Below are 112,684 nucleotides of genomic sequence, written 5' to 3' on the forward strand. Positions count from 1 at the left end.
AATTCTAAACAAAAAGAACAAAGCTGGAGGCATCACGCTACCTGACTTCAAACTGTACTATAAGGCTACAGTAACCAAAACAGCATATATAGACCAATGAAACAGAACAGAGGCCTCAGAAATCACACCACACATCTACAACCATCTGATCTTTGACAAACCTGACAAAAACAAGCAATGGGAAAAGAATTCTCTATTTACTAAATGGTGTTGGGAAAACTGGCTAGCCATATGCAGAAAACTGAAACTGGACCCCTTCCTTACATCTTGTACAAAAATTAACTGAAGACGGATTAAAGACTTAAAGTCTTACTTAAATGTAAGACTTAAAACCATAAAAACCCTAGAAGAAAACCTAGGCAATACCATTCAGGATATAGGCATGGGCAAAGATTTTATGACTAAAACACCAAAAGCAATGGCAACAAAAGCCAAAATTGACAAATGGGATCTAATTAAACTAAAGAGCTTCTGCTCAGAAAAATAAACTATTTTCAGAGTGAACAGGCAACCTACAGAATGGGAAAAAAATTTTGCAGTTTATTCATCTGACAAAGGGCTAATATCTAGAATCTACAAAGAACTGAAACAAATTTACAAGAAAAAAAAAAACATCCAAAAATGGGCAAAGGATATGAACAGGCACTTCTCAAAAGAAGACATTTATGTGGCCAACAAACATGAAAAAATGCTCATCATCACTGGTCATTAGAGAAATACAAATCAAAACCACAATGAGATACCATCTCACACCAGTTAGAATGGCGATCATTAAAAAGTTAAGAAACAATGGATGCTGGAGAGGATGTGGAGAAATAGGAACACTTTTACACTGTTGGTAGGAGTGTAGATTAGTTCAACCATTGTGGAAGACAGTGGGGCAATTCCTCAAGGATCTAGAACTAGAAATACCATTTGACCCAACAATCCCATTACTGGCAATGGAAATAGCAAATATTTGAAACCAACCCAAATGCCCATCAATGATAGACTGGATAAAGAAAATGTGACACATATATACCATGGAATACTATGCAGCCATATAAAAGGATGAGTTCATGTCCTTTGCAAGGACATGGATGAAGCTGGAAACCATCATTCTCAGTAAACTAACATAGGAACAGAAAACCAAACACCACATGTTCTCACTCATAAGTGGGAGTTGATCAATGAGAACATATGGACACAGGGAGGGGAACATCACACATCAGGGCCTGTTGGGGGGTTGGGGGCTAGGAGGGATAGCATTAGGAGAAATACCTAATGTAGATGACAGGTTGATGGGTGCAGCAAACCACCATGGCACGTGTATACCTATGTAACAAACCTGCATGTTCTGCACATGTATCCCAGAATTTAAAGTATATATATATGCCATATATACATAAATATATGGCATATATATGAATAATACATTTATATATGATATCTTTATTTTATATATATATATATATATATATATATATGGCAGAGAACACCAAATCCTGCTGGAAAATGTGAAAATACTGGAGGTGAGATGGCAACCCATTTAAGCAATTTATTAAATGATAACCCATGATAAAAAGTGTGCATGTTGATCATGGACATGGATGTTTTCCAGTAGCATCTTTTACTACTTTGCCAAATTTGACATGTATAGTGTTTCAACAAAAATTCATGGCCAGGCACGGTGGCTCATGCCAGTAATTCCAGCACTTTGGGACACTGAGATAGGTGGATCACTTGAGATCAGGAGTTCGAGACCAGCCTTGCCAAAATGGTGAAAACCCATCTCTACTAAAAGTACAAAAATTAGCCAGGCATGGTGGTGGGTGCTGCCTGTAATCCCAGCTACTTGGGAGGCTGAGGCAGCGGAATCGCTTGAACCCAGAATGTGGAGGTTGCAGTGAGCCGAGATCGTGCCACTGCACTCCAGCCTGTGTGACAAAGCAAGACTCTATCTCAAGAAAAAAAAAATTTATGGCCACTCAGATTGCTGTAACATATTCGGAAGGCAAATTACACTGGGCCCCTACCCCCCATAGTCAGGGAGGAAATCAAGTTATTAGAATTTGAGCATGGCACAATTTATTGTCAGTTAATACAGAATGCTTTGTTATGTAATCCAGTACAAGAAGTATCAAATATTATCATTATAACAATGCCATGATATTTGTTAGTGTAAAATAAGATCAAAGTTATGCTATCAATTTATCATGTGGAATTGAGGGTGAAAATTAATCCTATGGGGATGAAATATGTTCAATAGTTTTGATCCTTTAAGAGAGAAGGAGCTTGAGCCCAGAGTAGAAGTTTCCTTCTGTCTTTCAGTGGAGCCCCCTCAGCTCAGAACTAACAGAGCTCACCCTTGCCCTCTGCAGAGCAGTGGTAAATGGATGAAATAGAAACTGTCTGGCGTTAAAAAATACCTGGGGTTGTGGAATCTGCAAGACTTGGAGGGAAATGATCGTGATTGAGATAACACTATTTCTTATGGGGAGTGGTAGTAAACCAGGGGAGAAGCTTGTGGAACAGGGATACCAGAAGAGAAAAGAGTTAAAGGAAGAGGGCTGTGGGAGGAGGAGGAGGAAGGGGGATAATTAGGAAAGAGGAAGTGTCCAACGAGACACTCCCCCAACATCCTCACCCCCATCCTGAGTTCAGGACGATCTTCAAGGTCTCTTCACCTGTGTGGGAGTAAGGAGTCAGAAGCATGAGGCACTGGATTCTCATTCCATCACACTGTTAGCTGTCAACAGGTGGCTGCAGTGACATCCCTATTGTGGGTGACTATACAGCAAGGACTATCTCTACCTGTAGGCAACAGCCCAGTGAGGGAAAGAGAAAGGCCAACGTCATGGACACAGCTCTCTCTGGAGGACAGTTCAAGGCATTCCTGGTCAGGGGCCCAGTTCAGTGCAGAGAGCAAATCCAAGGAGCTACTTCTCACAGAAATGTGGCCCACAGCATTCACGCAGCCACTGTAGCCATAAAGACAGAGAAGTATTTTGACTTTTGGGTTTGGTTAGGCTATTCTGACATGGGAGACATTTGATGATGCTATAACAATGCAGCTGTTTGGAAGGATAGATTAAAAATGACTGAGTCTAATACAGGCAGCCAACAAATATATGGAAAAATCACTAATCATCAGAGAAATGCAAATCAAAACCATAATGAGAAACCATCTCACACCAGTCAGAAGGGCTATTATTAAAGTCAAAAAGACAATAGATATTGACAAGACTGCAGAGAAGAGAATGCTTATATACTGTTGATGGGAATGTAAATTAGTTCAGCCTCTGTAGAAAGTAGTTTGGAGATTTCTCAAAGAACTTAAAAAACAGAACTACCATTCAATCAAGCAATCCTATTACTGGGTATATACCCAAAGGAAAATAAATTATTCTACCAAAATGAGACATGCATTTGTATGTTCATCGCAGCACTACTCATAATAGAAAAGACATGGAATCAACCTAGGTGCCCATCAGTGGTGTATTGGGTAAAGAAAATGTGATACATATACACCATAGAATACTATTGCCATAAAAAAATCATACCCTCTGCAGTAACATGAATCCAGTTTGAGGCCATTATCCTAAGTGAATTAATGCAGGAACAGAAAACCAAATACCACATGTTCTCACTTATAAGTGGGAACTAAACACTGGGTACTCATGGACAAAGATGGGACTAATAGACACTGGGGACTACTAGAGTAGGGGGAAAGAGGAAGGAATGGGTTGAAAAACAAACTATTGGGTATTAGGCTCACTAGCTGGGTGATGGGATCATTTGTACCCCAAACCTCAGCATCACGCAATACATGCATGTTACACACCTGCACATATACCCCCTACATCTAAAATAAAAGTTGAAATTATTAAATAAAAAACCAACCAAACAAAAAAAGACCCAAATAGCTGAGTCTAAACATTAAATTTTTGCCTCTTATTACGTAGTGTCGAGCAGAGTAGACACCTTACACCCTAACCCGGAGTTACAGGCAAATTTGAACCTAGGGGACAGGCTAGGAGTGGAGAAACAGTATTTTTTTTCCTAATAAGATAAATGGTGGGCCTTTAGTTCCATCCTTGTACCAGCACTCTTTCCTTATTGACTCTTCCAGAAGCTGTGGTGCTAAAGAACCCATAAAGTGTGGCTGTGAACAATTTCCATAAGAACGTTCCATGCAGCAGATTCCATACATTAAAAATATAGAACTATATAAAGATTGCATAACTGCTTATTTAGAGGCAGAACTGAGGGAGTGGGATTCAGAGGAGCTAGGCTGCGGCCAAAAATTATTTCAGGAGGAATGTGAGAGACTTCTAGGGCTTAGAGCTTAAATTCTGGGCCCAGCTTATATTATTAATCAAGTACTTTCTTTGCAGTATAAAAAGTGTGATTTAACTTACAGGGAAAATGGGTTCTATGTTGCTGAATTACTATTCTTCAATCAAGTGCTTTTTTTTTTTTTAAACCAGATGTAGTCTGGTTTTAACATTTCTGCTTCTCTGATGGTTATGATATGGCACCACATCATATTTCTTATTTTTCTCTCTCTGATGTAAACCTTAGGTGCCTACTTTTGGGAAGTAACATATATCAATTCTAGGCAAGATTATTTGGAGGCCTCACAACGGAATCTACAACAGAATTAGATTAGTGTTTCTTTCCAACTTTTGCTGGCCCTGGATATTGGAAAACGTTATCGTGACTGACACGAGAAAAATTTTATCCCTGTCCTGTTTCTTTGTATCCCTAGCTATACATCTAAAATTTTAGTTTCTATATCTGATTACGTTCTCCTGGGTCAAATGCCCTAGGTCATGTGCCTACCACTAAGACTCATCAGGAAGGAGATACAGAAAGTTAGACAGCTCCAAATCCCAAGGAATTCCTACTATAGTCCATAGTATTTGGCTACCTGACATCAAAGCCCACCTTACTTCACATGCTCAGTTCCTGAATAAAGGAAAAAAAAAGAAAAAACTGCCTTCCTTACGTCATGCAATTATTTCTCCATACATCTGAAAGTACACTTGTCTCTTTCCAGAGAGGTAGACAGGCCAAGTTTCACCAGTTATCACATTTTCAAATCCAGCTCCATCTAGCTCTGCACAACTCACATTTGTATTCCACAATTTATATTCAATAATGTGAAGTTAACCACCATTAACACATTATATGAGATATTGAGTCCCATTGCCTCTCCCTCCTTGTAAATGGAGCCCATGACCGGAAACAATATTTTATGGGCAACCATAATGGTGAATGAGCCATTCAATAAGACCAGGGATAGTTTTGCTGGCAGAAGCATAGCAGGCGGGGACAGCAAACCTAGATCCAGAAGATCCAGAATAAGTATCAATTATAGTGATTTTAAATTGCTGCCCCTTTCATGACAGAGGGGATCCAATGTAATTAATCTGCTACCAGGTCTGTCTTGGGCTCTTTGGGGATACTGGCATAGCTTTTCATATTTTTGTGATTGTACCCAAGATTTAAATTCCCAGGAAATAGAGGTTGAATTCTGTGCCCAACCACTGATCAGGAATGGAGCTTTAAGGGGATTATGATAGACAGAAACAAAAGGTTTGATTAACAAATATAAAAGGATAGGGATGCTTGGCAGACAAAAGGAATAGATCCACATTCCACCACTTTGAGGCTCACTTACCCTCCCCCTACATCACGTATGAATTTTCATGCATTTAGGTTTTTAAATGCCACATTCTAATATAAATAAATTTATCTTATGCACAACCGAGAATACTTTAGCTATTGTATCTAGCTTCAAGTTCAGGCTCTTGGGGTGAAGTCCAGCCTTCTTCTAGTTTCATTGTGATTCTGCCCTGATATTCTGAAATCTGAAACTTGATTAAAAAATACTTAATGTACTGGAGAGTCATCTATACTAACACATGTAACTCAAAATCATCCCTTTTTGCTGCTATATGAATAGTCTATGATTTACCCATATTTCTGTTGGAGGGCATTTGAATTGTTCTGTTGTTGACAATTATAAATATTAGAGCAGTAAATATTCTGTGTCTCTCTGTTTACACGTGCAGGAGTTTTTCTCAGGGAAATGTTTACCTAGGAGAAGAATAGCTGAATCAGAGTGTGTGCATTTCTAACTTGTTTGATTTTAAAATTACTTTCCACTTTATATTGCTATTAACATTATATGAGAACTATATTTCTTGACTTCCCCAGCAACAGTTGCTATTAAATTTTTTAAACATTTTTGCTTATATGATGGGTGTGACATGGCACCGCATTATAGTTCTTTTCTTCTCTCTGATGTCAACCTTAGGTGGAGGGTATTGTTATTAAGCCCATTTTACAAATGAGGACTCTAAAGTGGAGGAAATAATTTGTCCAAGGCCTTACAGTTAGTAGGAGACTGGAAGTCAGGAATGATCCTGGAGCAAACTAACTCCAAAATTCATGCTGTTAATTCTCTTGCTGTAACTTGTTAGCTTACACTTCACTGTTAGGCCAACATGCATCCTTAAAATGAAGAAACAGAGCCTGGAGTTGTATTTTTCTCCTCATTCTGTACTCTTCCAGTAGTCTGCCGTCTGCGTGTTTTGTCTGCACCTTTTTCCATTCATCTTTTCTATCCTTTCCTTTGCTTTCACCCATCTTTTCTCTTCCCTCTCTCCCTCCATCTTCATATTTTAAAAAGTGACTTTAGCTTGGTTATTCTGCACAGCTATTCATAGGATTGAGAGAATAGACACAGTAAATCTTGAGATATTAACTGATTTTTCTTTACATTGTATGTGAAAAAATTACAAACCTACCCATATCAAGGTTGAAGTGGAAAGAAACAATGCTGAATGCCTTTGTATGTGTGTAATTTGGAAATGACTGTTGGCAAAAACTCTCTCTGGAGCAGCTGCTTCTAATCACACCACTTGTCTCTTATAATTAGAAAAAAATTTAAGCTTTTTTTTGTTGTTGTTGAGATGGAGTCTTGCACTGTCGCCCAGGCTGGAGTTAGCGGCGCCATCTCGGCTCACTGCAACCTCTGCCTCCTGGGTTCAAGTGATTCTCCTGACTCAACCTCCCAAGTACCTGGGATTACAGGTGCCCACGACAATGCCTGGCTAATTTTTGTATTTTTAGTAGAGATGGGGTTTTGCCATGTTGGCTAGTCTGGTCTTGAACTCCTGACCTCAGGTGACCTGCCTGCCTTGGCTTCCCAAAGTGCTGGGATTACAGGCATGACCCACTGCACCCGGCCAATTTAAGCTTCTTTAGGAACTGAAATTATGCAGCAAATTTATAATTAACAGTAAAATGTTGAACGGAGGGTTGCCCCACCATTCATTCCTGCATTAATTTCTTTTAAATTTATTTGTCAAGTTCTATTATTAGCTAAATAAGAATTACCACCTAAGCAGGTAACATGAGAAATACCAAAATTACAAGCTCAGGATGCTGTACACCTTGCAGTTGAAGAGCGGTGAAGCAAATTAGACTCAGTCACAAAGCACCAAGTTCAGCAAATTTCTAGGCCTCAGGGTTTGTTAGAAGATACAGAAGTTAAATCAACGTTTTGATACAGAATGTTAAAGTTTTGTCTTTTTCATGTTCTTTTTCTTACCTAAATAGAAACTCTTTCCTCTGTGCCCACACAGACTCTCTGTGTCCTCAGGACATTCTGTCTTCCATGAAACTTTTGCTTTATATGGTTGCCATTGCCACAGAATGAAAAAATTCACAAGAACGGAGCTGTGACTTCTTCATCTTTGACTCCTCATAGAAATTAGCACCTTGGCTGACACATCGTAGGTGTACAATATATGATTCTCAAATTAAGGTGAACTGAATTCAATCAGGGTAACAAACACCTGCTTTCTAATTCTGAGCATGACTGTGAAGAACTAGCACTGAGTACATGCTATGAGTGCTGGTATGAATACTGCAAATCTTGCAACCACCAAAGCCCCAAATTCTGGAATAAAACTCTGTTAGTAGAAAAATTAAAGTGCCCTGGGTGGGATATGGGAGTGACGTTGTGGTATAGATTAGCAGATAGCCAGTAAAAGCAATTCTATTTTCTGCGGTATACCTTAATAAGCGGAGATGATGCCTTATCTCTGTATAGGTAAATTCAATCTTGTATAAGACGTATTCTCTTTAAATTAATACTTACAAGAGTTTTAGGAGATTGAAACAATTATTCAAAGTTACTTTGGAATGCAGGAATTCACAAAAAACATTCTGAAAAAGTAGAAAGCATTGCAGACTGGCCAGACAAGGTATTAACACATAATATAAAGTGTAGTTATTAAGACCTGATGGCACTGGTGCAGGACTAGATCAACTTGTTTATCCATTCTCATTTGATAGACATTTGGATTGTTTCCAGTTTTCAGCTATTATGAATGGAGCTTCTATGAACTTTCATGTACAATTCTTTGTGTGGACAAAGAATTGAGTAAATACCTAGAAGTGAAATTCTAGGTCTTATGATAAGAGTAGGTTTAATCTTAGATTGTTACACTGTTTTCCAAAGTCATCGTACAATTTTGCATTTCCACCAGCAATGAATAGAATTTTAGTTGTTCCACATATTCTCCAATGTTTGGTAATGTCAATATTTTTACTCTTAACTGTTTTGTGAGAGTATAGCAAATCTCAGTGTAGTTCTAATTTGCATTTATCTGATGACTAGTAATGTTGAGCATATTTTCATGTGCTTCTTGGCCATTTGTGTATCTTCTATTGTGAAGAATCTTTTCAAACATTTTGCCAAATTTTGGCTTGAGTTGTCATCTTGTAATTGAGTTTGAAAGTTCTTTATATATTCTGGAAACAAATGCTCTGTCAGATGTACGTACTGTGAATTTTTTCTTCCAGTCCATGGTTTACCACTTTGTTTTCTTAATGGCATCTTTAGAAAAGCAGAATTTGAAGTCGGGTAGTGTGATGCCTCTAGCTTTGTGGTTTTTTTTTTTTTTTTTGCTTAGGATGGTCTTGGCTATATAGGCTCTTTTTTGTTCCATATGGATTTTAAACTAGTTTTTTCTATTTCTGTGAAGAATGTAAATGGTAGTTTGATGGGAATAGCATTGAATCCATAAATTACTTTGGGCAGTATGGCCATTTCACTCTTCCAGTCCACGAGCATGGAATGTTCTTCCATTTGTTTGTGTCCTCTCTTATTTTCTTGAACAGTGGTTTGTAGTTCTCCTTGAAGAGGTCCTCCACATTCTCTTGTGAGCTGTATTCCTAGGTATTTTATTCTCTTTGTAACAATTGTGAATGGGAGTTCACCCATGACTTGGCTCTCTGCTTGTCTGCTGTTGGTATATAGGAATGCTTGTTAATTTGGCACATTGATTTTGTATCCTGAGAGTTTGCTGAAGTTGCTTATCAGCTTAAGGAGCTTTTGGGCTAAGATGATGGGGATTTCTAGATATACAATCATGTTATCTGCAAACAGAAACAATTTGACCTCCTCTTTTCCCATTTGAATACAGTTTATTTCTTTCTCTTGCCTGATTGCCCTGGCCAGAACTTCCAATACTATGTTGAACAGGAGTGGTGAGAGAGGGCATCCTTGTCTTGTGCCAGTTTTCAAAAGGAATGCTTCCAGCTTTTGCCCATTCAGTATGATGTTGGCTGTGGGTCCGTCATAAATGGCTCTTATTATTTTGAAATATGTTCCATCAATACCTAGTTTATTGAGAGTTTTTAGCATAAATTGAATTTTATTGAAGGTCTTTTCTGCATCTATTGAGATAATTTTTTTGAAAGTATTGAACATTTTATTAATGTTAAGTTTTGAAAGCTTTACATTTGGGATCCACTAAGATATAGGACTACTGCTGCTTAAAGAAGTTATCCTTTAGCATTGGGCTGTTGGTGTAGGAGTTACGGAGCTTGGCTATTTTTTGCTAAGCATTCACAATCTATAAATTCACAATCTTGGTCTAGGACTTGGCTCAGTAATGTTAGGGTCTCATCTTCTTCCTCACCAAAGTGCTTCTCAATGATGTTCAAAGCAGACTGGCCAATCTGACAGTTCTCATGCAGTTGTAAAGCCTCAATTCTATCGATCCTACCAAGTTCTTCTATCAGAAAACATAGGATTTCCTTCTCAGACCGTTTCTCTGACGACTGGAGGATGCAAGAGATTACATCGAGGATGATGAGAACAATTTTAACATCTGGGGCAATGAGCAGATTCACCAGTGGCTCCAGGACCCCAGAATAGGGGATCAGCTTATCCACGGTGACCCACATTGCAAAGTTAGCCACCGTCCAGACAGCCTCTTTCTGGACTTTAAATTCTCCATTTTTTTTTTAGCAGAGCCACCACGGGAGGCAAGAGGTTGTAGACAAGCAGCTGCTGGGTGTGGTGAGAGGGCCCTGCCGCCACGTTGCTCAGGGCCCAGGCCGCCTCCTGGATGGAGGGCTTGTTGTGCTGCAGGAACTGGGGCAGCACGTTCAGCATGCCCGCGTCAATGGCCATCTGCTTCTGTTCATCTGTGCCTGTGATAGTGTTCCCCATGGTACGGGAGAGAAGGGGTCCAGACATTGAGTTCTGAGATGGTCATGAGGGCTACCAGCCTGAGCAGGACCCCCGTGTCATCCACTTGGCTGATGAGCTCTTTGCAGCCGTCGGTGAGGTAGGACAGTGACCAGCAGGCTTCCGAGACAACCTCGCTGTCGTGGCGCTGCAGGAGTAAGAGGGCACGCAGCATCTGCTTCACTGCAGTTTCGCAAGAGTACGGGGTCTTTTTTCGGCATAGGTTCGACAAGTTCCACGTGATGTTCCGCAGAAATGTGATTGGTAGGGTGGGTGAAATCAAGGCCAGCAGATGTGGGATGGCATTGCTTGAGATGACATTATCTCTAAACTCCAGGCCATCACCAGGTATATTACCAAGAGCCCACATTGCCTGTTCACACACAGCCACATTGGGGGAAGACAGGAGCTTGATCAAGGGCTGGATGGGTCCCCCTTCTACCACGGCTCAAATCTGCTCGGAAGTCCCTGAAGCAATGTTGGTCAGGGCCCAGGTGGCCTCAAACTGCAAGCAGAGGTAAAGTGATGACTTCAGGAACTCCACCATCCTGGGAATGAGGCCCACTTCATTGATCACTTTCAGAGGGGGGTTCTTTTCCTGGGATAGCATTTTCCTGGCTGTCTGGGTGGCCTGGAAACATAGGACTGAATCTGAGCTATTCACACCTTTGATTATTTCACCCAGAGTGAAGCTGATTGCCACCCCTTTGGCTGGTTTTTCGGAAGCCGTGTCAGGGTAGAAGCTGGTGATATTCCTTCTCTTTAAGATCTGTTCATCTTTCTTGGCCTTTCGGAGCTCCAGGCTGACCGCTGTCCTCTGCTGTCGCCTCAGAGATGCATCTTTGCCTCAGTACTTAAATTTTCTCAGCCTCTTTTCTGGAGCGTCTAAGGTTGCTTTTTATCATTGGTTCTGTTTAGGTGATAAATTACGTTTATTGATTGGTGTATGTTGAACCAGCCTTGCATTCTAGGGATGAAGTCGACTTGATTGTGGTGCATAAGCTTTTTGATGTGCTGCTGGATTTGGTTTGCCAGTATTTTATTGAAGAATTTTGCATCAGTGTTCCTCAGGAATATTGGCCTTAAGTTTCCTTTTTTTGTTGTATCTCTGCCATGTTTTGGTATCAGGATGATGCTGGCCTTGTAAAATGAGTTAGGGAGAAGTCCATCCTTTTAAATTATATGGAATAGTTTCAGAAGGAATGGTAGCAGCTCCTCTTTGTTCAGTTAGAATTCGGCTGTGAATCTGTCTGGTCCTGGGCTTGTTTTGGTTGGTAGGCTATGAACTACTGCCACAGTTTCAGAACTTGTTATTGGTTTATTCAGGGCTTCGACTTCTTCCTAGTTTAGTCTTGGGAGGGTGCATGTGTCCAGGAATTTCTCCATTTCTTCAGATTTTCTAGTTTATTTGTGTAGAAGTGTTTATTCTCTGATGGTTGTTTGTATTTCTGTGGGGTCAGACAAATAGACCAATGGAACGGAATAGAGATCTCAGAAATAAGACCACACATGTGCATCCATCTGATCTTTGACAAACCTGACAAAAACAAGCAATGGGAAAAGGATTCCCTATTCAGTAAATGGTGCTAGGAAAACTGGTTATCCATATGCAGAAAACTGAAACTGGACTCCTTCCTTACGTCTTATACAAAAGTTAACTCAAGATGGATTAAAGACAAATGTAAAACCCAAAACTATAAAAACCCTAGGAGAAAATCTAGGCAATACCATTCAGGACATAGGCATGGGCAAAATTTCATGACAAAAACATCAAAAGCAATTGCAACAAAAGTGAAAATTGACAAATGGAATCTAATTAAACTAAAGAGCTTCTGCACAGCAAAAGAAACTATCATCAGAGTGAAAAGACAACCTACGGAATGGGAGAAAATTTTTGCAATCTATCCATTTGACAAAGGTCTAATATCCAGAATCTACAAGGAACTCAAACAAATTTATGAGAAAAAACAAACAACCTCATCAAAAACTAGAAAAGGATATGAAAAGACACTTCTCAAAAGAAGACATTTATGCAGCCAGCAAACATGAAAAAAATCTCAACATCACTGATCATTAGAGAAATGCAAATCAAAGCCATAATGAGATACCACCTCACACTATTCAGAATGGCAATTATTAAAAAGTCAAGAAACAACAGATGCTGGCAAAGCTGTGGAGAAACAGGAACACTTTTACACTGTTGATGGGAATGTAAATTAGTTCAACCATTGTGGAAGACAATGTGACGATTCCTCAAAGACCTAGAACTAGAAATACCATTTGACCCAGTAATCCTATTACTGGTTATCTACCCAAAGGAATATAAATAATTCTATTATAAAGATACATGCATGTGTATGTTCATTGCAACACTATTCACAATAGCAAAGACATGGAATCAACCCAAATGCCCATCAGTGATAGACTGGATGAAGTAAATGTGGGACATATACACCATGGAATACTATGCAGCCATACAAAGGAATAAGATCATGTCCTTTGCATGGATGTGGATGGAGCTGAAAGCCATTATCCTCAGCAAACTAACACAGGAACAGAAAACCAGACACCTCATGTTTTCACCTATAAATGGGAGCTGAGCAATGAGAACACATGGACACAGCGAGGGGAACAATACACACTGGGGTCTGTAGGGGAGCGAGGGGAGGAAGAACATCAGGATAAATAGCTAGTGAATGTGGGGCTTAATATTTAGGTGATGGGTTGATAGGTGCAGCAAACCACCATGGCACATGTTTACCTATGTAGCAAAACTGCACGTCCTGTACAGGTATCCTGGAACTTTAAATAAAATTAAAGAAAGCAGAATTTTAAAATTTTGATGAAGTCTAATTTGTGAATTATTTAAATGGTTCATGCTTCTTCTTTCCCACCTAGGAATTTTTGCTATATCAAGAGTGTAAAGATTTTCTTCCATGTTTTCTCCTGGAAATTTTATAATTTTTGCTTGTTTAAGTCTTCTCTAATATTAAGTACTTAAGGCTATACATTATGCAGTAAGCTCTGCTTTAGTCTTATCCCACACATTTTGATGTTACCATTACCATTCCATTTAAAATATTTTCTAATTTTCTTTCTGATGTTTTCTTTGACCCATGCATTATTAAGAAGTATATTGTTTAATTTCTAAATGGGAATTTTCCTTATATCTTCCTGTTACTGATTTCTAATTTAATTATCTTGTAACAGAACATACTGTATATGATTTCCATCTGATTAAATTTCCTTAGGGCCCAGAAAATGATCTATTTTGGTGACTATTGTGAGTGCACTTGAAAAGGATGTTTATTCTTTTTTTGAATGATATATTCTATACATTTATCAATTGGGTCCAGTTGGTTGTATTTTTGCAGTCTTCTATGTCTGTACTGATTTTTTTGTGTATTTGTTTTATTAATTAATGAAAAAAAAACTGTTGAAGCTCCCAATTGTATTTGTGGATTTATTTTTCCTTTCAGTTCTATCAGCTTTTTCCTTGGATATTTTGAATCTCTGTTACAGGATGCACACACATTTAGAACTGTTATATCTTTTTGATAAGTTTACCCCTTTATCATTATGAAATTTACCTCCTATTCCTGGTAATATTCCTTGTTCTGAACTATACTTTGTCTGTTGTTATCCATTCCAGTTTTATTTTACAATGAATTTTTGCAGAGTATATCTTATTTTGTCCTTTTATCTGTAATCCACTTCTTGTAGTCCACTCTGGTAATTTCTGCCTTTTAATTCTTTTAATTAGAAAGTTCAGACCATTTACATTTAATGTGATTATTGCTATGGTTGTATTTAAAACTACTACTTTGATACCTGTTTTGTATTTGCCCCAACTGTTCTTTGTTCCTTTTTTTTCCTCTTATTTTTGTTTGGGGGTGGGGGTCAGTTGAGCATTTTATAATACTTCTGTTTATCTCCACTATTACTTATTAGTTATACTTAGGTTTTTGCTTTTGTGTTTTTAAAGGTTATTTTTGATTCTTGAATGTGCATCCTTTGCTTATCAACTTGTACTGTGGGTGACAGGGTTTGCTACCTTTCCCTCAGTGACTTAAGGCCTTTGTTCCACAGAAGAGGAGCCAGATGGGTTTTGTGCCTTTTTCACTCTACTGATGGAGGCCCTCTTCTCCCACCCTGCCCCAAATATTTCTCATGTCCACTTGTAGTTCTTCTCCACACACCCCCATTGGAGGTGTGTGGAGAAGAATTGCAAGTGGACATAAACTTCCCTCATGTCTGAAACTCCCAGGGGCTCTATGATGTCCCACTAGCCCAAACGAGGCCTAGCAACTTAAAATTTTTAACTGAATTCATCTTACCCACTTTGATGATGCTCAGTGTCTCTTCCCCCACAATTAAGCCAATGCTTCTATCATCTTGGAGGCTCCTGTCTTTCCTTGGCTTTCAGTCTATTTGGTTGCTCTTTATATCAGCTCTCTAATGAGATTAAGAAATATTCTGATTCTGTAGTTCATACTTTTTTCTTGTACTTGGGGCAGGAATGATACCTTCCCAGCTAAATACTAGGCAGAAACAAAACTCTTGCAATAAGCTTTTATGCAGGCATTAGTCGTGGAAAAGCTGAGAAGCCAAACGGATTGGTGAGCAACTCAGAGACTAGCAACATTAGATAGATTAGGCTGGAGGGAAAAAGAGAAGAGATACTGGTAAGCCCAGTAGCTAGGTTAATCTTGCAGAACCTAGGACCATAGAAGCTTGTCTGTCAGGAGCTGGAGGAAAATATCCTGTCTTTTCCTCTTCACATTCAGTTTCTTGACAGTGTTTCCCATTAGTCAAACTGGCTGTCTCCAATAGACATGACAATTTGGGGAATATAGCATGCAGACAACAGATAACACCCTTATTAGAAGAGAGCAGGAAAAGGATAAAACAGAGCTGAGGCCAATCACACTAAGACTAGCACAGGTGTTTATCCTCTATTTCTGAATAATGTGTTTATGTTTCCCCATATTGATTTTCCAATTTTAGACATTATCTATTATTGAATTCCTGACATAGAAAATTTGGTTCTCCTCCACTACTCCTCTCTTACCCAACTCTAAACTTCCTCTATCTTGCAAATATTTATGTTGCAAATTTTTGTCTAAAAATAATGAGTGCTAAATTATTATAAGTACGTATGTAGATGTTGTCCACAGCTGAATCATGTAATATAGTATATTAAAATGTTGTTTTAGCTAGGTGCAGTGGCTCATGCCTGTAATCCCAGTACTTTGGGAGGCCAAGGCAGGAGGACTGCTTGTGCCCAAAAGTTTGAGACCAGCCTGGGCTACATAGTGAGATCCTGTTTCTACAAGAAATAATAATAATAAAAAAATTAGCCAGGCATGGTGACATATGCCTGTGGTCCCAGCTACTTGAGAGGTTGTTGTGGGAGGATTGCATGAGCCTGAGAGGTCAAGGCTGCAGTGAGCTGTGATCATGCCACTTGCACTTCAGCCTGGATGACAGTGAGACCGTGTCTCAAAATAGAAGTTGCTTTAATGCAGTAAAATGCACATAATATAAAACTTACCATCTTAATCATTTTTAAGTGTACGCTTCAGTAGCTTAAGTATATTCAGTTTGTTGTGCAACCAATCTCCAGAATTTTTTCATACCTATTAAACGACTTCCTGTTTTCCCCTCCCCCGAGCCCCGGGAACCACCATTCTACTTTCTATTTTTTTTTTGAGTTTGACTTCCCTAGAGATATCTCATACAAGTTGAGTCATATGATTTTTACCTTTTTGGAACTGACTTATTTTTACTTAATTAATGTCTTCAAGATTCATACATGTTGTAGCATGTGTCAGAATTTCCTTCCTCTCTAAGGCTTAATAATATTTCATTGTATTACATACCATATTTTGTTTATCCATTCATCCATCAATGGACGTTTGGATTGCTTTTACTTTTTGGTTATCGTGAATAATGCTGTTATGAACATGGGTGTATAAATATCTCTGAGACCTTAATTGCAAATCTGTTCACTAAATATCCACAATTAGAGTTTCTGATTTATATGGTATTTCTGTTTTTAATTTTTTGAGGAACCATCATACTGTTTTTCATAGCAGCTGTATCATTTTACCACCAAAAGTTCACAAGAGTTCAAATGTCTCCACATCCTCACCAATATCTATTTTCTTGTTTTTTTCAATAGCAGCCATTCTAATGGGTGGGAGGCAATACCTCATTGTGGCTTTGATTTATTTTCATTTCCAAAATTATTAATGGCATTGAGCATCTTTTCATATGCTTAGTGGCCATTTGTATATCTTATTTGGAGAAATATCTATTCAATTCCTTTGCTGGGCTTTTCTATTTCTGCAAAAAAAAATTGGGATTTTGATAGGAATTGCACTGAATCTGTAGATCGCTTTGTAGAGTATTGACATCTTATTATATTAAGTCTTCCAATACATAAACACAGGATAGCTTTCCATTTATTTGTGTCTGCCTTAATATCTTTCAGTGACATTTTGTAATTTTCAGTGTGCAAGTCTTTTGGCTTGCTTACTCCGAATATTTTATTCTTTTTGATTCTATCATAAATGGAATTATTTTCTTAATTTCCTTTTCAGATTATTCATTATTAGTGTGTAGAAATATAGCTAATTTTTTTGTGTTTTGATTTTGAATCCTGTAACTTGTTGAGTTTGTTTATTATTTCTAACAGGTTTTTTTGTGGAATCCTTTAGATTTTCTACATACAAGATTCTGTTGTTTATGAATAGAGATAATTTTAATTCTTCTTTTTGGATGCCTTTTATTTCTTTTTCTTGACTAATTGTTCTGGCTAAGACTTCTAGTACTATGTTGAATAGAAGTGTTGAAAGTGAGCATTCTTGTCTATTTCCTGATCTTGCAGGAAAGCTTTCAGTCTTTCACCTTGACTATGATAGCTGTGGACTTTTCCTATGTGGCCTTTATTGTGTTGGGGTAGTTTTCTTCTATTCCTGCTTTGTTGAGTGATTTTTTTTTTCATCCTTAAAGGGTTCTGAATTTTACTAAATACACATTCCAATTTTTTAAAGATAATTTTTTTTACTCTGAAGTTTAAAATTGTTTGCTTGATTTTCTATGTACCTGTCACCAATTTTTACTCCCTAAATACTCCAACAGATCAATGAATTACTTATCAAAACAATCAAACACATCAGGTAATCTATCAATTAATTTTTTCCCCTGGTGACTTTGCCTCTGATGCCCTCTATTCTCTAGGCAGAACTGGTTGCTCTGAAGGCTGAGCCCTCAGCTATTATGCTGGGTCTTCCCTTTAGCACCATCCAGGGAATTCTTTTTGCCTGTCACCTATTTGAATCTCCTGTTTCCTCTATCCCCTATCTTATTCTTGGTTTTGATAGAGCATAATTTATAGTAACTTTCTTTATTATTCATGATGGGTAGTTTAGTTGGGCACAGAATTTCAGGTTGAAAATATTTTTCCCTCAATATTTTGAAGACATAAGTCTCTTCTAGCTTCCAAAGACGAGTCTTAGACATTGTCTGATGTTTGGGCAGTTTATTCTGGAAGTGCTCTTACAAGACAGATAGCCCATGGTGGCATGGGCCAGATAGAGTCAGGAGTCAGATGACTGGGAGAGTCTCCATCTGGGGACCATTCTCAGAGTTGGGGGATTCTTTCTCCTTTTTCATACTATTCAGTCCAGGTCAGTTGCCAGGTGTTTCTTTCATAAAGGAAGTATTAGCTATTCTTGTGAGGGTAAGCATTGTTTTAAGGTTGCATCTATGTTGAGTGGTCTTGTCCCTAGGGCAACCAGCATTTTTAGGTCTCATTGTCATACTGACCCAGTAATTCCCAGGCTGTGGTTGGAAATCTTAGGCCAGGTTGCACCACACTGCTAAGTGAACATATAGTGTAGACCCTGTGAGGTATTTGAGAGGGCCTTTTGGCCATCATTAATCTTATAGCAACAATATGTCTCTTTTTTTTTTATTATACTTTAAGTTTTAGGATACATGTGCACAACGTGGTTTGTTACATGTGTATACATGTGCCATGTTGGTGTGCTGCACCCATTAACTCGTCATTTAACATTAGGTATATCTCCTAATGCTATCCCTTCCCCCTCCCCCAACCCCACAACAGGCCCCAGTGTGTGATGTTCCCCTTCCTGTGTCCAAGCGTTCTCATTGTTCAATTCCCACCTATGAGTGAGAACATGCGGTGTTTGGTTTTTTGTCCTTGAGATAGTTTGCTGAGAATGATGGTTCTTTGAGATGTCTAATGATACACTGATGCGAACCATTTTCTTCTATCTGAAAATTTTAGGTCTTTTTTTTCTCCCCTGCGTGCTGAAGTATTACCGTAATGTGCCTTGGTGAGAGTCATTTTTATTCATTTTGTTGTGTACTGTGTGGACCTTTTCAAACTGGCGCTCATGTCCTTCAAGTCTGGGATGTTTTTGTATGCGTGCTATTTTTTGAAGATATTCTCTTGCCCATTTCTTCTGTTTTCTTTTTCTGGAACTCTTAATAATTAAATTGGATGCTGAACTTCCTCTAACTTTCTTTTTTTCCTACCTCTATTTTCCATCTCTTTGTCTTTTTTGCTTTTACTTTCTAGATTTCCTTAACTTTATCTTCTAATTGTGGGATTTAATTTAAAAAGTATATATCTGTACTTTAATTTTAAAAAGCTTCTTTTCTTGAAATGTCCCTTTTTTAATTGACTTCTGTTTTTATGCAGGTAATGCTTTATTATCTCACTGATTTTTGCCCCCAGTCTAATGCCTTAAATTTATTTTTCTTATATTGATACTGACTAGGCCTGCCAATACAATATTTTTATTATTAATTTTTAATTAACAAATAAAATTATATATATTTATGTATACAATATGTTTTGAAATACATGTACATTGTGGAATGGCTAAATTTAGATAATTAACATGTGCATTTCTCACATGCATTTTTGTGTGCAATGGGAACACTTAAAATCTGCTTAAAATTAGTAATCAAGTATACAATATATTGTTATTTATTATAGTCACAATGTTGTACAATAGAGCTCTTGAACTCATTCTTCCTAACTGAAATTTTATATTCTTTGACCAACATCTCTCTAAACCCTTATCTCTCCACACTCCTAGCCCCTCGTAACTACTACTCTACTCTGCTTCTATGAGCTCAACTTTTTAGATTCCTATAAGTGAAATCATGTGGTATTTGTCATTCTGTGCCTGATTTAGCATCATGCCCTCCAGATTCATCTGTATTCAGGCACCTGTTCTTCTTCATGCTCTGACTGAGTGGGCTGGTGGAGTTCAATGGGGTCCTATCTATTCCTTATAAAGATTATCAGAAAATCCTCTTGCTTTCAGACCAACTTAAACTGTTGGACTCAGTGATATCTGGTTTATTCAATTCTTGAGAATTTTCAAGGTTCTGTAACTTCTTAACTGTTTGGCATATAATTAGCTTACTTCTTATTAGATATCCTATTATAGACTCAAGCTTCATCTCTCTTTGGTCTATGAGGCCGCTTCTCATTTATTGCTTTTCAGTTTCTAGATTTTGTTGACATCTCTTATATGCTGTCATTATTTCTCTTTTTTGTGGATTTATAGTTTTAAATTCCTTTTCCTTTTATTTTAGTGGGATTTTAGAAGGTAACAAGGAAAAAACAATTATACTCAGTCCACCAAGCTTACCCATAAATTTTTTTAAATTAATAATTCTATTTTAATTGAGAAAAATTAAATAAAAGAAGTGATTAGTAAAGTTATAATTGGGTTAATTTATTTGCTGGGTAATTCAACTTAAAAATAATTTTTTTTATTAATAGTAAAGTGATGAGGAAAAATGAACATATTGCTTTAGCTATTAGATATTTCACTTTACATTTTCTTTTCATGATTTTAAAGATTATAATGACAACAAAAATTATAATACAAGGGAAAAATGCAGACTACAAATTTGTAAATACTGCTTGATCACACATATGTAACTCTTGAGTTTCAGGAGGAAAAGATAGATTTTATGTTCCGTTTGTATGCCAATAAAAATAGTTATAAATATTCTTTACTTTTCATTTGTTGTATTCAGGGTGCTTTGATGTTTAGCAGTGGTCATTCTGAGCCCATAAAATGGTAAGAAATAGCTCTGAATGGGAGCACGGAAAAAAGAGAACAAAGATATAGGCTAGACACCACAGAAAACTCTGGACTCCGAGATAGGCAAGCAGCTTTTGAAGTGGTCCTTGACATTTTTCCTGGCGCTACAACTGGTCATGACTTTGGAATGTCTTTCTATTAGCAGATGATGAGCATATTTGTATTTGTAAATGTCAGACAGGCCATGTTGGGAGTGGGCAGCTCTGGAACTATGTATGTGGGAGGTAGGGTATTTTTTTCTCCTTGTAGTTTTTCGTGTTCTCCAAATTTTCTATAAAAATCATCTATTAGCTGCCAGTGGAGAGTTCAAGAGATGTTCAATAGATGCGGTCAACAGGATGCAGATGGGTGTAGGACATAAAGAAGAGGAAGAAGGACCCTGGGTTCTGGGCAGGCAACGGATGTAGTGCTCTGAACTGGCCAATGTAGTTCCTTCTAAAGGAGCTGTCCCTGCTTCCAGTCCCCAACAGAAGAGAGGCCACCGGTGCACCTATGATCCCACCAGCCTTGGGCATAGTTGATTAGAATAGGTATGAGCTTTGGCCCAGAACTAAACTTTGACAAATTTCTTTGACACTCCTCTCTTTGAAAGGTGGATATATCTCCTTCAACTCCTTGAATCTGAGCTGAGTTTAGTGAGCAGCTGACTGCTAAGAGTATGGTGGAAGTGATGCCACATGACTTACAAGGCTAGGTCAAAAAAGGCAATGCATCTTTCGCTTGGCTCACTGGAACAGTCACGTTGGAACCTTGAGCCACTGTGTAAGAATTTCTGTCATCTAAGGCCATCATCCTGGGATGAAGCCCAAAGTAGTGTACATGGAGAGACCCTGCAGAGAGCCGAGAGTCCTTGAAACCTCAGAGGAAAGAGAGGTGCCTAGCCAGCCCCCAGCTGCTTCAGCAGTTATAGTCTTCCAGCTCCAGCCTTTGACTACAGCTATGTGGCAGACTCTGAACCAGAACTACCTGGCTGAATGCTTCTCAAATCCTTGACTCCCAGAAACAGGAAAAAAAAAAATAAAACGATCATTGTTTTAAACCACTGAAGTGTGTAGTTTCGTGACACAGCTATAGGTAATTGACTTATGGTACCAAAATATTTTCCAATTGTCTACTACTATACAACAAACTATTCCAGAACTTAGGGTATGAAGCATGCATTTTATTATGCCCACACATGCTGTATGTCAAGAATTCAGACAGGCGCAATGAGCATGGCTTGTCGCTGCTCCACAGTATCTGATGCATCAGCTGGAAAGACTCAAAGGCTGGGAGTGATCGACTGGGAACTGTTGTCCTCTGCAGATAGCTTTACTCACACATGTCCGGTGGTTGATGCTGGCTGTTTTCTGGGACCTCTGCTGGAACAGTCAGCCACAGCCCCTACCTGGCCTCTTTGTGTGGCCTGGGCTTCTTCACAGCCAGTGGTTGGATTCCAAGAGCAAGCTGCTGGTGTCTTAAGGCCTAATCCTGGAAATCTGCACACTGCCACTTCTCTTGTATTCACACAGTCCAGATTCCAGGGGAGGAGACATGAACCCTGTCTCTGGATGGGAGAAGTGTCAAAGATTTTTGTGTACCTTTTAAAAACTGTCACACATCCCATAGGCTAGGTAGTGATCTATACCATGGTCTGGCTCAAAAAGATGAACTGGGTTAATTATTTTCTCTTTTCAAAAATTTGAACTAAGGAATACAAAGGAACACTTCAGTTAGAAGTGGTGGGTAGAGATGAAAAAATACCATGAAGTATAGACAAGGCCATGGTAAGTCCAGGTTATAAAGAGTCAGGAACTATGAGAAAGCAAAATATCTACGGAGTAGAAATACAATGAAGAGAAAAGGGGAAATGGAATAAAAGAAAATTCATATAGTCCTGGAGAGGGATCATGGCAGGGAGCAAGGCAGGGAGCCTCTAGAATGCCCAACTCTTTCTGACAGTTCCTATTCAGTTCCCATTCATTTGTTGTTTTTGACACTGATCTTACTTTTCTTACCCATTTTTCTAGGTCACAGCCAATAACAATATCCTACATGGCAGTAGGACATGCTGAAATGAGTGGGGCTAGGCAGCAAGTTTCTTCAGTCCTCAGAATGTTTACTGACATGTGAGAGCCACATTAGAGAGAAAGAGAAATAACTGTGTGAAGCAGTTGCTGCTGAGTAGTAGGAAAGAGCCACTGTGTGCTTATTACTGCCTCTGCACTTTATTACAGGCTGGGAAGAGGTATAGGAAGTGGGAGCAAGAAGAGAAAATACCTCACTATTTCCAAAGATGTATTGTTTTATAATGCACATTGAAATGGAAATGGATAACAGTAGATACATGGTTTTATCCAACTGTAGGGATTATTTTCATAAATAAAAGAATGAACAAAATTTCAAAATACATTTGGCCAATAGGTTTTCTCTGAAATTTGAGAACCCTTATCTGGTAGACATTAGCCACATCATTACTAAATTTAGTGGCATACTTTTGTGTGTGTGTGTGTGTGTGTGTGTGTGTGTGTGACACAGTCGTGCTCCATCGCCCAGGTGGAGTGCAGTGGTGCGATCTTGGCTCACTGCAACCTCTGCCTCCCGGGTTCAAGCGATTATCCAGCCTTGGCCTCTTGAGTAGCTGGGACTACAGGCATGCATAGTGGCATACTCTTTTAATAGAAATATTTGTTACCCAAGAAACTAGGGCCGAGCATGGTGGCTTATGCTCATAATCCTAGCACTTTGGGAGGCCCAGGCAGAAGAATTGCTTGAGCACAGTAGGTTGAGACTGTAGTGAGCTGTGATTGCAGCACTGCACTCCAGCCTGGGTGACAGAGTGAGACCTGACTCAAGAGAAAAAAAAAAAAAGAAGGAAGGAAGGAAGAAAGGAAGAAAAAAAGAAAGAAACTAGCTGTTTTCCCGATGTCTTAAATGGGGCATTTTGATTTTATCTACTGCAATATACTGATTTTCTCTTCTAAAGAAATAGTAGGCAGTCATTAAAGTACCACTATCAAAAAGGTGTTGATGCCAAAGATATCATTATTTTATTAGAAGAGAGAATTCTGGGTTGTGAATAATACTGATATGTATATTTGTCTTACAGGACTCGCTCGCTCCTTCCTTCCTTCCTTCCTTCCTTCCTTCCTTCTCTTCTTCTTCTTTATTTTCTTTCCTTTACCAAAGACTCACTTAAAATTCTGCCAATAAAGTAGTGTTTTGAGCTGCTCTTGCTATGACAGAGAGGATACAATGTGAAGTCAAGTCAGGGGAAGGTTGTACCTACTTACAAGGGTCATTCTTTGAAAAACACCTGGGTTTTTACTCTTTTATACCATAACACACTAACATTTAATACCTATTGTAGTTATTTAACCTAATAACCATACCAAAGATATAATGGATCTTTCTCCTGTAGGAGGAACATGGAATAATAATGCTTTAATTTTGTATGTCTCTGTTCTCTAATGGCAGGCTGTCATTTTCTATAATTTACCAGAGATTATGAACAATGTGTGTAGGCTGAGTGTAGTTGCTTAGTAACCACCTTTTAAAACTTTCTTAAATGTAATTGCCTCTCTGCCAGGGAAACACTGATTCAACAAATTTGCACTGAACCACTTCTTAAGCAACTCAACACATTAAATATCCCTGTGCTTTTTATTTCAAATTATTTGCCTTTTAAATTCTGTTAAGGTAAGCCACCTTTGTTATGATCATTATTTCTCTTTGAATAAAGTGAGACTTCCAAATGATTATCTGTACATTGTCGTATTCCCTACTGTTTTTCTGTATCTCTGTTCTTATTGCTTTTTTAGAGTTGAGGATAGAAACTTGCAAAAAGTCATGAAAATCCCCAGTTTCTCTCTGAATAATTCTAAATGCTTTCAAACACCACCAGTCTGGAGTTTGTTTAAACTTGTATATCAAAATTTGCATCATATGAATGTTCTCTTGGCTTCTGTCTCTGATTTCACTTCTTTCTGTTAATCAAGCATCTATATTGCTCTTAAGAAAATGTGAACTGCATGAGGACAGCTTGCCCATAACTTCACTTTTTATGGTTGTGTCCACCCATGTACACTGACTTGCAGGGGGAAAGGGTTAAAAGGTAGACTTCAGTGGAATATCTATTGTTGGTGTTTCAAATCATTAATTGCTTTGCCATTTCAAGTCCAACTTGTGTAGCTGCCCACATTTTCTCATTTGGCAGAAAGTTCTGTTGATGTAGGAATAGTTCACAGCTGATAACAAGGTTGACTTCCTCTTTGATTCTAAGTTTGAGGTGGATGTAAGATAGAAGAGACCAGAAATAGGTTTGAGGAAATGAAAAGGTTCGTATTTCTGTTCCCAACCCCCAGACTTAGTAAATGACCTCCAAGCTAGAGGAGAGGAGATTTTAGAGAAAGGAAAAAAGGAAATGAGAAGCAGTGTAATGATTGCACTCTCTGAACTCCACCTATGCGCCTGTTCTCACCCTAAAAAATCTTCCTTAAGTCTCAGGATCCTAGAGAGGAAAGTCCCAGGTACGATCTAGAACAACAGCAAGATGGAGAGAAAAGCCCTGCTCCATGCCAGCTTAGCAAAATGGGAGATGGTATTTATGAAAAAAAGTGAACCAGAGACAACACCCTCTCAACTTTTCCCATGGATCTGGAATCCAGTTTTTCCTAGGGATCCAGTATGTGGACACAGAAGTTGTCTAAGAGTAGGAGCTGGAACGCCTCCCAGGAAGTCACCTATTGGTCTGAGAAGGTCTTCACTGAAAGAATGCTGCATGCACTTCCAGCCATGGTCCAGATGGAGTGTGGAACTGAATCCAGAGGACTGGCAGCACCAGAAGGCAAAGAAGAGCCTGTTGTCAAGAGCTCTGAGCCCTGCTCAAGGTCACATTGCATACCACTTGAACCAAGAGGGCAGGGAAGTTATATCAGTAGTAGACACTAGCAGAGACAGGACCTTAGAGCCTTAGAGTAGTTACATATATTCTACAAAGGCCACAGTGCTCCCAAAGACTTCCCTATGACTCAGAAACTGCCCTGGGGAGAAGGATGAAGGAAGACACAACATTCAGCTCACTAAAATTTAACCTGGTAAGTGACTTGATGACAAGTCAGAATTGATTGAGATGAGAATCACTGCTGGACTGAGAAATCTCAAAAGTTCTTGTTTTAAGTTGTCTGCCATTAGAAAATCCACAGAAACAACTTTGAGTTATATGAATAAAGCAATTGAACATGTTTGCACTGTTTAGTTCATACCTGTGTGGGTCAGCCTGGTTGTGTCTCAAGATAGGAGGGGTTGGGGGGTGTGTATGGGAAGGGACAGAGGAGGTGGTAAGTCTGAGTGTATTGGAACATATATCCTATATGGGACAGTCTGGTGATAGGATCAAGAATAGGCTACCTGGACACAAGCAGCTGTGGTTTGAATCCCGACTCTGTCAATTACCAGTTTTGTGTTTTGGGACAAATTCTTTAATCTGCTCAATCTAACTTTCCTTATCTGCAGAAATATGATAATATTCAACTCCATATGGTTGTTGTGAGGTTTTGAGATGATATACTTAAATATTCGGCACGTAGTGCCTAGAATGTAATGGCAGTGTATCATATCCTTGACCTCCAGTGCTCTTACCTCCTCCCCACCCCCACCAGCCCCTTCTATCTCCCTGTATGCATGAAAGAAGTCTCTGAGTGGGTAGAACTTTATCTTATTCACTTCTGTTTTCATAGTGTCTGGTACATAGTAAGTTCCCAATAAATAGTTGTTGAGTGAATAAGTTGGGGTGGAACTCTAGGAAGACAGCTGGGAGTATTAAAGCAGGTTGTACATGTGAGATAAGTCTCAAATGGAAGGATAAAGCTTAGTGGAGTGAATGGAAGAGCAGGTGGTTACAAATGCTAAGCTTCAGGAAAGTAGGTTTTGATCAGAGTGAGATAAACAGAACACAATTACATATACACCTATTTACAATAGAAAAGAAACAGAAATCTATGGTCTGTACACACAAAAAATCCTGTGCTATAAAGGAATACCTTTATATTTAAAAAAAGACCACTGTATAGACCACTGTTTGTGTTTTCCAACAGTGTGGTGTACATTTGTGGGGAAGTGCCCGTGTGTATGTTAATGTGTATTTCTGAATATGTATAAAATACTTGGCCTAGATTTTTCAGTCTTACCTGAGCTTTTTGATCAGTCTTTCTATCATCTATCTTATGCAAACTGAGTTTTTCTCTATTAAAAATGTAAATAGAATTTAACTACATCACAAGGTCAGTATTAATGCTTTATGATTCTTTGAGAGCTTGTAAAGATGAAGAAAGTGTTAAAAGATTTGAATTTGAAATTTCAAGATCACTGTAGGTTTTTAGAATACAATTAACCCTTAGACCTGGCTCGTTTATAAAATGAGTAACAGACTTGACCTTGGAATAAGAGCAAACTCTTAAACGATAATGGGATTAGGACATAGTATGCCTTTCATCTTTTCTTTTCTTTTTTTAAATAAGAAGCCTTTAAAATCTCATGTTTATAGTTTTTATTATTTTTATCATAACTGCTTAGAATGATGGCTAATGGTTTTCTGAAGGAAGAATTTTGTATTTCTAATTTTTGAAGAGATTTAATATCTTTGACATGGTAAATGATGCTGTTTAATTCTGTTTTCCTTGAAAATCTTCATTCAATTTCATAGTTTTAGGTATATAAGGAATGTCCTACATACAAAATAATCTTCCCTAATATTATGACATTCTCATCAAGTGGTTCATAAGCAGATTTGGCAGATAAAAATTAGATGTTAGACCAACAAATGACTATTAAGTACTTCTTTCTGTGCAGAATGATTTACTAAATCACAGATGCCCTGAATTAAAATGTATACACATGCCATTCCCGTGACTGGTGTGATCATGTTTTTCACTTCTGAGGCAAGTTAATTTTCTATCAATTTGTTATATATTTGCAAAAAAATCACAAAATACTTATGTTTTTATTAGGATTTTAAGCTTTGAAACTATAGCTTCTTTTTTTTTCTAATCAACAACATGAAATTAGATTTGTGAGTGGACTATTGCTTTTCATTTTTAAGAACAAAATGACCAATTTGTTACTATGACTACCTAATGTCATAGGTAGGTAGTGACTATCTAGGTCGGTGGTGTGGGTACATATGTAACAAACCTGCACGTTGTGCACATGTACCCTAGAACTTAAAGTATAATAAAAAACATGTATGTGTATGTATAAAAAGAATTGACCAAGACAATTTTAGGTTAGGAAAGGCAGATTTATTAGAGAACGTATGAAAATACATTGTAAGGGTGCAACAAACAGGTCAGCAAGAAAGGAGCTGACTGCAAGGTGACAAAGGCTTGCTGGGGATTTTATAGAATGGTGCTGTGCTGTGGGCTGAAGAGGGCTTTGTACTAATAATGCCAGTGTTGCAGTGAGCTAACTTGGATTTTTCTATCAGCCGAGGGGCTGGTGATAAGTCGGGCACAGGAAGATTGTGAGTTATTTGCGCAGAAGGGGTATGTGTCCTGTATCATGAAGAAAGGCAGACTCATAGCTTATCTGCTTTCTTTTTGCTTTCCCCTGCTCTCACCAGCCTAACTCCTTTTCCCTAAATAGGACTCCACATCTAACACTTGTCAGAATTTAATTGTTAAATCCCAGGATGGCACACAAATTGGTATTCAGTTTTGATGGAGTCATTGGCTCCAGCTTCAGCTACACGAGATGACCCAGCAAAAGTCAGCAGGAATTATCATCTAACAGTAGCTCATTCTTTTTTAGTGGAATCTCTTAAAAGATTTTCCTCAGCTAGATGATATTTTCAATATTAGCCACTAGCAGAACTGTTCTGCTAGTAAGTACAGTTCTGCTATGTGCATAGCTGAACTGTGTTCTGCAAGTAAATACAGAGTCCAGTTTTTGAGTTTATGTATGTCTTTATCCTTGAGACCATATTCTTTTCATAAGACCACTTTAGGAAATAGCTGGTGTAGGCAGTTCCACTTCAGGCTAGGATGTGAAAAGATGTGGATGGCTTTTTTGCCCATGGTAACACCATGAAAAACCCAGACAACATACAATTCATATGTACCTATGGGATTTTTGAGGAGTGTCGGATGTAGGTAAGCCTTTACAAAGTGATTACAAGAAAGAAAAGTCTTTCGTAAGTGACTTTTTACTTATGCTTTTTTTTAATGCTGTGGCAACTTCTGGGTGGAAACATAGGATCTTTTTTTTTTTTTTTGAGAGGGAGTCTTGCTGTGTCACACAGGCTGGAGTGCAGTGGCGCGATCTTGGCTAACTGCAAGCTCCTCCTCCTGGGTTCATGCCATTCTGCTGCCTCAGCCTCCCCAGCAGCTGGGACTACAGGCGCATGCTGCCACGCCAGGCTAATTTATTTTTATTTTTATTTTTTTGTATTTTTAGTAGAGACAGGGTTTCACCATCTTAGCCAGGATGGTCTCGATCTCCTGACCTCATGATCCACCCTCCTTAGCCTCCCAAAGTGCTGGGATTACAGGCATGAGCCACTGCGCCTGGCCGAAACATTGGATCTTAATATAGGCAGGAGGAGGAGAAAGTGTCAAAACTCAAGAGACTTGACTGATTCCAACAGAAGCACTGGTGAAGGAGTGGGCAGGTAAAAGTAAATTTACCACCGCATGTTCTCACTCATAAGTGGGAGTTGATCAGTGAGAACACATGGACACAGGGAGGGGAACATCACATACCAGGGCCTGTCAGGTGGTGGGGTGCTAGGGGAGGGATGGCATTAGGAGAAATACCTAATATAGATGATGAGTTGATGGGTGCAGCAAACCACTATGGCACGTGTATGCCTATGTAACAAACCTGCACGTTCTGCACATGTACCCCAGAACTTAAAGTATAATAATAATTTAAAAAGTCAATTTACCCCAAGTTAAATAAATACACAAAAAATTATCAACTGATAAGAACAAAAATAAATAAAACGTCCTAAAGGCTACCAGAGGGGGAAAAAAGATGTAACACATACAGACGAGAATTATGACTGACTTAACATAGGAAACAATGCAAGGTAAAAAGATACTGGAATGACATATTTAAAACACTACAAAAAACACTTTTCAATCTATAATTTCATATGTAGTAAAAATATTCTTCAAACATAAAGGCAAAATGAAGACATTTTCAGAAAAATGAAAGCCGAGAGAATATTTCATCTATAGATCTTCACTATAAGAACTGCCTTCTCTACTAAAATTATAAAAAATTAGCTGGGCATGGTGGCAGGTGCCTGTAGTCCCAGCTACTTAGGAGGCTGAGGCAGGAGAATAGCATGAACCCAGGAGGCGGAGCTTGCAGTGAGCTGAGATCAAGCAACTACACTCCAGCCTGGGCGACAGAGCGACACTCCGTCTCAAAAAAAAAATAAAAATAAAAATAAATAAATAAATAAAACTGCCTAAGGCAAGTTTTCAGTTGAAGAGCACTGGTATCAGTAGAAAGCTTGGATCTACAATAATGAGTGAGGAATGCCATAAAAATAAAATAAGTAATAAATACACAACAATTTAAAAACTTACCTTAGTTTTCGAAAGGCATTTGACTAAGACAAAATTAGCATAAATACATAATAAATATATCAAAAAGAGAGGAAGTGATAAATAGAAATATACATGCTGTCACAAGTTCTTAATGTTATATGTGAAGAGATGTAATATTAATTCCATGTAAACTGTGATAAGTTAAGGATGCATACAGCAGCAACTAGAAATAAACCAAAGAGGTATAGGCAAAAAGTCAAAAAAGGGCATAATACCGAATACTAGAAAATATTTGAATATGAAGTAAACATTCCTACCTAAACTATCAAGAATTTAAAAATTGGCCGGGCGCGGTGGCTCACGCCTGTAATCCCAGCACTTTGGGAGGCCGAGGCGGGCGGATCACAAAGTCAGGAGATCGAGACCATCCTGGCTAACACGGTGAAACCCTGTCTCTACTAAAAATACAAAAAACTAGCCGGGCGTGGTGGGGGGCGCCTGTAGTCCCAGCTACTCCGGAGGCTGAGGCAGGAGAATGTTGTGAACCCAGGAGGCGAAGCTTGCAGTGAGCCGAGATGGCGCCACTGCACTCCAGCCTGGGCGGCAGAGCGAGACTCCGTCTCAAAAAAAAAAAAAGATTTTAAAAATTGATACATCTACTAAAGAAAAAGTTATTTTTCTATTTTTTAAAATATTACAAATTCATTGTCAAATGAAGAGGCAATCAATGATCAAGTAGCTGAAAATGTAGGGCAAAAGTATTATAGAAGTGTCAGCAAATTAATTTACATTAAGTTCTTTTCCTAAATTTTGTAAAGACTGAGTCTTTGAGACCATCTGTCAGTCTTTAAAAATTTTTTTTAAACTCTACTTTATTCAGGTAAAATGTAAATAAAATAAAAATAAACTCTTAAAATTGCATGTTTTAAATGTACAGTTTGATTGGCTTTGACAGATATATATATGTACTACCACAATTAAAATATAGAATGCATCTATCACCAAAAAAAAAAAAAAACCTCCTCTTGTTCCTTTGGAGTCAGTCCCCACCCAACCTTGCAACTGTAGATCTGCATTCTTTCACAATAGGTTTGATTCTCCTTTTAAAAATTTCATATAAACCAAAGAATGGTGTATTTACTCTTTTTTTTCTGAGTTCTTTCATTCAGCACAATGTTTTCAGATTCATAGACATTTTTACACATATATGTACTTCATTTCTTTTTTTTTGCTGAGTAGCATTCTATGATATGAACATACCACTTATTTATATCAATTCACCTATTGAATTGATATTTGGGTTGTTTCATCTTGTGGATGAAGCTGCAAAGAACATTCATGTACAAGTCATTTTGTGGACAAATGTTTTCATGTTTTAAAGATAAAATACCTAGGACCGAAATGTCTGAGTTGTATGGTACATACCACTTATTTATATCAATTCACCTATTGAATTGATATTTGGGTTGTTTCATCTTGTGGATGAAGCTGCAAAGAACATTCATGTACAAGTCATTTTGTGGACAAATGTTTTCATGTTTTAAAGATAAAATACCTAGGACCGAAATGTCTGAGTTGTATGGTAAATGTATGTTTTTGTATAAAAACTATCAAACTATTTCATTGTGTATTTCTTTAAACTTGCATTTCCCTAATGACATCTTCTCATATTGGTCATTCAAGTATCTTATTTTGCGATGTGCCTCTTTAAATGTTTTGCCCATCTTTCCTTGATTTATATATCTTCTGAGTTCTGAGAGTTTTTATATATTCTGCACGTAAGTCCTCTGTCAGTTATATATGTAGTGCTCATGTTTCAGTTTTTGCTTTGTTTTTTAACATTTTCATAATGGTATCTTTTGAAGAGAAGTTTTTTCTTCTGACAAACTTCCATGTGTTATTTCCTTCTCTTATTGTTTGTGCCTATTGCATCCTAAGAAGGCTTTGGTTACTCAAAGTGGCAAGGATGTTTTTCCTATGCTCTCTTCTAGATGTTTTATAGTTTTAGCTTTTGTGTTTAGGACTTATCATTTATTACCAATTAATTTTTTATTATGATGAGAAGTAAGGATTGAGGTTTCTCTTCCCCAGCCCCCAGTTGGATTGCAAGTTGTTCCAGAACCATTTCTTTATTCCATTCCACTGATCTATATGTCTGTGCTTCAACCAGCTCTACTCTGTCTTTATTCTTGTAGATTTATAGCAAGTTTTGAAATTAGGTGCCTAAGTCCTTTAACTTTGTTTTTCTTTTAAAAAATGGACTATTCTATATCTTTTGCATTTTTAAATAATTTTAGGGCTCACCTCAATTTCTAGAAAAATTCTTGCTGGAATTTTGAATTGCATTGAATCTACAGGTAGATGTGATTTGGGCATTTATTGATCTTACACACATTTTGATAGATTGATCCCTAAACACTTAATGATTTTTTTCCTATTATAATGGCATTGGACTTTTAATTTCAGTTTCCAATTTTTAACTGCTAGAAGAGAGAAATACAATTCATTGTTACACAGTGACTATTATCCTGTGATCTTGCTGAGTTAACAAATTAGTTCTACTGACTTTTGTGGTAGATTCTTAAGGATTTTCTACATACAGGTATACCTCATTTGTGCTTTGCAGATAATTTTTTTTTCTTTTACTAACTGAAGGTTTGTGGCAACCCTGCATTAAAGAAGTGCATTGACACCATTTTTTCCAACAGCATGTGCTCACTTAGTACCTCTGTGTCACATCTTGGTAATTCTCGCAATATTTCAAACTTTATTATTATTATATCTGATATGATCTGTGATCAGTGATCTTTTAAAATTTTTAACTTTTTGTGGTTACATAGTAGGTGTATGTATTTATGGGGTGCATGAGATATTTTGATACAGGCATGTAATGCATAATAATGCATAATAATCACATCATATAAAATGGGATATCCATCCTCTCAAGCATTTATCCTTTGAATTACAAATGATCCAGTTATACTCTTTTAGTTATTGTAAAATGGACAATTAAATTATTATTCACTATTGTCACTCTGCTGTGCTATTAAAGAGTAGGTCTTATTCATTCTAAGTATGTTTTTGTTCCCATTAACCATCCCCATTTCTCCCCCTCCCCACTACCCTTCCTAGCCCCAGATCATTGTACTCTATCTCCATGAGTTCAATTGCTTTAATTTTTAGCTCCCACAAATGAGTGTGAACGTGTAAGTTTATCTTCCTGTGCTTAGTTAACATAATGACCTCCAGTTCCATCCATGTTGTTGCAAATAACGGGAACTCATTCTTTTTTGGGCTGAATAGTAGTACTCTACTGTGTATATGTATCACATTTTCCTTATCCTTTCATCTGTTGATGGAACTTGGGTTGCTTCCAAATCTTAGCTAGTGTAAACAGTGCTGCAACAGACATAGGAGCGCAGAGATCTCTTCCATATACTGTTTTCCTTTCTTTTCAGTATATACCCAGAAGTAGGATTGCTGGATCATATGGTAACTCAATTTTTAGTTTTTTGAGGAAGCTCCAAACTCTTCTTCATAGTGGTTGTACTAATTTACATTCCTACCAACAGTGTACAAGGATTTCCTGTCTCCACATTTTCACCCTGATTTGTTATATAATGCTGTCTTTTGGATATAAGTCATTTTAACTGGGGTGAGATAACATCTCATTGTAGTTTTGATTTGCATTTCTTTGATGATCCATGATGTTGAGCAGCTTTTCATATGCCTGTTTGCCATTTGTATGTCTTCTTTTGAAAAATGTCTATTCAGATCTTTAGTGTATTTTTAAAATCAGATTATTAAATTTTTTTCCTAGAGAGTTGTTTGAGCACCTTACATATTCTAGGTATTAATCCCTTGTCAAATGGACAGTTTGCAAACATTTCCTCCCATTCTGTGGGTTGTCTCTTCATTTTGTTGATTGTTTCCTTTGCTGTGCAGAAGCTTTTTAACTGGGTATGATCCCATTTATCAATTTTTGCTTTTGTTGCCTGTGCGTGTGGAACATTAGTCAAAAAATATTTTCCCAGATCAATGTCCTGGAGAGGTTTTCCCAATGTTTTCTTGTAGCAGTTTCATAGTTTGAGGTCTCTGACTTAAGTGTCTTTAATCCTTTTTTTTTTTTTTTTTTTTTTTTTTTTGAGACAGAGTCTCGCTCTGTAGCCCAGGCTGGAGTGCAGTGGCATGATCTTGGCTCACTGCAACCTCTGCCTCCCGGATTCAAGCCGATTCTCCTGCCTCAGCCTCCCAAGTAGCTGGGACTACAGGTACCTGCCACCACACCCGGCTAATTTTTTGTATTTTTAGTAGAGATGGGGTTTCACCGTGTTAGCCAGGATGATCTCGATCTCCTGACATTGTGATCCACCCGCCTCGGCCTCCCAAAGTGCTGGGATTACAGGTGTGAGCCACCATGCCCGGCCATCTTTAATCCATTTTGATTTGATTTTTTTAAGGTGAGAGATAGGGGCCTAGTGTCTTTCTTCTGCATATGGATATCCAGTTTTCCCTGCAGCATTTATTGAAGAGATATTCCTCTCCCCATTGTTTGTTCTTGGCATTTTTGTCAAAAATGAGTTCACTGTAAATGTTTGGTTTTATTTCTGGGTTCTCCATTCTGTTCCATTGGTCTGTGTGTCTGTTTATATGCCATTACCATGTTGTTTTGGTTACTATAGCTCTGTATTATTATTTGAAGTCAGGTAACATGATTCTTCCAGTTGTGTTCCTTTTGCTCAGGGTGGCTTTGATTATTCTGGGTCTTTTGTGGTTCCTAAATTTTAGAATTATTTTTCCTGTTTCTGTGAATGATGTCATTGGTATTTTGGTGGGGATTGTACTGAGTCTGTAGATTGCTTTGGGTAGTATGAACATTTTAACAATATTGATTCTTCTAATCCATTAGCATGAAATATCTTTCCATTTGTTGTGTCCTCTTCAATTTCTTGCACCTAGGTTTTATAATTTTTATTGTAGAAATCTTTCACTTATTTGCCTTAGTTAATTTCTGGGCATCTTATTTTATTTGCAGCTATTACAAATGTGATTGTTTTCTTGATTTCTTTTCCTAATTGTTCACTGTTGGCATATAGAAATGCTACTCATTTTTGTATGTTGATTTTGTATCCTGCAACTTTACTGATTTTTAATGAGTTCTAATAGTTCTTTGGTGGATTCTTTAGGTTTTTCCAAATATAAGATCGAATCATCTGCAAACAAGGATAATTTGACTTCTTCCTTTCTAACGTGGATACCCTTTATTTCTTTCTCTTTGTCTGATTGCTCTAGCTAGGATTCCCAGTCCTACGGTGAATAACAGTGGCGGAAGTGGGCATCATTGTCTTATTCCAGGTCTTACTGGAAAAGCTTTTGGTTTCTTCCATTCAGCATGATGCTAGGTGTGGGTCTGTTGTATATGGCTTTTTCGTGTTGAGGTATGTTCCTTCTATACCCAGTTTTTTGAGGGTTTTCATCAGGAAAAGATGTTGAATTTTATCAAATGACTGTTCAGCATAGACTGAAATAATCATATGGTTTTTGTCCTTCATTCTGTTGATATTAATGATCACTTTGGTTGATTTGTATATGTTGAACCATCCTTGCATTCCAGGGATAAATCCCACTTGGTCATGATGAATGACCTTTTTAATGTGTTGTTGAATTTGGTTTGCTAGTTTGCTGTTGAGGATCTTTGTATCAAAGTTCTTCAGGGACATTAGGCTGTAATTGTCTTTTTTTCTTATGTGTCTTTGGTTTTGGTATCAAGGTAATACTCAGCTCATAGAATGAGTTTGGAAGTATTTTCTCCTCCTCTAATTTTTGAGATGGTTCGAGTAGAATTGGTATTAGTTCTTCTTTAAATGTTTGGTAGAATTCAGAAGTGAAACCATTGGATCTCAACTTTTCTTTGTGGGGAGACCTTTTATTATGGCTTCAATCTTGTTGCTTGTTATTGGTCTTTCAGGTTTTGGATTTCTTCATGGTTCACTCTTGGTAGGTTGTATGTGTCTAGGAATTTATTTTTTCTATTCCCAATTTTTGGCATGCAGTTGCTCATAGTAGTCTCTAACGATCCATTGAATTTCTGTGGTATCACTTGTAACGTCTTCTTTTTCATCCCTGATTTTATTTATTTGGGTTTTCTCTCTTTTTTTTTCAGTCTGGCTAAAGGTTTGTCAATTTTGTTTATCTTTCCAAAGAACCAATTTTTCTTTTCATTGATCTTTTGTATCATTATTTTGTTTCAATTTTATTTCTTCCCTGATTTTTATAATTTTTTTCTACTAATTTTGGTTTTGGTTTTGGTTTGCTCTTGATCTGATTTTTTCCTATGTTCGCTAAAGGGAAAATAGCAATTTATTGACTGAGCCCATAAAACTAAGGATATAAGATTCACTTATATTGCATCGATGAAGTGATTATCTATCATTTGAATGAATCCAGATTAAATAATGAGGATCTTGATATCTCTCAACCTCTGTCTCTTGCCTCTTCACACATGAGGGCATTTACATTCTGAAAGTTTAAAGTCTCTGGGAGAAAAACCAAAACATTCTCTTCAGAATAATCCAAAGGTACTCATAAATTCTTTTAAAGTGGGCTCCGGGAAGTCCTAGCCAGAACAATCAGGCAAGAGAAAGAAATAAATAGAAACCAAATAGGAAAATAAGAAGTTTAACTATCTCTCTTTGTTGATGGGGAAAGAGAGTCTCTAGAGCGCCAGATGAGCTGGTCTCCCATGGGGAGCCATGGGCAGCCTCTGAGGAGAAAGGTCTCCTTATTGCCTTCATGTCTTTATGTCCCTAGAGCATAACCACTCCGCGGCATTCCACAGGTTGCTCGGGGAAATAACACTCCCTTGAAGCAGTGGAGTATAATCAAACATCTTGGCTCCTCCTGAAACCTGCTCCCAACTCCATTTCAGTCCCGATAAGTTAAAGATCTTAAGTAGTTTAGACACACGCCTTTGCTCACAGGAAATTCACAGAAACCGCCACTGCTATACATCTTATTGAATGACTCACTAGTTCTCCTTCACTGATTAATCCTTTTCCTCATCCCTTCCTACCCCTCCCATTTGCCCTAAGAACAAAGAGCTTGTAAACCAATAAATTAGGTGGAGCTGAAGAGCTCTGGGCCCTGAGCAAGCCTCCAAAACTCCGGTCCCCTAGACCCGTCTTTTAAACTCTTATTCTGTCTCTTTCTAAATCCTTTGTCTCCACTGGACTCGGAGTACCCACCAGGTGGTGTGGGGCTGGTTTCCTTAACAGTTGATGATATTATTCTATACCTAGAAAATCCTAAGGACTCTGTCAAAAGGCTCCTGGAACTGACAAATGAGCTCAGCAAAGTTTTGGGATACAAAATCAATGTAAAAAAATCAGTTGCAGTTCTATACACCAGTAATATTCAAGCTGAGAATCAAATGAAGAACACATTCCCATTTACAATAGCCACACACAAACAATACCTGTTAGGTTGGTGCAAAAGCAATTGAGGTTTTTGCCATTTTAAAGTAATGGCAAAAACCGCAATTACTTTTGCACCAAACTAATAGGCGTGTATCTAACAAATGAGGTGAAAGATTGCTGCAATGAGAACTATAGAATACTGCAAAAAAATCATAAATGGCACAAACAAATGGAAAAACATTTCATGATCACAGATTAGAAGAATCAATATCATTAAAGTGGCCATAGTGCCCAAAGCAATCTATAGATTCAATGCTATTCCGATTCAACTACCAATGACATTTTTCACAGAAGTAGAAAAAAGCTATTCTAAAATTCATGTGGAACCATAAAAGAGCCTAAATAACCAAAGCAATCCTAAGCAAAAAGAACAAAGCTGGAGGGATCACACTACCTAACTTCAAACTATATTATAAGGCTACAGTAACCAAAACAATGTGGTACTAGTACAAAAACACATAGACTACTGGAACAGAATAGAGAATGCAGAAATAAACACACACCTACAGCCATCTTTTCTTTGACAAAGCTGACAGAAATAAGCAAGGGGGAAAGGACTCCCTTTTCAATAAATGGTGCTAGGATAGCTGGCTAGCCAAATGCAGAAGACTGAAACTGAACCCCTACCTTTCACTATACACAAAAATTAACTCAAGATGGATTAAAGATTTAAATATAAGACTTCAAACTATAAGAATCTTAGAAGAAAACTTAGGAAACACCATTCTGGACATTGGCCTTGGCAAAGAGCAGACAACCTAGAGGATGGGAGAAAATATTCACAAACTATGCATCTGACAAAGGTATAATGTCCAGAATCTGTAAGGAACATAAACAAATTAACAAGCAAAAACAACCCCATTAAAAAGTGGGCAAGAAACATGAACATGAACAGGGACTTCTCAAAAGAAGACATATTAGTGGCTAACAAACATGAAAAAATGATCAACATCATCAGAGACATTCAAATATAAACACTATAATATACTATATCCCACCAATCAGTATAGCTATTATTAAAAAGTCAAAAAACAACAGATGCTGGTGAGGCTATGGAGAAAAGGAAATGCTGATACACTGTTGATGGGAATGTAAATTAGTTCAGCCACTGTGGAAAGCAGTTTGGAGATTTCTCAAAGAACTTAAAACAGAACTACCATTCAACTCAGCAATCCCATTACTGGGTAAATATCCAAAGGAAAATAAATAATTCTACCAAAAAGACACATGCACTCTTATGTTCAGCACAGCATTATCCACAATAGCAAATACATGGAATCAACCTAGGTGCCCATCAGTGGTGGACTGGATAAAGAAAACATGGTACATACACACCATGGAATACCACACAGCCATAAAAAGAATGAAATTATGTCCTTTGCAGCAACATGGATGCAGCTGGATGCCATTATCCTAAGTGAATTAATGCAGGAACAGAAAACCAAATACTGCATGTTCTCACTTATAAGTGGGAGCTAAACATTGGGTACTCAGGGACATAAAGTTGGGAACAATAGACACTGAGGACTACTAGAAGGGGAAGAGAGAGAGGAGGGCAAGTTTAGAAAAACTACCTATTAGATACTATGCTCACTACCTGTGTGATGAGTTCAGTCACACCCCAAACTTCAGCATCATGCAATATACCTATGTAACAAACCTGTACATGTATCTTCTGAACCTAAAATGAAAGTTGAAATTAATTTTAAAAAGAGAGTGGGATTGAATAATTTTTATTTACTTCCGTCTCTCATAGAACTTGTGTACATTTTGCCTGTTACATCATAAATAAGTTCCCATTACTTGAAGCAACATGATCATTTCCCAGTTTGTGATATCTGAAAGAACCTACTTACATCTAAAATTAGCATCAAGAATAAATTACTAATTTCAGACTCCTTCCTCTGACAAGCAACTTAGTGCACTTTATATACTTCTGCTCTCCTTTCTCTGCCCCAGCCATTCCCTTAACCACCACTGTTAATTTAACATGAGGCTACAGGCCTGTCTTGCTGGTGGGAAGAACTGAACTAGTCATCAGTTGTATTGGGAAGGCAGCTTAGGTTTAGATAGAAACTATGTGGACCTGATGCCATTTGCCTAGAACCTACATGGAAGCCCAGGTAACTCTAGAAAAAAACATAATGATTTAGTGCGGGGAATTTTGGAATGAGAAAAAATACATCTAAAATACCGATCAGGAAAGAGCTGAATGTCCTTTAGCCTATTAAGGCAGGGAGATTATTTGGCAAATAGTAAAATAAAATAAGGCTTCCACAAACCAGGGCATTTTTTCATGCAGTCTGAACCAGCTGGACTTCACAAGGAAAAAAAATCTCTTGCTGTGGCAAATTCTTGCCTTTAGGTATTTTCAGGCCTAGCTACTTACTGCTAGAGAAGATGGAACTGTGGCTGAGGCATCCTGTACTCACCCCTTCTCTGCCCTTTCTTGGAGGACTAATCTTTCCAAGATGAAAGACATCTTTATCCATCCCTCTGCTTCTTCTTGTGTTGCACAGTGATATCTAAATCTCAGTAGATACAGAAGGAGAAGACATGTGATAATAGGAGTAGGGTGTGACACTAAACTGGTTCTTTTTGATCAGAACAATTTCCATGCTGTGCGATGGTGGTACAGTGCAGTGCTTGGCTTCAGGAATCACGGAACGGGGAGCATATCTAACACTATTGGTGTGAACTCAGGCATCATCTGTTACCTGGTGTGGATTCCAAAATATTTACTATTTCAGTCCTTGGTCAGGGAGGACCAACACCTTTCTCAAATGTTTACAGCCAGAAGGAGTGTTGCCACGGGAAACTGGTAAATCTTTCATGACAAGGTCTTTGAACAAAGAAAAAGCCTTGATGTATAGCATTTGCCAACTTCTCCCAGTATGGCTGATTTCAAGCTACCAAGATGATGTCCCTGAACTTGGGCTTGGGAAAAGATACGCTGTACCCTGCTGAGGTGATGGGTGCACCAAAATCTCAGAAATTAACACTAAAGAACTTATCCATGTAACAAAAAAACCACCTGTTCCCCAAAAACTGTTGAAATAAAAAAACGAAAGAAGATCCATTTTACCAAATATCATATAGCATTTCTACCATACAAAGACAACAAATACAATCTAAAGACCACAGAGATGATAGTAAATTGTCATAAAATTAGAAAGTGATGAGTTTTGAGAATTTATTACCTTTGCTTTTAATATTGGAAATGTAGAGGTAAATATCTTGTTACTTGCAAATAATCCGATTATCCATGTGGACCAATTAAGAGGTTTCTTTGGCAGTTTTTCCTCCCTTGTGGCTTTTCCACGTGGCCTTTTTACATTCAGCTGCTCTGGTTCAGAAGGGTTTGTATGCAGTGGCTTGGCTTCAGATTTTGTTGTTTTACTCAACTATTTGGTTCTGACTCCCTTTGTGACATTAATTGCCTGAGATATTTTTAAAGACTGATGTTCCGATAATGAAACATTTACCGAACAGGATTTTGTGTCCAAATATCATTTTGAGAAGATTAAATGTCACTCTTTCCTGCTGTTTTCCATAGCCCCAACCTATATTTTTCTGTTGATTTATTCTGCTGAATAAGTTTATTTACTAAGGTATCTTTAAGGTATATCAAACTTTCAATTTTCAATAAATGACAAATATAAATGTGAGGCATATTCAACTTTCTGCTTATTACATAAAGGAAGCAGCTTATAACTAGCCCTGTAAGTTTGAATCTCTCCATTATTTTATTTTATGCAAAATAATTTTAGTGTAACATTCTATACATAATGGTTATAGTTTCTTGTTTTATAAAAGACATGAGAAACAACATAAATGTTTTGTTGAATAATTCATGGTTATGATTTATTGGATAAAGAGACACAGTAAAGGGCAAAAAAGTTTCTTTTCTTATAGAAAAACTGAGCCTGATTTTCTCTTATCTTGTCATCTATATTTCCTGCCTTGTTCAGAAATAATATAAAACTGAGATTTTAAAATCAGTTCTATGCTTTTCCAAACCACTGCTTGTCCAGTGCCACTCCATCCATCCATCCATCCATCCATCCATCCATTTAATAAATAGTACCTAATATGTACCAGGCCTCTATCTCTTGCAGTGAAAAGCTTACATAGCCAAGGGGCAGACACAGAGCTTGATAGAATCACAGATACCTAGAGACAGAAATTTTCTGCTGAGGTAGACTTGTTACATCTGTTACACTCCTTTTCCCTGACTGGGCAACCCGGGTCCCTGAAACAAGGACAAGGACATCTGGGTAGATGTCCCTGCAGAATCTGGCTCTGTGGTGTACCATGAAGCCTGAAAGCTGCAGGGGCTACATCCATGACCCTACTGAGAGCTGGTACTTCCCCATGCATGGAGATGCTGTGGGGGTCCCTCCCAGCATGGGAGCAAGTATTCAGAGGTATGCCAGAATAATTCCTTCAAAGTAAAAGTAACCTTGCTGCATTCTGCATCACTACTACAAAGAAGTAGGCAGATTGGCTGATAGCCTTTTGGGTTCTGAGGCAACAGATTTCACACGAAGAAAAAATTCTCCAGCACATGTGATGAGTGACATGGAAAGCTACCGGCTTTGAGTGGGAGTAGAGCAGAAAGGGCTCTGCAGCATGTCCAGACTGCTATGCAAGCAGCCCTACCACTGAAGTGTTGGAGGTGTTGGTGGTGGGAAAAGATTCATTGTAAAGTTTACAGAAAGCTCCAGAGGGAGAATCACAGCACTGGCCCCTGGGGTTCTGGAGCAAGGCTGTGCCATCTGCAGCAGAGACTTACACACTTTCTGGGAAACAGTTCCTGGCATGTTACTGGGCTCCTGTAGAAAAGGAACAATTGAGCATGGGACACTGAGTGACCACATACCTGGAATTGCCTATTATAAGCTGGGTCTATCAGAGCACCTGAGGAATAAAGTCAGAAAGGCTGGCAGCATTCAGAAGATGGAACAGTTCATCTAGGATTATGCCTGAGTAGGACCGGAGGCTATAAGAAAGTTAATGAGCAGATCAGTCCAGATCCCCGTGTCGTCCTTCATGGGTGCATCAGTGTCACTCATGTCAATGGTCATATAAAGGGTCCCATGTGACCAGCAGGAGAAGGAAAAAACCCATGCTTGGTTTATAGATGGGCTACCTTGGTATGTGGGAATAGGGTGGAAAAGGACGTCAGTTGCATTAGAGCCACATCCAGAAGTGGCCTTGAAAGATGGTGTAGAAGAAGAATCTTCCCCATGGAAGAGCTGTGAACAGTACATCTGGTTAACTACTTTGCGTGGAAGGAGAAGTGACCTGATGTGAGAATAAATTCAGATTTCTAGGCAGTGGCCAATAGTCTTGCCAACTGTTCAGGAGTCTAGGAGGAAAAGGGTTGGAAGATCAGAGACAAGGATGTCTGGGGAGAGGCATGTGGACCAACATATGGGAGTCAGTCAGTGTAAAGATTTCTATAGCACATTAATGCCCCGTAGAAAGCATCTTCTGTGGAAGAGGCCCTGGTTAACCAAGTAGACAAATAACTTGGGTTAGCCAACCTTTGTCACCAGCCACTCTGGAACTGGCACAATGGGCACATGAATGGAGTGGCCTTGGAGACAGAGATGGAGCCTATACATGTGCCCGGCAGGTTGGACTCTCACTGACCAAACCTGTTGTAACTCCTGCCATTGGGAGGAGTTTCCTGCATCTAGAAACTATCAAAAAATGCATCCCCTGCAGTAAGTTCTCTCTTGGAGGGAGTTCTGAGCCACATCCTTCCCTGGCTAACACTTATGGGGGATTCAGTGAAGGTGAGAATGGAAAGAAAGACAGAGAAGATCAGTCTTTTACCTATTTTATAATACGCTTACTTCAACTGCCATGTCCACATGCATCAGTTCATCTCCAGTGCATTTTTTTTTTCATTTTAAAAGACTCAATTTGATCTTTTCTTATGCTAAATAGGTAGTCAGTATTTTGTAGTTTTATTCTTAAAAATTAACTCTTATGCAATCTGATACTGATGTTAGTTGTAAGGGATTCCTATGCATTGGGTACTTACAGTGTTCCGGGCACTGCACCGATGTGGCAAAGCTATTACTTTTAATAAATATTCACAATAAACCTATGGCTGAGGCACAACTCTCCCATATTTTATCAACGAGGAAACTGAAGCTCAAAGAAGATAGTGAATATTTCCAGAATCACAGAGTTAGAAGTGATAGAACTGAAATTTCGGTCTACCCTGCCAACTTTCTAGCATTATCATTGGCCAAGGCCGAAGCTTATTTTCCTAGTGAAGACAAAACACCTAAAAATCCAGTATGAAATGAAGCCTCAAATTCATATCTCCAGAATCCAAACCAGGTAACCTGATGGCAGGTGAATAACTTTGAGAGAGAACAGATTTTTCTTGAAGAAGTTATGGTACAAATCCAGAGCCTAGAATTTATACCATAAACAGTAAGGCTCCAAGATAGAGAGAAAAGTTAGGTTAGTTTCTAGGCTGAGGAGGGGCTTAGAGAGAACTTGGAGAGGAAAATAAGACAGTGAGTCATTAGTGAGGGTCCCTGAGAAAGGGGCTTTCTACCTATCCCCTCTTAGGGTGCAGTGGAGGAAATGACAGGGCCTCCTGGGTGGATTTAAGTATCTGGCAGCTGAGAAAATGTGTTTTCATCTTTCTTGCTGGAATGCTGAGAGAAGAAAGTCTTGCTGATTTCTCTGTGTCAATGCAGGGCAGCCACAGTGGGAAAAACATGGTAGCAAGGTGGATATAGGCAGAGAGAGAATCTAAGACAGCTTCTCCACACCCCCAGGCTCCTGTGCCTTGAGGAAGTTTCCAAGGTTCTTAAGTCTCCTTGAGAGGAGACTAAGGATTGGCTAAGAGTAGGAAAGCCACCTGATGTTTGGCCGATCATGGATAGTTTGGCAGAGGAAGACTTAGAACACATGGACCTATCAACCAGAGGGCATGGTGGGATGTGTGTTCTTCAGTAGCAGATGCAACAGGGGTCAGAGCCAATACCCAACACAAGACGGATCAAGCCTCCTTGGAAAGGGCTGGCTGGGACAGAGGACAGCAGGCGGACCACAAGCTCCTTCTCCAAAGCCAGGACAATATGCTGGGAGAACTTAGACCACCCTGAGAGTGAAGGAGAGAAGGAAAGGAGAAGGGGAAGAATCTTGAAAAATGCTAAGAATTCCTGGACTGGACTGAGGAAAGCTATAGAATTGTTTTGATTAAATTGTCTGCCATTAGGTCAGAGATAAAAATGCATAATAGAAATAAAGTTACATTTTTTATACTGAGTTTTGTGATTGTAAAGCATACATCTGTTATATTTGATTCCTGGATGTTTCTTACATAAGAATTTCCATAGAACATAGGTCTTTGGAGTGTTTCCTTCCTGTTGATGGTGAAGATTTCCTGTCTTTCCCTTCATTGTCTCTTCTCACTCTTAACAACTCCTCATCTTGGGAGATCTTTCCCTTCCAAGGTCCTGTTTTTACCTCTCTCAGCAAAAGCTGTGTGCTGAGGGTGAGATCTGCGATTCATTTATTCAGAAAACTTTAGCTGAGTGCATACTATGTGCCAGGCACATGCTAAGTACTGATGATGAAGGCATAAACTACACAGTCCCTACTCTCAAGGAGGTGCATAGTCTGTTGGGAGAGATAAAGATGAAGAAACAGATAGTTACAATGAAAAAGGATGAGAGTTATGACAGAAATAAGCACAGGATATGTGAGGAACATTTATGAAGGGCCAGGACATCAAGGAAAGCTCAGAAGTGACATTTGAACTGAATTTTGAAGAATAACTGGACTACTCTTAAGGGACTAAGAGAGGAAATATAAACATTTGCAAAGGCATAGAAATTCAAGAGAAACAAAGAAGGACTAAGTATTTTGGTATATTTGAAACTCAAGGTATAGGAAGGAGAGTGAAAAGACTGGAGAAAGATTGAGGCCAAATGATAACACCCATGTATACAAAACTCTTTCTGGAATGGCTTTCTCCCCCTGACCATTTATGAAGGGTATTTAACAAACAAAACCAAACAAAACTTTGGAAGAGTAATGCAAACAGATTTGTTCTCTTAAATGAGCACTCGGGCTACTATGTGTGGATGGGTTGGAGGAGAGTGAGACTAGAGGGAAAGGGTCCCTCTGGTAAACAATATGGGGACCAGACCAAACAAACAAACAAAAACAAAAACAAAAAAACTTGGCTGCTTGCTTTAGGAAGTACCTGCTCCTGGAAGACAGCAAGTGCTTCCAGTAGCAAACTAACTAAGAAAACCCCAAAACAACATAAAACCTTCACTTTACTATATCCACCAATCCAAAGCTATTAGGTCATAAGCTGAGGGTGGTGACATATAATGCTGAGAATTGAGAAGGGAATTGGAGTTGGGGGCAGAGTTCCAGGGCTGGGTGTCAGTGGAGTTAAAGGGAAGTCAGACTCAGAGCCAAACCCCATCCTGCCACTCCAGAGTCCCCTGCCCACAATTCTTCCTACCCAACATGTCTCTGTAAATATGTCCTCTGACCAGCACTCTACCAAGAAGCTTTCCCTGGCTCCCTGACATGAGTTGCAGGGTGTAGGCTTTGCTTGAGAGATTAACGTCATAAGCATGAGTTTTTCCTTCTTTACTGGCTTCAGGTGAGACTCAGCACATTCCCAAATGTGGTGTGTGGTGTCTATAGGGAGAAACTCCTTCTGCTTGAGAAAAGCAGATGAAAAAGTAAATAAAGGGGACTTTGTCTTGTACTTTAGGTACCCGCTTGGCCACAGTGGAGATACAGCACCAAGTGGGCTCTTGGGGTCCCTGATTCTACCAACTAGGATCTTGGGGTCTTGCACTTTAGGTACCCACCTGGCCACAGGGGGATACAGCACCAAGTGCGCTCTTGGGGTCCTGATTGGCTCTTGGATGACATTTCTGGGCCTACCCTAGCCCAGAGGGGAGCTCACTCCCCTGAAGGGTGAGTCCAAGGTAAGGCAGCATTCACCATAAGCTAACTGAAGAGCCCTTGGGCATTAAGGGAATATCAGTGATAGTCTAGCAGTATTCCCGGTGGGCCTGTGGTGGTAACGGCCACAGGGTGAGGCTCATCTGCCTTTGGAAAGGGGAGAGAAGAGTGAGAAGGACTGCATCTAGTGGTTTAAATGCCAGCACAGCTGCAGTAAAATAGAACACCAGGTAGACCTCTAAGGTCTTTGACTCTAGTGCCTGGCTCCTGGATGGCACCTCTGGACCTGCCCTGGCCCTGGGAGGACTCACCACCCTGAAGAGAAGGACAAAGGCCTGGCTGGCTTTGTCACCTGGTGATTGTAGATTCTCAGGGCCTTGAGTAAACATAGGTGGTAGCTGGAGATTGGTTACAGTAGGCCTTGGGTGAGACCGAGTGCTGGGCTGGCTTCAGATCTGACCTGCCAAAGTCCTAGCATTGGTGGCCTCAGGGATGTGGCACCTCTGGACCTGCCCTGGCCCTGGGAGGACTCACCACCCTGAAGAGAAGGACAGAGGCCTGGCTGGCTTTGTCACCTGGTGATTGTAGATTCTCAGGGCCTTGAGTAAACATAGGTGGTAGCTGGAGATTGGTTACAGTAGGCCTTGGGTGAGACCAAGTGCTGGGCTGGCTTCAGATCTGACCTGCCAAAGTCCTAGCATTGGTGGCCTCAGGGACGCTTGGGTCACGCCAGCCCAGGTTCAGGCAGCTCGGAACAGAGAGAGGGATTCCGTTTGTTTGGGAGAACATAAGGGGAGAGAGCAAGAGTCTCTGTCTGGTAATCCAGAGAATTATGCCAGATCTTGTCCAAGACCATCAAGTTGATACCTCTAGTCTGCAAAACCACAGCGTTTCTGGGCTTGGGGTGTCTTCTAAATGCAGATACAGCCTATATTACAACACTCAAGTCCTTTCAAATACCTGGAAAGCCTTTCCAAGAAGGACAGGTACGAACAAGCCCAGACTGTGAAGACTCCAATAAATACGTAACTCTTCCATGCCCAGACACAGACGAACATCCACAAGTATCAGCACCATCCAGGAAAACATGACATCACCAAATGAACTAAATAAGGCACAAGGGACCAATTCTAGAGAAACAAAGATATGTGACCTTTCAGACAGAGAATTCAGAATAGCTGCTTTGGGAAACTCAAGAGAAAATTCAACATAACACAGAGAAGGAATTCAGAATTCTACCAGATAAATTTAACAAAAAGGTTGAAATAATTAAAAAGAATCAAGCAGAAATCTGGAGCTGTGGAATACATTTGACATACTAAACAATGCATCAGAGTCTTTTAATAGAAGAATTGATCAAGCAGAAGAAAGAATTTATGAGATTGAAGACAGGCTATTTGAAAATACACAGTCAGAGGAGACAAAAGTAAAAAAAAATTAAAAAAATGAAGCATGCCTACAGGATCTAGAAAATAATCTCAAAAGGGCAAACCTAAGAGTTATTGGCCTTAAAGAGACAGTAGAAAAAGAAATAGGGGTAAGAAGTTTATTCAAAGGGATAATAATGCAGAACTTCCCAAACATAGAGAAAAATATGAATATCCAAGTACAAGAAGATTAACAAACACTAAGCAGTTTTAGCTCAGAGAAAACTGTCCCAAGGCATTTAATAATCAAACTCCAAAACGGTCAAAGATAAAGTAATGATCTTAAAAGCATAAAGAGAACAGAAACAAATAACATACAATGAAGCTCCAATACATCTGGCAGCAGTCTTTTTTTTTTTTAATTTTATATTTTTATTTATTATTATTATTATACTTTAGGTTTTATGGTACATGTGTGCAAGGTGCAGGTAAGTTACATATGTATACATGTGCCATGCTGGTACGCTGCACCCACTAACTCGTCATCTAGCATTAGGTATATCTCCCAATGCTATCCCTCCCCCCTCCCCCAACCCCACAACAGTCCCCGAAGTGTGATGTTCCCCTTCCTGTGTCCATGTGTTCTCATTGTTCAATTCCCACCTATGAGTGAGAATATGCAGTGTTTGGTTTTTTGTTCTTGAGATAGCTTACTGATAATGATGATTTCCAATTTCATCCATGTCCCTACAAAGGACATGAACTCATCATTTTTTATGGCTGCATAGTATTCCATGGTGTATATGTGCCACATTTTCTTAATCCAGTCTATCGTTGTTGGACATTTGGGTTGGTTCCAAGTCTTTGCTCTTGTGAATAATGCCTCAATAAACATACATGTGCATGTGTCTTTATAGCAGCATGATTTATAGTCCTTTGGGTATATACCCAGTAATGGGATGGCTGGGTCAAATGGAATTTCTAGTTCTAGATCCCCGAGGAATCGCCACACTGACTTCCACAAGGGTTGAACTAGTTTACAGTCCCACCAACAGTGTAAAAGTGTTCCTATTTCTCCACATCCTCTCCAGCACCTGTTGTTTCCTGACTTTTTAATGATTGCCATTCTAACTGGTGTGAGATGGTATCTCATTGTGGTTTTGATTTGCATTTCTCTGATGGCCAGTGATGGTGAGCATTTTTTCATGTGTTTTTTGGCTGCATAAATGTCTTCTTTTGAGAAGTGTCTGTTCATGTCCTTTGCCCACTTTTTGATGGGGTTGTTTGTTTTTTTCTTGTAAATTTGTTGGAGTTCATTGTAGATTCTGGATATTAGCCCTTTGTCAGATGAGTAGGTTGCGAAAATTTTCTCCAATTTTGTAGGTTGCCTGTTCACTCTGCTGGTAGTTTCCTTTGCTGTGCAGAAGCTCTTGAGTTTAATTAGATCCCATTTGTCAATTTTGGCTTTTGTTACCATTGCTTTTGGTGTTTTAGACATGAAGTCCTTGCCCATGCCTATGTCCTGAATGGTAATGCCTAGGTTTTCTTCTAGGGTTTTTATGGTTTTAGGTCTAACATTTAAGTCTTTAATCCATCTTGAATTGATTTTTGTATAAGGTGTAAGGAAGGGATCCAGTTTCAGCTTTCTACATATGGCTAGCCAGTTTTCCCAGCACCATTTATGAAATAGGGAATCCTTTCCCCATTTCTTGTTTTTGTCAGGTTTGTCAAAGATCAGATAGTTGTAGATATGCGGCGTTATTTCTGAGGGCTCTGTTCTGTTCCATTGATCTATATCTCTGTTTTGGTACCAGTACCATGCTGTTTTGGTTACTGTAGCCTTGTAGTATAGTTTGAAGTCAGGTAGTGTGATGCCTCCAGCTTTGTTCTTTTGGCTTAGGATTGACTTGGCGATGCGGGCTCTTTTTTGGTTCCATATGAACTTTAAAGTAGTTTTTTCCAATTCTGTGAAGAAAGTCATTGGTAGCTTGATGGGGATGGTGTTGAATCTGTAAATTACCTTGCGAAGGATGGCCATTTTTATGATATTGATTCTTCCTATCCATGAGCATGGAATGTTCTTCCATTTGTTTGTATCCTCTTTTATTTCCTTTTAGACCAATATCCTTGATGAACATTGATGCAAAAATCCTCAATAAAATACTGGCAAACAGAATCCAGCAGCACATCAAAAAGCTTATCCACCATGATCAAGTGGGCTTCATCCCTGGGATGCAAGACTGGTTCAGTATACACAAATCAATAAATGTAATCCAGCATATAAACAGAACCAAAGACAAAAACCACATGATTATCTCAATAGATGCAGAAAAGGCCTTTGACAAAATTCAACAACACTTCATGCTAAAAACTCTCAATAAATTAGGTATTGATGGGACGTATCTCAAAATAATAAGAGCTATCTATGAGAAACCCACAGCCAATATCATACCGAATGGGCAAAAACTGGAAGCATTCCCTTTGAAAACTGGCACAAGACAGGGATGCCCTCTCTCACCACTTCTATTCAACATAGTGTTGGAAGTTCTGGCCAGGGCAATTAGGCAAGAGAAGGAAATCAAGGGTATTCAATTAGGAAAAGAGGAAGTCAAATTGTCCCTGTTTGCAGATGACATGATAGTATATCTAGAAAACCCCATTGTCTCAGCCCAAAATCTCCTTAAGCTGATAAGCAACTTCAGCAAAGTCTCAGGATACAAAATCAATGTACAAAAATCACAAGCATTCTTATACACCAATAACAGACAAACAGAGAGCCAAATCATGAGTGAACTCCCATTCACAATTGCTTCAAAGAGAATAAAATACCTAGGAATCCAACTTACAAGGGATGTGAAGGACCTCTTCAAGGAGAACTACAAACCACTGGCAGCAGTCTTTTCAGTGGAAACCTTACAGGCCAGGAGAGAGTGGCATGACATATTTAAACTGCTAAAGAAATATTTTCCATTTATTTAAACAAGGGTAGTGTGAGCCTAATGCCAAAATCTGATGGAAGCAACAAAAGAAATGACAGAGTAACTTCACATAAATAGAGATTTAGAAATCCAAGTAAAATATTCAGTAAATTGTTTCAATAGCATAATATGAGGACAATATGCCAAGATTAGATGAGGTTTATTTCAGAATTGAAAGAATGGTTTAATATTAGGAAATCTATTTATATAATATACCAATAGATGCCAAAGGGAGAAAAGGTATATGATCATCTAGATAGATGCAAAAAAGACATTTCATATAATTCAATGCCTATTTCTGGTTTAAAAATGTTTTTAATTGAAGTAGAAATGAAATGAGGCTTTTTTCAAAATCAAAACACCCAAAGTGAACATTGTGCCCAATAGTTAAGCAATGAAAGGACTGCAATCAATGAGAACAAGATGTATAACCACTGATGATTTTGGGAAATATTTGTTACTATATTTAGATGGGAAAAAGAATTGAGAATTATAAATACTGGAAAATAAAAATAAAAATGATTTTCATTTGCAAGTGATAAGACTGTTTATGTAGAAAACCCCCAAAAGTAAGGAAAAACTATTTAAAAAACTATTTAAGTTTGCTAGTTAAAAAATAAATATAGGCCAGGCGCAGTGGCTCATGCCTGTAATCCCAGCACTTTGGGAGGCCAAGGCAGGCAGGTCACAAGGTCACAAGTTCAGGAGATCGAGACCATCCTGGCCAACATGGTGAAACCCCGTCTCTACTAAAAATACAAAAATTAGGTGGGTGTGGTGGCATGTGCCTGTGATCCCAACTCTTAGGGGGGCTGAGGCAGGAGAATTGCTTGAACCAGGGAGTCGGAGGTTGCAGTGAGCTGAGATCGTGCCACTGCACTCCAGCCTGGTGACAGAGCGAGACTCTGTCTCAAATATATATATATGTGTGTATATATATATATATGTGTGTATATATATATATGTGTATATATATATGTGTATATATATGTGTATATATATGTGTATATATATGTGTATATATATATGTGTGTATATATATGTGTATATATATGTGTATATATATATGTGTGTGTGTATATATATGTATATATGTATATATATATACACACACACGTATATTTAACAAATATATGTAACAAAATATATATGTTTTATATAATATATTAAGAATATATAACAAAATTATCATATATATTTATACATATATGTATATATATGATAGAATATACATATATGAATATATATATGATAGAATATATATATATATGAATATATATATGATGATTGCAAGAAACAATCAGAAACTACAATGGAAAAATATCATCAATGACAGGACAAAAACACCATATAACTTGGAAAAATCTTAACAAGAAATATATAGGGCCAGTATGAGAAAAATTGCTAAATTTATTAGGTAATATGAAAAAAGGCCCTGAATAAATGAAAAGATTTACCAGTGTTTAGTACTGAGAGAAATAAAAATTTTAAAAATTCTTCCCAAATTAATTTATACCTTCTTGAAATTAATTCTAATTTAAACTCCAATTTGGTTCTTCTTACACCAGGCAAAATGATTCTGAAATTCCCTGGAATGGTATTTTTTGGGAAAAACAGCAGAAACAACATAGTGGTGAAAGAATACAATTTTAAGATACAGTATTTAAAACAGTAAGATATTGGCTCAAGAAGGTATAGAGAGATTAACAGAGGGGAATTGACAAACTAGAAAAAGATCCTAGTGAATAGAAGAATATCATATTTTATACAAGTACTGGAAAAGCATGCTTATTAGAGAAAATGTGCTTATTAGAGAAAATGTGCTTATTAGAGAAAATGTACTTATTAGAGAAATGTAAATAACTGGCTGTTTTGAAAGAAAAATGATCATATTAGGGTCCTACTTTATAATTTATCATGAAATAAATTCCAGATAATTTGAATATTTAAACGTGAATATTTAAATATGAAAAATAATAGTCATTTAAAAAGTAGAAAAACATAAATATGTGGACATACATAACATCTCTGGGTAAGGCCTTTTAAAGCCTAGTACCAAAGCCAGAAACCAAAGGAGAGCATTGATAGATTATATACATAAAACTAAAAATATCTGTACATCAAAATCATTATGTACAAAATATAAAAGCAAATGAAAAAGAGATATGTTGGTAATCTATGTTGTAAATTATGTGTTAATAATAGGTATTTGTGTAATACAATGAATTCATGAATACGTGAATCAATCGGTGAAATTAAAAGGACTGTTATGAAACAATGATAAAGACATTTAAGCCCCAGTGAAAATGTAGACAAAGGACATGAATAGGGAATTCACAAAAGAGATACAAATTTTCAACATACATACAAAAATTCAATTTCATTGAATAAAACACATCTAATAAATATGAGTCACCATTTTTTCACTAATTGGCAAAGTTTAGAAATAATTGTAATAATTTAATTTTACAGATTTACATGTTCTCATATCTCAGATACTAATGTAAGTAGCATATTCTTTCAGGACATCAATTTGGAAATTTACATTAAAAGTCTCAAAATATTTATGTTATTTGAACAAGCCATTTTGCTTTTGGAATTTTATCCTAAGGGGAAAAATATCAGAAGACTACAAAATCATTTATTTATGAGAACATTCATTGTAGCATACTTAAAATTTAAAAAAATTACAGGAAACATTGTCTCTGATACACTTCAAAAATTGTTTTTGTGCAACTAGAAATGATGAAGTAAATGTTACCATTGACCCCACAGAAATTAAAAAAAGAATCAGAAACTACTACAAGCACCTGTATGCACATAAACTAGAAGAAAGAGATGGACAAATTCCTGGACACATACACCCACTCGAGACTAAGCCAGGAAGAAACTGATTCCTTGAAGAGACCAATATCAAGCTCTGAATATGAATCAGTAATAAATAGCCTACCAACCAAAAAAAGCCAGAGACCTGATGGATTCACAGCCGAATTCTACCAGACATCAAAGAAGGGCTGGTACCATTCCTATTGAAATTATTCCAAAAAATTGAGGAGCAGGGACTCCTTCCTAATTCATTCTATGAGGTCAGCATCATCCTGATACCAAAACCTGGCAGAGATACAACAAAAAAAGAAAACTTCAGGTCAGTATCCTCGACGAACATCATGCAAAAATCCTTAACAAAATACTTGCAAACTGAATTCAGCAGCCCATCAAAAAGCTAATTCACTACGATCAAGTAGGCTTCATTTCTGGGATGCAAGGTTGGTTCAACATATGCAAATCAACAAATGTGATTCATCACATAAAAAGAACTAAAGACAAAAAACCACATAATTATCTCAATAGACACAGAAAAGGCTTTTGATAATATTCGACACCGTGTCATGTTAAAAACTCTCAATAAACTAGGTATCGAAGGAACATACCTCAAAATAATAATAGCATCCATGACAAACCCACAGCCAACATTACACTGAATGGGCAAAAGATGGAAGCATTCCCCTTGAAGAATGGCACAAGGCTAGGATGCCCTCTCTCACCACTTCTATTCAACACAAGATTGGAAGTCCCAGCCAGAGCAATCAGGCAAGGGAAAGAAATAAAGCACATCCAAACAGGAAGAGAGGAAGTCAAACAATCTCTGTTTGCAGATGGCATGATTCTGTATCTAGAAAACCCCATAGTCTCGGCCCAAAAAAGCTCCTCCAGGTGGTAAACAATTTCAGAAAAGTTACAGGATACAAAATCAATCTCCAAAATCACTAGTGTTCCCATACACCAACAACAGCCAAACCAAGAGCCAAATCAGAAAGGCAATCCCATTCACAATTGCTACAAAAAGAATAAAACACCTAGGAATACAGCTAACCAGGAAGGTGAAAGATCTCTACAATGGGAATTACAAAACACTGCTCAAAGAAATCAGAGAAGACACAAACAGATGGAAAAACATTCCATGCTCATGGATAGGAAGAGCCAATATTGTTAAAATAGATATACTGCCCAAGCAATTTACAGATTCAATGCTATTCGTATTAAATTACCAATGACATTCTTCAAATAACAAACCAAAAACAACAACAGCAACAACATTGTTTTAAAATTCATATGGAACCAAAAAAGAGCCTGAATAGCCAAGGCAATCCTACGCAAAAAGAACATAGCTGAAGCCATCACATTAACTGATTTCAAACTATACTACAAGCTAACAGTAATCAAAACAGCACAGTACTGGTCAATAAAAGGCACATAGACCAATAGAACAGAATAGAGAGCCCAGAAATAAAGCCACATATCTGTGACCATCTGATCCTCAACAAAGCTGACAAAAACAAGCAATGGGGAAAAGACTACCAACCCAATAAATGGTGCTGGGATAACAGGCTAGCCATATGCAGAAGATTGAAGCTGGACCCCTTTCTTACACTATACACAAAAATCAACTTAAGATGAATTAAAGACTTAAATGTAAAACCCAAAACTATAAAAACCTTGGAAGACAACCTAGGCAATACTATTCAGGACATAGGCACAGGCAAATATTTCATGACAAAGATACCAAAAGCAATTGCAACAAAAGCTTAAATTGTCAAGTGGGATCTAATTAAACTTAAGAGCTTCTGCATAGCAAAAGAAACTATCAACGGGGTAAACAGCCTACAGAATGAGAGAATTTTGCAAACTATGCATCTGACAAAGGTCTAATATTTAGCATCTATAATGAGCTTAAACAAATTTACAAGAAAAACAGACAACCCCATTAAAAAGTGGGCAAAGGACATGAACAGACACCACTCAAAAGAAGATATACATGTGGCCAACAAGCACATATAAAAAAGCTCAATATCACTGATCATTAGATAAATGCAAATAAAAACCACAGTGAGATACCATTGCACACCAGTCAGAATAACTATTATTAAAATGTCAAAAAATAACAGATGCTGATGAGGTTGCAGAGAAAAGGGAACATTTATACACTGTTGGTGGGAGTGTAAATTAACCATGTGGAAAGCAGAATGGCAACTCCTCAAAGAGCTAAACACAGAACTACCATCCAACCCAGCAATCCAATTACTAGGTATAGACCTGAAGGAATATAAATCATTCTACCATAAAGACACATGCATGTGAATATTCACTGCAATGCTATTCACAGTAGCAAAGACATGGAATCAACCTAAATGACCTTCAGTGACAGATTGCATAAAGAAAACATGGTACATATACATGATCGAATACTATGCAGCCATAAAAATAATGAGATCATGTCTTTTTTTGGGAACATGGATGGAACTGGAGGCTATTATCCTTAGCAAACTAATGCAGGAGCAGAAAACCAACTACTGCATGTTCTGTCTTACAGGTGGGAGCTAAACGATAAGAACTTATGAACACAAAGAAGGAAACAACAGACACTGGGTTCTACTTGAGGGGGTAGGGTGGGAAGAGAGAGAGGAGCAGAAAAGATAACTATTGGGTACTGGGCTTAATACCTGGATGATGAAATAATATGTATAATAAATTCCTGTGACATGTGTTTACCTAGGTAACAAACCTTCACATGTACCCTCAAACCTAAAATAAAAGTTAAAAAAGGAAATTAATAGAGATGATAAAGTAATAATAACAACAGGGTATAGTTGGGTTTGTAAATTGATAGGTGAAATATGCATAACAATAATGTCATAAAGAGGGAGAAATGGAATAGAGCTATATAGGAGTAATGTGTCCATATATCACTGAAATTAAGCCAGTAAATTTGAAGTGGATTCTGATAACTTAAGATGTGTATGGCCAATCCTAGAGCAACCACCTAAAAGTGGTTAATATTATTAGGCATAAAATGCTACATTTGAAAATAGTTGCCTGAGGAAAAAGAAAGATATGAAAGAGAAGTGGAGGAGGAAAAAATGACATGAAACATATAGCAAACAAAAAGTAAACCAGCGACATAAATCTATATCAATAACAATATTAAATGTGAATGGATTAAATCACCCAATCAAAAGGCAGAGATTGTCACACTGGATTAAAAACATGATCCAACTCTATGCTATCTACAGAAGACACACTTTAGATTGAAAGATACAATAGATTGAAAGCAAAAGGATGTAAAAAGACATATTATCAAAAAGCAACCACAAGAAACCTGGAGTGGCTATATTGATATCAGACAAAATAGACTTTTAAAACCAAAAATATTACCAGATAAATAGGGAGATTTTATAATAATAAAGGTCATCCATCAGCAATATATGATAATTATAAACATGTATGCACTTAGTAATAGAGCACCAAAATATATGAAGCAAATAAAGAGAGAAATAAATAATTCAACAACAATAATTGGAAGCTTCAATATCCATTTTCAGTAGTAGACAGAACAAGATAGAAGATCAGCATAAAAATAGAAGACCTGAAGAACATTATAAAACAACTAGACCTACAACACTCCATGCAACAACAGAATATGGCAATCTTCTCTAATGCACACAAATCATTCTCCAGGATATGCCATATATTGGATCATTTTTTAAAAACTTAGTAAATTTAAAAGAAATAATACAAAGCATATTATCTGGTCACAATGAAATGAAATTGGAAATCAATAGCAAAAAAAAAAAAAACAAATTGGAAAACTCACAAATAGGTGGAAATTAAACAGCACACTTCTAAATATCCAATGCATCCAAGATGAATGCATTCAAAAGGAGAATAAGACGTGGGGTGGGTCTGGGGCAGAATGATATGGTTTGAATATTTGTCCGCTCCAAATCTCATGTTGAAATGTAATTCCCAGTGTTGAAGGGTATAAGTGTTTCCTTTTCTCTGAAACCTCATCAACATCTGTTATTTTTTGACTTTTTAATCAAAAGGAGAATAAGAAAATACTTTGAGATGCATGAAAATGAAGACACAACATACCAAAACTTATCAAATGCAGAGAGTGATAGAAAAAAAACCAACAAGTTTCTCTTTGAAGCGATGAAAATGTTCTAAAATTGACTGTGGTGATGCTGGGACACATCTGTAAATATAACAAAAACCACTGAATGGTACACTTAAAAAGGGTGAATTGTATGACATGCAAATTATACTTCAATAAGACTATTAAAAGTTTAATAATTGTTTTTAAAGAACAATAAAGTGAGAAAATGCTCACAATCTAGACGGGTAGGAAAGGAAGTTGAAAATGCTATGTATAGTTGATGCGAATACCAATATCTAACTTTCGTAGAGTGCTTCCTATGTGCCAAGCATCATATTTAGTATTTTATATGAAATATCTTCCTATGCTTCAGTGAGTGTAAGTTCTAGTCCTATATCCGTTTTGCAGTTGAGGAAGTTGAAGTCTAGAGCCCTTAGGTTTAAAGGTCTGTTTCTTTTTCAGAATCTGCTCACCTATTTTATTATAAACTGCCTTTAATTTTTTAATGCATCTATACTGTGTAGTAAAAGACTGACAAAACATCTGTTAAAATGTTACTAATGGTAGGAATAATTGGCAATTTTTATTCTTTCTTCTCCATACTTTTATGAAAACCCCAAAATAAACTGAGTTCAAGCCCTAAACTAATTTTGCCCCACCCCAGCTCATACCCTTTACCCGATCTGTCACAGCTGTTTTATTTATACTGTTATTCAATGGAAATTCATGTCTATAGTGGTGGTCCTGATATAAGATATTTAATCATTGAGGAACTATTACACATAAATACATACCCTACTCTGCCATACCACATACCATAGTGATTACATGAGCAGTGCCAGAGTGCTGAGTTCCAATCCTCATTTGAATTTACCATTTTTAATAGGCAATTTTTGCATTGCTATAAAACATATCTGAGGCTGGATAATAATATTTTAAAAAGAGGTTTATTTGGCTCATGGTTCTGAAAGCTGTACAAGCATGGCTTCAGCATCTGCTTCTGGTGAGGGCCTCAGTAAGCTTACAATCATGGCAGAAGGTGAAGGAGGAGCAGGCAGCATCTCACATTGTGAGAATGGGAGCAAGAAAGAGTGACGGTGGAGGTGTCACTTTTAAACAACCAGATCTCATATGAACTCAGCACGAGTTCTGTCATCACCAAGGGTATAGCGCTAAGACATTCATGAGGGATGAATGATTCAAACACCTCCCACCAGGCCCCACCTTCAACACTGGGAATTACATTTCAACATGAGATTTGGAGTGGACAAATATTCAAACCATATCATTCTGCCCCAGGCCCACCCCAAAATCTCAGGTTCTCACATTGCAAAAGGCAATAATCTCTTCCCAACTGTCCCCTAAAGTCTCAACTCATTCCAACATCAAGTGCAAAGTTCTGTCTCATCTGATACTCATCTCCTTCCACCTATGAACCTTTAAAATCAAAACAAGTTATTTCCAAGATACAATGGGATACAGGCATTGGGTAGACATACTTGTTCCAAAAGAGAAAGAGTGGCCAAAAGAAAAGAGCTGCAGGCCCCATGCATGTCTGAAACCCAGAAGAGTAGTCATTAAATCTTAAAGCTCCAAAATAATCTCCATTGATTCCATGTTCCATATTTAGGGCACACTGGTGCAAGAGGTGGGCTCCCAAGGCCTTGGGCAGCTTTGCCTTTGTGGCTTTGAAGGATGCCAATCACATGTCTTCTCTCATGGGTTGGAGCTGAGTGCCTGCAGCTTTTCCAGGCTCAGGATGCAAGCTGCCAGTGGATCTATCATTCTGGATTCTGAAGGGCAGTAGCCCTCTTCCCATAGCTCCACTAGGCAATGCCCAAGTGGGGACTCTGTGTAGGTACTTCAATTCCATATTTCTCCTCCACATTGCCCTAGTAGAGTTTCTCTGTTAAGGTTTTGCCTCTGTGGCTGGTTTTTGCCTGGGCACCCAGGCTTTTTGATACACCCTCTGAAATCTAGGTGGAACTCATCAAGTCTCCATCACTCTTGCACTGAGTGTGCCTGCAGGTTTGACACCACATGGAAGCTACCAAGGCTTATGGCTTGCATTCTCCAAAGTGGCAACCTGAGTTGTATCTAGGGCCCTTTGAGCCATGGCTGGAGCTGAAGTAGCAACGGTATGGGGAGCAGTGTTCTGGGGTGGCACAGGGCTTTGGCCCTGGCCCATGAAACCATTCTTTCCCCTTGGGCCTCTGGGCCTGTTATGGGAGGGGCTGCCTCAGAGATATCTGAAAAATGCCTTCAATGCCTTTTTTTTTTTTTTCTTCATTTTCTTGGCTATTAGCACCTGACTCCCTTTTAGACATGCAAATAACTCTACCAAGATCCATTTGAATTCTTTCCCTGAAAATGGGCTTTTCTTTTATAGCACTTGGCTAGGCTGCACATTTTCCAAATTTTTACACTCTGCTTCCTTTTAAAATATGAGTTCCAACTTTAAGTCATTTCTTTGCTCCCACATCTAAGCATAGGTTGTTAGAAGCAGCCAGGTCACATCTTGAATGCTTTGCTGCTTAGAAATTTCTTCACCAGATTCCCCAAACCATCACTCTTAAGTTTAAATTTCAAGATCCCTAAAACATGAACACAATGCAGCGAAGTTCTTTGCTATGGCATAACAAGGATGACCTTTGCTCCAGTTCCCAATAAGTTCCTCATTTCCATCTGAAACGTCATCAGCCTGGACTTCACTGTCCATATCACTATCAGCATTTTGTCAAAACCATTTAACCAGTCTCTAAGAAGTTCCAAACTTTCCTTCATCTTCTTTTTTCTTCTGAGCCCTCCAAACCTTTCCAACCTGAGCCCATTATCCAGTTCAAGAGTTGTTTCCACATATTCAGGTATCTTTATATCAATGCCCCACTTCTCAGTACCAATTTTTATATCAGGCCATTTTTGCATTGCTATAAAGAAATACCTGAGGCTGGGTAATTTATAAAGAACAGAGGTTTAGTTGGCTCATGGTTCTGCAAGATGTACAAGCATGGCTCCAGCATCTGCTTCTGGTGAAGATCTCAGGAAGCTTAAATTCATGGCAGAAGGTCAAGGGGGAACAGATCTCACATGGTGAGAGAAGGAGCAAAAGAGTGAGTGGAGAGGTGCCACACACTTTTAAACAACCAGATCCACGTGAACTCAGAGCAAGTACTCTCATCACCAAGGGGATGCCTCTAAACCATTCATGAGGAATCTGCCCCTATGATCCAATCACCACCCACCAGGCCCCATATCCAATACTGGGGATTATGTTTCAACATGAGATTTGGAGTGGGCAAATATCCAAACCATATCACCATTCATTTCACCTAATTCCTCAATTAATCTGAGGAAATTAATAATTTTGTCAGTAAAATGAAGAGAAAAATAGCAGCTACATCCTTGGTTTGCTGTCAAGATTAAATATGTTAACATATATAAAGACAGTGACTGGCCCCTGGCAAGTAATCCATAGTGTTAGCTATTATTTTTACTAGGATACTTATTAAATCTTTAAAGTACATTATATGTTTATAAAGGTTTTTTAACAAACATTTCTTTCAGGTGTATTTCTTGTTTATCCTGTTAACTGGGAAATAGAACTAACTGGAGCAGACAATTGTCTGAGCGCTCTATGTAATGGAATTTTCACAATGGTATTATTTATTAGTCTGATAATTGAAGGTTATGCAAGAAATTGCAAATTCTGATTAATAAAAATTAATAAAGACTGGGGATCAGAAAAACTGATTTTGGATGCTATTGAACTTCAGGAAGATAAACCCTAGTCTTGGGAGATTTTCTTCAGGAGGGTAAACTGAAAAATAATCCTGTGAATTAACCATGCTCCCTGGGCGTGAGCATCAACTTTTGAGAAACACCAAAGGGGACCATGCAAATGGACTATTTGATTGGCTTTGCAGTAACACTCATAAATGCTTGACTTTTGCCAATGTGGTAATTTAGGAATATTAAGTGGAACCTGCCAACAATGCCATTTTGCTTGATTGCGCCATGATTGCTTTTATATCATTGATATCAAACTGTGCATAATTAGAGACTATTTTAACTCCAATAACAAATAACATACTTTGTTTTTACATAGCTAAATAATATCCTACAGAAGCAACATCATTACATCATAGGATAATGGCTCAATATGTCCATTAAAAGAAGACTTGCCTTTTCTAACTATTGGGTATTGTTCATAGTGTTGATGGACTTGGTCATTTTTATTTTACAATGTAAAACTGGGTTGATATATGCTTCTTGACTGTTGTGCAAACTTAACTAAATGATGAACTTAAAAAACATATTGTACAAGAAGAGGAGGTTTTGAATGTTATCACCATACATAACTAATAAATGTTTAAGGTGATGGATATTATAATTACCCTGATTTGATCCTTATACAAGGATCACTGAAACATCACACTATACCCCATAAGTATGTACAACTATTATATGTCAATTATAAATTAAAAATTAATAAAAATTAAAATAGAAAAAGAAAAAAACATATTGTACAGAACTTAGCAACAATGTACTTCTTCTAGTGTGCAAAAATACTGACTCTTCAGAGTATAATTAATAATGATAAAATAAACCTTTGCAACATTTAAGATGCTAAATAACACTCGAAACTCAAGGAAACAAAAGAAACTTAACAATAGAATAAAGGCTATTTTGAGCATCTGTAATGCATTCACGACTCAACAAGTGAAAATTATTACATAACCAGCTTAAGCTGTGACACATACAAGAAAACTTAATGCTGATTGTTTTAAAGTGTGGCTCTTTGTCCAAAAGAAATTCTAGAGATTTCCAAGAAAATACTCCCCCTATTGTCACCCTCCCATCCCCAAACCCTAATTAGAGTCCAGGGATGTCTAACATTTTGTGCTGATAGGACATTTATCAATTTCTTTGTCAGCTTACTCAACTATAACATAATATTTTATTAGCCTCTGTACTGAACTATCTATTTAAGAATGTTTATATGGCAAAGAGGTGTAGGAAATAGAGACAGTATCTGCCTCCAAGACCAGCTTCCTGACCAGTATAATAAATGTCATATCTCCCTCTGGGGCAAAGGATAGGCAGATTTGCTAGCAGCCTTCTTTAAAAGATTGAGATTTCCTAAGCTCAGGGTTTCTCAGCTGTGACGCAAACCCACTGTGAAATCTGCATCACCTGTGGGATATGAAAGCAAGGAAAATCAATTTAAGCAGAAGTTCATGCTAACTACTATGCTATGAGTAATAACATTCTTTTTTAAAAAGTATTCACAGGCAAAAATTGTAGTGCACTACAGCCTGGAACTCCTAGGCTCAAGAAATCCTCCCACCTCATCCTCCCAAGTAGCTGGGACTACAGGGTCGTGCCACCATGTCAGCTAACATTCTTTTTTCTTGAATCAGGTGTCTTGTGTCTTCTGCTGGCATCTATGAACTTGTTAGCTTACAAGTAGGGTAAACATCTCAGACTCTTCCCAGTTTTTGACACTAATAAGCAGACTCCAAGGAGATTTGCATGTCTCAAATCAATGGGAAATGCTCTTGGATCAACACCATTGTGGCAATGAGGAAAAGAGTTGCTGCAGAACAAGAAGCTATTGGACTTCAGTACAGTCAAACAAAAGCCTCACTCAGTTCCGTGGGGAGCTCTGAAGCCAGGATGGCCTTTCAGAGCTGCCCCTAGTGGAACTGAGGGGCTTGGGCCTCTATACTGTTTGCATGGACAAATCTTTGAATACAAGCTTCTTCCAGGATGCGGGCTTGACCTTGGGTAAGTCAGCCCCTTTTAGCTGAGGGCAAGCAAAGGAGATGATACTCTACTGAGAGCTGTCATTTGCCACCACTCCTAGGAGCTCATAATTCCTATGAGTACAGATAAGACAGCCTCTAATTTCCTTTGATTCAGCTCTTTAATTCTTACTAAGAAAGTTACCAGAAATCATATTCTGTCTCTTTTTGCTAAGGAAAATCTCTTGTGGCTGTCTTTTACATTCCCCTTCCCCATCTCCTCCCTAGCACAGATTCCTAAGTGGCACACTGCCTTCCCCTCTGAGCCACCAGAGGAGGCTAGAGTCCTCTTCAGAGTCTGTTTCTCTGACCCTGCCTGGGGCAGCTTCCTGCTTGTCCATTTGAGCAGAAAGCTTCTTCTAGAACTTTAGTTTCACTGAACTAGTTTTTCTCATTTTCAGCCTTCCATCTGGACTCCTAAAGTCTCCCTTTTGCTTGCTAAGATCCTGAAGCCATTCTGGCTTTAAGCAGATATTTGCCAAACACCATCTATGGTCTAGGGATTGTGCTAGACACTTAGGATATAACTGACAGAGATGACCTTCTTTTAACTCAGTAACAACTAATTCAACTCAGAGCTCAATTAAATCCGCAGAAATTTACAGAGTTATTACTTGGTGGTGGGGGGCGGCGGGGTGGTTCTCTTTGAGACTTTGAAATAGTATAAGTCAGAATGTTTTCAGCTGCAAGAAACAGATACTTGACTGTAAGTGGCTTTAAAAAAACAAGATGTCTTCAAGGATGACTAACCAGACAAGTTTTCCTGGAACTGTTCCAGCTTTAAGACTGGAAATCCTGAGTCCCAGAAATTCTCCTGACCTAGGCAAACTGGGATGGTTGTTCAACCTAAGCCTGCTAGGCATTGCAGTTCCTTCTTAGTGGTAGGAGATGCAAGATGTAATTTGTCCTTCACTTTATTTTTTTATTTTTAAAATATTTAACATTTATTTCTTAATTGACTAATACAATTATATGTATTTATGATGTATAAATATGATGTTTTGATTATACGTATACATTGTGAAATGACTAAATCAAGCTAAATTATCATATGCATTACCTCACAAATTTATCATTTTTTTGTGTTGAGAACACTTAAAATCTACTCTTTTAGCTATTTTCAAGCATACAATACATTGTTGTTAGCTATGGTTACAATATTATATAATAGATTGGACTTATTCCTCCTGTTTAACTGAAATTTTGAACCCTTTGACTAATATCTCTCCAGCACCCCCACCCCAGCCCCCTGTAACCAAGTTTCTACTCTCTGCCTCTATGAGCTCAACTTTTTTAGATTCCACATATAAGTGAGATCTTGTAGTATTTGTCTTATCCTCCGCTTTGAAGATGTTCTCGCATGCCTCAGACCACTGGATCCTTAAGATCCTTCGGGATGAGGTAAGGCCTTGAGTTTCCTCAGGGTTTATCTTCCATCCTCTGGAATGCAGGTACCTTAAGAAGGCTTCCAGTAGACTTGCTGCTTCTTGCTCATTCGGTCAAATTGATATATCATTAATATAATGCACAAATATGATGCTCTGGACAATGTATATATGTATATATGGTGGGACTTAGAGCATTCCTACAGCTTTCTCCAAAAATTCTGAAAAAACAAAAACAAAACAAACAAAACCCCCCAAAAACCAAGCAACAACAAAAACAAGAATAAGCTATCTTTCAAAATCTCCAAATCCTGATTTTATATACTTAATGTAGGAGCAGATCTTAGGTGTCCTCGAAGCGGTTTTTAAAATACCCCTTTGAAATATCAGCATGGGCCTAATTTCAAAAAATGGTGTCTATTGTCTTTATGCTGTAGCCAAAGCTGAGACTGCAAGAACCTTATTTTACTTTCCATTATGCATAAACATCAATTTCCTGCTTAAAAGTGTTCAATTGTTTTTTTTTAAAATGAGAATAAATTTGTATTCTATCATTATCGAAAATAGGATCTCATAATTTGTGTTCAGGTTTAGAAAATTTTAAAAGTAACATTCTGTTAATCTCAGTCCATTCTGTAAATTTTAAACCTGACAAAGGGGGCTTCTGTACCTCTCAAAAGAATGAAAGATGGTGTAGTACACTGCAACCAGGTGGGGGCGATGCTTTGGCCACAACCTTGTGATTTAAATAAAAAGATGGTACCCTTAGACATGGTTTATCTGAAGCCGAGCTTAAAGTCTCCTTGCTTTTTTTTTTTTTTTTTAATTTTTTTTGAAATAAAATCCAAACTCTTTACCATGGATTTCAACAGACTGGCCCCTTTCCTAATTACCCAAACTCATTTCACGTCACTCCCTTCATCACTCACTCCATTTTGGCCACAGAGGCACTTCGCTTCCCCAAATACACACATTTTCTTTTTACCTTGGGCCTTTGCCTCTCCTGATTCTCCGAGTGGAAGGCTTTTCCTTTCGCTGCCACATGGCTGTCTCATTCTCAGCCTTTAGGTCTCAACTTAACAGCTTTTAATAAATATCACTTCTTCAGAGAGTCCTTCTCTACCAACTTCATCTAACATAAGCCAACTACTACCTGTCTTGGCATTCTGTTACAGCACTTTGTATTAAATGTTCCCGTGGCTTAGCATAATTTGTAATTTTTTCTTATCTGACCCTTGCTAAACTGTAAATTCCATGGAGGTGGCCTGTTTCCGTGTTTTGCCCTATGCTATACCTAGAATCTTGCATATTATGCTTTATATTAGTTTGCTAGGGCTACCTTAACAAAGCGTCACAGACTGGGTGGCTTAAACAACAGAAATTTCTTTCCTCACAATTCTAGAGGCCAGAAGTCTGAGATCAGGATGTCAGCAGGGTTGTTTTCTTCTGAGGCCTCTCTCCTTGGCTGTCTTCTCCCTATGTCTTCACGTGGCCTTCCTTTGTGTAATCTTCTCTTCTTATAAGGACACAGGTCATATTAAGTTAGTTCCACCGTAGTGACCACATTTTATTTTATTTTTTATTTTACTTTAAGTTCTGGGATACATGTGCAGAACATGCAGGTTTGTTACATAGGTATACATGTGGCATGGTGGTTTGCTGCACCTATCAACTCGTCAGGTTTTAAGCCCCCCATGCATTAGGTATTTCTCCTAATGCTTTCCCGCCCCCAGCCCCCCACCCCTTGACAGGCCCCAGTGTGTGATGTTCTCCTCCCTGTGTCCATGTGTTCTCATTGTTCAACTCCCACTTATGAGTGAGAACATGTGGTGTTTGGTTTTCTGTTCCTGTGTTAGTTTGCTAAGAATGATGGCTTCTAGCTTCATCTATGTGCCTGCAAAGGACATGAATTCATTCTTTTTTATGGCTGCATAGTATTCCATGGTGTATATGTGCCACATTTTCTTTATCCAGTCTACCATTGATGGGCATTTGGGTTGGTTCCAAGTCTTTGCTATTGTAAATAGTCCTGCAATAAACATATGTGTGCATGTGTCTTTATTGTAGAATGATTTAGTGACCACATTTTAACTTAACTAATTTTTAAAAATTATATCCAAATACAATACAGTCACATTCTGAGACACTGGGGTCAGGACTTCAATGTATGAATTAGGGGTGAGGTCTCAATTCACCTCATAAAACCCAGGCACATAATAGGCACTGCATACACATCCACTGAATGGATAAATGCTTTCAAAGCTATCATTGAGTTCAAAGATTGTAAAACGAAAAGGAAAGGAAGCTTGAAGCTTGTCCAAGGTGCCCACTCTAGAGATGTGTACTGTAAGTGGTTTGGATTGAGCAATGGTGTCTGTGAGTTTTATAACTTTTACAGGGGATTTGAATGTATAGTCAGTCTTGAGCATCACTAATCCATTTCAGTCACCCTAATTTTGAAGAAAGAAAGGCCAAGGAATTTTAGAGACGTGACCAAGATAATACAATTAAAGAGTTAAGATAATACAATTAAAGAGTTACAGATTTAGTATGTCAACTTAAACACCTGGCCTCCTGTGCTATTTTCAATGCATTATATTTAAAGGTAGCCACATTTTCATAATGAATGCTAAAATTACCCACAATGTAGACTTTAAATTGTGAAGGAAAATGAAGTCAGCACTCCAGGAGCGTGCCACTGTTCTTTCATTTGCCTAGGTCAATGTTTTGCAAAGCAGGTACACTTGTTCAGCAAAGCAGAAAATGTTAGCAAACCTCCTCCGATTGTAGTAAATCTTTATTATACATAGAATACAGTTATAGTCTACAGGATAGTGTGTCAATCACTTTCTCCTAGGACAGGCAGAGTGGAGACAAAGCCTAGCCATTGCTTTGGAGTGTGGCAACAGCCTAGAAGCCTTCAAAGGTGGTGCTTACCTGCATACAATCCCAAATGCCTATATTCCTTATTTCTATAAATTTCCATCATTCTATCACTGATAAAAGAAAGGAAAAAGAACATCAGAAGTTGAAGGCATCATGGCAACACCCAGACAGATACCACCAGGTCTATCTCCTGCTTAGAGGAGGACATTTATGCATTTCTGTGAATTGGGGGTCTCCAGAGTCCTATACCTCTTTGTTTAGTCTCCCATTGCGAGGCCCCTGTGATGTCTAATGAAGCGAGCATAGGAATTGCCCTAAGCTAGAATGCTACAGTTAGTCATTTGTTGACTTTGGTACTTGTTCACTATGTGTGTGGGGCTAGGTCTGCAGTGGAGATGGGTGAGAGAGCTTCTACGTCAGTGTCAGCAGAGGTGAATGAGGACAGACCACTCAATGGCTGCCTTCTAACTATCATGTTAGGGAAAGCCTTTCCCTACCATTTGTTTCTGGTTGGCTGTATGTTGATATTAGAGTCAAGATATTACTGAAATCTCATTTTCTCCTCTGAGCAATGTTGCTGTGTTGATTATGTAGGGAGGCTGATGGTAGATATCTCTTCCTATTTTTTGTTTGTGGCTTGTTCTTAACCACACCATGTCGTTGACCGAATGTCTTGATTCCTTCTAATTCTGAGGTACTTGTGCAAGCCCCAATTTAGGAAATCCTAATTGTTTTCTGATACAAATCAGCAGTCAGTATTGGTTGGGATGGAAACTAGGGACTTTGAGACTTTTGCTTTGATCAGATTAGACCACTAGGGTTGACTGTGTCTGCAGAGGAGAGACAGAAAGATAACCAGGAACTGGGTCTCCTAATCTTTGGTCAGCTACCTTTGTCTGTCATGTCAGTTTGAAGGGAATCTACAAGGTAGAACTCTCTTCATGTAACTGCCCACGTTTTAGTAGTAGTGCAAGGAGATATGTAAAATAGATAACATGTTCACTCACATTTCTATGTTTATTTGAGGAAAGGGCTTAACATATCATCATTTTGGTCTAACCAAGCACACTGATGCATAATCAATATCTGTAAGTTTTAAGAGAAAAACTATATTGAGTAAATACTTTTTAAATTATCTTAACATTTTTGAATATCTTTCTTTCCAATAACATACTTTTGATCTCAAAAATGTTTTCATCATTTCTGATGAATAATCTATTAGCTGGAAAAACTTGAGTTATAACAGATGGTATGAAATAGAAATATTACCTCTGCAATTTAAAATCCATTTTCTTTCATTTGAGAAGTTTATTTTTGAGATATCTGCCTTGCAATCTCAGACTATGTAAATGTGTTTGTGACTTGGGAAAGAAATGTGCCACTGACTAGCATAATTGAATTGTAGAGTAAATTTCTTTCTTCCTTTTTGTCTGTTTTAAGGCCTCATCTAGTCTGTGAGCCAGCACAACCCATTCATGTTGCAGAGATCTATCGGATGCTAGAGGGGCCTGCAGTGGACCCTGGTCCATTAAAAACAGCTTAGGGCCAGATAAACCCTGACCTCCCCAGCAAAATCTGATCACCTGTTTCCTGTTACTCCCTGATTCCCAGGTTCCTAAACTTTGATCTTTATCTCCAAGTTAGAACCTTTTTAACTGCTTTTCATAGCATTTGGTAATCTCTCATTCAAATGCCTCAGAATTGATTTTGGCATTGCACTGAAACTCCAGCTCTTACCTCAGAGACTAAAGGACTCCATTTCTTCCCTGGTATTGTGTACCTTCATGTGCCCCTGGTTTGGGTCTTGCTGTGTTTCATGTCACATTAGTCGCTACCCTATTTTTTTAATAAAAATTTTATTTTTTTATTTGTGCAAATTTATGAGGCACATGAGAAATTTTTTACATGTATATGATGTGCAGTGATCAAGTCAGGGTATCTAGGGTGTTTGCCACCTGAGTACAACACATTTTTTTAAAGCATAGTCATCCTATCTGCTATGAAACATCAAATTTATCCCTTCTTTTTTTTTTCAATTTCAACTTTTAGTTTAGATTCGGGAGCACATATACAGGTTTGTTACATGGGTATATTGCATGATGCTAAGGTTTGGGGTATGTTTGAATCTGTCAGCCAGGTAGTGAGCATAATACCCAATAGGTAGGATTTCAACACTTGGCTCCCTTCCTCATCTTCCCTCTGTAGTCCCCAGTGTCTCTTATTCCCAGTTTTATGTCCACGTGTACCCATTGTTTAGCTCCCACCTATAAGTGAGTATATGTAGTGTTTGGTTTTCTGTTTCTGTGTTAAGTCACTTAGGATAAAGGCCTCCAGATGCATCTATATTTCTGCAAAAGACATGATTTTATTCTTTTTATGGGTGCATAGTATTCCATGTATCACATGTTCTTTATCCAATCCACCATTGATGGACACCTAGGTTGATTCCATGTCTTGGCTACTGTTAATAGTGCTGTGATGAACATACGAGTGCATGTGTCTTTTGGTAGAATGATCTATTTTTCTTTGGGTATATACCCAGTAATGGGATTGCTGGGATGATTGGTAGTTCTATTTTTAGTTCTTTGATAAACCTCCAAACTGCTTTCCACAGTGACTGAACTTATTTACATTCCCACCAACCATGTATAAGCATCTGCTTTCCTCTGCAGCCTCACCAACGTCGGCTATTTTTAAATTTTTTAGTGATAGCCATTCTGATTGGTGTGAGATGGTATCTCGTTGTGGTTTTGATTTGCATTTCTCTGATGATTAGTGATGTTGAACATTTTTTGATATATTTGTTGGCCACTTGTATGTCTTCTTTTGAGAAGTGTCTATTCATGACCTTTGCCCACTTTTCAATGGCATTATTTGTTTTTTGCTTGTTGATATTTTTAAGATCATTAAAGATTCTGGATATATGCAAATGTACCATCATGAGGTCCGTAAAGTATTCTAGATTCTTTGGGTCTAAATAAAGGATCTTTGGGTCTAACATTGAGGTTTTGCAGCCATAAGAAAGAACAGAATCATGTCCTTTGCAGCAACATGGAAGCAGCTGGAAGCCGTTACCCTAAGCAAATCAATGCAGGAACAGAAAACTAAATACTGCATGTTGTCGTAAGTGAGAGATAAACATTGGGTACTCATGGACATAAAGATGGCAACAATAGACACTGGAGACTGCTAGAGTAGGGAGGTAGGAAGGAGGCCAAGAGTTGAAAAACTACCTATTGGGTACTATGCTTACTATCTGGGTGATGGGTTTAATCGTATCCCAAACCTCCGCATCATATAATATACCCATGTAACAAATGTGTACATGTACCTCCTGAATCTAAAATAGAAGTTGAAATTATAGAAAAAAAAACCATTGAGTTTTGAGCCACCAAATATACTTTACCCCTGCCATGTGAAAGCAGTGGAAAGGCTCTGGAGGTGAAGAAGGTGGAGAAAGAGAGAACTTCTTGCTGAAAAGATCAGACATGTCACCAAGGAGGCCAGGGATTTTGATGTGTGAATGACAGCCAGTCCAGTTGACTGGAAATTAAGCTGAATTGTGGGAGATGAAGCCAGCAAGGTAGGTGGGAACCAGATCATGGAGAATTTTTGTTCCACAGTAAAATATCTCAATTTTAGTGAAGGGAATGGGAAATCATTGTAGGTTTTTAAGCGAGGGAGGACATCATTAGAATTGTTCATTACTTTGGCAGCATTATACAGACAGATTGGAGAGAAGACAGACTGGAGGCACTAGGACCAATTAGATGGCTCTGGCAGTACTCTAGCCTAGAGGGATATCAGTGAGAATGTCAGAGTAAGGACTTTCAAAAATCCTCTTCTTTATAAAAACAATTAGAACACTGGCATACTTGTCAGGATCAACTTCCCCAGAACTCTGTAAATTAACTAAAAGTTTGCAGCAATCCAGAGAGTGGTTTTTACAAGAAAACTGGATAAATATTTATAAAATCATGGATTTCGTGGCATTTTAATTTGCCCTATTCTGATCCTGTTCTCTCTAGCTCTGTGGTAGTATTGAAAAACAACAGCTCATGATGCCAGTGAAAACCAGCAGATGGACAGTCTCTGGAGGGAGCAAAGTGGGTTTGGAGCTCCTTTCAAAGCTCCATTTACAGAGAATTGTCATCATTTGACCTGTCTGGTAGTTTCATGGAAGGCCCTACTCACAATGTTTGTTTTTATTTAACCTGAGTCAGAGCTTGCCTGCTTTCTCCGGGAGGATTTGTCAAAAACAATCAATGGCAATTGTTTAATATCCTAGCAACCTGAGATGATAGATAACAGTTTGACCAAACAATAGCCCAATCAAAAAGGTTAAAAGGAAAATCTGGGAAATGAAATGACCAAAAGCCATTTTAAAGAGGTCCTGCACATTCCTGGGAATCTAGAAGGCCATGCTCATGTGTAAGGCTGTGCACATGCCCAGGAGAGACTTGAGAAGGACTTGTGCTGTCACCTCTAACTGACCTTAAGTCTGTGCACAGGCAGGAGGTAAGTGCTAAAGCAGAGTTGTAAACTGACTGACAGAGTGTTGAAGGCCTCTCTCAAGATGCATACAGAGTTTCTTGGCAAAGACTTATTGATTCCATACATTAAAGAAAATATCTGTCTACTTAGTTGCTGGTCACCACGCTTACCAAGCAGATACTTCAGCAGCCACACATGACAACGAATGCAGTATTTATAGAATTACTTCAGAAAAGTCACTGAATAAACAAACAGCAGCAACAGCAGCAACAACAACAAATCTTGGAGAGAGAAAAATATCTGATTTCCAGAGTTCCCATGCTATGTTATTTAAAATGTCCAATTTCCAACAAAAAATTATATAACATTGAAATAAATAACAAAGTATGGCTCACACACAAGAGAAAAAGCAATCAATGGAAATTGTCCCTGAGGAAGCTCAGACATTAGACTTACTATACAAAGACTCTACATCAGCTATTTTAAATATGTTCAAATAACTGAAGGAAATTATGTCTAAAGAATCAAAGAAAAATATGAGAATTAGCTCTCACCAAATAGAGAATATCAGTAAAGTGACATAAAGTAGTTTAATTAAAAACCAAATAGAAATTTTGGGGAGGAAGCATGATGGTGGGGAATTGCCTCAGTGCCCAAAATAATTCAGAGATTGGAGTTGGGATGATGGATAACCTAGTAGACTTTGTAACAGATGGGAAAAGTGATGAAGGGCATGATGGGCTCAGACTTCATGGTTTCCAAGCAATTCATGGGCCTGGGCTGTGTTTTTTGGAGGTGTGGGCCTCATGACACATGCATGCAGCATTTTGTTGCTTCCTTATCACTCCTGTCAAGGGTGATGTGAGAGTAGAAGAGGTGGCCTTTTCTGGATTATTTGAGCTTGGGGGCTCTGTCTTGACTCCCGGCGCATGTGGATTAATGTTGCATTAAAAAATATCTGGAGAATGCTTCAGAATTGAAATTTTCCACAAAAACATTAATTTTTATTGTAGTATCTTTAGGGTTTCTATTTGAACCTATCTTATAAAGATAGAACTGTTATTTATATATTAAATACATTTGCACCATGTACACACATACAAAATGCACATACATAATTTATGTATGCATATATTATCTAAACTGTCGGTAGTTGGATAGTTCTTAACCATTTGCTTTTGAACGGTAATCTGGGTCTTCTTACTTAGTAAGGTGGTAGGCACTCACACCAACACATAGGAAATCTTATGTCCCTGTGTGCAAGAAATTCAGGCTACTGTGCCTTCACAGAAGGTGCTGTATGGGGCTAAGAAATGAGTGGGCAAGAAGTTTCTCCATCTATAGAATAAGGAGTCTGGATTAGCTGTCATCCCTTTCAGCTCTAGGTTTCTGTGCTTCAACCCAGGTAAAAAGGAACCTTTGGATTTGGCCATTTGTTGTAGTTACTGTTTTCCTTTTGTTCTTATCCTTTCGGGTTGAAATGCTTTTCCCAGAGCTCAAATGGTCTATTTTGCCTCTGATAATTTCCAAACTGTCAAATCTGTTTCCAGCGTAGTTTGCCATAGCCATGGAAGAGCCATGGTTTTTAGCACAGACTTTTATGTCTTCCCTTCCCTTTGGATATCTAACATTATGAAACTGGCTCATAATTTGCTGGGCATTTGTTTTGGGATTTGCATAAAGTTGATCAACTAAAATAGGGCTAACAAAATGATTACAAAGTTAGCATGATGAAAAGAGGTATTTATATGGGATGTGTGATGTTGTATCGGGAAGCAATTCTATTCAGTAAGATGTGAAGAAAGCTGGGAAGGGGAACTGGTGAGCAGGGTGATCTAAAAGGCTAATGTTGACTGTGCATTGGTTGCCAGGCACTGGGCTAGGTATGTTATATATGTTAGAGCTAATCTTCATAAAATCCTGTGAGATGGAGTCTTATTTTTATTTTTCAGTTAAGAAATTTGAGCTCAATAAACTTACATAGTTTTGAACAGCTTAGAAGTTGCTCAAAAGTGAACAGCTATTAAGGAAGAGAACTAGGATTTAAATACTTGTCTCTCTTATTCCAGGGTCTATCATTGTTCCAGTATTCCAAAATGATTCTAAAGAATAAGAGCATAGAATGTCAGGGCTTAAAGTGCCCTTAGAGATTATTCAACCTTTCATTTTGTACACATGCAGAACTGAAATCCATCTGGATGACCTGATTTGTCCAAGATTGTGAAAGGTGATAGGACCCTTGAGTGTTGTATGTAGGAGTCAGAAGTACCACAGAAAGCTGGTTTTTTTTCTTAAAAAAAAAGAAAGTTATATCATTTTCTGTTGAACCTATGGTTTATTCTTCACAGGTTTTTGTCTTTGCTAATGACAGTCTTTTCACACCAAATTCTCAAAACAAGTGTGACCTACACTTTCTCCCAGCCATCCCGAACTTTTCTGTCATTCCACTGCAGAACTCTCAGCATCCTGCGTATTAACCTGAAGCCTAACTGTATTAAATCTGTTTAGAATTTCAGCCTGCACATTCTTGTTAAAATCTTCCATTTGAGAACCACCAAAGATGAAGATGATGAGACCCTTGTTCTCACAGCTCAGATTATGGTAAACGAGCTCATGTCAACCTTCTCCATTTACTTCAGGGTGTTACAAATTTTGACACAGCATTTCTTTTAGACTTCAATTTTGTAAATTGTTGATTCATACTCTCTTCTTGTGTAGAAGTTTCTACATTTCCTCATCACCCAAATTATTGACAATTACATATTATTCTCATGGCAGAATTATCAACTTTATCTTCAGAATTCTGTTTTGAGATTTAAAATTTTGTTTACAACTCAGTTTTCTACTTGCATTCCTCTTTTATTCAAAGAAAAAAATAAAAGTTATGAATTAACAGTGTTGTGAAAGGTGTACTCGTGGCATAAAATCTTCTGGAGAGCGGTTATCGAGTTTTACATAAGCACACGTGTGTTTAAAGCTTGAATTACACACTATAGCTCAAGACCAAATACGTGATCTTCACATCTCAGTAATGGATGTTTGGTAGTTTTGATATAGTTTGGTGGGTTTTTAGGTTAGGGAGAGATAAACTTTTTCTTCCTCATTCAGGTGATTAAAGTCCTGCCTATAAAAATATCATTTATTTTGGCTAGGGTATTTTGTTTGCTGACAGCAGTTCTTTGGAAGGCAAAAAGAACCAGCTCACTGACTGGGGGCTCTTAAGATATTTCTGATCTGGATTACTTGGAATCAGGCGTCTCAGAAGCCACAGTCCTCATAAAAACAAAACAAAACAAAACAAACCCAGAGAGAGAGAGAGGGAGAGAGAGGCTGTCGGTGGACTTAGGCCAGTGAAATAGCCCAGCAACTCTGAGTGTCTTGTGACTTCTCACCCTCTTGGTGCAAATTGATCAGAGCTGTGAGGGTGGGCTGCCCCTGTCCAGAGTGTCAAGAACAAAGTTATCTGTCCATGTGAGGAGTAAATGTAAAATGGAGCCCTGAATCCCAACAAATGATTCATCTGTCTGCACAACTCAATGAGCTTGCCTTCATGTCTTCCTCCCAAGCTTACACCATAACTTCTGGGACTGGATCCTAGGGAAAGCATGGTTCCCATCTGTCATCTTAACTCTAGGTAAACATAGACATAGGCAGCACTAATGTCTACAATGCGAAAACTGATTTTAGTAAATCCTCACTTAAAGTGCTATTTGTAGTCTTGCTTTGATTAATAACTGCCACCTAAGGACAGTATATCTTAGGGAGAATTAACACTTTGTCAAATTCTTCAGTTGGCTAGATACTGACAGTAAGTAGAGAGAAAACAGAGTCCCTTCTGACAAATGAAATTCAAGTCCTATTTCTTACTGGAAAGCAAGAATAATTGGAGATAATCCAACACTTCAAATGATTATCATTGATAACTGGAGGTAAAAATTACCATGCTTCAAAATGTGTTCCCAGAGTTCTACTTTTAGCTTCAGTTTAGATTTTAGTCCTGCCATATTATATTATGATCATGAAGTAATGAGTTATTTTATTTTAAAGAACTCTTGAATGTTCCAGGATTCTCTAGTGATGTTGAGTTTTGTTACTCCAGGATTTGTCCATAAAGCAAGGCAAAGTTACCTCTATTTTTTTATTTGCTTCCATCCAGGAACTACTGCTAGTGATCACAAGAGAACAAAGACCCTTGATATGTAATAACCGTCAAATGCCAAGATTCTGGCTGCCATTGCCAGTGCCTTGCTGGAGTCTTTGAACTTAGCTTCTGGGTCAAAGCATCTAGAAAGCAGTTTGATTAATATATGCATTAAAAGATGCATGCCCATGTTGCAAAATAAACTGGAAAAATAAATAGCAGCTTCTTTGGCTGGCTTTGGTGGTGTATTGCTTTGGATAGAATTCCAAATGGAAATTCAGATGGCTCTTAAAACAAGGTAGTGAGCATTTAGATCCCTGAGCTGAGGCTGCCGATAAAATTGAGGCAGAGTACAGAAGAGAGGGATAGTGGTCTGCAGTTGGGCTCTCCAGCTCATTTCCAGTCTCCCAGCTGGCGGTATCAAGTGGTTCTCTAGCTCACTCTATGGAGCTCAGTGTTCTTCACTCATCATCAGGGCCTCCCTGAAGAAATAGGACTTGCATAACTGTCTGCCCATTTCTTTTCTTAAAAATGCTTTAGAAACTGTAAAGTTCTCTGCAAATATAAGGTATTGTTCTGCCATCTGCATAGGGTTTAATAGCATCCTCCCAAACTCACATTCACTTGGAACCTCAGAATGTGACCTTATTCGGAAATAGGGTCTTTGTGTATTTAATTAGTTAAGATGAAGTCATACTAGATAGGGTGGGTTCTAAGTCCAGTATCTGATGTTCTCATAAGAGGAGAGGACTCTCATACACAGAGGTGCACAGGAAAGAAGGTTGTGTGATGATGAGAGTAGAGATGGAACAGCACAGCTACAAGCTAAAGAACACCAAGGACTGCTGGCAACTACCGGAAGCTAGGAAAGGCATGGAGCAGAGGCATTCCCAGTAGATGACAGTAACAAGCCTCAGTTGTGACAACCAAAAAAGGCTTCTCTCAGAGTCTCCAGAGAAAAACAATCCTGCTGACACCTTGATTTCGGACTTCTGGCCTCCACAACTGTGAGAGAATAAATTCCTGCTCCTTTAAGCCACTCGATTGGTGATGATTTGTTACGGCAGTGCCAGGAAATTTTCTTACCTCTTTTGGATGATAGCTACTTTGTGTCCCACACTATGCTAAAACAGGTATGAAGAATACAAAAGTTGATCAAGATGTATCCACGGATGGGCAGGAAGTTTTTATGTCTGCTTTTTTTTTTTTTGCCTAATCATGGACATTTTTGACCAGCTCATCTTATTCGGTTAGAATAGGCAAATGGGTTTCTAGAAGAAAAACTGGGTTGTTATGGATTAAGGTGATGGATGGATTATATATGTCAAGAGTCTACTTTAGTTGCAAGTAACCCCCCAAAATCAAATTCAAGTGAAATTTAACAGATATCATTAGGTCTCTTTCTCCACATCTCAGCTTTCTTTCTCTTTTTCTGCTGACTTCAACTTCTCTTGTTGCAGATGGCTTCTCCATGGAAGCTTCCTTCCAGGGAGCCACAAGGAGCACAGATGCAGGCAAGTCCAGTTTATTTTGTCCTCACTGGCACATCTTACAGCAGTGGTTCCTAACTAGGGTTAATTTTGCACCCCACCCCCATGGAAATTTGTCAATGTCTACAAATATTTTTGGTTGTCACAACTGGGGCTTGTTACTGGCATCTACTGGGAATGCTACTGAACATCCTAGAATGTACAAGACAGCTCCCATAAAACAGACAATTATCCAGAACAAAATGTCAAGAGGGCTGACATTGAGAAACTCTCTTAGAACATCTCTCCTGAAAGTGCTGGTGGAGATGTTTCAAGAGGACTCCAATCTGCCAAGTTTTGGTCATGTGCCCAACCTTTAGCCAATCAAAGTGGCCAGAATAACAACGACTGGCTATATCATTGACCACATGTGGGGCCAAACGACCAACCCCTCAAGACTCCATAGATGATGGGTGGTCTCCAAAGGGAAGAACACTTGGGAGAAAATGTGTGCTCACTACAAATTGGTTTAAGGACAGGTGGAGGAGCTCAGACTCTTTTGACTAAATATTACTTATTACTTAAAGGAAATGAGGCAATCTTGACCATGGCTCACCTCCAAAGCAGTACTCTGAGGGCTTTATTATGTCTTCAGTAAATGTTTATTGGAGGTCTTGTCTGTGCCAGGTTCTGGGGCCAGGAATGTGAACTTCACTGTCAGAGCTGCTACACTGTGGTAACCCTTGCAGGCTACAGAGCAGCGCGGTGGGGTGGGGGGAGGGGGGGATATGGTGATATAAGCAAACACCCACACAAAACTGCTAAGAAAGACAAAAGCCCATGAGAGAGAGTAATAAGAATGACCTATTTTGGGTAAATGGGAAACATCATAAGGCATAAGTAAGAGCAAAGGTGATAACTGTGGGTTTGTGCAGAAATGTCAGCTAGTGGCTACCGGTTGGGACCAAGGCTGTCTGTCCCTAACCTAGACAGATCCATTTTAAATAGTCATTGGTTTTGAAAAGCAGAGAGTTTGTTTATTTTTGTCTCTCTAATCTGATTCTGAGAAGACCATGAAAGAAAACAGAGAAAGCAAAATACCTACATTGTTCTAATTTAATAGAGGCTTGAAGGAAGACAGACTATTAAAAGTGCCCTGAGGAAGCCTCGCCTAAGAACTGCAGCATGGGTCTGCGATAAGGTTTCAGAGCCCTGTCCCTGCACACAGCCATCTCTTCATAGGAGCACTAATGGGAGAGAGTAGATTTAACTGTGTGATGCTGTTGGCCTTGGCCAGAGAATGCCAATGTTAGTTAGGAACAGGTCAGAGAGGGAACGTGACTTAAAAAAAAAAAATTGCAAGTTTCCCATTTAAAGTACACAATTCAATGGTTTTTAGTATATTCACAGATATGTGCAACAATCATCACAATCAATTTTTAGATAATTTTTAACACCCGCCATTGGCAGTCACTCTTGTTTTCCCCCAACTCCCCAGCATTAGGCGACACCAATCTGCTTTCTGTCTCTAGGATTTGCCTGTTCTGGACATATCATAAAGATGGAGTCACACAATATGTTGCCTTTTGTGTCACATATTATGTGTCTTACCAGTCACATGGTATCTGACTTCTTTCACTTAGCATGTATTTTCAAGATCCATCCACACTGTAGTATATGTCAGTACGTCATTCCTTTTTATGGCTGAATAATATTCCATTATAGAGATGTACCACATTTGACTCATCCATTCATCAGTCAGGGACATTTGGGTTGTTTCCAGCAATGATTTTTGTTAGTTTTATGTGCCAGGTGAGCAAGGGAAGCAGTGAGGCCAAAGCTGTCCCATAGTTGAGCTACCTGCAAGTCACTCTGGCCATATGGTAGGAAGGGGAGAGATGTCTTTCACCTGATGGTGGCTCGGGGCTCGTTTGTAAATTTCAATTGTCAGACATGCCCCCTGCCCTTCTTCCATGGACATCTGGATTTGGTTATGCTGACTACTCAGCACCTTTTGCAATATCATTAGTTCCTGTGTTGTCCTTTCCTCTGACACCGTAGATTTATCATTGTCAGTGGTTTTGGCTCCACCAGCCTCAAACAGTACCTCTTCAAGTGCTAGATAACCTCTGCAGCAGTGCAGAGATTTGCAGCATCATCGTGTATAATAAACTCCTATGTAGTTGCCTTATTTTGCATTGAAAGACCTTTGATATTCAACAATGTCATTCAGTGTTAATGATTCCTATAGGCATCATTCCTTACGATTTGAAAAATCACTTTGACATATTAACCCATTTAATTTTCATTTCTGTGCTGAGAGGTAAGAAGTTGAACATTACTGTCCTCACTTGGCAGAAAAGTTGAGACCTAGAAGCCTCAAGGAAGCCACAGCATTGGCTCCAGAATCCAGGTTTCCTGACAGATCCTCCATTCCTCTTTCCTAAGGGACCACACTGATTTCCACGGTGCCATGAAAACCACAGCAAAATGTGGCCAAATTGGTCTGCAAAAGAAAACACCTGTGCATGTGTGTCAGGGTCCTGAATCCTTTTGCTATCCCAATGGAGGGACACTGAAGCCTTGTTCTTATTTGGAGACAGTACTGGCGTCTTTGTTCCTGACTGCTTTTCCTCTAGTAGCACAGATATATTTAAAATGCCACTTAGTCTAAACCAGGGAGTTGAATGGGTTTTCACAATCTCAGTGACTAGCTAATTGTAGCTGCCGGGCACATGCTCTTATTTCTGCTGACGTACTGCAGGAGTGCCAGGACTGGAAAGTGTTGTCTGTGGGAGAGAGAGACACCAGCAAGAGGGGAGACAAGTGGGCTCAAGGTAGCAGAGGGAGGGTTTTGTTCTTGGTAATGTTTCCTTTGTTTATTGTAAAGTGGTAAAATTGTTTCTGATTTTCCATTAAACTGCTGTTGGAAAACCAGGAGAGCGTGCATAGCATCAATACACATTTCTCTTTAATTCTTATTTTGACCTTTAATTTTAACTCCTTTATCCTGTAAGCTACTGTTAAATATGCAAACCAATTAACCTATCTTTCATCTCTTTCATTTATCCTCCCAACTTCCAAAATAATACATGGTAAAATTGTACCTATTTGCCCATCCTCCTCACAAAAGACATAAAAATCACAAAAATTATACAATCACCACTTAGCAACTGAAATACCAAGATGTCAGGATGATCCATCCACAGACACAATAATAGCCGGTGTTTGATCTAAGTTTGTCCTGCCCAGTAAACTCCATGTCAATAGGATTATGCCCTATTGTTAGTTTCTGCATCCTCAGGCAGGGCCCACCCAGCATGGGGACTTCAACAGAGCAGACACTCCATAAATACTTGCGGGATGAGTGAATCAGTGCACATAGTAGGCTCAACAAACATTTGATAGATTCCATCCACTTCTCTCCAGTTTAAAATAGTTTTGTCACCAGGCGCAGTGGTTCAAGCCTGTAATCCCAGCACTTTGGGTGGCTGAAGCAGGTGGATTGCATGAGTCTGAGGCCAGCCTGGGTAATGTGGCAAAACCTCATCTCTACAAAAAATAAAAAAATTAGTTTTCCGTGGTCCTCACACCCTGGTCAGCCAGTTGCTCCTCGTAGTCTTCCCAAAGGAGATCATTATTCCCTACGATGGCCTTCAGCTCCTATGACTATCCCACTCACTGCTGTAGATTTCCTGCAGGGTTTCTGATACTCTTTTTGAACTTTCATGCATCACTTTAGCTGCACTAAGGAAGTTCTTGAGGTCCTTGTATAGCTTGTGGTCTTCTGCCTGTTGTTGGTAGAAGTTGTTGGCGCTTTGTTCAAATTGTTCACCTTTGGTTTACTACTTCACCCAGTTCAGTGAGATTGAGGAGAGAATTGCCAAGTGGGGTTGAAAACTCGTGGATTATGACGGTGCCCAACATCACCTGGACGCAGTGCAGAATGCCAAGAAGAAAGATGAGGCCAAGACTGCCAAGGCAGAGGAAGAGTTCAACAAAGCCCAGACTGTGTTTGAAGATCTGAACCAAAAACTACTTAGAGGAGCTGCTTATTCTTTATAATAGTCATGTTGGCTGCTATGTGACCATCTTCCAAAACATTTCCAACTTGAGGGATGTCTTTTACAGGGAAATGAGCAAGCTGAACCACAATCTCTATGAGGTGATGAGCAAACTGGAGAAGCAACATTCCAATAAAGTCTTTGTGGTGAAGGGACTATCAAGCAGCAGCAGGCGCTCTTTAGTCATTTTTCCCCCAGTTCGAACATCTATGGCCTCCAGTCCTCTTACCTCACCTACTAGTCCCTCTACACTTTCCTTGAAGGGTGAGAGTGAATCTGCCGCAACAACTGAAGATCTGGCACCTGATGCAGCCTGGGGGAAGATAATTCTGAGATCAGAGAGCCCTTAGAAGATGAGGAAATAGAGAAGGAAGGATCTGAAGCAAGCTTCTCTGAGGAAGAAGAGCCTCTACCAGCCTGCAATGGCCCTGCCCAGGCCCAGTCCTCTCCTACCATTGGGAGTGGCAAGTCCCAGGAGGAAGTTCTCCCTAGCACCCCAGCTCCATCACCAGGCAGAACGCTGAGCCCTTCAGGGCAGCCTTCATCATCTGCCACAGAAGTAGTCCTCCAAACCTGCACAGAAAGTGAAGGATCTGAACAACCAAAGAAGAGAACCTATATCCAGAGGACCTCAGCACCCCCTAGTAGGCCTCCTCCACCAAGAGCCGCTCCAAGCCCAGGCCCTCCTCAGGGAACATACCCTCCAGCCCTCCAGCCTCTGGAGGGGGTTCACCCACTGGCCCTAGGGTCTCCTTGGGGACTGAGACTCCAAGTCCTAGGACTCCCTAGAGTTCTCTCCTAATCCAGAACTACCAGAGAAGCCAGTAAGAGCTCCTGAGGTCAAAGAAAATGAAAACATCCACAATCAGAACCCCGAAGAACTTTGCACTTTTCCCACCTTAATGACATCTCAGATTGCTTCAGAGCCTGGAGAGGCAAAGAAGATGGAAGACAAGAAAGGGGATAATAAGCTTGTCTTAGCTGACTCCTCGGAGGGCCAAGACCAGCTCTAAGTCTCCACAGTACCAGACAAGAGCAACCTCACAGCACCTGAACCTCAAGAAGAGGTATCTACAAGTGAAAATGCACAACTCTGAAGAGAAACTGCCAAGACTCCTCTCACCCCAAAGCTCCCCAAAGAAGCTCTTCAACCAGAGGGTATAGGTCAGAGGGATATAAGAGCCAGCAACCATCCCTGGGTTCTCAGTAGGAATGCTGGTGCTCTCTAAAGACCTGACATTAATGGAGGCAGAAGAGAAGCCTTATGGGAGAGATGGAGGGAGAAGAGAACATTAGACTCAAGAAATATTTAATTCAGGTTTTAGCATTATTAGAATAAGACTTTATACATTAACTAAAGTGGAACTATAATCACTATAAAAAGCAAAAGCATCTATAGACAGACACTTGTCTATACAGAAACATAAGCACACATACTCAGAGATAGTGAACAAATCTGTCTTTGACTTACGACCCATTTTGCAAGACTTAAAGCCAGAAGAACACATTTTCAGATTGCTAAATAAAGTCTGATTCTGACAAAAAAAAATACAAAAATTAGGTGGGTGTGGTGGCAGGCACCTGTAGTTCCAGCTACTTGGGAGGCTGAGGCGGGAGGATCACTTGAGCCTGGGAGGTCAAGGCTGCAGTGGGGTGGAGCATTGTGCTCTAGCCTGCGTGACAGAGTAAGACCCTGTCTCAAAAAACAAAAATAAAATAAAATAGTTTTTTCTCCTTATTGAAATAGAAAACCCCACACAACTCTTGACTGTAAAAAATGTCAAAAAATATGCAACTGTTGGAGCAAGTATAACTAGTATGTAGGATAGGATCAGGCATGACACCATTATTGCTCTGACCTCATACCATTTCTCTAAACTTTACTTGGTATGAGGGTGGGGGGCCCTTACATGAAAACTCTGGAAAGCCCTATTATGTTTCTTCTTATTCTTAGGTAACAGCTCATGAAGTAGAGGAGAGGAAACAAACCAAAACAGGTGATTGTTTTAAAGTCTTCCACAGAAAATTTCTGCAGAATTATTTCAGGATAAATCCAAAGTAAGATACTTTTGCTAAACAGATTTTGGTCTGTATCCTAAAATTACATTGCCCAAGAAGATGATCAAGCCAGGTGAGTTGGAATAAACCTAGAATAGGCTAAACTCTTTGTTTTCCCAAATGGCAGGAGAGTGCATTTGATTTAGAATATGGTGGAAGCCACGAAGGCAAGAATCCAAGAATGGCCCTCATTCATGGCATAGTCAATCCATACTAGGTTTCCCATGAGGTAAACCATGCCACAGGAATAGGCCAGTGAGGGATAAGGAGTCAGAGGCTTGGACCCAGCCTAGGAATCTAGTCCAAATGACAGTGCTTTCCAAATGATAGTGTCCTAACCAGCAGGGCTTTCCAAGTGGTAGTATCCTAACCAGTAGGGTGAAAGTGGGTTTGGCCAGTGGAGGTCCCCAGGATCTGATCCAGCGAGTGGGATATAAATTAGGAGTCTCCAGACATGGACCACACTTGAAATCAGGAAGATAACTGTATCATGCTTCTGAATATGCCATTGCATCTAGGGGAAAGTTCCAGCTCACACAGCATCGTATAAATAATATCAAGTTGAGCCTCAGGGTCCCAGGCAGGTGAGCTCATAGAGGGTTTAAGTCCAGGTGCTGGAAAGTGGGGAAATGATTAGAAAGCCTTGAAAGGGTTAGGGATTAGGTAGACATAGACAGTTTTGGAGTGGAGGGGGGCTGTATTTCTGAAAGTATGTAGAGGTCCAAGTTCACCACATGTATATTGTGTGTAAGATGACAAGACTAATTCCAGACCACATCTTGGGATAGGGATGCTCCTACTGAACGTTCTGGAGACTTCTTGACTCCCAGAGTGCAGGTTGGTTGTGTTGTAAAGTAACTGGGGAGACCAGGACTGATGAAACATCTCTTGGCCCTGTTTCAGAAATGGAGCTGTCAAAATGCAGCCCCTAAGGTGCACATTTGCAAAAGATTCTGGATTCTTCTCAAAAAGCTAGATTACTTGTACAGGGCTTTTAGCCTACAAGTGAGGCTAAGCTATATTTCAGCCTTTGTATTGAAATGCAAAGTAGGGAAGAAATATTTTTATTGTGATAAAGATCATAGCTAGTCAGTAATCAAATAGGTCATAAATGAGAATTGTTAAAAAAAAAACCACACACCTTAAACATTATATTTTAACTTGAAACCTATACATGTACATTTATTCACCCATTTGCCAATGTGGGTCTAAGGTCTTTTCATTGAGCATGAATTGGCTAATCGTGGCTCTGCATCATTTTCATGTGTAAGCTAACCCCATATTGTTTTCTCTATGATTCCCAGTTTCATCTTTAAAGTACAGTGAGGATTTAAAGCCTCCTGCAAAAACAAAAACAAAAACAAAACGCGAGTGTAGAACTTTTCTAGAGTTTTTTTATAGCTGCCTTCCCCACACCTCATTCATTTAAACATTTACCAAATTTATTTTTCCTTCCAAAACATTCAACTTATATTTTTATTAACATAATTACTACTTTTTCATACCCATATTTTGTCATTTTGAGTAATATTCAATCAAATTATATAATTATGATGAAGGGAACTAGCATAACCAGGTTTAGGAGCAAACCTAGCTGAATCTTTAGTGAAAATACAGCTCCACAGGTGGGAAGAGAAGTACTAGGTTGTGTCCAGAAGCATGGCCTCCTGCTGTGGAGAATTCAGCCTCCCACAAGCGTCAGTCAGCATTTGTTACAGAGGGAATGGAGAGTGGTTGTTAATTTTGTGAATTGGTTCAGTGGAGGTGTATTAAGAGAGTTCCAGCTGTACTCCTTAATAGGAGAGAGTACAATTAACTGAAATTTTTGCTAATGTATAGCCAAATCTAAATTTAATTTTGGGTACATATTATAATATAAAATTAATCTATCTTATAATGATAGTCAACATGTAATGAGTGGTTTATATTATTACAGCCTGAGCTAAATGCTTTACATGAAAACTTATGGATGTGATAATGCTATCCCCATTTTTATTAGTCTGTTCTCATGCTGCTGATAATGACATACCTGAAACTGGGCAATTTACAAAAGAAAGAGATTTAATGGACTTACAGTTCCACATAGCTGGGGAGGCCTCACAATCATGGCAGAAGGTGAAAGGCACATCTCATGTGATGGCAGACAAGAGAAAAAGAGCTTGTGCAGGGAAACTCCCCTTTTTAAAACCATCAGATTTCTTGAGACTTAGTCACTATCACAAGAACAGCATGGGAAAGATCCCCCCATGATTCAATTACCTCCCACCAAGTTCCTCTTACAACACATGGGAATTGTGGGAGTTACAATTCAAAATGAGATTTGGGTGGGGACACAGTCAAACCATATCACCATTTCACAAGTGAACACACTGAGGCATAGAGAGGCTATTTCCCTTGCTCGAGGCCACAACTATCAGTGTGCCCATGCTTTTAACCCACATCTATTTGGTGCCTGAATTCATACTCCTAATCATGACACCATACTGCTTCATGTTACAGCAATAAATGCCAATAAATGCAAAGGGACCTGATATGCAGAAGCTGCCAAACAGTGAAGTAAGTAGGATTCCTTAAAACACTTTTTAGTAATTCCTTTTAAAGTTCAAGGTAATTGTTGAATCAGTTAAGCTTTCTGGTTCTCAGAAACCTGGATTACACTTCAGGGAGACTTCATTGCACTTAAAGAGGTATGACTGCCTAATATATAGTTAGATATGAGGAAGCAACACAGGTCACTGTAACAACTCAACATTTGTTAAGCACTTGACTATTGAAAGCGTGAAAATAAAAAGGATGTGGCTATTTCCAGAAGGAACATGCAGTCTCCCTACTCATGAGAATAGGATTTGTGGTCCGCTTGGAGAGACAGGATTGTTCACTTGATGATAAACTATGGAGGGCAAGGAGTACAAGGTCCTCAATGAGTGATGCAGACAAGAAGCTCTAGGAATGGGTAGGTGAAGGCCAGGAATGTGGTCAAGATGCTCAACAAAAGGCTTAGGGCTTGATGTGGGCCTTGAAGAGGGTCGACTGGTCAAGGCAGGGGACATTCTGAGCAGGAGAAAGAGAATGAATATAATTCTTGGGGTAGGAATATGCATCTGGGGCTCTTGCGTGCTTGCAAAAGGGGTCTTATCAAGGAGTGGAGAGAGACGGGTAGTATAGAGCTAGCTCATGGAAGAACTGGACTGTCAGGCTAAGGAATGGAAATATCTTTCAGGCAATAGAGAATTACTTACATCAAGGTCTGTGGTATTATGTGATCTTATCTGACTTCTAATAAGTATGAAAAGACCTCCAGTCAACACAATCATTCAGTGGCAAGTCAAAACGTTTTGAACATTGCAGAAGATGCTTCTTTTTCTTCTCCTCCTCTTCCTCCTCTTCCCCTTCCTCCTCCTCCCCTTCCCCCTCCTCCCCTTCCCCCTCCTCCCCTTCCCCTTCCCCCTCCTCCCCTTCCCCTTCCGCTTCCTCCTCCTCCTCGTCGTCCTCCTCCTCCTCTTCTTCCTCCTCCTCTTCTTCCTCCTCTTCTTCCTCCTCTTCTTCCTCCCCTTCCTCCGCCTCCTCTTCCCCTTCCCCTTTCCCTTCCTCCTCCTCCTCCTCCTCTTCATCCTCCTCCTCCTCGTCTTCCTCTTCCTCCTCTTCTTCCTCCCCCTCTTCTTCCTCCCCTTCTCCTCCTCCTCCTTCCTCCTCCTCCTCCTCTTCTTCCCCCTCTTCTTCCTCCCCTTCTCCTCTCCTCCTCTTCTCCTCTCCTCCTTCTCCTTCCTCCTCCTCCTCCTCTTCCCCTTCCGCTTTCCCTTCCTCCTCCTCCACCTCCTCTTCTTCCTCCCCTTCTCCTCTCCTCTTCCTCCCTCCTCCTCCTTCTCCTCTTCCTCCTCCTCCTTCTCCTCTTCCTCCTGCTCCTCTTTGTTTTGTTCTGAGACTCAGTCTCTGTTGCCCAGTCTGGAGTACAGTGGCACAATCTTGGCTCACTGCAACCTCCGTCTCCCAGGTTCAAGTGATTCTCCCTGCCTCAGCCTCCAAGTAGCTGGGATTACAGGCACACACCACCACATCTGGCTAATTTTTATATTTTTAGTAGAGACGGGGTTTCACCATGCTGGTCAGGTTGGTCTTGAACTCCTGATCTCAGGCCATCCACCCATCTTGGCCTCCCAAAGTGCTGGGATTACAGACATGAGCTACCATGCCCAGTCCCCATCATCTTCTTTACCTCCAGCACTTACACCTTTCTGGGAGATTTTCTGGCCAGGGAATGTGCTGTTCCCCCAGTGCCAGCCTTGGGCAGGATGAAAATACCTAGGAGTGATGCCCTGGGAGTAGCTCTCAGCCAACGGAGGTTGGCAGGTGCCTGGAAAAATACCCCAACCTCCTCACCCCTCAGTGGAAGCAACTCTGAGTTGTGAATTCTCCACTGTCTCCAAATATTCCCCAGAGAACTGAACCCAAGTTGCCAACAACAGGACTTGCTTGGTAACACAGCCTTTATTCGCTGCCTTTCCTTCCCTATCTCCCTTCCCAATCCTCTACGGAGATTTCCTGGGGTCACCTCCCAGTGAAATTATTTGTACTTTAATCTTTGTCTCAGGGTCTGCTTCTGGGAGAATCCAAATTAAGATAGTTATTTTTTTCAAAATAGCAGACTCTTTTTTTAACCAGCCCGCCACCAAACCTTTAAAAAACCCAAACGGCGAATTTGGCCTCTGGAAGCAGCATGAGTACCTGACAGGCATATGTAGCATTTTTACCTTCTCTGCCTGTATATAACTTCTGACATGTACAAGTTAGGTTTAGCACCATATCAGAGTGAATTATGCTTGACACTCTGCTAAGGAAGAAAAAGAAGAGAAATAACAGTAAATAAATATTGACCACAGAGCTTTCACAGAATCAGGCCCTTTTCACATATAATAATCTCATGTAAATCTCATAACCTTACAACACGGATGGAACTGGAGGTCATTATGTCAAGTGAAATAAGCCAGGCACAGAAAGGCAAATATTGGGTGTTCTCATTTATTTTGGGGATATAAAAATCAAAACAATTGAACTCATTGACATAGAGAGTTGAAGGATAGCTACCAGAGGCTACGAAGGGTAGTGGGAGGACTGGGGGAGGTGGGAATTGTTAATAGGTACCCCCAAAAAATAGTTAGAAAGAATGGATAACACCTACTATTTGATAGGACAATAGGGTGACTATAGTCAATAATAACTTAGTTGCATATTTTAAAATAACTTAAAGAGTGTAATTGGATTGTTTGTTACTCAAAGGATAAATGCTTGAGGAGACAGATACCTCATTCTCCATGATGTTATTTCACATTGCATGCCTATATAAAATACTCATGTACCCCATAAATATTTATACCTACTATGTACCCGCAAAAATTAAAAATAAAAATTTAATAACTTCTGAAGTAGAAGTTATTGCCTTATTTTCCAGCTGAAGATATTATTATACTATAAAGCCATGGAGGGTGAGGATTGTATTTTACCTGCCATTTTATCCAGTTTTCAGCACACAGCCTGGCAAATAGTTAAACCCTAAGAAACATTTATTTGGTAAGTGAACAAATAATATGTTAAGTAGCTTGTCTAAGGTCACAGAACCAGTTATTTGCAGAGCTGGGATTGCACTACCTTGTGATACTCAAGGAAAAGTAATCTCCTATTGATTGTCCCAGGCAACACTACAACACTTTGGTAAATACAATGATTGCAGACAAATTTCTTTTTGGTGTGTCCAGAAGAAATAAACAGGGGCTTTATATTCTTTTTCCTATATATTATGTAATTTTTAGGCTATTGAACAGAATAATAGTTGCATATGTATTTTTATTTCAATGACAATTTTGTGTGACTTTTTAATTGAGCAAATGTTATATCTTTGTGAAAGATGTAGGCTGTAAGGGGGAAAAAGCTCCAAGTTTAGAAATATGGGGAAGAACTTACTCACCACAAAGATTTCTGGCACAAAACTGACCTAATTGTTTTCCTACTGTACGGCCCATGCCTCTTGCGTGTGTGAGAAGCTATAGTCTGTCCCTCATGAGTGGCTCTTCTTTGCACATCACCTACCACTCAGACTGTTGCTATTAATCAAAACAAAAAGGACTAACTCTCGAATGATGGAATTTTGGGAGCTTGTGGTAGATAACAAGAGTGATAGATGTCCCAAGTGGAAGCAGAAGTCAGATAACAAGAGGGAAGAAGAGTTACGCCACAGAGTGGATATGCAGAAGAACAAGCATATTTCCCAAATCCATCATAACCAGCACATTTTTGTAACTGGAAACAAATGCACTTCCAATATGAACATGTTTCAGTTCACAGGGTAGTACGTATATGAAGCGAGCTGTGAGATCTGATATTTATTGCATAATGAGCTTATACTCCCTGCCTGATGCTCTGAAAGTTTTAAACATGCCGGCAGAATTCATGATTTCTTGACTTGGTAATTTTTTCTCTCATATCCAAATGGAATTCCCTCCATCTCCAAAGTTGTTGAATGGAACTGTAAGTGAGAATTTAAACTTGTGATCCCAAAGCTTAGCATGGAATACTCTGTTTGGATTGGTTTATTCTTTTTGCTCAACATGAGAACAGTGTACAAGTTACTGACTGGATAGCATGATGATCCAGATTGTCTAGAGCAAGAAAGGCTGGATCAGAGAGAAAAAAACATCCTTTCTGCTGTTCAGGTTGGTCGCTGGGCCCTCACCTATTGGTGTGTTTCAGATCCTCTGTTTTTCTTCTCTGGACAGTGTTTTTCTACCTTATGCTTCTGTTTACTTATTTGCTTCTTTTGCTTTGTGGTGAGAATCAAAATTGTCTATGCAGCTGGCTGTCTTCATCAATATAACTTTACTATTAAACGCAATTCTTTCCCAGGAAGATAAAAATTTCAAATATTATTGCTTGTTCCAGTAACTTCCCCAAAGATCCATGAACTCTTCTATAGAATGCATCCTAAACCTTGTTCTCTTAAAATTCTCACGTAGCTGTCTGCAACAATCCTAAATTATTTTATCATAACCCTGCTCTCATCCTAATTAAACTCCTCTCCATCATCAAAAGAACCCACCTTAAACCAGACTTTGAAATGTCAATCAGTATCCTGACTTTGTTAATAAGACTTTGTTGATGTTCTTTCTTAGTAGGTAAACAATACACTCAGCTTTGTCTTATCCACAGGCTGTTGTAGTGATATTTTGGACAGCAGGCATTTGACTTTGACAATTGTGTACAGCATTCTCATTGTCTTTCTGCTTTGGTATCATTTACTCCCTGCCACATTCCATATTTCAAACCCCGAATTCCCAAAGCGTAAGAGTTTGATAAGTTGTGGTTAACTGCTGTCATACCTGTTGGACAAAGCTGAAGTATATGGCCTCTTTCTGGACTAATGGTCAGCTCAGAGATTCATTGCCTTTGGGTCTGGTCTCTCTGCTAGACCAAAACATAGGTGGGTGGTAGAGATATACAGTAAAACACATGGCCATAGAAGTTAAAGGAATTGACTACGTCCACTTTCTTAAGTAAGAATCTATGGACAGGAACTCTTAGAAGGGGGCTAAGGGCACAGCAGGCATTCTGAGAGTAAACGCTGGTGAAGTTATACAGGTGGAGAGCATTATCTAGGAGCTGAGAAAAAGGATGTGGTACTGACTTCATGGTTTAAAGGTTGGGCCTTCTTTTTTTGGTCACTGATTTTGGATTCTTGTTTTCCTCTCAAGAACAAAAGGTTCTCTAGAATCCTTCAGCCACCAATCAAATGATCAGGCAGGAAAAAAACTTTAGATGGGAATCTTGTCATCAAAAATAAATGCAGTTGCATGGAGCAGCCTAAGATCTGAACCAAACTAAAAATAGGAAGGCAGAGGCTAAAAAGCTATTTTAAGAAACCCCCCTAACCACAGCCACTCCGTGGGCTAAGCGGGGAGCAGGAAGCATGTCTGGTCACACCATCTTGGAATAAGAAGCCATGGCTGGCTGGATCGGATCCTCTGATAGCGCATGTGGACCTGAACTTGAACATGATGCCAGCACTGTGTAGGGAGTGGGTGGTGGGGGGTGGGGGGGAGGCACTGCCCTCACTCCTGCAGCTCCTTCATTCTGTTGAGGGCACTGCCGGCGCGGAACCACTCAATCTGCGTCTCCTTGAAGGTGTGGTTCAGGAGGATGGTCTCTTGGGTCCCGTTGGGGTGCTTGATAATGCACTTCAGGGGCTTGCCAGGGGAGAAGTTCTTCAGGCCCTGAATGGTCAGCTTTTCCACAGGGTGAATCTTATTGTAACGGGCTGGGTCAGTGAAGGTCAGGGTCAGCAGGCCCTGCAGGCCCTGGTCTCGTGGATCCTGGCAAAGCTTTTGGTGATGATGGCCCGGCCCCCAAGGTGGTGAGGCTCCAGCACTGTGTGCTCCCCGTGCGAGTCCTCGCGGTAGTTCTCATCCCTAATCACCACCCACCTGATGCCATGTTTCTTGTAGTAGCAGGCAGTGTCAGGGATGGGGCCAAACTCCTGGGTGAGGGCATTGTGCACGGAGTTGGCCTTGCTGTTTTCAATGTTCATGGCACCAATGAGCAAGTTGTTGGAGATGTATTCCAAGTGCCCATGGAACTTGAGCCAGGGGCCAGCAGCCGAGATGTGGTCAGTAGGACACTTCCCTTTGACTTTGATGAGGATCTGCAGGTCCTCCAGGTCCTTGCCATCCCACTTGTCAAAAGGCTCCAGGAGCTGCAGGTGCTGGCTGGTGGAGCTCACGTCCACATGCTGCCTGCCACTGTCCTTTGGGGGGTGCTGGTGGGTGTCCTGCCCTGGGTCAAACTGCGCTTGGGGAAGCTCATATTGCATCTGGAGCCTCCAGCTTGAACTTCTTGCCATCCTTGCCCATCAGGCAGTTGGTCTCTGGGTTGAACTTAGGGTTCTTGCAATGGCCAGGGCTGTGACAATCTCTGGGGAGATGATGAAGGCATGGTTTTGGGGTTTGTGTCATTGCGGCCTGTGAAGTTCCCATTGTAGGAGGTGACAGTTGTGTTCTTCTTCCCCTTCTTGATGTCTTTCCTGTCCCACTGGCCAATGCAGGGGCCCCCTTTTATCTGTTGGTAAACAGCAATGGATATACCCAGCAAAGAACAGAGGGTATAAAATATTTGAGGCTCTCTAGCATTTTGTTTCAGAAGCTCATGGTATCTACCAAGCTTGTGCCAAGGATTGTTGTGAAGATTCAATAAACAAATATATAGCAGGGTTTTTTTTAAGCCTGTAAAGTCTAAAATGGATCCAATATCATCAATTTGTTTATTCATTCATTCATTCATTCATTCAAGAAACAATCATCTAAAGTTTACTGTATGTTAGAAATTGTAGTAGGCTCCAGGAATACAAACACAAATACATCCATTCAAAAAGCTCGTGATCTAGTGGAAGAAACAGATAGAAGAAATCATCAAAAACAGAATATATGACTCAATAAAGGAATGTATGAAGTTTTATAAGAACATAGATAAATGATATATATTAAAAATATGTATAGCTTACATATATTTTACCAACTTCTATGTTGTCCTGTGAAATATATATTATTTTCCCTCTTTCACATTTAAATAACTGAAGTTAAGGAGGACCAGATAATGCAGGCCATAAGTGATAGATCTGGTACTCAAAGCTAAATATTCTAATTCAAAATCTAGTCCCTTCCCCCCAGTCTCTCGAGCTGTTATTATGCTCAATGGATTAATTAACTCAGCTGTTATTAATTAACTCAGCTGTTATTATGCTCAATGGATAGGAAATTTATAAAACAAGACAAATAAGTGTAAGTGGCTAATTTTAATTTTAAAATTAATAAATATTAAATAAATAAATTGAAGTTGCCATTTTTATCAGTTTATACAACTCATAAAAAGTAAAGTAAGAAATATAGCAACTGCTGTAGGCAATAGTGAATAGAAGTAAGTAGTCTCATTTACTAAAGATGAGAATGTAAATCAGTATAACCTTTCTGGAAGGCAAATAGTTAATATGGCAGAGACTGCACTTTGTGTTAATCAAAACATTTCCTCACCCTGGGAATAAAAGAAGACTGTCTTTCCCAGGTTCCCTAGCAGTTCAGTTGGAAATTATGTGACTTTAGTCAATAAATACAGGCAAAAGTAACATATGCCATTTATAGACCTAAGTCCAAAGATCACTCGGAGTGACACTTCAGCTCTGTCTTCTCTTCCATGGCAATTTAGGAACCACATGTTTGAAGCAACCCAGATCCCAAAATCATCACATGGAGAAGAGCCACCAAAGAGAGCCACCTGGTCCACATTGGACAGTGACTAGAGCAAGAAATAAACCTTTGATGTGTTAAGCACTGAGCATAGGGACTTGAATTGTTACCACAGCAGAACATATCAACTAATGAAAATAACATAAAATATTTTATCCCCATTTTACAGATGAGGCTACTGAGGCACAGAGGGATAAGTAACTTGCCCATAGTCACAAAGCAAACAAATAGCTGAGCTTTGATACTGGCATAAAAATAGGCATGTAGACCAATAGAACCAAATAGACGACCTAGAGATAAAGACAAATACTTGCAGCCAACTGATCTTCAACAAAGCATACAATAACATAAAGTGGGGAAAGGACACCCTATTTAATAAATGGTGCTGAGAAAACTGGCAAGCCGCATGTAGAAGAATGAAACTGGATCCCAATCTTTCACCTCATGCAAAAATCAACTCGAGAAGGATCAAAGACTTAGTTAAATCTAAGACCTGAAACCATAAAAATTCTAGAAGATAACATCAGAAAAGCTCTCTGGAGATTGGCTTAGGCAAAGAATTAATGACTAAGACCCCAAAAGCAAATGCAACAAAAACAACAACAACAAAATAGGGCCTAATTAAACTAAAAAGCTCTGCACAGCAAAAGAAATAATCAGCAGAGTCAACAGACAACCAACAGAGTGGAGAAAATATCTGCAAACTATGCATCTGACAAAAGACTAGTATCCACACTCTATGAGAAACTCAAACAAATCAGCATAAAAAATATCCCATCTAAAATGGGCAAATGACATGAGTAGACAATTCTCAAAAGAAGATATACAAATAGCCAACAAACCTGAAAAAATGCTCAATAACACTAATCATCAGGGAAATGCAAATTAAAACCACAATGAAATACCACCTTACTCCTGCAAGAATGGCCATAAAAAGTCAAAAAACAATAGATACTGTCATGGATGTGGTAAAAAGGGCACACTTTTCACACTGTTGCTAGGAATGTAAATCAGTACAACCACTATGGAAAACAGTATGGAGAGTCCTTAAAGAACTAAAAGTAGATCTACCATTCGAACCAGCAATCTCACTACTGGGTGTCTACCTAAAGGAAAAGAGTCATTATAAGAAAAATACACATGCGCATGCATGTTTATAGCAACACAGTTCACAATTGCAAAGATATGGAACCAACCTAAGTGCCCTTTGACCAATGAGTGGCTAAAGAAAATGTGGTATATATACACCATAGAATACTACTCAGCAATAAAAAGGAATAAAAGAATGTCTTTTGCAGCAACTTGGATGGGGCTAGAGGCCATTATTCTAAGTGAGATAACTCAGGAATGGAAAACCAAATATCATATGTTCTCCCTTAGAAGTGGGAGCTAAACTATGAGGATACAAAGGCATAAGAGTGATATACTGGACTTTGGGGACTTGGGGGAAGTTTGGGAGGGGGATGAGGGATAAAATATTACATATCGGGTGCAGTGTACACTGCTTAGGTTACAGGTGCACTAAAATCTCAGGAATCACCACTAAAGTACGTATCCATGTAACCAAAAACCACCTGTACCCCAAAAACTATTGAAATAAAAAATATATTCATTTTAAAATGTATTTCTTCGTCAAACCTTTTGTCTTATACAATAAAAAAAAATAAAAAATTGCTGAGCTAAAATAAGAAACCTACTCCAGATCACATAGCTAATAAATGGCAAGCCTATGCCATTGACTCTAGAATCTACATCTTACATCTTAACTATCACATATGCTGCCTTTCTTAAATAAATTATGGTATCTATAATATACTATGCAGCCATTAATATATGACAAAGTGGTATTTTAACTCACTGGGCAAAGGTTGGGTTATTTAATAAATGATGCTACCCCAATTGACTGTCTGGAGGAAATTAAAATTAGGCCTTTCTTTGAAAATTTATACATATATATATATATATATATATATTCAAAATGAGTAAAGAAGTTTGATCATAAAAATAAAATAGGAAAAATCAAGCAGACTCTGTGTACAATCTAGGAATGGGGGAGACCTTCCAAATCAAGATGGGATATCTAGGAGCTAGTACAAAACAAAAGGATGTTTTGAAGAATATTAAATGAAATAAATTGTTCATTAAACAATGAAAAATACAATATACAAAACACCCTAGGAAATAAAATTATTGAATCATAAAAAGTTATGGTTATTTAATAAGAGTTTTCATAGCCCTCACCTGCCTATAGATACTAAGGGGTTTACACTATTAGTAAAAACACTTATTTCCCTGGTCCTACCTCTTTCCTGTGTTATATAGAACCACAGCTCTTTACAAAACATGCTCCAGATAAATCCCTCAGTCCTGGAGCTGGGGAGTTCTCAAATGTGCTCACCAGCACGTCTGTTCCCAGTGGGCAGTAAGGCTGGACTTCTGTGCCATCAGGCTCACCACAGAGGCACTTGAGCACCTCTGACCCCAGGAAAGAATCCCCCTCTTAGTTTTGTCATAATCTGAGAGAGGGTCTTAAGGTAGTTGCCTTGGCCCCAGTGTGTAAACAGTGTAGTGAAATTACTTTTACGATATTTAATCACATTTCCCAATACCTTCATAGGACTCAGATAGTAATGGAATGGGCCAGTACCATACACCATATAGGTAGCTGGCAGAATTAGGTCAAACTTCTCATGGGCACTCCTTCAGGACAGTTCCCTTCCAATCTCCATACACGTAGAGTGCTGGAGGGTGGCCCTTGGGATTGAACAGATATGTCCCAGGGACATCTGAGTCACCCGAGGACTCAAGTGCTCAAACTCTGCTTGTATTTGGTGATTGGCACCAGGCTAATTGCAGTATCATGGGGATGGAGAGGGAGAGTTCCTCTTTAATATTTTCTATATTATGTTCATTTAAAAAATAAATATTTTTATAATCTTAAAAGATTTTTTTAAAAAACAAAAAAAAGCACAAAGAACATAGATTCTTAGAGTAAGCAATTTTAAAAAATTATAGAATCTACCTCTATGCAGATTTTTAAAGTAAGATGGTTTATCATCCCCTGCAATGTGACCCTGGAAATGAACTGGACAACAAGTTAATCTTAGGTTTCCATGAATCACTTGGGTTTTGTTGGACTTTCTCTTTCTTTGACTCATATTTAAACCAGAGACAGTAGGAGTCTATAAAAATTATTGAACATTGAAACACTAACATCTGAACTTTTTTAAAGTTTCAGGTTGAAATGGCTTCTGTAAAGATCTCACTTAACTGCGGTTGATAGAAAATGGCAATATTCAATCAAAGTTGTATATAAGTTAGGAAAAGAATTAGAAGCCAGAGTAGCTTGACACAGATATAAATTCTCACTGAGCTTACCCAAACTCTCATCTGCTCCAAGCTGTATAGAAGTTTCTTTCAGAGTTATTTCAGTTCATTTCAATGAAAAAAATTATCAAATATAATAAAACATTTTTGGAAAGACAGGAGGGATTTGGGACATTACAATTGGTATTAAAAGAACTAATGAGCTTTGCTACTGATAAAGTATTTCTTGCATTCTTTCTTGGTTCAAAGAGTGATACCCAATTATTAATTCTTAAGCACATAAATCTTTTCCATTTTTGTTTTTCCTGCTTGGTGCCTGAATTTTCTTGGCTACTACTGAAATATATTGAACAGGCTGATTCTACTTTTTATCTGCATATTCTATGGATCTAGTGGCTCTGAATCCAAGCCACTATAATAATGATGGAAACAAAATGTTTCTGATGAACATATAACCAGATATTGATGACAAACAGAAAAAAAGAACAGGCTGATGGGGGCCAGACAGTGCATGTGGTCTGCATTCCTGCCAAACTGCATGTATGGACAGCCACACAAAGACAAAATCCTTTGGTAAACACTCACAGTTGAGGAATAGGATACAACATTTTAATATATTAACCATTTGAAAGAATTCCGGTTCCTTTTCATCTCTGGTATACTGTCACCATTCAAACTGGACTAGAGGTATCAATTTCCTCTGGAAGGAATATTACAGCAGAGAAAACAAATAAGAAACCAGTTCTCAAGTTTGAGGTTCAAAATGGGCTCTTGAGCCTCTTTACTATTTGGCAGAAGAAGATTTGACTGCAAAAGCGTGAATTTTGAATATGAAAATCTAAGATTCTAGAGGACTCGCGGCATAAGTTTTTCCATTAATGTACTAGATTATGTGTAATGCAGGTGGATATCAATGCATGATTTTCCTGTTAGAGAGGAGCTATGGATCCTATAGGTTAAGAGCTGGAAGGGGCTATGGTTTAAATGTGTTCCCTACCCTATGTTCATTGCAGCATTATTCATAATAGCCGAAATATGGAAACAACCCAAATACCCAACGACAGATGAATGGATACAGAAAGTGCGATATAAACAAACAATGGAATATTATTCAGCCTTAAAAAATACAAGGAAATCCTGCCTTTTTTTTTCTTTTTATTATTATTATTATTGTTATTATACTTTAGGCTCTATGGTACATGTGTGCAACGTGCAGGTAAGTTACGTATGTATACATGTGCCATGCTGGTGCGCTGCACCCACCAACACGTCATCTAGCATTAGGTATATCTCCCAATGCTATCCCTCCCCCCTCCCCCCACCCCACAACAGTCCCCGAAGTGTGATGTTCCCCTTCCTGTGTCCATGTGTTCTCATTGTTCAATTCCCACCTATGAGTGAGAATATGCGGTGTTTGGTTTTTTGTTCTTGTGATAGTTTACTGAGAATGATGATTTCCAATTTCATCCATGTCCCTACAAAGGACATGAACTCATCATTTTTTATGGCTGCATAGTATTCCATGGTGTATATGTGCCACATTTTCTTAATCCAGTCTATCATTGTTGGACATTTGGGTTGGTTCCAAGTCTTTGCTATTGTGAATAATGCTGCAATAAACATACGTGTGCATGTGTCTTTATAGCAGCATGATTTATAGTCCTTTGGGTATATACCCAGTAATGGGATGGCTGGGTCAAATGGAATTTCTAGTTCTAGATCCCTGAGGAATCGCCACACTGACTTCCACAAGGGTTGAACTAGTTTACAGTCCCACCAACAGTGTAAAAGTGTTCCTATTTCTCCACATCCTCTCCAGCACCTGTTGTTTCCTGACTTTTTAATGATCGCCATTCTAACTGGTGTGAGATGGTATCTCATTGTGGTTTTGATTTGCATTTCTCTGATGGCCAGTGATGGTGAGCATTTTTTCATGTGTTTTTTGGCTGCATAAATGTCTTCTTTTGAGAAGTGTCTGTTCATGTCCTTTGCCCACTTTTTGATGGGGTTGTTTGTTTTTTTCTTGTAAATTTGTTGGAGTTCATTGTAGATTCTGGATATTAGCCCTTTGTCAGATGAGTAGGTTGCGAAAATTTTCTCCCATTTTGTAGGTTGCCTGTTCACTCTGCTGGTAGTTTCCTTTGCTGTGCAGAAGCTCTTTAGTTTAATTAGATCCCATTTGTCAATTTTGGCTTTTGTTACCATTGCTTTTGGTGTTTTAGACATGAAGTCCTTGCCCATGCCTATGTCCTGAATGGTAATGCCTAGGTTTTCTTCTAGGGTTTTTATGGTTTTAGGTCTAACATTTAAGTCTTTAATCCATCTTGAATTGATTTTTGTATAAGGTGTAAGGAAGGGATCCAGTTTCAGCTTTCTACATATGGCTAGCCAGTTTTCCCAGCACCATTTATGAAATAGGGAATCCTTTCCCCATTTCTTGTTTTTGTCAGGTTTGTCAAAGATCAGATAGTTGTAGATATGCGGCGTTATTTCTGAGGGCTCTGTTCTGTTCCATTGATCTATATCTCTGTTTTGGTACCAGTACCATGCTGTTTTGGTTACTGTAGCCTTGTAGTATAGTTTGAAGTCAGGTAGTGTGATGCCTCCAGCTTTGTTCTTTTGGCTTAGGATTGACTTGGCGATGCGGGCTCTTTTTTGGTTCCATATGAACTTTAAAGTAGTTTTTTCCAATTCTGTGAAGAAAGTCATTGGTAACTTGATGGGGATGGCGTTGAATCTGTAAATTACCTTGGGAAGGATGGCCATTTTCATGATATTGATTCTTCCTACCCATGAGCATGGAATGTTCTTCCATTTGTTTGTATCCTCTTTTATTTCCTTGAGCAGTGGTTTGTAGTTCTCCTTGAAGAGGTCCTTCACATCCCTTGTAAGTTGGATTCCTAGGTATTTTATTCTCTTTGAAGCAATTGTGAATGGGAGTTCACTCATGATTTGGCTCTCTGTTTGTCTGTTATTGGTGTATAAGAATGCTTGTGATTTTTGTACATTGATTTTGTATCCTGAGACTTTGCTGAAGTTGCTTATCAGCTTAAGGAGATTTTGGGCTGAGACAATGGGGTTTTCTAGATATACTATCATGTCATCTGCAAACAGGGACAATTTGACTTCCTCTTTTCCTAATTGAATACCCTTGATTTCCTTCTCTTGCCTAATTGCCCTGGCCAGAACTTCCAACACTATGTTGAATAGAAGTGGTGAGAGAGGGCATCCCTGTCTTGTGCCAGTTTTCAAAGGGAATGCTTCCAGTTTTTGCCCATTCAGTATGATATTGGCTGTGGGTTTGTCATAAATAGCTCTTATTGAGATACGTCCCATCAATACCTAACTAATTGAGAGTTTTTAGCATGAAGGGTTGTTGAATTTTGTCAAAGGCCTTTTCTGCATCTATTGAGAAAATCATGTGGTTTTTGTCTTTGGTTCTGTTTATATGCTGGATTACATTTATTGATTTGCGTATCTTGAACCAGCCTTGCATCCCAGGGATGAAGCCCACTTGATCATGGTGGATAAGCTTTTTGATGTGCTGCTGGATTCTGTTTGCCAGTATTTTATTGAGGATTTTTGCATCAATGTTCATCAAGGATATTGGTCTAAAATTCTCTTTTTTTGTTGTGTCTCTGCCAGGCTTTGGTATCAGGATGATGCTGGCCTCATAAAATGAGTTAGGGAGGATTCCCTCTTTTTCTATTGATTGGAATAGTTTCAGAAGGAATGGTACCAGCTCCTCCTTTTACCTCTGGTAGAATTCGGCTGTGAACCCATCTGGTCCTGGACTTTTTTTGGTTGGTAAGCTATTGATTATTGCCACAATTTCAGCTCCTGTTATTGGTCTATTCAGAGATTCAACTTCTTCCTGGTTTAGTCTTGGGAGGGTGTATGTGTTGAGGAATTTATCCATTTCTTCTAGATTTTCTAGTTTATTTGTGTAGAGGTGTTTGTAATATTCTCTGACGGTAGTTTGTATTTCTGTAGGATCGGTGGTGATATCCCCTTTATCATTTTTCATTGCATCTATTTGATTCTTCTCTCTTTTTTTCTTTATTAATCTTGCTAGCAGTCTATCAATTTTGTTGATCCTTTCAAAAAACCAGCTCCTGGATTCATTTATTTTTTGAAGGGTTTTTTGTGTCTCTATTTCCTTCAGTTCTGCTCTGATTTTAGTTATTTCTTGCCTTCTGCTAGCTTTTGAATGTGTTTGCTCTTGCTTTTCTAGTTCTTTTAATTGTGATGTTAGGGTGTCAATTTTGGATCTTTCCTGCTTTCTCTTGTGGGCATTTAGTGCTATAAATTTCCCTCTACACACTGCTTTGAATGCATCCCAGAGATTCTGGTATGTTGTGTCTTGGTTCTCGTTGGTTTCAAAGAACATCTTTATTTCTGCCTTCATTTTGTTATGTACCCAGTAGTCATTCAGGAGCAGGTTGTTCAGTTTCCATGTAGTTGAGCAGTTTTGAGTGAGATTCTTAATCCTGAGTTCTAGCTTGATTGCACTGTGATCTGAGAGATAGTTTGTTATAATTTCTGTTCTTTTACATTTATTGAGGAGAGCTTTACTTCCAACTATATGGTCAATTTTGGAATAGGTGTGGTGTGGTGCTGAAAAAAATGTATATTCTGTTGATTTGGGGTGGAGAGTTCTGTAGATGTCTATTAGGTCCACTTGGTGCAGAGCTGAGTTCAATTCCTGGGTATCCTTGTTGACTTTCTGTCTCGCTGATCTGTCTAATGTTGACAGTGGGGTGTTAAAGTCTCCCATTATTAATGTGTGGGAGTCTAAGTCTCTTTGTAGGTCACTCAGGACTTGCTTTATGAATCTGGGTGCTCCTGTATTGGGTGCATACATATTTAGGATAGTTAGCTCTTCTTGTTGAATTGATCCCTTTACCATTATGTAATGGCCTTCTTTGTCTTTTTTGATCTTTGTTGGTTTAAAGTCTGTTTTATCAGAGACTAGGATTGCAACCGCTGCCTTTTTTTGTTTTCCGTTTGCTTGGTAGATCTTCCTCCATCCTTTTATTCTGAGCCTATGTGTGTCTCTGCACGTGAGATGGGTTTCCTGAATACAGCACACTGATGGGTCTTGAGTCTTTATCCAATTTGCCAGTCTGTGTCTTTTAATTGGAGCATTTAGTCCATTTACATTTAAAGTTAATATTGTTATGTGTGAATCTGATCCTGTCATTATGATGTTAGCTGGTTATTTTGCTTGTTAGTTGATGCAGTCTCTTCCTATTCTCGATGGTCTGTACATTTCAGTATGATTTTGCAGTGGCTGGTACCAGTTGTGCCTTTCCATGTTTAGCGCTTCCTTCAGGAGCTCTTTTAGGGCAGGCCTGGTGGTGACAAAATCTCTCAGCATTTGCTTGTCTGGAAAGTATTTTATTTCTCCTTCACTTATGAAGCTCAGTTTGGCTGGATGTGAAATTCTGGGTTGAAAATTCTTTTCTTTAAGAATGTTGAATATTGGCCCCCACTCTCTTCTGGCTTGTAGGGTTTCTGCCAAGAGATCCGCTGTTAGTCTGATGGGCTTCCCTTTGATGGTAACCCGACCTTTCTCTCTGGCTGCCCTTAACATTTTTTCCTTCATTTCAACTTTGGTGAATCTGACAATTATGTGTCTTGGAGTTGTTCTTCTCGAGGAGTATCTTTGTGGCGTTCTCTGTATTTCCGGAATCTGAATGTTGGCCTGCCTTGCTAGATTGGGGAAGTTCTCCTGGATAATATCCTGCAGAGTGTTTTCCAACTTGGTTCCATTCTCCCCGTCACTTTCAGGTACACCAATCAGACGTAGATTTGGTCTTTTCACATAGTCCCACATTTCTTGGAGGGTTTGCTCATTTCTTTTTATTCTTTTTTCTCTAAACTTCCCTTCTCACTTCATTTCATTCATTTCATCTTCCAGGGCTGATACCCTTTCTTCCATTTGATCGCACTGGCTCCTGAGGCTTCTGCATTCTTCATGTAGTTCTCGAGCCTTGGTTTTCAGCTCCATCAGCTCCTTTAAGCACTTCTCTGTATTGGTTATTCTAGTTATACATTCTTCTAAATTTTTTTCAAAGTTTTCAACTTCTTTGCCTTTGGTTTGAATATCCTCCCGTAGCTCGGAGTAATTTGATCGTCTGAAGCCTTCTTCTCTCAGCTCGTCAAAGTCATTCTCTGTCCAGCTTTGTTCCGTTGCTGGTGAGGAACTGCGTTCCTTTGGAGGAGGAGAGGTACTCTGCTCTTTAGAGTTTCCAGTTTTTCTGCTCTGTTTTTTCCCCATCTTTGTGGTTTTATCTACTTTTGGTCTTTGATGATGGTGATGTACAGATGGGTTTTTGGTGTGGATGTCCTTTCTGTTAGTTTACCTTCTAACAGACAGGATCCTCAGCTGCATGTCTATTGGAGTACCTGGCCAGCCGTGTGAGGTGTCAGTCTGCCCCTGCTGCGGGGTGCCTCCCAGTTAGGCTGCTCGGGGGTCAGGGGTCAGGGACCCACTTGAGGAGGCAGTCAGCCCGTTCTCAGATCTCCAGTTGCATGCTGGGAGAACCACTGCTCTCCTCAAAGCTGTCAGACAGGGACATTTAAGTCTGCAGAGGTTACTGCTGTCTTTTTGTTTGTCTGTGCCCTGCCCCCAGAGGTAGAGCCTACAGAGGCAGGCAGGCCTCCTTGAGCTGTGGTGGGCTCCACCCAGTTCAAGCTTCCCAGCTGCTTTGTTTACCTAAGGGAGCCTGGGCAATGGCGGGCGCCCCTCCCCCAGCCTCGCTGCCGACTTGCTGTTTGATCTCAGACTGCTGTGCTAGCAATCAGTGAGACTCCGTGGGCGTAGGACCCTCTGAGCCAGGTGCGGGCTATACTCTCCTGGGGCACCGTTTCCTAAGCCCGTCGGAAAAGCACAGTCTTCGGGCGGGAGTGGCCCTATTTTCCAGGTGCCGTCTGTCACCCCTGGAAAGGGAACTCCCTGACCCCTTGCGCTTCCCGAGTGAGGCAATGCCTCGCCCCTGCTTCGGCTGGCGCACGGTGCACTCACCCACTGACCTGCGCCCACTGTCTGGCACTCCCTAGTGAGATGAACACGGTACCTCAGATGGAAGTGCAGAAATCACCCGTCTTCTGCGTCGCTCACGCTGGGAGCTGTAGACTGGAGCTGTTCCTATTCGGCCATCTTGGCTCCAATCCTGCCATTTTTGATAACATATGTGAACCTAGAGGACATTATGCTGAGTGAAATAAGTCAGTCTCAGAAGGACAAATACTATGGGAATCCAGTTATATGAAGTATCTAAAATGGTTAAACCCATAGAGGCAGAGATTAGAATGGTGATTGCTACGGGATGGGGGGAGGGGGAAATGGGAAATTATTTTTCAATGGGTATGAAGTTTCTGTTATGCGAGATGAGAAAGTACTAGATATCTGTTGTACAACATAGTACCTAGGTTAAACAATATGGTATTGTATACTTTTAAATATAAGAGGATAATCTCACGTTGTGTTCTTACCAAACAAACAATAACAACAAACCCCCCAAACCCCACAAAAGAACATAAAGACATTTTTGAAGGTTATGGATATGTTTAGTGCCTTGGTTGTGGTGATGGTTTCATAGGTGTAGTCTCATTTCCAAATTCAGCAAGAGGTACACATAAAATGTGTGCAATTTTTGGTACATCAGTTATACCTCAATAAAGCTAAAAAAATTTTCAAAAGAAAGGGTGAGAGAGCAAGGGAAGGGACCCTCTACAGGAGCCACCAAAGACCAGAAGTGTGGTAGCCCTACAGGAATTCCCATATCTGGGGTTGAGGAAGAGAAGAGTGTAACTTTCATTGAGTGTCTATTACATGCCAGGCATAGTATTGGATTCTTTTTTATTAGTATACTCACACTTTCCTCCTTTTCTAAAATATAATTTTTTAGCCTTGTTTTAATTGTGGTACAGTATATAACATAAGATTTGCCATTTTAAACAGTTTAAGTGTATAATTCAGTGGCATTAATGAAAGTTGCAGTGATATTCAACCATCACCACCATCTACTTCCAAAACTTTTCATCACTCCAAACAGAAACTTTGTATCCATTAAAAAATGCTTTGTCCTTGTCATTTTATTTCATTTCAAACTCTAAGAGGAATGACCATGAAGCAAGTTTTGTTTTCATTGTTTAGCTCTCTCATTTGATCCCCTGGAAACTGCAGAAATGTTGGGAGTTTGGGCCCTGAAAACGCCAGGGAGATGATGTTCAGTCCCTTATGCTGCTGCATATATTTACTTAGTGTTAGGATATGATTCACAGTAAACACATGTAGGTATGAATTATTTTAAACTTGTGGCCCCTGGACTTATCCAGGGGGTCTATGAACCCCCTGCAATTGTAATCAGAATTTTGGATGCAGATGCATTTGCTTGGAAAATGATTATGTAGCTTTTTCCTCCTCAAACTTAGAAGGATATATAATCCCCAAAATGATTACAATCCCCATTTTTGAAGATAGAGGCTGGGGAGTAGGCACTGAACCCTCAAAACTTGGTGACGGAGTCACAGAGTTTAAGTACTTTTACTCTCTCTGCGTGATCCCTCTGTGGTTACTTTGGTTTAAGGAAGCTTGGAAGAAATTCTGTTCCCAGTCTCCTCTCTCCATCTCCCACTCCCCAGACCCCATCTCACCTTACCAACTTCTATCTATAGTCTGCATCCTGAAGCCTAGAGAGATGGCAGAACTGGAGGAAATGCCTGGATAGTACAATTGGAATATTAATAAAAGAACAAGTGCATGAAGCAGGACAGGAATGGGAGAATAATTTTGCTTCTTTCCTCTGCCTGCATAGAGAGGAACCCCTGTGTTCTTTTGACCTTATCTCTGCCATTTTGCACTCATTATGGCTAGGTTTCAAAATCTCTCTGCTTAGAGGCCTCCCCCAAATCATTAAAAAGTTCCCTGGTGTCCCCATCCCTGCCTGAATCCAGTCCTGGCCCAACTAGATCCCACTCACCCAACCTACTAGTCAGCTCTGCTCCACACCCCTGTGTCCAGGGTTGACTGTCACTCTGTCCTCTCGAACACATCAGCCACCTCGCTCTGAGTCTCCCTGTGCCCAGCCTGTCCCCTCACACCTGTCCTTTCTCTGGGGGATGCTGCACAGTTCCTACTCCACCGTCAGGACCCTTGAACTCTTCTACCCTCAGGTGCCCAGCCCAGCCCCCTTCCAGATGATCCCGGGGAGTGTTTGCTTAAGGCATGGTGGGGAAGCTGGGGCATCTGCTTGGGGGAACTTATCTGGCCTCTATGGCCTCTAGGAATGGGATTATCATGAATGTGCAAAGAGGATTAAACTGCATTTAGGGAAAACATAAACAGTGGTACATTATAAAGATGCAGAGCTCTAAAACAGAAAAACTAGATCTGGTTCTGTAAAGGTAATATTAATTACAAGAATTTATGAGAACTTACGGCTAATTACCACATGCACTAACATTTATGAACTTATGGCTAATTACCACATGCATATACACTTATGTATATGTACACAACTAATTTTATTGTAAGTTATGTTGGGTTGCAACATTACACAAATAACAATAATTTATTGTTTGCTGAGCTTCTACATGCCAGCTACCATCTTAATCACTTTATAGAAATTATTTTATGTAGTCTCATACTCTGTTTCCAGTCTTTAGTTGCTCATTAAGCATGGTTATTATCTAATTCATTTTAAGAGAAGAAAACTACATTTTGTAAAATATTGGTTGTATCTTAAAAGCTCTGAAAGTCCTGAATACAGACTGTTAATATACATTTGGATAATTATCAGAACTTTTGCTGTCAAAGTCCTATCTGTTGTACCTACAAAAATAAATTTTTATGGAAATGTCTTCAAATTCCTCTTAGCTACTAGAAGAAAAGAATGAAAGGAAAAGCTTAATGAGAGCTAATTCATAAGCCTTCCCTCCTTTCTGCTTTCTTCCCTGATCTGTTCCTTTTTCCTCCAGTCCCTTCTATTTTTTCCCCTCCCCTCCCTAACCCTTAAATTTTCTTCCCTCCCTTCCCCCGCTTCTCCCCCTACTTTTTGCCTCATCTTTTCTGCCTCTTTCCTTACTCCCTTCTTGACATATTATTGTCAGGTGCAGTGTGCAGACATTTGGGAAGGGGACCAGGAATAAATGCAAGCAGGGAAAAGTTTCATGCTTCCTCACATTATTCTGGAAAAAGACAGAAGTTACCAATTTTAAATTTTAAGATATCCTAGAGGAGCGCCTGTTTTTTTCTGTGAACATCCAGCAGTGGTGCTCTGGAAATTTAAGATTGAATTCAGTTGAAGCTCACCAGTTCTATTAACAAAAAGATTCATACAAAAGGTCTCAGTGACATGTTATTTCTTTCCTGGGTCAGGAATTGTCTTTGCTGTGTGTGCGTGATGACTGGAACATTAGGCAGATTCTCTAGAAGGTCTATAATCCTGAAGATTGCATCTCAGAATGCAATTTTTGTTCACTGACCTTTATGAAAAAGAGTAAAGACACTGACAATTGATGATATGAAAGTTGGAAATCCATGGACGTGGTACATTTAAAGCTTTAGGGAGCTTTCAAAAATATTTGAAAATGTGAATAAAGTCTATATTCAAAAGATAAGACAGATTAGAGAATAATATGTTAGATCTTTTATGGACCATTTATGTTGATTTGATCATCAGTTTCTTTGGTGAAGAGTAATAATAAGCAGGCTGGGTTGGAGGCTCATGCCTGTAATTCTAGCACTTTGGGAGGCCGAAGCGGGTGGATTACTTGAGCCCAGGAGTTCAAGACCAGCCTGGCCAACATGGCGAAACACTGTCTCTACTAAAAACACAAAAATTAGCCAGGCATGGTGGCACATGCCTGTAATCTCAGCTACTAGGGAAACTGAGGCACAAGAATTGCTTAAACCTGGGAGGTGAGGTTGCAGTGAGCCGAGATTGTGTCACTGCACTCCAGCCTGGGTGACAGACCAAGACTTGGTCTTTAAAAAAACAAAAAACAATAATGAGCAAACCTTCCTTGTCCTGTCTTATGAGATAGAATCCTAGTTTTAGGAATAACTATCTAGGAGCTTCAATTCTGCAGCTTTTCCTCCACATCTAACCATTTGAAGGGATGTGAGCCATAGTGGGAAATGCTCTGGAGAAGAAAGCTGAATTCTAGTTTACACTTGGTCACAAATCTTCTATGTGGTCATAAGTCAATCATCTGCCATGAGTCTCAGTCTTCCTGTCTATAAAATGGGATACTTGGATCATATGCTGCTCCAGAATACTATGTTTTAAGGTGGTGATCAATCAAAATGCTTTATAACTGCATGTAACTTTGTTCTCACTTTTGTAAACTGTAGGCAAATCTTTGTCTGGCAGTTTTGTTCCAAAAGAAATGCTGGCTTTTCCATAAATGTTGTTTTGGTCACTTGTTTGGGGGCCAATCCACTGCTGGCCCTTTATGTTTATGTCAAATGGAAGGCTAAGGCCACATTAAACCTAACTGGTTGAAAGAGAGCAAGTTCAAAGCTATATCCCAAAGTAATCAGATTCTCTTTGCAATATCCTACAAAAGCCACTTGGATAAATAAAATTTGATTTTAAGAATATTGATTGGGTTCTTTTGCATAGACTTTGATTTTCACATTTTTCTCTCATAACGTGTTATGGATTTCATATTGCTGGAAATAAGCGCTCACTAATTCCTTTCTTTGTGCTTCTTCTGTATATCTTGAATTTCTCTACTTCTCTCCACCTCCACTCCTTCCTTCCTAGCCACAGCATCCAGCATCCCTCACCTGAACAGCAGCCTCTTGACTGGTTTCTCTGTTTCCAAGCTGTAGCCTCTGATCCAGGCTCCATATAGCAGCCATATTGGGTTGCTCACTTCATTCCCATCATTTGAAGGCTTCCCACTGTATTTGAATAAATCCCAACCATTCCAGACCATGGCTCTGGTGAACACAGTGAGCAGTCCGGCTTCTGGGAATGCTGTTGGTAGATGTCTTCAACAGTCAGCCCCTGCAGGCTGGCCTCAGACACAGGGAGCCACTTCATTCTTCCTGGGGAGCCCTACATCCAGGGTCCACTCATCGTGGGAGTGTAAAGGCTTGGCCAACTCTGGGCAACTCTGGATAGCCATTCTAGCTGCAGAGCTTCACATGGGATCGGCTGTGGCTATCATCTGGGTCTGCCGCTCAGCTCATGTCTTGCTCTGCCCCATCTTTCTCTGCCAAGACCAGCTCAGTCATGGAGACCCTAACCCAGAAGTGCTAGAGGAATTAAGACAAAGATACAGAAATAGAGTGCAAAGTGGGATCAGGGGGCTAACAGCCTTCAGAGCTGAGAGCCACGAACAGAGTTTGACCCACATATTTATTGACAGCAAGCCAGTGATAAGCATTATTTCCATAGATTATAGATTGACTAAAAGCATTCCTTACAGTAAACAAAGCATTCTTAGTGAAGAGCAGAGAAACAGCCTCTGGCTGATTATCTGCGGCAAAAGCATGTTGTTAAGGCACAGGCTGCTCCTGCTATTGTCTGTGGTTTGAGCAGTTTTCCACTCTGGGTGGGCCAGGTTTTCCTTGCCCTGCTCCAGTAAACCAATAACTTCTAGAAGTGTGCATGATAGCCGTCATGAGCATGTCACATTGCTACAGAAATCCTGTTCATGGCCAGTTTCTTTAAGGCCTGTTTATGACAGGCTTAGGTCCCGTTCGCCCCATTTCTTATTTCCTTCCCCTCTTCCACAGGGGCTGATACAAAGGGAACTCTTTAATAAATGATGACAATGGCATCATAATACGCTGTATCATCTGGTCCTTGCCTATACTTCTGGCTCCATCCTGTGTCACTGCTGTCCCTGGCACATGGCTCTGCAGTTTATGTCCAGTTCCTGGATTGTATTAGGCTCATTCCGACCTCAGGGTCTACGCAACTGATGTTTCCTCTCTATGGGAGTTTTTCTTACAACTCTATCTAATTCTTCCTTATCCATTAGTGCTTAACTTGACTGTCACCTAATCAGAGAAGCCCTTCCTAACTCTACCCCCGCATCATCACCAACCTAAGAGTATAAATAAGAATCTTTCTCCTGTTCTGTCATATAGCATCCTATTTTTTTCCTTCATAGGACTGCTTACAATTTGTGATTATATATTCACTTGTTTACTCACGTGTTTAAGTTTATCTTCCTCTACTAGACAGCAAACCTCACAAAGGCGAGTTTCTCATATGTTCCATTCGCCAGTTTGTATCAATTATGTCCTCATCATTTAGCCCCGTTCTTGTCCCCTAGTTGATATTCAATAAATACTGACTGAATGAATGAAAGGACTGAATTTCTCCCCTTCCTAAGAAAAGGCCTGATTTTCTTTAGTCTCCTGGCTGTTTCTCTTTGAAGTCGCTATTCAACGAGCCAGACTCCTTTAAAGACTGGGAAGAACTACCCTAGGGCAGGACCATCAGTGGATAACCAACAGCACCATAGCCAGTTTCCCAGCTGGAAGTTTTGACACAGGCAAGTACCTTCTGCATCCAGCAGGAACCATCTTGGCTCCAGGCCAACTGCTGCCATGCCTTCCTCCTCACTTTCCTGTCTTAATTACCCGTTTCTTCTATAGCAGCCTGCTCCAGTTTTCTGTCTATCATCTGTCCAAGCTTTATATTCTCATCTTGCCTGCCTGACCAAACCTAGCTTTGCTTTCACCACTGTATATAGCTCCAGGAAAGGCATCTCATTCCCCTACACTTTCATAGCCCTTTGGGGATACCCTCTCACCTTAGGGCACAGGCAGCCTGTAAAACAGGATCAAGATTCAACCCAATGAAATTTAGACACTATTACTTAACATTTAGGTAGTAGCAGACAGAGGCTGAGAACTTTATAAGGATTATCACATTCATTTCTCATTTAATCGCAACTATTATATGGAGGATTTACTACTACCATCTCCATTTTATGGAGTTTGGACAGGTGAAAGTGATTTATCCAAGGTAAGAGGTGACATTGGGATTCAAACCCAGATGATCTGATTTCAGGAGCAATGAGCACCTTAATTCTTCACTGCATTGGCTGTGACTGGATAACTTGTTCCACTGAGACCAAATGACGTTGCTTTATTTTGTAGTAAACAGAGTTGTTGTTGTTGTTTTTTTCTTTTTGTTTTTTTTTCACTGTCGCTGGGCTGGAGTGCAATGGCGCGATTTCGGCTCCCTGCAGCCTCTGCCTCCCAGATTCAAATGATTCTCCTGCCTCAGCTTCCCGAGTAGCTGGGATTACAGGTGCACACCACCACAGCTGGTTAATTTTTTCTATGTTTAGTAGAGACGGGGTTTCACTATGTTGGCCAGAATGGTCTTGAACTTCTGACCTCGTGATCCACCTGCCTCGGCCTACCAAAGTGCTGGGATTACAGGCTTTAGCCATCGTGCCTGGCCTCAGAGTTTGTTTTAAATTCAGCTTTGGTTTCTTTCTTTCCTTGTTTTACAGTAAGAAATTTTGAAAAAGGATATTAGAGTGATTTAGGCCTTAAAGAAATCAGTTCCATTGTGTCACTGCCTTCTTATTAATTTAGCTTTTGAGTTCTATTGTCCTGTGGTGGTGTGTGGGGGTACATGATCACTGTGGGCCATTTGCACTTACAATCTCTCCTCTGCAGGGTTATAGAGAGTCAAGGAAGAGTAGTGAGCACATATTGATGCTGATATCGTGGGCAAGAGCAGATCGAGCAAAGTTATCTCTTTTTTTTTGCATTTTACATCATCCTTTTTTCTCTATTTTGTGCACCAACCTTTGTTATATCATGGAAA

The 112,684-nt window shown here is 39.2% G+C and overlaps 3 pseudogenes; 1 reads left to right on the forward strand and 2 right to left on the reverse strand.

Moving 5' to 3' along the window:
- Positions 1–9,879: 9,879 nt before the first annotated feature.
- On the reverse strand, positions 9,880–18,914 carry LOC129036195 (importin subunit alpha-8-like; annotated as a pseudogene).
- Positions 18,915–21,905: 2,991 nt separating this feature from the next.
- LOC129036196 (bridging integrator 2-like) lies at positions 21,906–83,297 on the forward strand (annotated as a pseudogene).
- Positions 83,298–92,354: 9,057 nt separating this feature from the next.
- Positions 92,355–109,743, reverse strand: LOC129036198 (aconitate hydratase, mitochondrial-like; annotated as a pseudogene).
- Positions 109,744–112,684: the final 2,941 nt, after the last annotated feature.

Source organism: Pongo pygmaeus, chromosome 4 (genome assembly GCF_028885625.2).
Source record: "Pongo pygmaeus isolate AG05252 chromosome 4, NHGRI_mPonPyg2-v2.0_pri, whole genome shotgun sequence".
Classification (NCBI taxonomy): Eukaryota; Metazoa; Chordata; class Mammalia; order Primates; family Hominidae; genus Pongo; species Pongo pygmaeus.